Source organism: Siphateles boraxobius, unplaced genomic scaffold (assembly GCF_051911475.1).
Source record: "Siphateles boraxobius isolate OS27281-9 unplaced genomic scaffold, OSU_SipBor_1 66, whole genome shotgun sequence".
NCBI classification, from domain to species: Eukaryota; Metazoa; Chordata; class Actinopteri; order Cypriniformes; family Leuciscidae; genus Siphateles; species Siphateles boraxobius.
In genome coordinates, this window is record NW_027509193.1 from 25,870,670 (window position 1) to 26,014,347 (window position 143,678).

General features: G+C 38.0%; 9 protein-coding genes and 2 long non-coding RNA genes across 21 annotated transcripts in view; 4 read left to right on the forward strand and 7 right to left on the reverse strand.

The window, feature by feature from the left end:
- Positions 1-1,564: 1,564 nt before the first annotated feature.
- smurf1 (SMAD specific E3 ubiquitin protein ligase 1) lies at positions 1,565-46,816 on the reverse strand. Of its 2 annotated transcripts, none has more exons than XM_077213292.1 (18): positions 46,517-46,816; positions 19,830-19,868; positions 16,744-16,852; positions 16,451-16,584; positions 16,241-16,306; positions 15,733-15,808; positions 15,052-15,290; positions 14,248-14,332; positions 12,394-12,540; positions 11,876-12,077; positions 10,058-10,161; positions 9,657-9,771; positions 9,290-9,468; positions 6,939-7,076; positions 6,462-6,582; positions 4,954-5,155; positions 4,506-4,581; positions 1,565-3,912 (listed from the first exon to the last, which is right to left on the reverse strand). In XM_077213292.1, the coding sequence occupies exons 1-18, from the start codon at positions 46,569-46,571 to the stop codon at positions 3,813-3,815; spliced, it is 2,187 nt and encodes a 728-aa protein (XP_077069407.1). In that variant the 5' UTR covers positions 46,572-46,816; the 3' UTR covers positions 1,565-3,812. The 2 variants fall into 2 exon arrangements, with proteins under 2 accessions (XP_077069407.1, XP_077069406.1); XM_077213291.1 differs by having other exon boundaries at positions 4,506-4,590; positions 46,517-46,810.
- Positions 37,596-43,816, forward strand: LOC143722479 (uncharacterized). Its single transcript, XR_013196902.1, has 2 exons — positions 37,596-37,670; positions 38,994-43,816. It is a non-coding gene; the product is annotated as an uncharacterized LOC143722479 (long non-coding RNA).
- Positions 46,817-53,741: 6,925 nt separating the features above from the next.
- arpc1a (actin related protein 2/3 complex, subunit 1A) lies at positions 53,742-58,290 on the forward strand. Its single transcript, XM_077213306.1, has 10 exons — positions 53,742-53,938; positions 55,491-55,580; positions 55,685-55,789; positions 55,883-56,105; positions 56,189-56,296; positions 56,402-56,614; positions 56,739-56,814; positions 56,914-57,107; positions 57,676-57,766; positions 57,891-58,290. Exons 2-10 carry the CDS (start codon positions 55,517-55,519, stop codon positions 57,927-57,929), a joined length of 1,113 nt encoding a protein of 370 aa, XP_077069421.1. The 5' UTR covers positions 53,742-53,938; positions 55,491-55,516; the 3' UTR covers positions 57,930-58,290.
- A 1,946-nt stretch (positions 58,291-60,236) lies between these two features.
- arpc1b (actin related protein 2/3 complex, subunit 1B) lies at positions 60,237-67,054 on the forward strand. Of its 2 annotated transcripts, XM_077213308.1 has the most exons (10): positions 60,237-60,440; positions 61,039-61,114; positions 63,180-63,284; positions 63,375-63,597; positions 65,018-65,125; positions 65,206-65,412; positions 65,501-65,576; positions 65,654-65,850; positions 66,531-66,621; positions 66,729-67,054. In XM_077213308.1, exons 2-10 carry the CDS (start codon positions 61,051-61,053, stop codon positions 66,765-66,767), a joined length of 1,110 nt encoding a protein of 369 aa, XP_077069423.1. In that variant the 5' UTR covers positions 60,237-60,440; positions 61,039-61,050; the 3' UTR covers positions 66,768-67,054. The 2 variants fall into 2 exon arrangements, with proteins under 2 accessions (XP_077069423.1, XP_077069422.1); XM_077213307.1 differs by lacking the exon at positions 60,237-60,440 and having other exon boundaries at positions 60,995-61,114.
- A 170-nt stretch (positions 67,055-67,224) lies between these two features.
- Positions 67,225-76,481, reverse strand: wipi2 (WD repeat domain, phosphoinositide interacting 2). Of its 2 annotated transcripts, none has more exons than XM_077213304.1 (12): positions 76,197-76,481; positions 75,104-75,186; positions 74,272-74,441; positions 74,064-74,160; positions 73,726-73,823; positions 73,538-73,630; positions 70,854-70,924; positions 70,629-70,736; positions 70,257-70,421; positions 70,022-70,129; positions 69,085-69,182; positions 67,225-68,989 (listed from the first exon to the last, which is right to left on the reverse strand). In XM_077213304.1, exons 1-12 carry the CDS (start codon positions 76,268-76,270, stop codon positions 68,877-68,879), a joined length of 1,278 nt encoding a protein of 425 aa, XP_077069419.1. In that variant the 5' UTR covers positions 76,271-76,481; the 3' UTR covers positions 67,225-68,876. The 2 variants fall into 2 exon arrangements, with proteins under 2 accessions (XP_077069419.1, XP_077069418.1); XM_077213303.1 differs by having other exon boundaries at positions 70,623-70,736; positions 76,197-76,443.
- Positions 76,482-78,040: 1,559 nt separating this feature from the next.
- On the forward strand, positions 78,041-90,538 carry mmd2a (monocyte to macrophage differentiation-associated 2a). Of its 4 annotated transcripts, none has more exons than XM_077213310.1 (8): positions 78,041-78,343; positions 80,695-80,813; positions 83,428-83,509; positions 84,617-84,777; positions 85,946-86,020; positions 86,122-86,223; positions 86,410-86,479; positions 88,862-90,538. In XM_077213310.1, the coding sequence occupies exons 3-8, from the start codon at positions 83,432-83,434 to the stop codon at positions 89,063-89,065; spliced, it is 690 nt and encodes a 229-aa protein (XP_077069425.1). In that variant the 5' UTR covers positions 78,041-78,343; positions 80,695-80,813; positions 83,428-83,431; the 3' UTR covers positions 89,066-90,538. The 4 variants fall into 4 exon arrangements, with proteins under 4 accessions (XP_077069425.1, XP_077069424.1, XP_077069427.1 ...); XM_077213311.1 differs by having other exon boundaries at positions 78,261-78,343; positions 80,698-80,813; XM_077213309.1 differs by lacking the exon at positions 80,695-80,813 and having other exon boundaries at positions 78,091-78,343.
- Positions 84,647-86,726, reverse strand: LOC143722116 (uncharacterized). The gene is made up of 3 exons (XR_013196830.1): positions 86,666-86,726; positions 86,430-86,496; positions 84,647-84,756 (listed from the first exon to the last, which is right to left on the reverse strand). It is a non-coding gene; the product is annotated as an uncharacterized LOC143722116 (long non-coding RNA).
- Positions 90,316-99,328, reverse strand: ap5z1 (adaptor related protein complex 5 subunit zeta 1). Of its 2 annotated transcripts, XM_077213301.1 has the most exons (18): positions 99,179-99,328; positions 98,919-99,056; positions 98,593-98,779; positions 98,372-98,516; positions 97,541-97,653; positions 97,264-97,432; positions 96,580-96,621; positions 95,757-95,897; positions 95,620-95,657; positions 94,359-94,521; positions 94,097-94,275; positions 93,878-94,020; positions 93,644-93,796; positions 92,967-93,078; positions 92,784-92,881; positions 92,407-92,539; positions 92,105-92,319; positions 90,316-91,003 (listed from the first exon to the last, which is right to left on the reverse strand). In XM_077213301.1, exons 1-18 carry the CDS (start codon positions 99,217-99,219, stop codon positions 90,733-90,735), a joined length of 2,481 nt encoding a protein of 826 aa, XP_077069416.1. In that variant the 5' UTR covers positions 99,220-99,328; the 3' UTR covers positions 90,316-90,732. The 2 variants fall into 2 exon arrangements, with proteins under 2 accessions (XP_077069416.1, XP_077069417.1); XM_077213302.1 differs by lacking the exon at positions 96,580-96,621.
- Positions 99,329-100,075: 747 nt separating this feature from the next.
- Positions 100,076-119,118, reverse strand: foxk1 (forkhead box K1). Of its 2 annotated transcripts, XM_077213315.1 has the most exons (10): positions 117,285-119,118; positions 114,383-114,580; positions 107,636-107,792; positions 107,405-107,551; positions 107,126-107,319; positions 105,006-105,172; positions 104,414-104,659; positions 104,086-104,274; positions 103,596-103,799; positions 100,076-102,049 (listed from the first exon to the last, which is right to left on the reverse strand). In XM_077213315.1, the coding sequence occupies exons 1-9, from the start codon at positions 117,689-117,691 to the stop codon at positions 103,600-103,602; spliced, it is 1,905 nt and encodes a 634-aa protein (XP_077069430.1). In that variant the 5' UTR covers positions 117,692-119,118; the 3' UTR covers positions 100,076-102,049; positions 103,596-103,599. The 2 variants fall into 2 exon arrangements, with proteins under 2 accessions (XP_077069430.1, XP_077069429.1); XM_077213314.1 differs by having other exon boundaries at positions 100,076-103,799.
- Positions 119,119-123,483: 4,365 nt separating this feature from the next.
- On the reverse strand, positions 123,484-129,421 carry LOC143722118 (cytochrome P450 3A40-like). Of its 2 annotated transcripts, none has more exons than XM_077213316.1 (13): positions 129,257-129,421; positions 128,909-129,002; positions 128,749-128,801; positions 127,676-127,775; positions 127,429-127,548; positions 126,979-127,064; positions 126,615-126,763; positions 126,381-126,505; positions 126,200-126,287; positions 125,955-126,115; positions 125,459-125,685; positions 124,370-124,532; positions 123,484-124,246 (listed from the first exon to the last, which is right to left on the reverse strand). In XM_077213316.1, the coding sequence occupies exons 1-13, from the start codon at positions 129,322-129,324 to the stop codon at positions 124,160-124,162; spliced, it is 1,521 nt and encodes a 506-aa protein (XP_077069431.1). In that variant the 5' UTR covers positions 129,325-129,421; the 3' UTR covers positions 123,484-124,159. The 2 variants fall into 2 exon arrangements, with proteins under 2 accessions (XP_077069431.1, XP_077069432.1); XM_077213317.1 differs by having other exon boundaries at positions 126,381-126,447; positions 126,605-126,763.
- A 9,311-nt stretch (positions 129,422-138,732) lies between these two features.
- Positions 138,733-143,678, reverse strand: part of sdk1a (sidekick cell adhesion molecule 1a) — a 391,713-nt gene continuing 386,767 nt past the window's right edge. Inside the window, exons 42-45 of one of the 2 annotated variants that reach the window (XM_077213331.1) lie at positions 141,865-142,002; positions 141,536-141,650; positions 140,366-140,495; positions 138,733-140,263 (exon numbers count right to left, since the gene is read on the reverse strand). In XM_077213331.1, the coding sequence (XP_077069446.1) occupies positions 139,991-140,263; positions 140,366-140,495; positions 141,536-141,650; positions 141,865-142,002 (656 nt within the window). In that variant the 3' untranslated portion in view covers positions 138,733-139,990. Of the gene's footprint in view, positions 140,264-140,365; positions 140,496-141,535; positions 141,657-141,864; positions 142,003-143,678 lie in introns of both variants that reach the window. The other variant, XM_077213330.1, reaches the window with a different exon arrangement.

Below are 143,678 nucleotides of genomic sequence, written 5' to 3' on the forward strand. Positions count from 1 at the left end.
TTAGTAAAAGCAGATTAGCGGCTCTCAAGCTTAAAAAAAATAATAAATACATTTTAATATATAAATAAAAAATAAAAAGTAGCACCATAAAATGGCCACTTGAGTGTTTTAAAGCCATCTGATAGTGTTGTGTTAGAATGAAACAGACTGAAAGTCATAATTCACTATTAATTTTGCTGACATCTCTCTTCACAATTTACATTCACTGTCTGAGAAGAGCTGCTCGGACGGACACCCTGTTTAATACCTCCTTTTTGTGTTCCATAGAAGAAAGAAAGCCATACAGGTTTGGAATGACTTATGGGTGAGTAAATGATGACAATTTTCATTTTCGGGTTAAAGTTCCTCCCAAAATCCCTCATAATGTTTGTTAATAGTGTTCTGCAGTGTTCAGCTACTTGTGTAAAAGAAAAGGAATGGTTTATAGGAAAGTATAACCACTATTTTTGGTCTAATCTTGCCAATCAACTCATTCCTAGTTCCTAAAAAGTCAAAAAGGTTAGACTGTTCTGTGTCTTCTTATGTTGTCTGAGCCTGTGGACAGACTTCATGGTTCTTCTGCCAAACCAAAGCTCTGGTTTTCATCATCCTGACAGTTCCAACATCGATTTGCATTGATTTCATACAGATAGAGGAACAACTAATTTTCTTAAAACTGCAGGAAATAATCTGGATGAACACCTACTTCTATGAGCATCAGAAATTTCTGGTTTGAGTCTTGCCTCGGTCACTGGACTTTATAATGTCCCTTCATAAAGTCTTATTGCGGTCTGTGGCACCACTGTCAGTATGGCACCGCTCTCCTGTCTGCTAGCTTTTCTCCATGGACATCATTTTCAAAATGCTTCCAGGAAACTGGGCAGGGAAGACCTCCAAGGACATAGCATTTTTTTCCTTTTTGATTTGATTCACAGTTTAAGTCATCAACTCTCTTCAATTTTCCAGACATTTTTAATAAGCTGTTATTATGCCATGTTCACGCCATGTTGAAATTACGAGATGACAAAACCGTGACGTTCTACACGGAGCTGTTCATGTCTTCAGGAATTGTTTTTATGGCAACATCAACGAATCAGCCACAGTTCACAGTTGAGTGATCGGAGCTGTCAAAAAAACTGAAGTTTACAAGTTGTAATTACAAGTTCTATGACGTGAACGCTTTTTACAAGTAGGAATCTTCTAATTACGGTAAATCCGACATGGCATGAACACCTTTAGTATAATCATTACAAAACAGCTATTCTTTTGGGAAAAAATTATCATAATGTTTCCCTTCTTAACAAAATATTGCACCACCTTGCTTATGGAACGTCTACATATTCAGCATACACATCACAATATGAATGTAATTTTAGGCCAGCACTGTGAACGGCTTGGACACAAGGCAAGCGCTTGTGCTCTTGGCACAGATGCCAAAGAAGTTCCTTCATTATTTTAGCAGAGAAATAAAACTGAACTATGTATAATTATGAAGGGCATCTGGCTTACTTTTCTTATCGTTCATTGCTATATAAAATTCATAGTATATGCAAACAAAGACCAAAAAAAAAAGCAATGAGAAGTGTTTTGCAATTTAGTTTCTTTAATATAATCTTATTTACACTGAATTTTTTTCAGAAATGTTTAGTACATAGTAAGTTACATTACTCTTGCATCGAATAAACAATGACACTCAGGACCTAATAATTGTACAATGTGATGATACTGGTCACATTACTTGGAAAAAAGGGTTTTCTTAGAGAAATATGAAAACAACTGTAACTTCAGGCAAAGTCCATACTCATTTTCAAGCTCATTAGCCATTCCCACAATTGCACAACATTAAACGTCACCTCTTTTGTGTTTTATGCAAGTTTAAAAACAGTTCACCACTCTAGGCATTCACGGCCTTTTGGGAAAAACAGCAAACTTCATTTTTAGCACACTTGTCAAAGACACAAATTCCTACCGATCCAATACACATTGAGTGAGTAAAGAGTCATTTTAAGACAGAACCAAGAATATAAAGGTGATGGATTTTATTGCATATATCACAAATATGAACATGACCACCGGGGCCCAGCCTACATCACTCGCTAACTCCATCCAGGTCAAAGGTCGGGTGTCCACGTCCTCTTAACGTCCTGAAGAATCAGCAGCAGGTTTAAATACTTTGATTCATACATAAAATAAAAGAGATTAGTGTACAGCTTTCACAAGAACTCAGCCTTCTCTGAAAACTACGGAATAATGGTAATAGCAGCAATACTTAAAATGACATTACATGGTAATAAATAATTGGTTAAAAAAAAAAAAAAAAAAAAGAGTGAGAGAGAAACAGACAAAAGTGGTTGAAGAAACACTATGAGGTTGGCTCATTCTTTACACTTACAAAGAATAATCTGGAGCCATGCACAACAAGCACTACATAATGAAATCCAAGACACTCCCCTGCTCTTCCACCACACCAAAACCTGGACCAAACACCTCTGTCAAAGTCGAGGAGCCGAAGGATGTCAGCGTTCGTCCACAGGACAATAATCACTCCATGATGGGTGATTGTACACGTGCCAGCCAAAGTGCTGAATGTTACTCGAAGCAGTGGTTTCGATAAAAGAGCCGCGAATAACAGTCTGAAGGTGATTTCTGATAGTACGATAAGTTAAAACAGTTAATGCTAAGTTACCATATGATTATGGCTAGATTCACTTGGAAAAGATTAACAGGGTCCATCAAAATTAAGGACAAAAAGAGCTCCTTTAAAACATTCGACATCCGTTTTCTTTGCGAACTTAAGTAACGAGTCCAGTTTAGGTGTGTTAACGGACACAATGGATCCGAATGTTGTTCAAGAAGGTGACATAGAAGTAGACTTGCTTCAAAATCGGCATATTAAAACACCATTCATTTAGCATTACCTTTAAAAAAGTAGGTCTTTGTTGACAACGGAGGAATGCTCATTGGATTTAAAAAAATGTATGCAACGAAAATACTGGCTCACTCTGGAAACCGCTGACTTTGCAAGGGCTTTGAATCCTTAGGCTGCACATGATCGTTGTGCTTCAGCTGAAGAACATTAACACATGGGCGCTGTTACATTCACAGTTCCCACAAGAGGACTAAGACTCGGCGTTAAGCATGTTCTTGATCTTAGACAAAAAAAAAAACAAAAAAAAACATTTCAATAATACATTTCAAGCAATCGAGTTAAAATTTCTACAATGAAAACTGACGAGTACAGGAAATGGATACCACTGAAATGCCATCCTATAGTACTGAACAGGATGCAAGGAAATAAAATTTTGTAATAAAAGTTACAAACATACAGAGCATGACAACGCAGACCACCCTTGTCCTTCGAGACACATTTGCTGTAGGTAAACTGGTTTAATGGTCACAGGCTCTGTGTATGTTAATATACTCCACCTAGACTAAAACATGGGCTCTACTTCATGTAGACCATAGGCTCAGCGAGGCTCTACGTACTGCAGCACAAACATACTCGCGTTACAGTCATACGCTATCAACCCACCGCTTCAGTGACAAAGACAATACAAACTGCATTTTTGAGAAACAAAATAAACGTTGATTCGATTTCTCCGTAACTCCGTAAATGTGAAAACAATTACCGAATCACACCGTGAGGAATCATTAGTCTTTGAGAGTTTTGCCCTGCGCTCCCCTCCGCTGCAGTCTCAGACTGGCGGGTGATGCTAAAGTCTGTCAGAAGACACCAGTCTGTCTGTCCTGGAGAAGGGGAGGGGTGAGAGGGATGGCTGGGGCTGTTTGGTGGGTTTTGCTGCCATTGCTGGCTGGCTGGACAGGGCACTCGCTCACTCCACTGCAAAGCCACACGTCTCCTCCACGGCCGTTAGGAGCTTCTCATAGAGCTTCTCGTAGGACTCGTATGGCGGGATATCGATTCGGTTAAAGCTGAAAGAATATGTGAGAAGTGAGATCAGCATTTCAGCAATAGCCCTGACTTCATTCCATCTTGAATGAGTATTATCATGCATTTCTATAGTTTAATATTTATAAACTGACTTTTATTTCAGTAAAGTGCCAAATAGTGTCAATTGACCACTTCTACTCTCTCTGACTTTTTTATTTTTATTTTTTACTACCGTGCCTTTAAGAAACATACATATATACCGGTACATATAAATAATCAAATGTGCTCATTTTGTGCTTAAAAAACCTATTGTATTATCATCAATGTGGAGTTTAAAAGAACAGCATTGATTTAAAATAGAAATCTTCTGTAACATTATAAATATATTTAATATCATTATAAATCAATTTTATGCATCCTTACTGAATAAAAGTACTAATTTCTTACTGAACCCAAACCTTTGCATTGGACATTTGAAACACAAATAAAATTAAAAATTTTCTTTTTAAATAAAAAGATCAAGGAAAGTTGGATTCGTCATATGACATGCCCCCTTTAAAGACAATGGCAAGTGTGAAAACATAACAGATCTTCTGCATCTTTGATTAGTTTGAGGTTTTTAGCTAAATCTTACCATGTGTGGGCTTTGGGTAAGTTGTCTGTGTTGGCATCAATTAAATGAATAGTGAAGAGTCTTGGTCCTGCAGAACCTGTAGAACCTTACAAAGATACATTCTAGTTATCACTGTTCTCCAAATCATCACACTCAACAGAAGTGAGCATGAAGTGAACACAAACTACTTTAAAAAGACACATTTACAACTGTAGATTCCATATTGTTAAAAGTGAATCAGATTATTCATTATTGTAATGTAGGGTTGGGCTTGAGATTTCTTTGGTAGGGGAACCTGTGAAACATGTTAGTTTGCATAATAAGAACTGATAAATTTGGGTTTCATGTTGCCTTTAGTCAGGGAATTTTTCATTAGGGTTAAGGCCAATACAAACTAAATAGTGGCAGACTAGGAAGTTTTGACAAGCCCAATATGTCATCTATATGGCCAAATGTGCACATTAGCCACCTTGCAGTGCTTTGAAGCCTTGTAGAGGGACGCGTGTGGAGCCCGTGACGAACTGTAGCAGTCTGCCTCTCCTCTCCTCATCAAACGATTCAACCGCCTGCCAGAACCACTTCACTATATTACTGTCAGCCACACAGTGCTTCAGCCGCGTGTTAACCTTCCAGTCGCTCAGATCGATCTTCCCCAAACCACCAATGATCAGCTAAACCGCAGAGAGAAACAAACATTATTTTTGAGAGAGGCAGGCCTATATAAGCAATTTTTTATTATGTCTATATGCAATATGTTTGATGGAGATACACTAACATATCTGGTTGAGGTCAGTTAGATCTTTTCCACCCACCCCAAAGAAATTACTTTATTTAGCAAGAATGTAAAAAATTGATCATAACTTTTATCACCATTAACAATAATGATAAGGAATGTTTCTTGAGCAGAAAATCTGCATTTTAGAATGATTTCTGAAGGATCACATGAAATGAAGACTCAGCTTAGAAAATTCAGCTTTGACATCATAGGAATAAACTACATTTTAAAATATTCAAATAGAAAAGAGTTGTTTTAAATTGCAATATTTCACAGTAATACTGTTCTTACTGTATTCTTGATCAAATAATTGCAGCCTTGGAGAGTAGAAGAGATTTCTTTAAAAATATATATAAAAAAATATTTAAAAACTACCCCCAAACCTTTAAACAGTAATGTATGAAATAAAATAAAAAAACAAGAGAAATAGAAGAAACTAGAAATTACAAGAAACTAGTTAATGCTGCTGTGAGGGTGTCTCTATGTGTGAGTGATGGTAAAATTGACATCTTTCTTCCGACTGCAGTTATCAGTCTCTATTTTATCTAATTTTTTTATTCTTTTTGAAAGTTGTGAAGATACTATTCTGGGGTTTTTCTTTTGCTATATGAGCAAATGGGAACTTGTATACACACATCAAAACTCATGACTGTCAACACCAATGCATTAACAACATTCACAAGCATAAGAGAACGAATACACACACACACACACACACACACACACACACACACACACACACACACACACACACACACACACACACACACACACACACACACACACACACACACACACACACACACACACACACACACACACACACACACACACACACACACGCACGCACGCACGCACGCACCCCTTCTGTGTTTATTTAGTCTCAAAAGCATGCCTTATTAATTTTATTAACCTTCTTATTACTGTATTGTGCTTCTTGCATTGTGCTAATCGTTTTGAAGCTTTGAAGTATTATAGCTGTTTGGTTGAAATGTCATTATTAGTTTTACAATTCTTCTATTCTCCCTTTTAAGGTCTGCCCTCCTTGAACTGCCACCTTAGCGTGGTGGAGGGGTTTGAGTACCCGAATGACCCTAGGAGCTTACAATTCTTCTATTCTCCCCTTGTAATGTCTTTGATATTATTCAGAACAGTCTCTTCATCAGCCTGTCCATTCAGCGTGTCTGAGATGTCTGAATTACCTCAAGTTCCTTGTTGTCAAAAGGCTTGAGCAGATGCTGTGGTATGAGTTCGTTGAAGCCCTTCTGCAGGGCGAGGAACTGGGCCTCAATGCCTCGCATGAACCTCCAGTTGACATATAGCCTGACAGAGACACAATCAATCATTAGAGATCTGCAGTGGAACATGGAGAACACTAACAGGCAACTGTGCCCCTACAGTTCCCCATTAAAAACCTCAGATTCTTTTCTATTTGGCAATGACTCGCACACAACGAAGGCTCATAAAAATTGACATCACACTAACATTCTTCATAGGTAGCTTATATATATACAGGGTTCACTCAATCAAATTGATGGGAAAAAGCAATGAGGCTCCTAAAACCTCTGCCAAGCCCCTTTAGCCAGGGTGAGTGCTGCCCTCTGCTGGCTGTCTGTCTCTGAGAGAGTGGTTATGAAATTGCTGTGTCTGGTAGTCCACAAGCTTGCTCCTCTTCATACCTCACATATTCTTTCTTGTTCTCCTCTGTGACTGGGATGTTCTTGCCATTTGGTTTCAGCTCATGTTGGAGGAATTTGCCAAAAGCATTATGTTCGACGCAGAAGGTATGGTCCAAAACAGATGTGATGTCATTTTCTCTGAACCACACAAGAAAAATATTGCAAGGTTATTCATACTGTTGCTTACATTCAACATTCTGCCCATTGACAATCCATAAATATCAAGCTGTTTGTTTGGCCACACGGAACCCAAAATATGCCTGTGTATTTTACTTTGTTTCTACTTTTTTGTTGTAATTTCATTTGCAAAGGTGATTCTCATCATATTCTTCTTTAAAACAAAACAAAACTATAATACCAAGAGTTTTTACATTTAAATGAGAATACAATAAAACCGGCACAAAAAAACATTTAAATTCTTAATATTGTAATGTGTAGAAAGATTATAGACACATAAACTGTACACAAGTATGAATTTCTCTACAAAACAAACTTCCTATTCTTGTGTCATTACATAGTTTTGAAGACTTTATTATAACATTTGGAAAATCATAATAGCAACAAGCTGGTGTATCATTTTAACTTGTTGTGTAGATATTTAAATGAGTCTTTTATTGTATTTATTTTAATGCTAAATAATAAGAATTAGAGGTTACTTTATTTTTAATAATTATAATCTTTAATTTTATTTGTCACATTCTGGCTTATGCCCTTTAAAGTCCCTGTAAAGGCAATAAAAAAAAAATTCTAAACACATTAGAAATGTATTGCGAAAACATTACAAAGACTGTGAACTGTGAAGAACTGAATTGTGGAGTTAGACCGTTAAACAGTTTTTCACCATTGCTATTTTCCGGATTTAAAACGGGGTCTAAAACGGGGCTCGATGACGCACTGGAGCCCCTGAGCTCCTGGACACGCCCCTACTTGATGACGCACCGGAGCCACAGAGGCTGGCCGCTCCCCAAACAATATAAATAGAACACATTCGCATCAGTTTTGCGCTCCATCGCGAGTTACTGTCAGTACTACTATTAGTTACTACAGCCTACAGTTTGCTAGTTAGCTATGTCTTCGTCACGGAAATGCGTATTACCTGGATGCGATCATGTAGATCAGATCGGTGCCCTTATTTAAATTTCCTAAAAACGATCACATCAAGAAGAGGTGGATTAATTTTGTGAGGAGCCACCTTGATGGAGAGCTGAGGATCACCACCAAAACCCGCCTCTGTAGTGATCATTTTACACGGGATAGTTTTATAAACTTATGTCGGAGACAACTGGGATTCACTGATAATCCGCTGTTACTGGTGAATGAGGCCGAACCGTCATCCTCCCGTCGCGCCGACAATTGGTGCCATCATCGGCAGTGCGTGCCCACCAATGAGTGTAAGTTGCCTTGTGTGCCTATGTTATAATTATTATAATTAACCTAATAAGCTGCTAGGAGCCTCCATTCCGGCTGTAGCGGGTGACAGTTGAGTGTGGCAACCATAGACTGTAAAAAAATATGGACAAAGCGTCTGTGACGTCACCCATAGACTTTCGGAAGAACGGTTTTGAGGCCGTTTATGGGGGGTATGGGCGGCGCCATCACGGAACATCTTTTCAGAAAGGATACAGAGGTGGTATGATGTGTTGTGTCAGATCATGGCCGAAACGTCAAATTTCAGGAATTCCACTCGCCGCAGCCCGTTATCAGCTGTCAATCACGCTGTAACATCAAAGTTAACCATGCCCTTATTTGTCAAACATTTTATATATAAATACAATCTAAACTAACGAGTTAGAAAAAAATTCACCCCCCTCACAGATGTCAGGCACTCGGAACCTATCGAAAAATACAATAAAAGTCCATGGGACCAACCTGTAAAAACATGAATTTATGCTGTGAAAATGGACATTTTAACATGGGGTCTATGGACAATTGCTCCCTTTTGGGACCTGCCCCTAGAGGATTTTCGATGTATTGCAGTTTTTCGCACTTCCGGGTAGGCTTCATTTTTCAGATTGGAATGTTGCCGCTTCTGCAGCTTTACCGCGAGTGGGCGTGGTTTCAGCGCAGCCAGCGGACACGCCCCTAGCGTTTGAGAGCAGAGACTACTGCTAATTTTTTAAAGATTTCGCTTATTTTATGTACTTGCCGGCTTTTTTATCATTCAAATTTGGCTGGGTGGCTAATAACACATTTTTCTGTGATATGACAAACTCAGAACACATACTTAATTTTGACTTTACAGGGACTTTCAAGTATGACAACAACAAAAGTGGTGTAGAAAAGTCTGTGCAAGATAAGTCTGCACTCTCTCTTTAGTCTTAAAGACATGATTTCTCATGAAATTCACTCACAGGATCCAGACGAGGCTCTTGTGCAGCTCTGGGTCCACAGTCTCAAGGTCACAAAGCTGGATGGGCTTCCCCAGGAGCTGCTTGTAGAAGGGCAAGGTGAAGCCTCCATTAATGTAGTGCCCGTGGAAAACAGCTAGACCCATAATCCGCCCAACAAAGTGGAAGTAAGACAAGTGATCCTGGAAAAACAGCAGAGGGCGTGACAGGAAAGTTAATGAGACCCTGCAACAGAGTCAATCTTTTAAAGCACAGATGATGACCACAAGGTCCAAGCAGCACTGCCTTTGCTAAACTTCTTCATAGTATACTGATTTACTGGCTCGTGTTTAAGAGAGAAATCCCAAGCATAGGTCACTGAATGACTTACAGGGTTGATGGATGAATCTGGGTTTATCTGTAGTGTGTAGATGTTATCAGTTGAGTACTGAAACAGGCCGTAGTATGGATTCAGCATCTCATGGCAGAGAAGATATAACCATTCCCTGGAATAAGACAGGAATTCAGACAGAGAAGTCAGCTTGACTTTTAGAAGATGCTCATATTTGAGTCTTGCTGGCAGTAGTTCAATCTAAGCTCTGTGCTCAACAGGGGAACACCTGCAATATCGTGAACATGATACCCTGCATGCTGATAAGCCTGGCTGAGATTCAGCTAAACTGTTGAAATTATAAAGTCAAGTCTGGTGTATGGAAAGAGATGGGGGAATAATGAGGCACAGGGGAAATTAATTAATGAGAACCTTTCATATGGAACAGATTCATATGCTACCTAGCAACACCACCGTAATCCAGCCCCTCCTCTCCTCTAAACTTCACCATCAGCCGCTTCTTCAGGTCTTTGGGTCTCATCTTCATGATCTGTCTATAAGACTCCTATTGCACAGATAGAGCAGCACTTAGAGCAGTGACATAACACATTTTATTTCCATAATAAGATGCAATTATGAGTGAAACATTAATTGACATAAATTATACATAATTAAAGGGATAGTTCACCCTAAAATTAAAATTAAGTCTAGGGCCAGTTGCATAAACATAGCCATTATGTTAAGACAGTGTCTCAATATCTAGTATGACACAGTTGGTTAAGGGGCATTCAGTCTTACTTTTAATAAAAAATCAGGCAAATTTATGTTTTTATGTAACGGATTTAAAAAAAAAAGAAATCAAAAGCGCTAAAGAAAAAGTGAAGATCAACAAAAACGTGACATAAAATACAACCCATGTACCTTCTTCAATGAGGTGAACATATCCGTTGTGTTCGTCGTAACAAGAAGTTATCGCGTTCACATCTGTCAATTGCCATTCTTACTGTCATCAGACAAACTGAGCTCCAGTCCGGAGATATTTAACTCAATGAAGTAAGTGCTCAAGGGTACTTTTTGGGGATTTCTAGGCATTGTATTTCATGTCGTGTTTTTGCTGCTTTTGATTTTTCACAACTTGTGTGTTTTTCTGAGTGAGTCGGAGTGAACAGCAGAGCTAATAGAGTCTCACGAGCGTGCAGTTGAGCAGAGAATACCAATGGCCAAGGTCAGGATTGTCATTAAATAAATGAAATTTTGTTTTGTTTTTCACCAAAACCTATTGTATTCCCCTAGAACACTTGGAATATACGGCACGTGTCGCATATAGGCCTCATTCTGTCATACTTATACGTCTTTTTGAAAAAGCTTGATGCTGGTCTCTATTCACTGCCATTGGTATGAGCAGGACATTTTTTTTCTAAAATTTCTCCTTTTGTGTTCCATAAATGAAAGAAGGGCATACAGCATTAGAACAGCAGGATGAGTAAATTATGACTTATTTTTCATTTTAGGGTGAACTGTCCCTTTAAACAATAATAAATTAAACACATTTTAAAATAGCCTAAAATTATGTTTACATTGCTATTTTTTCACAAAAACTAAATCAAATGCAAATTTTAAAAGGATGTTTTAAAAAGCAAGTAATTACATAACCGCTCAAAAGTATGGGGTCTTCTATTCAGCAAGGACATAAAAAAATCAAAAGTGACAATACAGACATTTAAAATGTTATAAAAATGTATAAATATGAATGCTGAGTGCTGATAAATCTTGAAATATATATATTTATATATATATATATATATATATATATATATATATGTATATGTATATATAATCCACAAAAATATCAAGCAGCACAACTGATGTGCAACATACCACAGCTCTAGAATAAAAATTTTGTCCAGCTAAAGTTAGTTTTAATTGATTTACTTCTGTCGCGAAGATCAGTAGTTATTAACTTAGAGGCCGCTAACACGACACCGTTCTAACAGAAAACCCGTTTCTTATACAGTAAAACCAGCAATGTGTTTTAAAGTAAATAAAGTAAAAATATACTCTCCTAAAAACATCTGTCTCATGTTGCTATGACCAAAAATTGCAGAGTAACTAAAGATCCTGAAATTGGATCCTACTCTCGGAGACCAAATAGAGAGCAAACCTTATCGTGATGCATATTTCAGTCACTTCCAATGACAAAAACAGTTCCACAGTGCTGTTCGAACTAAATTAAGCATGTTTACATGACTGTAACTATTCAGCTTTGTGACTGCGAGTACCTCAAAGATCTCCTCACGGGACACTTCTATGCGGCAGTGGCCGGCCTGAGGCTGCTGCAGGGAGAGCTCATGACGGAGAACTTTAAGTTTCTGGACCAGATCTCTCTCGTAGCGCACCGGTAACTCCCCGTCACCCTCCTCAATACCAACCTCCATCTGTACCGGCAGAGCCTGGCTCGACTCCTTCACCTGAGAGTGCTGGCTGCTCATCACGTGCAAAACACACACAAATGTTACATGTGAACCAATACCTCCGCACTTTCATAGCAGTTTATCAAACCACTGGACCATGTAATTTTCATGCATCATTTGGGTTACACTCCCACTAGGGACGATCAGGAATTAAATGTCGAGAATTAATTTAATAAACCATTATACGAGCAAGCAACAATCATTACTAGCAAGTTTAATTACACAAGGATGATTTATTCATTGTGGTGAATAATTAACAGGATAATTTAAGAGCTGGGATGAGTAATCAGATGTTAGGAGCAGAGGCGATGTGAAAGATGTTTTACCTCATGATGTGGTGTAACCTGGGGTCGGTGAATTGCGTGGTTCTATTATTGTGGTCGACAAAATAAATTCGTCCTGACACAGTGCTCCTGATCTCCCAGCCGGGCGGCAGAGGGCCCAGCTCCTCACAACTCACGCTGTTCAAATCCCTGAAGGAGCAAGCGCACCCATCACACCTGCTGCTCAACACATATATAATGGCGACCTAAAACTCTGCCTCTTTACCCTCTTCCTAGGTGGGAAATTAACTTATTTTTGTGCACCAGCCACAGTGGTGAAATAATATTACAATTTAAAAGAACTATTTTCTATTTTAATATATTTTAAAATGACATTTATTCAATTTTTTTTAAATAATGGTTTAATTATTATTCAATTTATATTTTTTGATGAATAGAAAGTTCAAAAACACAGCACTTATTTTAAATATAAATCTTTTGTAACATTATACCGGTCTAAACTGTGACTTTTGATCGGTTAAATGCATCCTTGCTGAATATAACTATTGTCCATTCAAGTAGAGCTAGAACTTATTACCCAAATAGAAAAAAGCTGCATTTTCAAAGGCATTACATGACAAAGATGCCCACCAATCAGACAGACTTGTCTTATTTACAGACATGTTGTCACAACTAAAGATCCAAACAGTCCACAGCGTTAAGCTAAATTTGAAATAAAGAAAAAATGAGTAACAATTTTAGACCAGAGATTAAAAAGAATGGAAACTATTGGTTGTGATCACATAGTGCAAAGTGGGAGAAGCAAAGTATCTGATTGGCCAGTGAACGTGCTCATTTCACACAGGAGCAGGTGTGTGTGAGAGTCCCATCGGGCAGAGAGATCTTTGTTTGTGAAGCAGACGTGCTTTCCCTTCCCAAGTTAGTGATACTGGTTATAAAACCAAAGGAGAAAGATGCTAAAATCTGTATGCGGAGTTCGTTTAAGGACAGCTGGGAAACGCCACAATGTATCCATCAACTTTATGATACACTACTTCTTCAGCTAAACATATGAATTAGAACTGAATTTAAGAAAATTAATTAAGAAGATCAACTTCTTGTCTGGAAGATCTTCAATAAATTTCATCAGTGATCAAGAATCAGATGTTTGAGTTTTTCCATGCACCCTCTACAATTGATTAAAGGCTTTTTCAAGTTTGGTCAGACATTGAAGCTGAGAATCCCTGTATAACTTGAAATACAGTAAGAAATTTTCAAAACATCACACGTGTATGTTGAATATACAAGTATGTTGTTGGGCCAATCTAAAAAAAGGCTCATTTGTGGTCACAAGCTACAGTGACTGATAAGTTAAAATAGCCTGCCACTGACCAATAAGCACCTTTGAAGGACTAGTGACTTGTGTTGGCAATGTTTATTATTATTATTATTTTATGTTACGTTATCGAAATTTATGTTGTCTTGGATTCTCATATTGGTTGCTTCTATCTGCTTTTCTGCTTGTTTAATTGTTATAATAAGCAGATCGATTGTCTCTTTGTCTGTCAACTGATTGTATTATTTTGTGAAGCGACCTTGGGTTCTTGAAAGGTGCTATAAAAAAAACAAACATATTATTATTGTGTTGATTTCCCACCCTGTGTTGATCCAATCACTAACAGGCCTGCTTCTCAAGTCTCTTTCCTGATGCTCCTGAAATCCTTATTAAGATGACGAGCAAATTATTAAGCTTCGCAATGTCAACAGTAGCAGCTATTAAGTGAGATTGCTGATTATTAATTTAGCTGATTGTGGACATTAAAGAGCTATGATTAGAGCAATATCACAATAGCAGTGAGGAAAAATCAAACAGGGGCAATCGTTATTTCAGCAAAGGCGGGTGGTGATTAAACCTACCGGGGTATTCTGGGATCATGCCAGGTGCTCACGCCAGTCTGTGTGTGCAGAAAATAGACCTGGCCCTGCACAGTGGTCCTTTGCTCTGAATTAGAAAAGAGAAGAGACGCATGTCAAGAGTGAATGAGCAACAGCTTACTCAGACAGAGGTTTACACATAACCTGAATGAGCGCCAGGGCTATTGCAATGGGACGCTGAGCATCCAGTTCTCAGACTGCACACAGCTAGTGTGGCATGTCTAGTCTGAGATTTAATTACACTGGCGCCGTACACTGGTCACGGCAGAAGACTCGACCACAACACCAGCAGGGTCAGGCACGGTTACACTCCAATGAGAGGCTTTACCACAGCCAATCCACCTGTATATTGCGGCCCGCAATAGCCACAAGGCTCAACTAAAGCAGCGCCACATAGAATAGACTTCTTTCAGAGCTCGGTCTCTGCGGTTCACTGCACTTCAGTAGCCTCTACCCAGAGCACTAAGCTGTATTAGTCTCAGTGGACTTCAGCAGGACTGAGGGTAAGAGATCATGTATACACACTGAGAAGAGCAAAACTGCATATTTTTGTGAAATATTTATATATAAATCTTTTATTGCAAAACTGTCGCTTAAAAAAAGAACAGTGACTTGCAGATTAAACATAATGACATGAAAATTGCTCACACCAGGCGATTTGAAGTGTATCAATAAGCATCAGCACTAAAAATAAAGAACTAAAACAATTTGATTAAAAAAACATATATATAGGTAAACTTCATTAACTCTACAATGCTGACTCATTGCTAATATGCACACACTTACCGTAGCCCTCAGGGAGATCAGGAGACTGGTGTCCGTGTGGTCTGTTTTGAGGTGTGTGTGCATGCCCTCGGGAATCTTGGTTTCTGATCCGTTGTGCTTGGAGTCGTTGCTCCTGATTGGGTGACTCGAGTGCACGGCAGTTTCCTCCGCCAGCGGCCCCTGTGGGATCTGTGTATGGCATGGGCTCCTCCATGAAGCAGCTAAGAGGCCGTCCGGGCCCCGAATCCTCAAAAACTGGCCTGAAACATATACAGATCAGATGTGAAAACACAGCTACATCAGCACACAGAATAAACATTCAGGACAACATAAAACTGTCCCTTATATCTTATCAACCGTCTTAGGACCTATCCTACACAAATAAGTAATTTCATAATCTATCATGACATGTAATAACTTTCATGTAACATTTCCGAAATTACTTTTCAGCTGATTTAACACAGGCCACATAGGTGTGGATAGGTAATATCATAATCATCTTACACAAAAGAAAGTTCAGCCCAATATTATTTTTCCAGACTGGGCCAAATGTACTGACTAAGTATTGATGATTAAACAGTGATGACCTGTGAAACTAACTGGTCTTTAGGAATCTCAAATAAAGTGCTTTCTATCTGGGCAGGTAGGCGGTCAGTTCCAGTACTAAATAAATGTGCATCTTCAGGACAGCAGACGACTCACCCTTCATTCTCTACTAGTCCTCTACAGTCGACCACAGGCCCTCCACTGCCAATTCTGTCTCTGGTTTGCAGGCTCACTACAAAAGTGAAGAAAACGGTTAAGAAAAGTCTTCACATTGTGGCTCTTCGTTTAGCAGAAAATACTGATTTAGTGATGAACAATTTTTTCGTTTGAGAATTTATATTCAATTTTACACAGTGGTCACAAAGTATTTGGAAATTTAAACCATATAAAAAAGTATGAATTTTCATTATATTAAATACAAAATATCAAACTAAGTGGCATCTGCAAAAAAATAATGCTAGTGCTTTTTTCAGAATTACACTTTTATGAGGTAAATGTCATCTTAAATATTTTGACTTCTTGTGTTATCTTTATTCAAAATTAACACTTGGTTTGATATTTTCTTATCCAGTGCAAATGCGTCCATTTAAAAGTGTTGCTGAAGTTGCTAAATACATTTTGGAGCCATTGCAAATGAAAAGTTCAACCTGCACTCAATACATACCAACGATTTGTCCACGGACGGCATCACTGTCAGATGGGTTTAACTTGCACAAGTCTAAACGCTGGTCTAATGGTGAGACAGATAATATGGGGTAATCAAAATTTTGATGTATGAGGTTACCAAATTTTATAGACTGCAGAGAAACAATTAACAACTGTGATAAGGGACAATAAAGGGATTATGGCTGACTATAATAAGTGTCACACTCACAGCCTGTGTCTTTTAGTCTGCTGATGGCGTTGGAAAGGAGCCGCACGCAGCCTAAGAAACCCGCCCCCTGCTTCTTATGGATCTTCTTATGGTTCCATACACTAATGGTGATCGAGTCTGTCTTCCCAATATACCTGTGGAAAAACTCAATTTAGCAAGTTCCTCCAGTGAACTTCTGTTTCAAATAACTCGCTAACATTATTTTAAAGATTAACTAAATGACTGAAACTGCACAACATCATGAATACCACTAATACGTAATTTTTTTGCCGTTAGTAAGGAAATTTGCTCACAAGTCGTAGTGCTGATTCCACTTGGGGTCCAATGTGCTTTTGACCGTGTCTGTAGAGTGGCATTGACCCGAGCCATCCACCACCACTTTGGCGAAAGGATCAGGCAACCCTACAGCAGAACGACAGTGTGGCAGGAATACAAATAAACAACAGAGGACAAACTTGGCAGTCACACACTGTCCTCACTCTGCCCTCTGAAAGAATATGTACAATCTGGACAGCTAAGCAGCTTCCACAATGACAGCTCCAAGAATTGAGATAGACTGCTAATATTTGGAATTTTTTTTCTTCTCCAGAGCACTAGACCAAAAAGGTGACGTGACGTGTAGCCAAGTATGGTTTCGTATACTCTGAATTTATGCTCTGCATTTCACCCATCCAAGTGCACACACACATACCAATGAGTACTGAACACACGCACAGTGAACTTGTGAACCGGATGCAGTGGGCAGCCATTTTTGCTGGGGCGCCCGGGGAGCAATTAGGGGCACAAGGGTCGTAGAGAGCGCTGTACATTTACTCTCCACCGACATTTCCTGCCAGTACTGAGACTCGAAACAGCGAACTTCGGATTACAAGTCCAACTCTCTAAACATTAGGTATCCATAAGCCATTAGGTAATTATAGATGAAGCATAATATTAAAAATGTTTTCAGCTAAGTTATATAAACTAAGATTGTTTAGTATAAAATTGTGTTCCTCCTTGATGCTGTCACTCCAGTGATTCTGACTGTATCCATGCCACATTTATATCACTGTTCTGTAAAGACTGGAATATACTACGTGATTTCTTTGGTGAAAACACTAGGCATTATACATTTTCTGATTGTAAATGTTTTCAGAAAAAGAAACTAGGCATTATACACTAAACAACTGAGCATCAAGTACCACCATACTTTTAAATCAACAACTCACGCAGAAGCACGCACCTCGTTGTTAGGAGATGTGTGGCAAATTAAATGAATGTGTTCTAAAATCAGCTCAAAATATCAAATATGTGTGACTGGGTGTATTCATAGTCTGCAGCAAAAAAAAGTATACAAGTGTAAAGTAAATTTGTCTATCATACACTATACAACTTTCTGTAAAAATCTGTCAACTCCGACTGGCCAATATCTGCAAAACGACTATTGGGAGCTAGCAGTTGACTTTCGGCAATTTGGGCAAAAGTCATGTAGTGTATTCCAGCCTTGAGAGTATTTTGGCCTGACTTAAAAACTACAGTTAAATTTTGCTTTATGGTTCCAACAGGTCACTGACTGACCACACCCAAGCAAAGTTCTCCATTAAAACAGATGACAACTTACAATTGGCATAGGTGAACACTGAACAGTTATGTTAGTGTACATGCTAAACAATAACCAACAGTATTTTGGTTACATGATTACATATTTTTCTTAGTCAGATGTTAGATTATTCAAACTAAAAACTTAGTATGAGACTCATTCGTGAAGTTGCTTGACTGATTTATTAAAACAACCAGCTCAAAAGAGTTATCTCATCGCAAATATGACATCATCGGTTAGATATGACATCATCGGTTAGATGAAATCTGCTAAAAGCACATATCAACAGTCATTATCCAGTTTGTCTCCAACTGCAATTATTTAATAATAATAAACTTTATTTTCTATAGCGCCTTTAAAAGTAGCATCTCAAAGCGCTTCACAAGACTATTTAAATTACTGTTGTGAATGTTTATTTTCATGTCATATTTATGATCATTTTTAGTCCTGTATTGTGTTGCTTAGTTATAGACTTGGCAATGTGTTTTGCTAAGTGTTATTGAAAGGCACATGCTCTGTGAACCGTTCATTTGGTGGCGTGATAATATGAAGAGTCTTTTAACTGAAATTATTTGAGTGGGGAGAAAAAGACTACTGAAAAAAACATGCTGCATCTGTTGTAAAACATAAATACTAATAATTCACTGTATAATTACCAGGGACATTTGGCCTTGTTTTGCCTGTCTTCGTCATACATTGTCATGTGGCCTTTTGTTATACGAGAAGCATAATGGCCATGGCACAGAAACACGATCTATGAATGACGCACGCCAGACATTTGAATAATATGTGGGACACACACTGACGAGGCCAGTGGGGCAAACAAGCCTGTCAGTCAGAACAGCTGGGATCGAGAGCCCAAGCTCCAGAACAGTGAAGTGTGCTCATGCTGTAGTGGGTGGAATCTGATGAGGAGCCACTGAATGAGGATGTGAATTCCCCCAGTGATAAAAGCAGCCAGTGGGCGGCTCTGAACAACTCAGACCAGAGAAGCTCTAATGTTCCAGAGCTACAGAATCAGAAACAGTTCCTATACAGCCATTTCTGCGAATGCGAAGGATTTAAAGTAGAGTAAAAGTTCACCCAAAATTTAGTCACATACATAACATTCCAAACTCCTGTGACTTTATGTGAAACAAAAAAGGTCAATTTGAAGAATAACCTGGCTACTCTTTTCAATATAAATGTACATTTAAATTGAAAGTGAAACAGAAAGTGAATAAGGGCAGGAGCTGTCAAAATAAAAGCAACTGAATGCATTACTGAAGTGAAGCGGTTACAATGCATGCTCAACATTTGAAGTCTTCTGAAATAATGTAACAACTGTTTGAGAAACAGACCAAATTTAAGTTATTATTCACTGATGATGATCCACTCAAACTCTCCTTGGCACATTTATGAAAGTTCAAGAGAGAAGTAGTGATGTCCTATTTGCGAACTGAATTGTTCTTCGGGACTGAAATTTTCAATGAAATGATTGATCCAATTCACAGCAGTAACTCTCTCTTACAAAGTTATCGATTGCCTTCCGAAAACTAAGAATGTAGTAGTCAATTCTCATGGACTTCTTCAGAGAAGCATTTCTGTGCATTTTTAAAGACTGAAAAAAGCCCAATTTATTGTAATAACATGGAAAAGAGCACCCAGCATATTATTCAAAATCTTTCCTTTTGTGTAGCCATGAAGGTCTTCAGTGAATGAGGGACAGTAAAAGGAAACATTTTAATTTTGGTGTGAACATTTTTTAGGTACACAAAGGATGAAAATAATGAATAAGGAGGTGAAATGAGTTTTACTTACGGAAGAAGTCTTTCTTTGCCAGATTCTTGGCACATAATACTGAAAGAAAGAAAAAAAAACATCAAATTAGTTAGATATATCAACAGATGCACCACTTGCTCTGTTATGTATGAATCTGGAAAATAAATATTTTAAAATCTGATGTGTGTAAATCTGCTCTGAAAACAGCCTTTATCTGAAGAGACGGCTTTAGAGAGAAAGCTGGGCCTCATTCCACTAACTAACTGACATGATCAGGATCCCTTTCCTCTAGTACCCCTAGAGGGATTACTGGGGCCGTCCCAGCAAAACCTGCACAGAATAAATCGGACAGACTTCCTCTCAACGCTGTTAGTCAGCACCCCAAATCCACAGCTTTTCCCTGGATATGTAAAGCTTAAGCGTCTGCCTGAAAGTTCGTTTTTTTTCTTCGCTAGGCTTCACCTAATGTGAAAATATCAAAGGTCATTCTGTTTAAGGCTGAAATGTGATTTTATGCTTTTTTTCAATGGGATTTGGCACACTTGAGAGAAGCAGCATTTGTGAAGAAGTTTGGTGTCAGCTCAAGTTTGACACGCCATGGTGTGAGAGGGAGCAGGTGTGGTCAGCAATATTCATCTTATCAAAAATGCACAGTGTACACGAAGGACAAAGTAATAGGAAACCAATGACCTGCATCATTTTAGACAAGAAAAATGAGAATATCAGTGCAAAGTGGTAGTAGCAGAGTGTAAAAGCCAATACAGCACTACAGTAACAGCACAACAGGAAACAGCGAGGAATCATATGCAGTGCAGCTTGACAGTGGTTGATTCTGTATTGTGTGATTTGAATGTGTTGCTGGACAGAGTAAGGCTGTGTTCTACCTCTAAAGAGTTTTTTTTTCCTCCCATGACTAATTTGTGCGTGCTGTCAGAACAGGAACAGTACAAATGAATGCTGCTGCTCAACACATGACATTGCAAACAACTTGGTCCAATTTATGAACGCTAAAACATTAGACTGGTTGCAAACTATCCCTTTCATCGCTTTACACGATTCCCTAAAAACATTTATCTGACAGCTGTGCTACAGTGCTGAAAAACCTTTTAAGTGCAATCGCTTATATTGCATTGTGCAATAATGTTGGTGTAATTACATAGGCGAACAGTTAAAGGACAGTTCAGTCAAAAATGAGATTTGTCATTTTCTGCAGAACAAAAATAGAGATATTTTGGAAAATGCCCATGTCCACACACAACAAAAGTATACTTTCAGTGTATGGACAAAACAGCTGAAATATCTCCTTTTGAGTTCTGCAGAAGAATGAAAATCAATCTGTTTTGAAATGACACCAATGAATGATGAGTACTTTTTGGGTTTACTATCCCTTTAAGTACTATAAAGTGAAAATGAAAAAAACACTGCATGTGAAGCACAAAACATTTATGACTGGATCCTGCTGATGACAACAGAAGTAACTTTCCTCAATCCCAGTTCGCACATCAAAGAAAAGCTTGCCAGTGTTTCTGTTAAAATCGGGATCCCAGGAAAAAAAAAGAAGCAAAGTAAAGACAGCAAAAACTTGCTTCCTTTATTTTTTATGTATTCTCGATGTCATTGCAGAAGTTTCTTTATTGAAATCCAACTGACAATACAGCGGTGAAGAAACGGGCTGAAAAGGAGGAAATGCAGCCAGTTCCAACAGAACAGGAGTCATGCAAGCTCAGCCACTAATTGGTCTACGCTGAGGTTTCATGCTGCCCTAATGCTTGGTATAGTTTATGCCCTAATAATGAGCCAAGAGGACAGGACCTTCAAAAGGTCAGAGAGCTGGAAATTCATCGCTGTGGACAGAAGAGCCAAACGGCATACCTCTGTTAGCATCCACACACAGCTCCATGACTTGGGGAGGGCACTACCTCATTAGCTGTGAAATTCATCTAGGCATTCACAGGGAGAGATGGAGAGAGTGGGGGAGGGTGGTTCCATAGTCCATCACGTCTTCAGCCTCCAGGCTGTCCATCACCTCCCAATAACGGTTACTGTGGCAACCAATAACCCAAGTGGAGGTGCCGCGCTGCATAAGAGGCTCAGATCAAAGTCCGCAGGTATGACGGAGCTGATGCAGATCCCTTAGGAGTGGCAGAGCTTGAGCTACAGCAGTCACAGAGTAATCAAATATACATGCTGCAGATATTTCAAAGCTTCACCACCCTAGCTTCCCTTTAGGAGCTTTCCACATCTGTAGCCATGGAAACAAAGGAGGAACGGAGGCAGAAACTTTGCTGTCAGACACAACTTTTATCACAGGCAGTCAGGGCTGTAACATCCCCACCATTTAAAGCAATTACTTCACATGACAGGATTTTATGGGTTCAGCCCAGCAGATGGATATTTTTTCCATTAATTATTGAGAGCAAATGTCAAATGTAACCAAAGTCTTTTAGCCAGTTTTTTGACTGCTTTCAAAAAAAGAAAGTCCAAATCAATAGGTCCCCATTTATCCTATTTACTTACCGTTCAGGCGTCAGCAAATGTTTGTAAAAGTCACTCGCCAAGGCTGCATTTATTTGACCAAAAAGTATTACAATTTTAAATGAATGATTTCTATCATTATAATATATTTGAAATGGATAAAGATGTTTTAAAATGTATTCAGCCTTTTAACATTTCAGCATAGGGCCCTGTGAAATCTGTTTTATTTTTTCCCAAATCCCATTTTATTTTCCCCAAATTTTGTCATATTTTAGAAGATGAGTGTACATGAGTTCACGCAACACACTGGCTAGTCATTTTTGAAAATACAAAGTTTTAGGTGGCAACTATTAATCAGTCACTGATTAAAGAAAATAATGAGCGAGAACATGCACAAGAGATGCACTGATAGTAAATTTCTCCACTGATACCGATTAAGATTATTCTGATTATTCAGAATGGTATATGCCGATACCGATAGTTTAATTTCCTTAAAGAAAAGAAAAAACTCCCAAATAATGCTGTAAACTATACAGGGAACCCTCTCATTTGGTACATAACATAATATTAGAGGTTAAAATGAACAATAACCAGCCAGGGCAGCAATGATTTTAAAATCGTGAAAACAATCCACTGTGCTAAAAACCTCAAAATGACACTGTATGACAGATCACATGACAATTACTAACAGGGAAACACATGAGTGCCATTCTCAAACACTGGCAGAGCTTCCGTAAAATGAAGCTCATGAACGGTACACACTGGAGTTGGTCCTTTAAAGAGGATTTTCCCTGTTGCTCTAACTGCTGCCTAATCATAGGATGAGTGACTGGCAGCACAAACATGCACAACAATTCAGAATTACTGCAGCCCAGCTGCACAAACTGACAAACAACCCCGCTGCACACGTAAAAGCGGTGAGTTAGGAGGGTGTTATTTGCCCAGTGCTAAGCGTGGAGAACTGCCCGGGGCTGTACAAACAGAACTGCCCATGCACTTTCATTAAGCCCTTATGCACCTCTGCACCTTATGCACCTCTGATTGGCCGTTGTGTAAACAAGCTCAACATTTATGTCTATGATTGGCTACATTGATCAACGCTTCAAAAACATGGTGTCTTCGAAGAGCCCTTACGCAGATACACACGGGAGCATTTGAAAGCAGGCATCGATCAGCAGATCCGTCTATCAGTGGATATATTAGAGATCCGTTGATAGACGCTTGGTAGCCAAATTAGGCAGAGGGCAGGCTGTGTGAAATGTATCCTCAAAAACAAAAAATACACAAAGAAAAAGAAAAAAATAGCCAGACTGCATTAAATACAGTTTGCTTGTAATAAGGACATGGTCAGAGGAGCTGACTGCAAGTTTCTAAAGTGAATTATTGACTAGCAAGAGCATGAAGCCATCGAAATTCAATTGTGCATGACAAACAAATCTGGTACGGAGTTGCCATTTTAAAACCCCAACTCAAAACCAGACAGTTCATCATCTCTGCTAGTCAGTGCAGACAGAGTATCCTCAATACCTTGTATTAGGACAGCTGATGTAGTATGTGATGTGATGACTTATTTCCTGACTTTAATATAAAAGCACTGCTTTACCTGACGTAATGGCGGAGCTAGTTCACAAGCCGTTAGACAGTTCACATAGTTAATTAGCAAAAGAACACGTGTGCAACCAAAGGAACATTACTCAGTAGATGGGAATGAGTCTCTGGCGGGTTCTGCAGCTGTTTGCAAGGCAAGTAGTTTGCTGACATATGAGGTTAAAGCTTGGGGGTGGGGAGGGGGGCACCGTAAAGCTGACATGCAATGGTTTAACTCACCAGAATATGAACCAATGGTTATTTATCTCTGTATTTCTTCAATATGAGTAAAGGGTGGAGAATTTAAGGCAGGTGCACAGCGAGAAGAGAGGAAGTGTTATCTCCTTCTCAATTTAACGTGGGCTGAAAAAGACTTGGAAAAAGTTCAGCTCAGTCTTTGAACAAAAAAGAATTCAAACTAGACTTTACATAAAACAACAGATTACTGAAGCACTATATAGTGAACTTGATGTAAGGAGATGAAATCCTTTTCATTCTAATCATGCACATTTTTTGTACTGACGAATTGTGATTTCTTTTCTGAAAAAATTGTGAGAGGAGTTATTTTGATTCAATATTACAAGGGCACATGAATTTAAAAAAATAAGTGCATGGATAAATTATTTATAATAAAAAAAACCACAATATTCCATAACAATATAAGAAAATAAGATTTTTTTCCATTTTGTGACTACCTTAACTGTCACTTGCCCGTATACGGGCAACCGAAATTTACTTCAAAATATTACTATTAAATCCTAATTTAATCATGACAAACTATATATCGTTGGAATGGTCTAAGACTCCTGAATAGATATTTTAGCGCTGTTTTTTTCTTACAAATTTTGTATGAACAGCAATATATGAATTTATGACAAGAGTGCACCTCAAAAAATCGACGTCATTACAGGAGTTTCTGACCTTTGTCACAAAAAGTCGACGTACACACTTTTAATAACTGAAACTTTGGTTTTTTTAATGCTAAAAGTTCATAATAAAACATAATCTAGTATTTGTCAATAAAAAAAGATAAAATTATATTTTAAAAAGTAAAGTAAAAAGTCCTCTAAAAAGTATATTATATATTATATATATATATAGAATTTTTTATTATTATTATATCACATATTTTAGTAGTTATCATAAATTAGGTATCATTTGAAAGCTTACGAACTCAGAATTCATCCTGTAAAAACCGTTTTGAAATTGGACGTTGCGTTACCATAGAAACGGTATTTTTTTATTAGGCCCCTCCCCTTTTGGGCATCATCTTTCATAATTTATTATCAAAAATGTTCTAATCTTGACAAAACACATATTGTCTGAAAGGTCTGAGTCTCAAGGTTCCATATTTAGTGACAGAAGTGATATTTGGATAGAAATGTATTAATTTGTTATGGCAGAATGCATACAATTAAATTCAATGGAATGCAAAGGCACCCGGTGGCTATTTTTGGTATAACGCCTAAACAAAATCTCATGGGAACTTCAATTTTTGTGATATCAACTTTAAATTTGGAACACAACTTGGTTAGATATATAGCTTTCATTTTATAGTAATTTTATAGTAAAAAATATTTTGTAAAATATTTATTTTATATTAAAAAAAATATATTAATAAAGTATATTTGATTTACTGTAAATTTTAACTTCCATAACTTTTTCATACTTTAATTTTTTGAAGTGCTTTCGCTTCAGTAATAATCTGCCGATTGTTTTCTTTAAAACAAGACCAAACTTAGGTCTATATTCCAAAGCATTCTTGAATTACAACCATTTAGGTTTGTATACTGCATTTTAATGTCAATTATCAAAAGGGGGATGACAGCTAAGGGGTTAAAACAAACCAAGCTTTAGACAAAAACACTTATCATGAGCTGCACGTCTGTATGCACAATGCTGCACTTCACTCTGCAACACAGCAGATGAATGTAAATATATCGCACTAAGCCAATTTACGATTACAATTTCACTATTAATCGCTCAGTCCTAGTGCAGACAATACAAACTACACAAGCCATCAGTGTAATTGAGTTATGAACCAGACTAATTTTCAAATGAAGAACCAGCCAGGGGTTGAAGAATGTGGCCTACTCAACTCATTTCCTGCCAGAATCAGAGGTGACACTCCCATTCACAGCTTAGGTTTGAGTTACAGTGGCGTTAGGGCTGGAGGGATATGAGAAAGACTGTGGTGCACACACTCATGCAAAGCCCTACCATATGCAGGGCTGAAACACAAGACGTTGGGCCCCCAGCACGAATAAAATATCCATGAGCTTTTCCGGAGATATCCTCCACCCTCCTTCCTGGTTCTTTGTTTCTCTTTCTCCCACTTTCCACAGCCAAATCCTCTCTCTGTGCTGAAGATTAAACTGTGGGAAGCCATTTTGTTAGGTCGATCAGAATGCCAGAGGCCTTTAAATATATATCCCCATCCAACCTCATACAAATTGCAAAGTTGTCAGTCAAGAGGGTAAACTGGAATGTGCATGAAGAGACCAGGCATTTCCTTGGGCAAAAATACAGTAGGTCAGCCACTCTGACTTCCACTTTGGATCTGCCAAGCTCCCCTGGGAAGAAGCACAAAGATGGGGACAGGCAGACAGACTTCCCCATCACTGAGTCACCGGCAACAGAAAGGAAGGGAAACCGGAGTCATACCTTGGGGGAATGGAGTGGTTTAAAGCACAATACAGAGGAATGAGAGAAATGCACTCAGTCAGGAGTGTCAGTGACTGGAGGAGGAGGACATCCTGAATTTTGTGTGTGGTGCATTAATCACAGCTCTGAGCCAACACCAAAGAGACTGCAACCTTATGGCAACAATGCCGACAGATGTTCGCCTGTCTGCGCACTTGACAGCTTGTCTGACACCACCAGAAGTACTCAAATACAACACGCGATGATTATTGTGCTTTAAAACAATCTTCAAACCGGGTCTGGTCTGCAATGAGAAAGCTAATTGGTTCCAGAGCACTCAACTCACACAGTGAGGACCGGCAGGAATCAAGGTTGAAACGAAACAGGTCAATTGTCATCCAAGAATCTCCACCGCGCAGAGACAAGAGCTGAGAGGATTTCTCCTACCAGTGAAAAGAAAAAAAAGCCTTATATTGCACTGGCCTACTTATTCGCCACGTCACAGCATGAGAAACATTATATTGAAAAGTACAGTCTTAAAGACTGACAGGCTAAAATAATCCCTGCATTTAGTGTTTCTTCTTTACAACAGCTGAAAGAACGTGTCCTACTGCAATATGTGTGTCCGGCAGTAACCTGGGGGAGGTGGCTGTGTGACCCCTGGGTGCAGTTCAGTAACCTAAATCCAGACGAGGCGCGTGGGAGCCGGCCAGGCTGCTGAGGGAGGCTAAAATCACATCTTCATCCTGTCTGGAGGCCCCAGAGACTTACTGCACTGTATTACACAGCACTGTCTGCAGCTGACCACAATGTAGTCTCACACACATGGACACAGAGAACTATACCATGTCACACATTCTTATCAGGGCAACAGGCTGCACGACTCTTTATATTTGTAGGGATAAGGTCATTTTGTCAGGACATGAAATAGAAGTAAATAAAAGAGGCAGATCTGACAGGTTAGAGGTTTGCATTTCTTACAAATCTTTCCAACATTACTAGCTAGTCGTGATAAAATATGTACTCCAATTTCAAAGGTCTAGGAATGGGTCAGGAAAGGTTTGTGAATGAGTTTGACTGGTTTGGTTTATCTAGTTTTCTTTCTTATTTTTTAGGGTCTGGGCTTTCATTTAGAGACCCCATCATTAAAAAGGTGTATAGTGTAATATGTAATTAACTATCTGCAATTATATTGCAATTTTTGTTTTAAAGAAGGGTTTTAACATTGTGATCATTTGGTTGATAAAATCCTATAGTGTCTTATTATTCTAATTACATTTGATTAAATGTAAAAATGACAATGCACAATTTGACAAGGTTAAAATTGGCACTAGGTTAAAAGCCCTGGAAATCAATTTAAGATGGCAAATATCACCCCTTAAGAAATAAGAAAAAACCTTTGAGTCAGCAGTCCATGACAGGCCTTATCCAGTCAAGGTACCAGCACAAAACATTCAGCAAAATATTGTCAAATCATCGTTATTAACAAAAATAAAGAGGTATTTTTTGTTAATAATCGCACACCCCTACTGTCATGCTAAAATCTTCTCTGAGAACAGGTGTCCCCAAATTCATCCTCTTTAAAACCTCATCTCAACAGCCAAGCAACAATTTGGTGTCATGACATTATTAATTGTATAACTTATTATTTATAAAATTATTACTATTATTCAAATAACGTTAGTATCAGCGTTATACAACATTATCAATGTAAGACATTGCCTCAAGTTATCATCGTGTCTTGTGTATTTGACCATAAACCAATTAGTCGTTAGGATAAACCACTGACTAGACTATTATGAAGATGTGGATTATGCACATCTCTAGTCTGAACTCACACTTGTCTTGAAAGGGGTGAGCAACAAATAGACTTACTTACATCTTGAAATACTGCAGCTATTGCTCTAGTTAACAATTAACCCAGTAATAAAGATCACATAATAGAGGTCAAAAGATTTGGTTGCCAGACCGAGTGAACATAATACAAAGTCTCACACTAATTATTCTCACCTTCATGACTCTTCAGTTCAAGGTGTAGTGTTTTACATAAGGGCGAGACTACCGTAACACACAAGGTTAAACGTGTGACTTCAAGTGCATAAACTTCACAAATACATAGCAAAAAACCTTGAGTTCAGAACAGTGGTTCAAACCACTATAGCATTTAGGCTATGTTGTTTGGTGGTGGACAAAATGTCCATGAAACTGCACTTTAACATTGCCACATGTTAAACATGATAAATGTAACAATGTAGAATACATAAAATACATTAAGCAGACATAGACTTTAGAAGTTACACAATCGTTAAAAAGTTAGGGGTCAGTAAGATTTTTTTTAAAGAAATTAATATACTGTTATGGTTTCCACAAAAAAATTAAGCTGTTTTCAACGTTGATAAATCAGCACTGAAGACGGCACTTGTGACACTGAAGACTGGAGTAACGTCAGCTGAAAATTCAGTTTTCCCATTACAGGAATCATTTAATCATATTAAAATATATTAAAATAGAAAACAGTTATTTAAACTGTATTCATATTTCACAATATTATCAAATAAATCAAATAAATGTTGACAAACTTTTGACAAACTTATGTCCCACAAAAGTAGGCCTATACTGCACTTGGAACATGTGGCCTATATTTGAGAGTAGGGTTGTAAAGGTATGATATTTTCAAGGTATGATAACTGTCTCAATCAGGGTTTTACGGTTTCACAGTATTAAACAGTCAATTATTATCATCATCATCAGTTAAAATGACCGTCAAATAATTGAAAACAGTTTTTATTTGAACATATGCTTTATTATGACTTATTACCATTTATTTTTGTTTATTCAAAATTCAATAACCAAATGATTCAATAATAAAAACATGTTTATTAATTAAATGTAATAATTGATTAATGGATTAGATTAACACCTTATTTTTATCAAAGTGCTGCACAATAGAGATTTACTACATTAAAACACGGACAGAAAATGATATTCCTTAAATAATGCTTAAACAAATTGTATTAGTTATTATTTTAATAAGTAGCCTACATTCTTTTGTTCAATAGTAATATATTTCCGTCATAAATTCTTCAAATTAAACCGAACTCTTATTTTGACGAGTTGTAATGAAGACCTTTTGGTTTCAGATTGTATTTTGAGAATGGTTTTTACTCAAATAAAATGACGAAATGCTCACGGCAGAAAAGCTGAAAACACCATGAGCGCGACGCACACTTGAGTATGTAGTAGACGAAACGGCACAGCTCAATCACAAAGAGACCCGCAGAACAAGCAGATTATATTGCAGTCTTTTTGCAAATGTCCTTTTGTGAGCTGATGTGGCTTCTTATCACAGAATCAGGCACACAATATATTATTTTACAGTATTCTATACAGTGATAAAGGCTATGTCAATTAGCATTAAATTATAAATATACTTCATCATTCTGAAAATACCCAAGGTGACTTGAACTCAGGTACACAATATATTGTCGCAGTCATGCATTTATGTTCTTCATGTTTAATCAGTCAAAAGCGTTTCTATCTTCTTTTTATTCAGCTACAGCGTTAGCTTCACATTATGGATTTCCTGAAAACGTCATTATATCACTTCTCTGAGGCCCTGTTTACACGAGAACGCTCGCGGGCGAAGATGTAAAAATATTTTACCAGATGTGCCTTTCGTTTACACGGCGACGGTGTTTTTGGGGCTTAAAAACGCAAAAAAGTGAAACCACCCTCCAGAGTGGAAATCTTAAAAACGCTTCACCGTCATGTTCCCCTAAAGGCCAAAAACGCAAATCTTCTCACTGTGGCTCTCGTCGCGTACGTGTTTACGTCACAGGCATGCGCCAGTACAGGAAAATAACAACCAATATGTCGGATTATTTCCATACGTCGGACCTTCAAGTTGCCCTAGCAGCTCTGATAAACGTACAAGAGTCTTTTTGCTGTTCGCTTCGCCATGTTTTGATTTCGCGCTACTAGGGAGAGAAGTAGAAGGAAGGTTGTACGCAGGCGCACGGACTTGGTGTTGTTGTGTGGCAGTATTTCACATTGCCACCTAGCCACCTGGAGTGCATACTACATCGAATTTCACACATTTTTGGGTCAACATATGCATGCAGATTTTACCCCCATAACGCTCGTCTAAACGCAAAATAAAAAGTGATAACGCAACGCCACTTTTGCGTTTTCTCTTCAGATCGTTTCCGTGTAAACATAGCCTGAGGCAAATTTCTGCTCGAGGGCACCCTCTGACCTCCAGTATGAATGAAACAGAAGTGTGTTTATTGCTCACTAATGCTCACTCCATCCTGTCTTGGGTAGGCCTAAAAAATAGGTAAAATACTTCTCTTTAAAGAAATTTATATGATAATTCATATGCTTTTCTCCAGTGTGCAGGAGTAGAAATATTTACTATTTTGTTAACTAATTTTATTTAACAATAATAATAATCATCATAATTATTATTAGTCATATTAATATACAAACACAAAATGTTGGGCCGAATTTTGTATATTCACATATATATCATTTATATGTGGCTTTTATTCACCTTTGCATCACGGAAATCATACGGCCTTAAAGGACAAGTTCGGTGTTTTAAACTTAAAGCCCTGTTTTAAGTTCGTTTCTGATGAAATAGAACGGTTAAGATTGAAATTTGGACAAATGCTGCTGGCCCGAGAATTTTCAGTTTCTGTGGTAGCACCCCCCAACCTATACAATGGTTTCATAGGGGCACTGGAACAATCATTCATAAATCGCATTAAACTTTAGTTTACAAAGACGTGAAACTCACCGAGTGCTCTGGGGTGTTCACTGATATGCTCACACAAAAATCGCTGCAAAGGATTTACATTTACATTTATTAATTTAGCTGACGCTTTTATCCAAAGCGACTTACAATTGCTATATATGTCAGAGGTCGCACGCCTCTGGAGCAACTAGGGGTTAAGTATCTTGCTCAGGGACACATTGGTGTCTCACAGTGGAATCGACCCCGGGTCTCTCACACCAAAGGCATGTGTCTTATCCACTGCGCCATCACCAGCCCTCCACACCACACCAGCAAAGGATGCTTTCCACAGGTGTTTTACCATTCGTTGTAAAACTGTGGACCTATTTTTCCAAACGCCTCACATTCTTCCGTTGAGAGCATGAATAGCGTAGCCTACGATACCGCGATTACATAACTACAGAAAGGATACAAACAACCCCATTTCCTTTTCCGGCGGCGGAGTAATACCGTACCTCACAGAACATCCAATACAAGTCAATGGAGTTGGACAAAAACTACGATAAAACCTGTTGGAAAGCATCTTTTGCAGCGATTTTTGTGTGAGCATATCAGTGAACACCCCAGACCACTTGGTGAGTTTCACGTCTTTGTAAACTAAAGTTTAATGCGTTTTAGGAAGGATTGTTCCAGTGCACCTATGAAACCATTGTGATTTTTTTTTTTTTTCGATAACTGTGATATGATTTTTAAACACATTTTCGATATTTCAATATAACTGACATTAGGCGCGCAGCCGTCAGAAAGAGCAGAACACAATTGGCTACTTTCATGATAACGTACACCACAGACACGCTGCCAGTGCTCAGCACAGTATGCTGTAGTAGGCTGATCTCCAACGCGGCAAGTTTCAGTGTATTGAATTTTGCTACATTCACTGCGGGACATTTAATGAAAATGCAATCGCAAGTGTCTTAACTGTGAGTGTAAATGCAATTAAGAAAAATAACATTTCAATTAATATTTTGCTATAGTTTTTGCTTGAACATGTTAAACATATCTAATCATATCTGTAATACATTTTAATTTTGCAACTTATAAAACGTTAAAATATGTATTCAATTGGCATATTAAAACTAGTGTATTAAATGGCAAAATGTCAATTATATAACTGAATTTTAATTTTGCACAAAACGTTGCAAAAATGTAATGGGAAATGTAAATTTAAAAACAGAAATGCATTGCCATTTTACATATTGCATTGTCATTTTGCATATTACATTTCAAATTGAATATTCCTACCCATATGCTTTCATAGTCTTGTAGCAAGTATTGAGAAGAGAATGTTTTTGTTATGATGGGTTATTTTATTGATTCATGTAGTTTGTTATCGTGCAGTACCAAAAGACTCCAGCAGGTTTTAAAGACTTGGCAAATTCGTTTTTCAGAAGATTGTATGTACAGACATCTGTTGTGGGCGTTCTTGGCAGTTTTTCTGAGGCTTTTATATTGTTCATATCGATATCGGAATTATATCGTATCGACCGGAATTAAGAAATATATAGTGATATAAAATTTGGCCATATCGTCCAGCTCTATTGTCGAGGTGGGGGGGTGCTACCACAGAAATCGAAAATTCTCGGGCCAGCAGCATCAATCTTAATCATTCTATTTCATCAGAAACGATCTTAAAACAGGGTTTTAAGTGTAAAATACCGAACTTGTTCTTTAAGTTATAAACAGGACTTACCTTTATCTGCATGGAGGGATGGTGTTCTGGAATATCGGTGAACATGTTTAATGCGTTTCCTCCTTTTGCAATTTGCTATATGCAAATTATTCCCATACTGCAAATTTTAACTTCTTTTTCAACTGGGGATAAAGATTAGAGATAACAGCCTCGTCTGGCATTTTCTCCGCTGTACGTGTGTGGTTGGAGCAAGTTGAAATTCTAAGCAGTCGAGTGGAAGGAAGTAGCTTAAGCGCAGGTGAGATTATCCATCTGATTTGTTTTTATCAATACCATAGATGTAATAATCATACGTGTTTTGTTCATACCATGATATATCGCCAAACCGGTATACTGCTACAATCCCAGTGTTTCTTCTATATTGATTTATTTGTGGCACCCCAACACAATATCAACATTGACCATCACAAATAGACTGTCTTTTTGAATAAGTGTAACTATATTTTACATTTGATTACAGTTTTTGTACCCGAATATCTTAACACTTTATTTCAATCGTAGCCTATACATTCAGTTGCTTAAAATGTATATTAGTTAGGCTAGTTGTTTTTGCTATGGTATTGTATTTTATGGTATGGTATTTTTAATGAATAGCCTTGTCGAAAGTTCTTTGTGTAATTGTTCTTTAGCCTGTTGTTTTTTGTTAAAGGAGCATTTCACCCATGGGAACATTCATCTTTATTGAAAGTGGGTCATATATGTAGTCAAAATGTAACAAAAAATTTGAATTTGGTGCCTTCTTTCCCGAGTAAAGACATTAAGTAACTTTAGGGCGCATTTGTATTGAAAACCACAACTCCCACAATGCACCACATTGCACAGCTCCACAAGCCACTCCCACTCATCCAGAACAACGCCTATGAGGTATCCGCCTATCAGATTCAGAGAAAGCACTCTTCCGTTTACAAGGCTAGCTACCGCCAGAGTTTAAAATTCATTTCACAGGAAAAAAAATTGGAGTGGCAATCAGGAGAGTCTGGACTTTTCCAGGTGGGCCGGTAGTGTTTCGTCTGATAATAGTTATACATTGCAAGTTCTTAGCAACACCATCCGGCGGCCTGGTGTGCGGCCGCTGCCCGCTGGTCAAACTGTGCAGACTCTCTGCTCAACCCGTAAATAAATGCATCGATCCACAATTTTTGTTTAAGTTCTTAAATGGTCTAGTGGTAGATCTTTTGCCAAGCGTGTCAGAGGTTACGGGTTCTAATCCGCACTCGTATAGCTAGTTTTTTTTTCTCTCATCAAAACTGAATGTTCATCAGTGGTTACAGTCTATATCAAGCAGGGTGCACGTTTGTGTGCATTTTATTTTGTGATTTCACCGGAATGAATAGAGTCTCCACAGGGGCGATAGATTGAAGCGCACGTCTGAGTGAAGACTGCGTGAGCCGCGATACATGACACTGATAGCAGCGGCAACTAAAACTCAGCTTGAGTTCAAAAACAACACATTTTAGCGCTAGATCTCTTATTTAATAGCAAACTCAATTAGCCTAATGCTCCGCTAATTAATTGGAGATGTTTTATTTATTTGTATTAGCAGGGCTCAACATTAAAAAAAATCTCCACTATCAGAGTTTTGCTGGCCCCTTCTATATTATTACTGGCCCTGAAAGAAATATAAGGAAAAGCACTTTTCCATTTAACTGTATTTATTGTATACATTAGGATTAATTTTTCTTGTCCCCTCACAATGACAGTAAACTAATTATTACATTACATGAGTGATGAGTAATGTTACATACAGGGTCCGAAATTAACTTTTTGGCTCACCTGCCACTGGGACTGGTAGATGAAAAAATCCACCAGCCAAGCATATTTTTTACCGGCCAAAATAATAAACAGCCTTTTTGTGTCACATATACATTAATTTATATAGGCTATATTTAAACATTTTTGGCATTATATTTCTGGTCTATTATTTTCCATTCTTACTTTTATTTACACACACATATTACACAATTTACACACATTAAAATAATATTTTTGTGGTGGTGCCTATAAAAATAGTTCTGGTTTCGAAGAGAAAGAGTGCGGGCGCGCGACCAGGGCTCTCTCTCTCTCTCGCTGTCTCTCTCTCTCTGCTCGTTCTTCAGGTGCGCCATGTCACTTTCAATTCCCATCCCGCAAACACAACAACTCCGTCATGTCCGTAGCCATCATGCTAGATATTTTATAAAATTACAAAATGCAATTGTAATAAACATTTTATTAAATTACTATTTTGGTATGAACATTCACCCGCCAGGGGGGCGGATAGCCTTTTGAGATTTACTCGCCAAACGGAAAATCTACCCGCATTTGGCGCTTGGCGGGTGTTAATTTCGGACCCTGGTTACATAGGCCTATTTTCACTTCAAAATGGTGAAATTAGACAAAAGTATATTAGTTTGCCTGATTATTTTTGTCATTCGTTTAACATTTATGACCTAAAAAAGCTGTTAATGAAAAAAAAATTTAAAATATGAAGAACAAAACAATGTTGAAATTGAAGGATATGGAAACAAATGTAATGTAGGCTATGCAATAGGCTATATTATGTGCAAAAAGGTGGTTAAAACCACATTACATTCTAAAATTGTAACATTACAATCTAAAAACTTTGTTTTTAAAATGACTAAAGGCTAAACTAAAAATGAAAATAAAAACAAAAGCAAACACTAATTATTTTAGCCTGCATTTGATTACCCAATTATAATGGTTACTTACATAAAAATATACTTGTAGGTTTAAAATTCCACATATGGCACATTTATTGTCTCCAACAACAAATATTTTACCTACATGTATATTTTTATTGCGCTACTCTTCTATTGTGCTCGTCTGTTTGGCGCGCATGCGCGCGGCGGGGCTCATTCACGGAAGCTTGAATTTTAGCGGAGATTCACTTGCAGAAGCTCGTCCTCTCCTGGCAGTGAAATGGACATATTTGTTTGACTTTCTAACATTTACAGATGGAGAATATACATATGAAATGTAAGTTAAGCACTGAGGAAAGCACCACATCTCAAACGCATTAAACAGCGCCAGTATTTATCTGTCAGTCAGTGACAGTATCTGACAGGGGATCTGTCAGGGCAAGCTGCTTTAAACTTAAAGTAACACCAGTCAACTTTTCAACCTTCATAATATATTTCCAAGTCTCTTGTGATGGTACATCGACTTACAATAGGTTGAATAACACGTCTGCCATAGCCTGACGGGGTCTGTAGCGTTTTTAATCGTACTTTTAAACTTCGGGTTTCGGGTAGTAACCGGCGAACAAAGAGAACTACAAAACTCGACTGCTTTACGGCATATACGTCACTTCCACCACCACTTCCTTAAAATCGCAGGGCTGTCAAGTGGCACGCATTGATCGTGACAGTCACTCATTTCGGTCTTTTGTCACGCTCTCCCGCCACACATTGTATTTCTCACGCTGAAAAACTATTTGTAATATATTTAATATGCCGCAGCGCCCAAAACTCTGGCCGCGCCGCTCTCGCTGTGGAACAGGCAGGAATTCAAGCGCGTCTCCTCTGGTGTTGTTCGTCTGGTGTTGTTAGCCGATCAGAAAATAGCACTTGTATCTGGGTAACATTTAACGCAACAACCAATGACACCCGTAGTCTGGGGTGTTTTTTTGTCTGCCTGACTATGTTACGGAAGCTATCTTATCCTCCGTTTATCTTCATGAATCAGGTAATGATTATTTGTCTTGCCTCAAGCTATAATGCAAATCGATTTGTAAAATTTGCAGATTTATTTATGGTAGCTTGATATTATAATATTGACGATATATGGTTATTACCTACCACTCAAACATTGCATTGAAGTATCATATAGATTCAGTAAAACGGTAACCAATAGACTAGGCTACTATAATGACACTGGCTTGTAAACGTGATCATCGCGATCATTTGTCGTTAGAAAAAAAATAAAACCCATGAAATTCTGTTCATATGACATGCTGAAATATATGCCACTGTACCTGGGATGAAGACATTTCACATGCGACGCAAGCAGAACACCTGCATGTGACCTCCTCCTACAGTGTTCAGGGCTATATTGGTTGTCAACAAATGCACGATGACAGAGTTTACGACAGTAGTAGAGGACATTACTGTTTCCCAACTGTAGGGGGACCCCGAGAGCAAAAGTTACCTGGTGTTACTTTAACTATATCTTTACCAGTTATTTTGAAGCGCTTAATAAGCTTGTGTCATGTTGAGTACAATTGTCCTATGTTATTTCACTGCAGGAGCTCACATTGCTTCCTCCGCTTTATTTTTCAGATGTGCTCGTATCAAACTACTGTATCGATATAAACGGTATTGCCTCATTCCATATCGTTTAAAAAAATCGATAGGTTATATTGTACAAACTCGATATACTGCCCAGCCCTACTAGGAATGTCCTCTTTCTCGTATCAGCCTCGTAGTTCTTTGACATTTTAACACGTTATAAATAACCTGAAGAAACATTGACACTCTTCGCGCCACTGTGTATCACGTTTGCTGTTTGTTTTGCTGATTGTCAGTCACTGGCCCGCGCGGGCAAGTGACTGGCCAATCAACTAGCCTGACATACTCTTTTACTGTCCCCGGGCCATCGGGCCATTGCTTATGACGAGCCCTGGTATTAGGTACATCCGTGCCTCAATGTTTCAAAAAGTGGTGGGGGACAATATCGATCCTGAGAAAAAGTGGTGGGACTAGGGATGCACCGATACCACTTTTTTCAGAATCGATCCGATACCAAAAGTCCTGAGTATCGACCGATACCGATGCAGATCCGATACCAACACAGTTTTTTACACAAATAGAATTTATATAACTCTCTGTGTTGAACTGATAATCACTCTTTTGTGTGTTAAACACAATCTACTTAATACAGACAACTTCATTATAAAGAAAAAAAAATCTATGACAAAAATGCTATTATAAATTAGATTAGTGGATAATTCAGCAGTAAAAATTAGTCTAGAAAATCTACTGTGATTAAGGACTATGAGTCCACAATAATTGTATAAAATCTGAACATTTAGAGAAAAAAACAAATAAGAGACAATAAGTGTAACACTAAATCTGGTAAAAAGTTACACATTGCTCTTTGTATTGTTGTAAAATACATTCATGAAAAACAAGATAACAAAAATCAAAAAGATAAATTATTTTATACATAGCTATAGGCTACTATAAAATTGAGACATGTTTTAAATGTATAGCACAGCTGTTTTATGAGGCTGCAACATATGATAGATAGAACAGAACAAGAAAGGCTATTAATAATCTTTCATTGCATCACTGTATTGATATGAAAGGCTGCAATGCAGTGAGACACAAAGCGCTTATGCGTATCCCGAGCGCAGAATGATGCGCTTGGAGCAACATGGAGTCACAGCGCGCAGAGAGCCGAGTCCGCATTGAAAAGTTCAAAGCACAAACGAAAGACATAGATGCGTAGTGTATTATACAGTATCTATCCATGCAATAGTTTATTGAGTCTTTTCTTTTAACAGTTTTAAATTTCAGTTACTGTGCGCGTGAAGAACAATTATAGTGCTCTGACTCTACACTAGTGTTGTGATCTAACAGACACATGGTAGAAAGTAACATGATTAAGTTACAGTAATAAAGTCCAACAAGATAAAGTTGTTTTATGCGAAACCATAGACCTTTATCTACAGATCAAGTATAATAATAGTAACATTGAATCATCTTGAGGGTTTATCGACGCGCTGTTTGAATGCTGAATGAAGAATGATTGACAGCCGCAGCGGAGGTAAAAGTTTACGTGATCTTGAATTTAATGACTTAAATGTTAATTTTTATCTCACATTATACTATATAATGGCTTCAGAACACTTGTAATATAATGCACGAAAACTTTATGGTGCTTTAATGTTTTTGTGAGGCTTAACAATAACACAGAATAGTAGCCTATACGCACAATATCGGATTTGCATCGGCCTCGTCTGACCGATACCCGATCCGGCAAAAATGGCAGTATCGGATCGGTGCATCCCTAGGTGGGACACGACTTCACTGGATCTAAACAAATCAATCTAGCCATAGATGTGACCAGTAGTGGTGGCTTTCTTAATCTATTTAAAATTATTTTGCAAGGGTTCTTGGGATTTCTTTTTTTTTACCAAAAAAGCCGTAACTTTTCTCCACAGCGCTTCTTAGCTTAGCTTCCAAACAAGATGGCAGATATTGCTTTTAGCTTCTGCAAGTGAAGTCCCACCCACTGATCTCTAATAGGTCTGTAGTGTGAGTGGCTCCCATCCCCAGGAGAAATGAGGAACTAGTGTTTGTAGTCACAACCCATATACAAAGAAATGGGACTCCCTGCTTATGATGCAAAATGACGATTTTTACGTCATAATAAGCAGGAACTGCAACACTTAAATCCTTATTTCTCCCATCTCAGGGGAAAATGAGGGAATAATGCATGACCATTCAAAAATATGACTGGGTTTCTAACGATACAAAGCTTAATGCAAATGGGTGAAGTGCCCCTTTAATGGTATTCAGCTACAATGAAATGTTTTGCAATAAGACTTAGATGTGAATGATATCCAAGTTTTTTTCCCCTTATTGCAGAGGTTCTCAACCTTTTGGAACCAAAGCTCCCCAAGCCTCCCCTATCATGTGTCAGGATTTTTTTGTTTCAAACAGAGATCACGATTCTCCCATAATTCTGAACAGACAACTAAACGAAATAACATGTCATTTACTTAGAGGTTCTGACTAAATGTTAATGGCTGGAGTCTATTTAAAGTGTTTAATTAATCTGAATTAATTATTTAAAAAATAACATTTTGTATGAATTATTCAATGGCTCACTCATAAATACTTCACTTCTTTCATTACTGGATGAATCAGCATTTTGGAACGAATCTCTTGAATGATTTAATGACAAATTGTAAAATGTACAATGACATTATTTAACAGTCACTTGTCTTTAGTAGTAATCAGTGGTAGGTGATCGATACAATTGTCATTTGAAGCATTCATCTTTCAAAAGGTGATTTTCTCTATTTTGATTGCTTCCGTAGACATCAGTGTTTATATCTGAACTATAAACTTCTATACCAATACTGAAGTACTGATATGTGTGGTTAAAAAGATGTTTGTGAAACAGTGCCGACGCCGATTCTAATGTTCCGGTGTGATTTTGTAAAGGTTTAATAGACACAGACGAATCGTTGTCATTTAGGAATGAGATCTTGTACGTGATTGAAATAAGATCGCAATGTGTTAACAATTAATTGTGCAGCTTAGCTTTTTGCTTATAATTTCAATAGTTAAAAAGTTGACACTAATTATACAAATTATATGGCATGAAAACACCCATCTCTTTTGCATGCAGGTTTCACTTAAAGGTGAGGAATACAAGCAGATATTCTCTAAAAGCAAACAAACACAAGCTCAAACACATTTCCTCTGTATAAAAACTATCAGTTGCTTTCATTCCCAGTGCTTTCTTAGAGGCACTTATTTACCCAGGACGGGTGACGGCCTGGCTCTGATCAATAGTGTCAGTTTACAGTGCTGCAAACAGTCAGAATAAACAGTATCCCCTACGAACCCCCAGCTGGACTTCACATCAATATCATGCACAGGAATGTCTGAGAGGCCACATGCTCCTCATACCTACACAACCATGAACATGAAACACTCACGTGCAAGTGTGCGGGAGGACAGGGAGAGAAAAAGATAAGGAACGGGGGAGAAGAGAGACAGGAAACAGGCAAGCAGACACCATGTGAAACAAAACCGATAACAGTATAGACCGCTGCTAGTGCTTCTTAATGAATAAGCAGGATTTCCCAGTTGTCCAATTCCCAAGCATCCTGCCCTCTGGTTGTAGCACAGGCACAAGGGACAGTAAGCCACTTTTTACGCTGCTTCTTGTGTCTGATGCCAGCCACAGTAACTGGCCATGCCATGCACCTACTTCGTACGCAGAGCAGAAAACAAACAAAAGAAAAAAACACTACTGGACAAACAATTATGGAGAGGCCGGTACACTTGGGATGTTTCATTAATCATTCATAGTGTCTACTCTAAAGTCAGCACATCAAGCCAACAGGCAAACATGGCTGCATTTACACAGCAGGACTAAATGCACACAGTTACCATTTCTGTGCCATCTGTTTATATTCACTTAAGACATAAATGACTGTGCTTACATTAATGACCTGCCAAGAACAAAATAAACTAAGACGTACTTGTTCTATTCCCACTATGCTTGCTTATAGTTTTTACCCTGCATTTTGGCAATCAGATAATATAATCTCATTCATATCATGCACATAATGCTAAATTTGCACACTCAAACTTATGCTACACACGCGTCACTGAGAGCACTTCGGGTGTTTCTGTTGGTGTTTATTTATGCTCTTTTCTTTTCTTCTCACTGCAAAATGTACTGACATTTCAGAAATGTTTGACATCTTGTAGCATCAGAATTATACTTTAGGCTTATTAGACACATATCAGATTTAGAACATATAAAAACAACTGAATTATATGCGCACACACAAAAAAAATCAGTTTTGGACCAGAGTTAAGAACTTTAAAACAAGACTTAAAAAGATCTAGCATTTAATAATGAGTAATTATTCAACTATGTATTTTGATTGGCTTGGACAACACACCTGGGGTCTAGTTAAAGAAAGTCTAATTATGAAAGCACCAACACATCCTTTAGTCTATATAGAGGCTTTAAGGAACAGCTTTGCCAAAATCACCTGGTAGCTTTACAGTTTTTGGAAAAATACAACAGAGTCTCACAAACACCACAAGTTAAACACAGCTGTTTTGCAGTAACAAGCAAACATTTTTTGAAGCCTGAATGCTCATGGCCTCAAAGTTTACTATCCCCATGTGTGTGAGTGTGTTTAAAAGTAACAGCAGCAGTGAAAGAAGTTATAATAGGAGCAGAATACAAATCAAGGACCCTGTAATGTTTAGCATTTTTTACAGTTGCATTCAGACTGCCTTATTCATTAACACAACAATAAAAACCAAACAACCCAACTAATCCACAATCCCTTCAGGGTGAAACACAGTAGAAAACATGTGAAGTCAAGTACTTTCTCAGGGCATTATCAGCAAAGACCTTTCCAAGTAATGAGGAAACAACAATGAGAAAATAAGAAACTTGCATTTCTCCCTGATTACTCTGTAACCATGATGAAGGCAATAACTTCTGAGCGAGACCAAAAAAAAACAGCAAGAAGTGCATGCTTCAGTGATTACACAAATATTTATAGATTTCTGCCCCTCTTTTTCAGCCTCTAATAAAATTTCTGAAGGGTATAATGAGGATACAAATGTCATTCAACTTAATCTGACACCAGGTTCTCGAATTCAGACTATTCACAGTAACAAAACAAGACATTAACGAATGTATGTTGTTATTGTTGTGGTCTAAAAATTATTTACTTGTGTCAAAAGCAGAAATACGTAATTAAAATGTGCATATCAATTACTGAACACATAACACAAAATATGTATTATTACTGCGTACAAATCAACCCCGACTATCAGTCGATTGCTAAAAGAAGATATATCAGAAGTCACATCTCACTTCCTGTTAGACATAAAAGATGGACATACTAATAGACTGAAAGAAGGAAAGTAACAAATAGAAAACTAGTGCAAAAGACAATTAACAGAAGCAGAAATTGACACACAATTAAAAAAAATGTAATAGAACTTCAAAATCAAGTCAAATTAATTTTCCAGAGTTTCCTGTAGGCCATTAAACAAAGCTATATATTTCAATATATTGAAAAATGTGTCGAGGAATAAAAAAAAGAATCTTCAATCTTTAATTTTTCAAGGAACTTGATTTGATCACTGCATCTTCTTCCTCAGGCACAATGACTTACTGTCTATGAGCCATTGCTGATTAAGTCACAAAAAGCATAGTGACGTCAAAGCTTTGTAGACTATACTATAGTGTGAAAGTGTTGATTGTCAACACTTGTCAGATGGCATGAAGACATCACACAGCAAAACTACCAGGAATATGTGTGTAAAAAAGATAATGAAAGTTGACTAAAAAAATTGTTTTAACCATTATTGAAGAAAGATCACGTTTTTAGGCTAGTACGTGGGGTTAGGTAGAAGGACCAGTTCTTTTGTCTATACTGAAATAATCTGACTCATGTACCATATTGCACTGAACCTTGTGAACCAAGAACCGTCACTGTTATGTTGCACATAAGGCTCATGAGACTTCATTCAGTGGCGTTAGAGGTCGACCGATACCGATTTAGGTTTGACCGTACATGCCGATAACTGATTAATCAACCGATATTTTTAAAATGGATACTGCATATAAAAAAACATAACACTCCAAGTAAAACAGTGCTGAACTGAAATGTGCTATATGAAATCAATATATAAATATGAATACATTAAGATGAGAAGTTCTACAGAACGAATTCTACAGAAAATTATTTAAACTTTAAAATATTACAGGTTTTGTTTAGCTATAACCTAGAAACATACATACATTTTTATAGGTAACACTTTGCAAGTCCCCTTTGTTAATGTATTAGGAACCATGAACTATATGCATTATGCAATAATATACAATCTGTACCGATATATCGGCAAAACCGATGAATCGGTCGACCTCTAGTAGTTGGTCCTCTACTGACTGGACGTGCATAAGCCTTTAAGAAGTTAAACATACATGAGTTGGGTGTTAATATGTCACCACAGTATTGTTTGTTTTTAGTATTCCAATATAGCCTAAAGTTGGGGCCAATTTGGAAGGACTGCACCTATGTGCCACCAGTAAAGAGGTTGAGAAAATTCATTAAAAAAATAGCACCAATTGCAAGAATAGCATTAAATGTATTCACCAATATCTGTTCTGCTGAAATCTGAAATGATCTTATGGCAACACACTGTTAAATGGATAGGGGGGCAAATGTATCGTAGTTGTATCTGTGATTCGTACGGAACAGGCCCCACGGTTCGGCGCACATGTGATTCATGGATTAATTGCAAAGTTTAACCATTATAAAGTGAAAGTTTATCATTTCCACATGTTTTTTCTTGCCAACATTTTTCTTTACACATTCAAGCGATTTTAAACCATTCCAGCACACGAAGAGGTGAAAGAGAAATCTACAGTTCTCAAAGAGCAAAATGATTTATCTTCTGCATGTTCTTGCGCTTTAACGGACACACACACACACACAAAAACTTAAATATACGAAAAATTACTAAAGGAATTAATAAAGGGATAGTCCACCCAAAAACAAATGGTGAGTAAATAATGACAATTTTCATGTCGTTTCAAACTTTCTACATGTATGACTTTCTAGAGTGGGACATTTCTCATTGACATTTCTCAAAATATCTTTTATGTTCCACAGATGAAAAAGTCAAGGCTTGGAACAACATGAATGCAAGTACATGAACTTTCCCTTTAAAGAAATCGTTGAAGAACTAGAATCATTCAAAGGAATCAGAATCACTACATTCATTACAATTCCCTGACTTCCTAAATGTTCAGTTAGCATAGAAACAAGATTAGACGCACTTCTTATTTACACAAACTAAAAGGATATCAGTTTATGTGAAACAACTGAAAACATATCACCAAACACAAGCATTATTTTGCTTGGAACAAAACTGAAAAATAATGTTCTCTCACCCAAACGCCTAAAGGGAGCACTGCTGAATCGACTGATACTATCAGATAAAAATCTTGCAAGCTTTTTTTGGTTACCCAAATCCTCTGGACTTAAACGCCCTGCGATACTAAACAGTGAGGCAGCCATTGAAGAGATTCAACACTCATTGTTGCATGAGACAGACATTCCTTGTCCAATTAGAATTCCTTTCATGGGCCCAGGGGGGAGAGCAGCACAGCTGGAGGCGCTGGGTTTGTCTGCAGCCCCAAAGCTCTGCACCTCTGCTGTGGACATCTCTTCCAAAAACAAACTCTCAAGTGCTCACAGAGGAGATGTTGTGAGACACAAACACATCTGCGTAAAATAAAGACCAGCTCATTCAGAGCTATCTTGTTTGTGCGGAAACCATGTCTTTATATGGTGTTATCATCGCCTCCATCAAAGAAGTTCATTGTATGTTTGATGTCAAAATAGTGGGTCATGTGCGATGAAAAAAAAACAAAAAAACAAAGAAACAATATGTCAAGCTAAAATTCGAACTTTCTCACATTTAAATGACAACATGAAGATGTAATCCACTTGTTCTAGTGGCGTACATCAACGGTCAAAAGGAAAGACAGGAAAAAGCATTAGTTTCTAATCTAACATTAGTTAACTACATTGATTAAAATAAACTAACTACATTAAGAATACTTATAAAGCATTTATTAATCTTAGTGAATGTTAATTTCATAATTTACTAATACACCATTAAAATCTAAAGCCATATCTGTTCATATTTTTTTAATGGACTTGAGCTTATATTTACTAACATTAACCAAGTGGAATTTGTTAAATACCATGAACGAATATTGATAAATAATACTGTAACAAAAGCATTGCCATTGTTAGGTAATTGTAGTTAGTTAATGCATAAACTAACATTAACTAATAGGACCTTATTGTAAAGTGTGTCCAAAGATATATAAAAAGAAACATATGAGTATCCTCTATCCTTGACCCTGCTGAGTCTATAATGTGATACAAAGCACATAACGTGTGCTTTTGCAATAATACTTACTAATCTTTCTATTCCACAGACACTTTAAAAGGAACTGATATGTCAACAGTAGCCTAGATTTGGTTTACAGAGGCAACTGTAAATCCCATTCTTCAGGGCACTGTCACTATGTCTGTGATGATATCATAGAGATCAGTATGCATCAATCATATCCTGTTCATTTCCAAGCAAGAAGTGATTTCAAAAGAGTAACGTTAGGGAAAAAAAATCCTCCCCAAGAAAACCCCATCAGTGGATTGTGAAACGGTATACAAGCATATAAAGATCAAGCACTGTAACCCTTTGTTAACTTGCTTCAGTGAGCAAATATAATAAGCAAGACACAACACAAAATATTAACGAACAGTCTGCCACACATGATGGTATGTCTTAATGTCTTAATATATAACAGAGACAGCCATCCAGATGAGGGGAAGCGAGAACAGCTGCCTCTGCTTCCATCTTCATCCGGTTAATATTCAGCTGATTTTTGACTAATCCAACCTAACAAACCATCCACAAGGACCTGCTTTCGGCTGATAACGTTCACATAAGTGAAAATAAAGCATGTCCACGGACGATTGTGCGGTTTATAGAAATGTTGATGAAATAAAGAACTGCTTATCGTCTTAGCATGCGTTTAGCATGAAGAGCCAGACTGCTGCAACTCGCCCCAGCAGAAGCTAGCAGGATAGTCAGTCGCTTAGCCTTCCACACACACACATGAACGACAAACACACTGCGATAATAACCTAACTAAGTATAATCATTACTCATTAAATGATCATTAACTCCGTATAGATTAAATGAAAACAATAAAGGAGCTTATTTGTAGTCGTTTTACCTGTCAGTCGGATTTTGATGCTTGACCCGTTCCTTCGAGTCCCAGGATTCGACATCACTCCCACAAAATAACCAACGAACTTTCTCTCAGGATAAACCCAAGACGCCGGCTTCAAGCGGATATAAAAACGTATAAAAACGCGCTACGCTAATATGTGGGTAGTGCATGTGTTTCTAAGCGATAAAACGGTATTATTTCCGTCTGGCAAATCCCCGGTAGCTTTCAGACTTAACAACACAGGCTAACATTTTTTTGAGCTCAACGGCGTTCTGACATCACGCACGGAACGTGCACGTACTCGCGCTTGGGCGTGCGCGCGCTTTTCCGTCTGGCGCTGGCAGTAGATTGTGGGATGTAAAGGATATTAGTCATGTGCGATTTGATGTTGTCCAAAGCTGAATTACTTCATGAAAAAAGTACGCAGGCTGATGTCATTAAAAGTATTTGAATTAATTTTTAATTTATTTATATATTTTAATAGATAGACAGATAGATAGATTTATATATTTAATAGATAGATAGATAGATAGATTGATTGATTGATTGATTGATTGATTGATTGATTGATTGATTGATTGTTGTCGTTGTTGTTGACACTTGTAATATAGGCTAACCAGATGATGAGTTACATTAAATTTGCATGATTCCTATTGTCGCTTGATGTTGTCATGTGGTAGAAGCAAATAAGGTTGATCTGAGCAGTAGGGGAAAGGACTGGATTCGAGGACTTTAGCAACTGGAAACAATAGAGCCATTTAATTGTGCAGAAGAAAAGCCAATCCACACATAAACAGCAGGCCAATGAGGGAGGCAGGCCACACACTGACCCTTTTCAATCCGTCACCACTTTAATGAGAAGAAAAGCATTGTGCTCTTGGCATTAGAATGAAATGTATGTGATCTTAAGACTTTCAAATGGAAACAAATACTAATGCAATTAATCAGTTCTTTGTGTGGGATGCAATAATGATGCACAATTCAAAAATGAACATGTTAAATAAATGGAAACATTCCAATGTATTAATCAATTCTTTAAGACGTCATGTAATTATGGCTCGACACTTCGGAGCTCATCTGCTCATGCAGATATATTGATCATGATATTGCTCATTTTGAAAATCCAGTGTGACTATGGGCAAATTAAAACAAATATAGGCTATTGCAACTATATTAACAACTATCTTAGAAAAGGTTCAATGGGTTAATATAGAACCAAAAAAATTATGATTCAATTTTAAAGAATCCTTCATGCCTTAAAACTTAATGATTGCATAATACTTAGTTGTTTCGGTTTATTTTAAATTTTACTCAGTAAAACATTATATGGAAAGTTATGACAACATATGTTTTACATTGCTTTAACTCATAAAAATAGGTTAAGCAATTTTCAACTTATTAAGTTATACAAGATTCAACTCATTTTTTAAGTCAGTTTGTCAGCAACTTTTTAAGTCAGCAACTTTTTTTTACAGTAGTAAAGTATGTTTACAAGATGCTTAAGTCGTAATATTTTCGTTTATATTTACTTAAAATGTTTTATAACATTACACGATATTGTATAAAATGAATGAATTAAAACTAAATCCATAAAATTATCCCAGGATGGGAACCCCTAAAAGGTTCTATACCTGAAAGAACCCTTTAAGGTTCAATAACTTTTCTTCTAAGTGTTTATATATTGTTTGCCCTTTTAACATATTTGTTGCATCAAAGGGTTTCTCAATAATAATGTTATGACAGTTAGTTGATTTGAGTAAAAATTAATCTTAGGTCTTATTTATCTTATTAAGTCTTAGTATTTGTGTGCTTTGGATTTTACAGAGCGATTGCAAGGGCTTATAATTAAATGCCAGACATGAGCTGAGAACAGCAACAGTCATCGAGGAAGTCTAACACCATTCACAACAAATTATATATGTGAGAATGTTTTAGAATGTGGTACATATGCTGGAAACTACCCCAAATATAAAATATGAACAGATGGAGTAGACACCCTTTTGGCCTAATTTTCTCAATCAATTGAGATGTTGATGTAGCTCACTTCTGCCATCTCTTGGTCGTAACATGTGATAAATGCAGGATTTGATTGTTTGCCAACTGAAACAGCCAAAGCCTCTGAAACTATAGAAGAAAAAATCGAACTGTCTGAACAATTGATGAAGTAGAGAAGGAATTGAATGAAAGTGTGTGAATGAATAAATTCACATGAAGTTCCCCCTCGGTAGAAATTTCGAGTGGGAAGGGGGTGCCAGTTTCAAAGTGACAAAGAATTCCTTTAAGTGGCAATGAAATATGCTAACAAAAAGTATTAGAATATTACATATACATGTGTCGAGGGAGAATGTGTTGGGGTGGAAATTGGAAAGCAAATTGGCTGTTGTTCTCTCAGTTGTCATGGTTGTGACCAATAATTAGCATTCGAGAGTCAAAAAATACCTTTTTATACCTTTAGTATTTTCTCTCTATTTTATGTGAGTGGATAATATGTTATGCAAATGAAAACTCACAGACTCAAAAAGTATATTATCATACAAAAATAGACCATAGTTAAATTAAAATTGGTTCACCTTTCATTAATGACTCTTCAATGCATTTTGCATTTACAGCTATAGAAATGTTGCTTCAGTCCTCCAAAATTCTTCAATTATGTTCAAATGGTTCTGCTAATTGGTGATTTTATAGGCCTATTTATAGGTTAATTCCTACTATTTGTATATTATTTATAGACCTTAATATTAAAGGGGAATTATTGTAATATAAAATATGAGAAATTTGAAAAAATGTTAGCCAATACTTGAATGCGGCACAAGTGGAGTGTTTGAAAGAGAAGGTCAAAAACAGGATAGAAAATAGCTTATTACTTCTAAATTAGGATGTTTTTAAATGTAAAAATCTTGCTAACATTATAAGTGGACTTCAAAGAACATGCAGTTCATGTCCCCTTTTAGAAGACAAATTTAGCTATTTCAGAATATACAGCAGAGTTTGGATACCTAATTAATGTATGTTGCCATGCAGAGCAGCTTCTGTGTATCCAGGGAGCAGCATGTGTGTTCACAGCTTGTGTTAGCACTCTTGGTGAACCCTTCATACATGCTTGCATACATATATGTATATGTGTAAGTGTTGTGAGTGGTGCATATTGAAAATAATCATCTTACAAAATATTTTTTTTTACAAAATATAACTCAGTTGGGCAACTCATCCACTTTTTTAATCAATAGAAAAATATACATCTAGATTTCTGGATATAATCTAGATTTAATCGTTAATAACCAAGTCATGAATGCAAATCTAAGAACTTAATATCACCGTTTCTAGTTGAGTATATATATATATATATATATATGTATATGATTTTTTTGGGTGTTAAGAATGCTGTGTTTTCTTCATTCAACTATGCGTGGTCTCAAAAATGAATGAAATTAGACTAATATTAATTAATAATAAATACCAACTGTGAAACCAGCTCTAAAACAGCCATTGTGTGTTAGAAATAATACCATTGCTCTGTACGGAGAACAGTGATGAGCTTTAAAGGGGCATTCGGCAACTCTAGCTATTTCTTCGCTGATTTTCACTTTTGTTGTCGCATGTTTTCTCAACGAGCTCCCCCTACAGCTGTGGGGCGTATATTTCACAACAATGTCATAAAAAAACTCACTTGCGGCTCCTCCTCCCCCTTTCTACCGCTGCTCATGTGCATTTGTTATTATCGGAGCCGGCCAACTTTATCGTGTGGAGCTGTGTCTACCGAGGTGAGTATTACATCATACACATTGAGGGCGGCGTGTGTGTTTATGTCGAATTGCCGTAAAGCAGTTTGTGTTTCTTGCTTCTCACGAGACTTCCTATTTCCAACTTACAGGGACGTTAATCCTTATGTTGCAAGGTTGGTTTTCCGCCTGGGTACGTTGGGGGGAGCGGGGAAAGTCACCATTCTCACCAGAACAGGCTATTAAACCATCCAAATGATTTCTAAACGGTTTTATTAAGTTGAAATAGTTGTCGAATGCCCCTTTAAAATATCACATATTCCTAGTGGAGAAATTGGTGCCGGCAAGACCAAGAACACCAAAAAGGTAATGCAGTTCTTGGCAGCAACTGGAGGAAAGCCAGCTTCAGATTTCAAGGCAAGCAAATGGTTTTGATGTCCTCTGTGGAACATCACACCCTGTTCTAGGCCAGGAGTTTAGAACTCTTTTCCATCATGTCCTGAAACAACATGCAAATATTACAAGTGCATTAAATCAGTTTCTACTTAAGGCAGTTCTTCTGAATCACAATGACATATTTATTGTAGGAGAAATGTATGTGAATTCACTGCTAAGCTTAGTGAAAACTTTAAGAGCTATGAGTTGACTGATTATTGCCATACAATAATTTAGCACCTCAAAGCTGCTCATGACAATCACCTGGGCAAATCAAATTCCTAAAGCTATAGGATGTAAAAAATGTCCAGAGGAGGCCCAGATTGTCAAAGGAAAAAAGAATGTCCCATTTTGATTACACATCCCAGGTGGGACACAGAAATTGCAGGATGCCCATACAAATACAAAGATCCACTGAATGAAACAGTGGTGGGCCTGTTGCAGTCATCCTTGCCTCTTTTGGCTCAGCCCTTCAAAGCAGAGGAAGCTGGACCAGGGGCAAAAAAAAAAAAAACCCCGCTCTTCCTTCGAGACTGCTTTCTATAGGAACTAGTGTCCTATATAAGTATAACAATATGCATGAACATTCCCCCAAAACATGCACTTGTTTAAGATATTTTCTTTGGCTCTCCCAACAGGACAGGTGAATAAACTGATGACCACACCGCAGTACGCCAAATGAACAATCAGACCATTTACATCCATGTTTTATTCTTTTATTTATCTTGTTTTTTTTTGGCGTGCATTTTATTCATGTTCATATTTATTCATACTTTATTCTTTTTTTTCTATCACAGTTATGTTTTTATTGATTACATGAATACTTGATATTCACAAAATGGCAATTGTTCATAATTCATTGATTCTCCCTTCTCCTAATTGTATCTTTTAAAATTGATATATATATACTCAAATACGTTCACCAATGCACATCCATTAAGCAGCACAGATTGTTATTATTTCAGTATACACCCAGTGTTTTGGCTTCAGTCTTTCAGTGTTTAGATGTTTGAGATGCATTCTTAATCCTGCACCTGGCAACTGGCCTGTAACGGCATCCTAAAGGGAATCTGCATTTCCAAAAGGCTTTCCTAACAGACCTCAGTTTAAGCAGTTGTCCCTGTTAAACAGTAGCTCTCTTTTAATATACTTATTAACCCTTCGTCTCTCCTTATTTCAGAAATGTCCTCATTTAGAAAATTCCTTCGGCACACTGTGAAAAAATAAAATAAGTCACTCGTTTCTATCCTTTTCTTAACTGCAGTGTTTTATTTTCAGGTTAAACCTTCGCTCAAAGTAGCTCTACAAGAGAACAAGATAAAGGCTAAAAAAGAGAAGCTGTGAGCTGCTCTGGAGAAAACAACAGAAATGGTCAAGAATATTAAACTTGATTAAAAATGTATCACTATTTCCGGAGAAAAGAGTGATGCCAAGAAAAAGAGTATATGACTGTGTCTGTGTGGTTTTAATTTTTAATGAATTGCATTTTTATATCCTTAGGAAAAAAATACACTTGCAGAAGCTGAGGAGCGCTTATGAAGCAAAATATCAGCATGAAGGAACAGATATCCAGATTATGAAAGTGCCTTTAGAGGAGAAGAGCCCTGCCAATGCTTGAAGTGCTCAAAAGTGCAAACTAATGGACCTGAGAATGGACTTGGAAGGATAGGAGACGACGCTGGCAAAGTCAGAGAAGGAAAAACAGTTGAAAGCAATCAAAATATGGCTTTGAATTCCATTCACATCTGTTACCATGTGTGAAATCAAGCAAACACATGTTATTGATTGACGAATTAAAATAAAGTAATATAATGATCTGAAATTACTCAGTTTATTGGCTCCAAAATACCTGCTGTGGCTCTTTAGGGCGTGGATTCAAAGCATTCGGACAGGAGACCTTAACCAATGATGAAAGCATTGCCAAGGCACAGAAGGAAAAGAAAGACCTAGAGAAGTTTCAGCAGGTAAAGAAAGACAGATATTACTTGACCAGTAATATCTGGCTTTCTTTACCTGCTGAAGCTTCTCTAGATCTTTCTTTATTTGATGCTGTTATCATAAGAAAAGAAGATCCAAAGAGAACAACCAATCCAGAAAATTACATCCATCAACCATTGAATTTGTATTTTTTTCCTATGGAAGTCAATGGGGACCAGAAACCAAAAATTTTCAAAATATCTTCTTTTGTGTTCAACAGAACAAAGAAACTCTTTGTTTAAAGTCAGGTTTAAAACAACATGAGCGGAAGTAAATTATGACAGAATTTTCATTTTTGGGTGAACTATCCCTTTAAAATACACTCAAAAGGAATTTCTCATTTTATCTGCTCAAAAGTGATCCCTTTTTAAAGGAAACAACATCAGAGTATAGTTCCTCTAAGCTAACCTGGAGGAAGAGGTCAGAGGTCATGCTGAAGCTTTGAGGAACAAAATGCAGTCAGACTTGAATGAAATGGCGATACAGCAGGACAATAAGAACAACAGTGAGACCTTCAAGAAACCAAAAAGGGGCCAAAGCTGTTACATTTGGCCCCACTTTTCAATGAAATTGTGTTTTATATGAAATAGAAATCTTTTGTAACAATTTAAGTCTTTCCTTTCACTTTTGATCAATTAAATGCATCCTCGCGTAATATAAGTATAAATTTCTTAAAAAAAAAAAAAAAAAAAAAAAAAAAAAAAAAAAATTACTGACCCCAAAAACATTTGAATGGCAATTTTGTATTGTAATATTTTGGAATGTTGTGTAATGTGACCGTTGCTATATTTTAGATTTATGAAAGTGTGCAGAATCCATCCCACATTAATCAAAGATGGTGAGACAGCAATGTACAAGAAAATGACTTTTAAGAGAGAGAGGTCATATTTTGAGCAAAAAAAGTTCATACAACGACATTGTAATATAGCACAGATTCATAAGGACGAGTCCTTATCAGAAACATAATAATAAGAATAACCTGAATCCGTCTAAGTTTGAAACTTGCACACTCTTTTGAAACCTGGCCTGCTCGTACTCTCCCATCCCACACCATTGTCTTCTGAATGACTTGCACACGGACACGCCCACCGTTCTGCCGTGCGTACGCATGCGCACTGAGATGTGTGCCATTTCCTGGATTCCTTGACAGGCCGAAATCAGGGAGCGAGAGAGCAGTCGGAGTGAATTCGTGTCGACTGTCCAGAGTCCGCGAATTCAAGTCCGTCCACCAGCTGAACAACCGAGAGCGAACATCCTTACGAATATTTCCACAAGAAGCGGAACATCTGTTCAGGTAAATGAGGCCCGTGTCATGCCTTTTTCCGACAGCAGGGAGCGGACTGAACCGGCATCTTGAGCAAGGCCTTCCTGATCCTCAAATGTAACAGACCACGAACATTGTGTAACTTCACTCGCATTATAACCGTGTTTACAGTTGTATAAGGTGCTACAGACCTTTATCTTTAAATCCGGCGTCTCTTTTCCTGCATTCTGTGTAATTTTACTTGAAATAAATCTGTTTTTCGCGTTAGCTTTAGGCTAATGTAGCAGACAGACAGCTCCCGAACAGAAGCCCACGGCATCAGATATTGATCTTCTGCCTCACCCACGCCCTAAAACCGGTCACTGACAGCCGTCATCAGGTTTTGCCGGTTGAACAGGCGATTTCTTGCTTTAGTATATGACTACACACACAAAAACAGTGCATTTGTGGTTGGGGACATGATGGTTGTGAATTAGCAATACTTGGCATGCAAATTTATCAGTGCTGGTTTACACTGTTTTTGAAACGTATGAAGCCATTCACAACTAAATTCTAGTGCATGATTATCTACTATTGCGAGTGTGGTACTTTTACCGCACTCGCAAAAAATTTAAATTAGAAAATAATTAATGTTAAGTAAAATTCCGGCCAGTTAATTCGTATATTTATTCTCCGCCAATGTAAATAGTTGAAAAAGAAGCCAAACATTAACGTTAAGCGACTGGATTAACATGTAAGAGAGTGAGAGAGAGAGTGGCTGAATCCGATATCCCATACTTGCCCACTATACAGTTAATTGACAAAAGAAGTGCGTACGAATTTACTGTACTCATAAAAGAGTTGTCAATAAGTACCCAGATCTACTTCTTCCTGCAAGATTTTGAAGTGTGCATAAGATGGACACTTTACTATCCCATGAGGCCACGGGAGAGGATTTAGGAATGGCAGTGAAGCGACATAACTGACACTGGTAGGTCACATGAGAATGACAACATGGCAAATGTAACGTCCAGATTACATTGATACTACAACAAACTCATAATATAAAGAACATACTTTTTAGCAGTCATGAAGTAATTAGGCTACTTATTCAAAATAATTTCGGATGCAGCCAGAGATTCCCCTCCTGGCTTTCGTAATCGCTCTGCTCCAGCTCCACTCCGGGTTTTACATTTTTAACACTGTGTCTGAATTCAGCATTAGGCCTGTCCCAATTCCCATACTTGTAGTCTTTGCTATTCATATTTCTGTTATTTGGACCAAGTGTTCAAGTGTTTGTGTGAAGACTCCAAGCGTGTGTAAAACTTCGGATTACCCAATGGCACACACTTCAAAAATTGAAAGTAAAGTTTTTACAGAACTTTATTTAAATATTTTGCTTTTCACAGTACACAAAATAAACTCAGTTTAATTTTTTAGAAATTTTTTGCTCCCAGCCCACCAGTTAGAGAAACCTTACATTTTTCCTGCTATGAAATTAATAAATGTAAAAATCAAAACTAAACACAGCTCACCCAAAACGTATACTCTTAGTTATAATATTACTGGCATAGCAATCAAATTTGGGTATGCTTCTTTTCAGGCTGAGGTGCAAATTATTTGAAGATAATGTCACTCCACCAGTTTTTGTTGGAACCCATCACATGCCACGCATGGAACCGGGACAGGACCCGTAAGAAACCTTTTCATTGCTATTTATTCATAGATGTTGACTGTATCCATGCTTTTATCTATTTTGAACTTACGCCCATCTCATGTTTTGTTTTTCAATAACAGAAATTGCTATCAGTCCAAACAATCACGAAGTTCATATATACAAGAAAAGTGGAAATCAGTGGGTGAAAGCTCATGAATTAAAAGAACACAATGGGCACATCACAGGTAAAAGTCCCTGCAAACTGAATGTTATATTTCTTAAGTTACTCACAAACATTGTTGAAATGGCCTGTTGCCAATTTTTTTGTTCTTATCCAGGCATTGACTGGGCTCCTAAAAGTGATCGTATTGTGACTTGTGGAGCGGACCGGAATGCTTATGTATGGAGTCAAAAGGACGGCGTGTGGAAACCCACCCTTGTTATTCTCAGGATCAACCGTGCGGCCACGTTTGTGAAATGGTCTCCGCTGGAGAACAAGTTTGCAGTGGGGAGCGGAGCACGACTCATATCCGTTTGCTACTTTGAGTCTGAAAATGATTGGTAGGTCACAGTTTTATACACATATTGGGGCTTCATTGATTGTTTTGCCTCAATGGTCTTATAACTTTTTTTTTTTTATTTAGGTGGGTTAGTAAACACATCAAGAAGCCCATACGTTCAACTGTCCTCAGTTTAGACTGGCATCCAAATAATGTGCTTCTGGCTGCTGGGTCATGTGACTTCAAATGCAGGTGCGACTTTGTATATTGAAGCTTGTTAACACTGTCAATGTCTCTAAGCAAAGAAATAAACCTTTTATTTGCTTTCTGAATCATATTTTTGTGTTCGTTTTTTAGGGTATTCTCTGCATACATCAAGGAGGTGGATGAGAAACCAGCTCCAACCCCATGGGGGTCCAAGATGCCCTTTGGGCAGGTGATGGCAGAGTTTGGCGGGGCAGGATGTGGAGGATGGGTTCACAGCGTCTGTTTCTCAGCCAGTGGGAACAAACTGGCTTGGGTCAGCCATGACAGCACTGTCACTGTAGTGGACCCCACAATAAGCTCAACGTTAGTATTGGAAATGGTTGGCGTGTTTAGAAAAAAATGATTTCTATTTTGCTGGTGTAGACTTTTTAAACCGCCCTGGTTGTAATGTCATGCTAACTAGTAATGACTAATATCTGTTTTGCAGGCCAAGTCAGTTGAAGACAGAATTCCTTGCCCTTTTGAGTGTGACTTTTGTTTCTGAGAACAACATTGTGGCAGCAGTAAGAACCCTTTTTTTTTTTTGGTTGAAGGTGTTTGTTGTGTTGTTCTTTAGAGGCGACTGCCTTTTTCAGGACCTAATCCTAAGTGTTTTCCATTAGGGCCACGACTGCTGCCCCATGCTGTTCAGTTTTGATGATGGTGGAACCTTGACCTTCATATCCAAGTTGGACATTCCAAAGCAGAGCATCCAGCGCAACATTTCTGCCATGGAGCGCTTCCGCAACATGGACAAGAGGGCCACCACTGAGGACCGCAATAGCACCCTAGAAACCCTGCATCAGAACAGCATCACGTAAGCCAATTTATTTGAAAATTATATATAAACACCTTTCAAGAGTTTGGGCTAAGGTTTTTTGATTTATTTATTTACAAATTAATTCAATTAATTAATTTAGTTGATCAAAAGTGACATTTGCATTGTTGTACAAAAGATTTATATTTCAAATAAATGCTGTTCTTTTGAACTTTCTCTTCATAAAAAAAACTATCACAGTTTCCACAAAGATATAACTGTTTTCAACATTGATAATAATGGTAACTGTTTCTTGAGCAGCAAATCAGCTTATTAGAATGATTTCTGAAGGATTATGTGACACTGAAGACTGGAGTAATGATGCTGAAAATTCAGCTTTGTCATCACAGCAATAAATCACATTTTAAAAATATAATACAGTTATTTTAAATTTGTAATTTTTTCCCAATATTATTGTTTTTACTCTAAAAAAATTAGTCAAAGTTTTTACTCAATTTATTTCAAAAAGTCATACAGACCCCCAAACTTTTTAACTTTATATATAAATTATTATTAGTTTGTTTTTTGTAATTGTGCACAGTCAAAACATTTTTTTTTTACTTTGCAGCCAAGTGTCTATATATGAAGGAGACAAAAGAGATTGTCGTAAATTCTGCACTACAGGAATTGATGGAGCAATGACCATATGGGATTTCAAGGTTTGTATTTATTTATTTTTTTAAAGATGTCTTTAACACTTATGCCATTCAATTGCTTCCATTTTTTTCCCTTGCGTCACAGTTAAGCTGATTTATTACCATGTTTGCTTACTTCTTTCCACAGACCTTAGAGTCTACAATCCAGGGCCTGCGGATCATGTAAAACTCGCACCGATCTAGCATGACACAGCACAAGCAATGGAGCTTGAACACTAACAAGGAGATTTCCGATAACACTTCTGAAAGTTTTTAAATAAATAAAAAAAGCACTGAGCAGTGGTGTGAACTGATGTGTGACACTCTTAAAAACAGAAAAACACTAATGGAAAAGGGGGTTAGGATCTTTGTTTTCTTTTTGTTTGTTTTTTTAATTAAAAAAATCTATGCCAAAGCTGGCACCACAGGAGTGTGTGATGGGTGATCAAGATGTTCTGGCCCTCCTGGGGAACTTGAGAGGAGTTAAATTAAAAGGAGAATTTTATGTAAATGGTCTGCTAGAAATAAATGACGTATACTACACACCATTTGCGAATGTTGTCTCATTCTGTTTGATTCAATGCCTTTGTATCACTGAGATCGACAGCCTTTTCCGTGCTAACAGGAAACAACTTGGCTTTCAGATGCAACTAGATATATTTACAGCTCTCAGTTTGCATCCCAAGGTTGGGCTGTACAGGTCCTTCTCAAAAAATTAGCATATTGTGATAAAGTTCCTTATTTTCCATAATGTAATGATAAAAATTAAACTTTCATATATTTTAGATTCATTGCACACCAACTGAAATATTTCAGGTCTTTTATTGTTTTAATACTGATGATTTTGGCATACAGCTCATGAAAACCCAAAATTCCTATCTCAAAAAATTAGCATATCATGAAAAGGGTCTCTAAACAAGCTATTAACCGAATCATCTGAATCAACTAATTAACTCTGAACACCTGCAAAAGATTCCTGAGGCTTTTAAAAACTCCCAGCCTGTTTCATTACTCAAAACCGCATACATAGGTAAGACTGCCGACCTGACTGCTGTCCAGAAGGCCATCATTGACACCCTCAAGCAAGAGGGTAAGACACAGAAAGAAATTTCTGAACAAATAGGCTGTTCCCAGAGTGCTGTATCAAGGCACCTCAGTGGGAAGTCTGTGGGAAGGACAAAGTGTGGCAAAAAACGCTGCACAACGAGAAGAGGTGACCGGACCCTGAGGAAGATTGTGGAGAAGGACCGATTCCAGACCTTGGGGGACCTGCGGAAGCAGTGGACTGAGTCTGGAGTAGAAACATCCAGAGCCACCGTGCACAGGCGTGTGCAGAAAATGGGCTACAGGTGCCGCATTCCCCAGGTCAAGCCACTTTTGAACCAGAAACAGTGGCAGAAGCGCCTGACCTGGGCTACAGAGAAGCAGCACTGGACTGTTGCTCAGTGGTCCAAAGTACTTTGTTCGGATGAAAGCAAATTTTCCATGTCATTCGGAAATCAAGGTGCCAGAGTCTGGAGGAAGACTGGGGAGAAGGAAATGCCAAAATGCCTGAAGTCCAGTGTCAAGTACCCACAGTCAGTGATGGTCTGGGGTGCCATGTCAGCTGCTGGTGTTGGTGCACTGTGTTTATCAAGGGCAGGGTCAATGCAGCTAGCTATCAGGAGATTTTGGAGCACTTCATGCTTCCATCTGCTGAAAAGCTTTATGGAGATGAAGATTTCATTTTTCAGCACGACCTGCCACCTGCTCACAGTGTCAACACCACTGGTAAATGGTTTACTGACCATGGTATTACTGTGCTCAATTGGCCTGCCAACTCTCCTGACCTGAACCCCATAGAGAATCTGTGGGATATTGTGAAGAGAAAGTTGAGAGACGCAAGACCCAACACTCTGGATGAGCTTAAGGCCGCTATCGAAGCATCCTGGGCCTCCATAACACCTCAGCAGTGCCACAGGCTGATTGCCTCCATGCCACGCCGCATTGAAGCAGTCATTTCTGCAAAAGGATTCCCAACCAAGTATTGAGTGCATAACTGAACATAATTAAGTTGACTTTTTTGTATTAAAAACACTTCTTTTATTGGTCGGATCAAATATGCTAATTTTTTGAGATAGGAATTTTCTGTTTTCATGAGCTGTATGCCAAAATCATCAGTATTAAAACAATAAAAGACCTGAAATATTTCAGTTGGTGTGCAATGAATCTAAAATATATGAAAGTTTAATTTTTATCATTACATTATGGAAAATAATGAACTTTATCACAATATGCCAATTTTTTGAGAAGGACCTGTACAGTTTTTGATGTAACGGTTTTTGCAAACTATGACCATGCATATAAGGATTCATTCGAAACACTATGGTTACTATTAGTAACCATAAATCAAATGTGGATTCAGGGCTTAAAAAGAACAAGCGTTATCCACACAACCGAGGAGAATGTGAAAGGGAGTTAAACTGAAAACCCTCCTCACCAGCAGACAGCCGCCCACACAAGGAAGTGGTTATATGCTTCTAACAGGGAAGGGGAAGTAGTGCATATTTGAAGAGAAAAACGACCAAGGAAATACTTTAGTTCATTCAGAGCAAAGCCAGCGTTTGTGTTGACTGCTCAGAGTCCACGAACTCAGGCTTCTGTTGCAGTCTTTGTCAACCCCCCACACATCTCTGTGTTTTTTTACGGTTTTTCCCGGGTAAGTAGAATAACATATGGTTTTGTTTATCTGAATTTGGAAGATTTTTTTTTTTTCAACGGTGGAGCAATCTGTAGTTTTTGAATGCTGGTGTTTGTGTGACCTCACTAACATGCATTAACATGCGAGAATGACATCTAGAAAGTATGTTTCTGTGACTTTTTAGCTGTAGCAAGAGTTTTTACTGGTCTAACTGACATTTAAAACTCATTGCTGCAAACTCCCCCAACAGAGAGGACCGTTACATGTTTTAAACGGAAGCTAAGATAGTTGAGGTGTTTTATGTGTTTTTCTTGTAAGTGGACAACTGAGCGTCTGGCTTTGTCAAATTCCTTTCTGGTCTGGTTTTAATTTACTACAAACATTGAGGGGGAAAAAGTTTGCAGTTACAAAGACAAGTATGACCTACAGGGATCGAAGTCAAAAACAGGAAAGAAAATGAACAAGATTTTTTAGTAGGAAGTTCTACAGTTCTCCATTTTAGTGATATGTCTCTATACGGAAGTGAATCAGATGTTGTAACCTGTAATTTGGTTTACCTTGAACATCAACGTTTTTACCATTTCATCTCAAAATTACGTCTATTTTTAATTTGCAGGAAAAAGCAATCATGGCTTATCACAGTTTTCTTCTTGAACCTATCAGCTGCCATGCCTGGAACAAGGACCAAACTCGTAAGTTCTCATACTCCTCGCAGCATCTTTGGAGCAGTTCCCAGTCTCTAGGGCTAAAGATATCCTTCAGCATCTGAACTGTGTAATCTTGTGGGAGCATCATTGCTGAATATACAAATGATTCGGTCTCCAAAACTCATTTGATCATGAATCAAGTACGTCTTTTGAAGATAGATTTTAATGAGACGTGAACTGTGATTTTGAACCAATGTTTAACATTTCCTCAAAAAGTTTGTCTTCCTACCCATATTACTTGAATTTTAACTATTGTTTTTGTAAACCATCATGTGAACCACCATTTGGCCCTTGAGAGCCCATTAGACCCTATACTGAATGCTTACATTATTCGGCTGAGACCTGCATTTTGGATGAGAAGCTGCACTTCCTTTTGGAAAAGAACATGGACATACATGCAGCATGCACTCTTGTTTTTATGGTTTTCTGCGGTTTATGATGCCAGCTAGAGTCCTTCAGCATTAAAAGTTAAGTGTGGCTTCTCTCAAAAAGCCAAAAAAGGACCTTTATGGTTTAATTAAGTAAAAAAAAAAAAACACTCTGTCTTTAAGAAAAAGCAAAAATTCTAAATGTCAAAGTTGTGTCTTTTCACTGCTGCCGCCCTGCTTTTCTTTCCATGCTGATGAGAGAAGCAGTAATAACTAATTCCCCCCAGACTTCCTGTTTTACCATGAATGGTGCTTTGTTGCTGATGTCATACGTCTTCAGCAGACCGCAGAGCAACAGTGGGGAAATGAGACGACTGAGAATGACTTTTAAGTTTAACTGCTGCTGTTAAAACCATGCGTGTTTTCTAGCTTACCTATGAAAAATGTGGGAACACATCTGCTGTTGCAGGAAATATACACTGTGTCTGAATTCAGCATTAGGCCTGTCCCAATTCCCATACTTGTAATCTTTGCTATATTTCTGTTTTTTGGACCAAGTGTTCAAGTGTTTGTGTGAAGACTGCAAACGTCGGATTACCGAAAACGTCGGATTATCCACTTGTTACAGAACTTTATTTACACATTTTGCTTTTCAAAGTGTACTTTGCACTTTAAAATAAACTCTGGGCATGTGAGTTCCTGAACATGATGTGAATGATGGGATACACCTTTAGCCTCAAATTCCCCTCAGAAGTAGAAGCGATAGTATGGATTTAGTGAGCGTCAAGGCCACTGAGCTTTGGCATTTTTCAGACCTAAGACGGTCTTGCGCACTTGCTTCCTGTCGCGTGCACGTGTTCTCAATTTGCCAAGAATGCAATTGTGGGTATTATTGATAATGCATTTCCACAACATCGCAAATCTATAAAGTTTTTAATATATATGTTTTTTTAATTAATACACATTTATAACGCTATACTTTGTGTTTTATTACCCTTTCAGTAAATGACAAAAAAATAAAATAATTAACGCTGCTGCGAGGGTGTTTCTAAAACTGAGGCCGAGGGAGTGACGACAGATTTTACACCTTCCTCTTTTCTGACTGCTTTAAACAATCTCCCTATTTGTTCCTATCATTTGGAGAGTCGTGGAAATGCTATCACTGATTTTTTGTCTTTGCCTATTGGAGGAAATGAAAATATAAAATGATATTTGATGTCATCTCCCATTCACTGCTATAGAAGTTTACCCTGCTATGATGACTTCCGCTTCAGAGAACCCCCGGAAATGTGGAAAGGGTCCTTTCTGCAGAAACATATTTTGTCTGCAGGATTATGCCTGTCATAATATTAGTGTGTTGCAGTTGGTTGGTAGCCTGATTTTGCAATGCTATTAAGGTGTATTAACTATTAAGGTCTCTCACCACTCCAAAAGACCCATTGGTCCCTATGTAGTCCATTTCAATGGTAGATAATAGGATCTTTTGTATGATAGTCGACAATCCAAACCTTACATTTCAAAGTTTAATAGATTAAAACACCCCTAAACCTCAGTACAACCAATAGTGATGTTAGCAATAGTGCCACTAATAAACTTTAAACAAACAAGTACTAACTTGATAAGCCTGTTTTCCAAAACCATCAAGCCCAAATACTTTTGTCTTATTTTTCTATCTCCAATAGAAATAGCACTGTGTCCTAATAACCACGAAGTCCATATCTACAAGAAGGACGGAAGCAACTGGAACAAAATCCATGTGTTGAAGGAGCACAATGGCCAGGTTACTGGTAAGTTTAGAAAATTCATCTGACCTACACGGTCGCAGAGCATTGATGTGAACAAAACAATGTCACCCAGGATGTTTCCTCATCAACCAGGCATTGACTGGGCCCCTGAGAGCAATCGCATCGTCACCTGCGGCACCGACCGTAACGCATACGTCTGGACCCTAAAGGGAGACGTATGGAAGCCAACCCTGGTTATTCTCAGGATCAACCGTGCTGCCCGCTGTGTGACATGGTCTCCTAAAGAAAACAAGTTTGCTGTGGGCAGTGGCTCACGTCTGATCTCAGTGTGCTATTTTGAGCAGGAAAATGACTGGTGAGTATCAGGCAATAGAAATTATACTAAGCCTTCTCTGGCAGAAAAAAGCTGATGATGGTTAATCTACTTATGAGGCAGTTGGGCTCGCTCTTATTTCTAAATGACTCAGATTAAAGCAGTGTTTAGAATGACTAGAAATGCACAGCAGAGGATGCTGGTACTAACCAACCGCGTTGAACCTTTCTCAATTGATTCTTCACTTTCAGACTCTTCCAAGTACAACAATGCAGGATTACAGGTTGCACATTACACATTAAATGATAACACATTAAGTGATAGCACTGAGCCTTGGATGACCTCTCAATCCAATATATTTAAGACATCGCTGTTTTGGTTGCAAGCAATTATATCCAAACAGTGAGTGTGATATTATCACTTTTAATACAATTGTTCAATAAACATTGTTAATACGGAATAACTTACATTTTGGACACAATTGCCTAATTGTAGCTTGATCTATCTCCATCCACAGCTATGCATGGCAACATTTACAGATCAACACAGTGGTGGTGTTATTCCTAAATTAATCTTTTTAAAGAATGATTCTATAACTCACTCACTCACTCACTTGTTTCATTCCTGAGTGAATCCGTGTTTTTCAATGAATCATGGTTTAATGACTCAATCAACCATACATGCTGAATTTGATACTGTATATTAGACTCTTACTATTTCTGCCATGGAAAAAAATGGCAAAATTAAGAGTAGTATACTAGTATGTGGTTCCGAATTCAGCAACGGTCGCTTGTTTAGTTCCTGAAGGAGTCAGTGTTTTTGAACACATAATTTTTAGTGGATGATTCTATAACTCACTTGTGCAATTACTGAATGAATCAGTGGGTGCTTTTCAATTCGAAGGCTGTGTGCTAGTAAGGCTGCATATTTAGGTTGCCTTGTCTTCAAGCTCCTTCAAAGGCCGTCTCAATTTGAAGTATCCTTGGATGGCAGCCATTGTCCTTCATTCGGCTTATTTTGAAGGATGCATCAAGTATATCCTTCACATCCTTCATTCACCCACAATTCTTTGCACAGATACCAGTTCACAAAAAATAAATTAGCGGAAAATTAATCAGCACAGAGGTCATCTAATTTCATTGTGTAATACAAGACAACAAATTATTTAAAAGATGAAGAATTTTTTTAAAAATATATAATATGTTTTTATGTAAATTTATATCAAAATGCTAAACTGTACATAATGTTAAACACTATGAGACCACAGACCTTGTATCATAAGATTCAGTTGGTATAAAGATATTTAATATAAGGTATTTTTCCACAGTTAATTTTAATAGTATTTTTGTGCCACGGGGTGGAAACAATGACGTAGCGGACAGGGACTGCACGTTTGGGACCCCGTAATATCTGTTATTACTGGGTGTATCTAAGATGCTTAAGTAATTTCTCATTATTCTAGGTGGGTGTGCAAGCACATTAAGAAGCCCATCCGCTCCACCATCCTTTGTTTGGACTGGCACCCCAATAATGTCCTTTTGGCTGCTGGATCATGTGACTTTAAATGCAGGTTAGGTTGATTCTGATCTGTATTAGAATTTATGAATATGGCCGTTATATGAACTTCTCGTCTGTTAAATCCCCATCCAGGATCTTCTCTGCTTACATAAAGGAAGTCGAAGAGAAGCCTGCTCCAACAGCATGGGGCTCTAAAATGCCATTTGGAGAGGTCATGTTCGAATCTACTGGTACTTCAGGTTGGGTGCATGGCGTCTGCTTCTCGGACAGTGGGAATCGCGTGGCCTGGGCCAGCCATGACAGCACCGTGGCAGTGGCCGAGGGAGGAAAGACTGCTGTGTGAGGATTGCCTTTCAAATATGCCCCTCCATATTTTTGCCTTTAAAAAAAAAAATATTTACCCAATTATTTCCTTTTATCTCGCCAGCTCCACCAGTCTGTCTTCTCAAACCTTGCCTCTTCTGTGCGTGACTTTCATTACTGAGAACAGCCTAGTGGCAGCTGTAAGTATCTTCAGATGTCAGACCTTGATGCCAAGGTAATTTGTTTAGATTGTCCCCTGATTTTCATATCTCTTCAGGGCCACGACTGCTACCCTGTGTTGTTTGTCTACGATTCAAACAATGCGGCCCTGTCTTTCGGAGGAAAACTTGACGTGCCCAAACAGAGTGCTCAGAAGGGCTTGACAGCCAGGGAACGCTTCCAGAACTTGGATAAGAAAGCCTCTGTAGACAGCAAGGAAGCAGTCCTTGAGTCTGTGCACAAGAACAGCATCAGGTACAGCCTGTTCTTCATGATAAACTTTACAAAAGAACACAATTTTTAAGAGTTTTGAAGCCTAAATTAGTAAAAAACGAATATGACCATGGTCGAATGACTTCACCGTCCCCATCACTAATATTACAATAACTCTTGCAGTCTTTATTTTAAAATATATATATATTTATACCTTAAAAATAATTGTTGGAAATGATTGCTAGAGCGATTATAAACACATTAAGGCTATAAATGTTTACCTGTTCTGTGTGATTACGTTTAATGTCCCCGACAACCTCTGTTGCCCCATTTAGCTACATATTAACAACCTGTGTTAACTTGTGTTAACTTCAGACCTTATTTCAGGTATTTGACCAAAAACCCATTCAAAAATCCCATTGACTTCAGGACGATAGAACCTGGAAGTGCTAAAAAACAACAACTGCAAACTAGTTTCCGGGTTTTGGCCTGCAAAAATGTTATCCCTGCCATATATATATCTATGACCCCTGCAACACTCAATCCGCTTAATAAATCCTAACAAATGGTAAATCTACGTAAGGAATGCGAGCAGTTTGATTAAGCAGTGCAACTAGTGACACTGAAATTACACACTTCAATATCAAACATGCACCTACAACAATAAACATATAAGCCTAGATCTATTAATACATTTTGCTGTGTTGTTGTTCACTTCTTAGCCAAATCTCAATCCTTAATGGGGGAAAAGCCAAGTGTGCCAAATTCTGCACCACTGGTATGGATGGAGGCATGGCTATTTGGGATGTAAAGGTAAAATTGGTTGAACTCTTGTGCATTTCATAATCATTATTTAGTTGGTAAGCAGTGGTCAAAATGCAAATGTGCTTAAAGATTACTTATGTTTAATTCTGTTTCAGACCCTTGAATCTGCAATGAAAGACCTCAAGATTGTCTAGACACAGAAGACTCAGAACAAAATGTCTGCGGTTCAAATTAATTGCTTTTTAATAGGCTAATCCTTTTTAATGCAGCTGTCTGTACGTTTTTACTAGATTATGTTTTGATGTGTAAGAGGTTTAAGGATTTTATACTGATGATTCAGGAAACTGGTTCTGGATGAACGAAGCACAGAATTTGTCTGAATTTATATGCTGGTCATAGATTGCTTTTCTTTGATTAGTGCAGGTACCTTGCATTGGATTTTAATAAACTGCCATTGAAACCAATAAAGTAAATTTGACTACTTGCTGGAGTTTAACACACTTTCCTGCGTTAATCCAATACTTTCAATGCAACTCTCCCTCTGAAATACTAATTAGATGTATAATGAACATAAAATATCAGCATACCACTCTCTAAATTGAAGTCAAAATAGAATGGAAAGGAGAGAAAAAATCAAATAAGATGCCAAAACATTTTCAACAGAGGATTTATTTATTCTTTATATGGAACAATTTACATTTTTGTACAAAAATCATTAGAAAACAGATTAAAGTGGCATTGGGGGGTTTAGAGCTCATTGGCTGATGATGAGGACACAAGTCAATTTATTACTGACGTTGACATTTGTTGATATGCAACATCAAAACATGCTCAAGAGACAATCATGCATAAAAATGATCTCAAGATCCTTTAGAGCTCCAAGAATTCAGGCAGTATCTCCAACTTCCTATATTGTTTGCTTGGACACACTGGCTAACTTTGTGTATTGTAAATATTTTGTAATCACATTCATAAACCCTGGTCCTCTAATTTTTCAAAAGAACTTCAGATTTTACATTTGACCTGTCCTGGTTTAACTGCCAGACCATGTGACCCGTTTATTTAGACTGCAGTCCACAGAGATATCCGTGAGAACATACCGTTTGCAAGCTGGATGCTGCAACCATTACTAAAGATTAGGATGTTTTTAGTGAGATATATATTATGCTTTCCCTCTTTGCAAAGGACAAGGCCCTCAAAATAGAAACCTACCTAAAACGAGGCTCTGTCACGTCATAAGCAATCATCCGCTGGTGGTATTGAGAATAAATCAAAGAGACAGGGCCTTGAACTTTCCTCATTCATTAAGAATAAAACAAAATGTTCTGGAAACAAGATGACGACTGACTGCTAGCCTCTTGAAACCACGTTCTTCACTGGAAAGTTCCTTCTGAAACTAATACATTAAACGCCTCCATCAGTCGTATCTACTACTACTGAGGTTACTTAAGTGTTTGGAACTTAAAATAATAAAAAAAATCTTCAATGAAATCAGTCCAGGCCAAAGGAAGACACTAGGGGTAATTCAAAACCAAAAAGAAAAGCCAATCCACATCGCCAAATTCTTTAACCATAATGAGGCAAGGGATTAATCAAAATAGAGTCTTGTAAAGCATGTGCACTTTCAGATGCAGTAATTCAGGGTACAACTAAAATCAACCCTCTTAGCATGTTAAAAACACTGTATAAACAGTTATTGTAACCAGATCATGTATATTGTTATTACAGGACAAAAATTCACATCTCGGTGCCACTGAGCCACAGATGATTGGTAAGGGACATCGCAGACACTGCACAGTTGTGTGGTGATGTAGCAGGCGGCGCAAGCCAGTTCACTTTCAATCACATTTGAAAAAGACACAAATGCACAAACACACAAGTGCTTGTCAAAGTTCAAGAAGAGAAATGGCCAGCAAACACATCAGAACCATCCACATGAAAGCAAAAGTTTTCTAGGATTTCTATTCTTGGCACAAGTACATGCAAAGCTAAGAGACGTGAAACCTGCAGCTTGGATTTCATTTTTTGGTCTGATTAAGGACAAAACCTGGCATTAAAAAAAGGAAATCAAAGAAAAATTCACAAGGTTTTATAAAGTCACAAGGGTGGGTGGGGAGGAAGGAAAACATCTATACGCAACAAGAGATAGAATAAGGCTACAGCTAGGCTTGCTTTAAAATGATCTCTGTTTTAATCCCTTTCTCTATCAGGTCACACATGCCCATAGCAGCACGAGAGGAAGAACCCCCCCCCCCCCCCCCCCCTGCAATGTCACTTAGTCAGTTCCATCTTCTGCCAGCGGCTCAGTCTGTTTCCAGGATTAACGGAGGCTGCTCGTTCTCGTCGTCCAGGTGCAGGGTGTTCATGTCGTCCTCCACTCCAGCACCCCCGACTGCTCCCTGATCCTCAGTGTAACCTGAGACAATGAAAACAATACCAGGCCATTTTAAAAATGTAGACTCTTTGTTCCCCCTCTTCACTGTTATGCGAGTGAAAATGACAGTTTCTTACCTTTGGCAACAGCAGCACTGTAGGTCTGTGTCACGAGTGGCCGGTCGTGAGCGGTCTGTTCAAGAATTTCATTCGCTGGCTCTACACTTCCATCTAACCTAAAGGAGGAAACATTAACGAAGGGAGTAATTCACATGACATGCAGATCAGTGTCAATATAAACTATTTTTAATTTAGAGACTGTAATTGGAATATTTTCAATATCTGCCAAAAAAAAACTAAATTTAAACAAAAATGATACACATGTGTAAGCCAAGTTCAGTTTAAACTAAAACCGTATTCTCGGATAAAAAATAAAAAAAAGAAGTAAACTTTAAATTATGGGATTATTTTGTGGGAGTGGGATTATGGACCAATGAGATTTTAGTGTTGGCAGGATTCCCCAGCACAATGCATCAAAATCGGTTATTCCTGTTTTAGGTTTTCAGTGAACCATACAGGATAATAAATAATTAAAAAGCAGCAAGTCATGGCCAAAAAAATTCTATGTACATACACTACCGTTCAAAATGTTTTTCTGAAATAAATTTACACTTTTATTCAACAGGGACACATTTAATTGTGAGTCAAGACATTTATAATGTTACAAAAGATTTAGATTTCCAACAAATCCTGTTCTTTAGAAATATCTATCTATAATAATCAGAAATGCTTCTAAGCAGTAATGATAGTATAGTAATGATGCTGAAAATTAATCTTTGAAATTCACAGGAATAAATTACATTTTAAAATATATTTAAATAAAAAAATTTGATCTCAATCGTAATATTTCACAATACTCTTACTGTATTTTTGATCAGATATCCTTGGTGAGCAAAAGAGGCTTCTTTCAAAAACGTTTTCAAATCTTACCGACCTCTAAGTTTTTAAACTGTAGTGTACATTTAGACCAATGGTCTAATAGAGTATGTTTCAAATTGATCACACTGGATCTCACTTATGCTGTTTCATTAGTGTGCACTCTCCTCCCTCCTGTGGGTCCAGATTGTACAGGTAAAGATAGCCATCTGCTGCAGCCACCAGCAGCCGTGGAATCTTCTGGATTCTAGAAACCAATCACAAGCAAGATAATCAGAGACACATCTACCCTGATAGCAACCAGTCTGAAAGCATATCTAGATCGTATTAAAAACGTAGGTCTGGTGTGCTATTACAGAATGTTTTTTTCTCACATGGCCAGAGCGCAGATGTTCTTGTGACCTGAAAAGGGCAGTCTGACTGTAGCAAATGCCCTTCCTTGAGTGAACATCTCTGTTACGTGTGCAGGCAGGTATGTTGTGGAGGCCATCAATACTTTCCCAAAGTATCCCGTCCAAGTAGTGGGCTCCTCCTGAGGCCTATGATGGAAAAACATGAGTTTGAAAATGACAACATGGTTGCAAAATAAAAATTAAATGTGTGCCTATATTATGGCTTGTTAATGCATGCTTAATCATGTTCTAACAGGATTTTATCAATAGAAAAGGAAGAAGTACAAATTCACAGGAAGTAGTGAGAAGGTTGTCTGAAAAACCACTTATTTCAGTGGGCATCATTACACTGACTTCTCTCTCTGGGTCTCCAGCTTAAAAATATGAACCGTCTCTGTGTTGCTTGAGGCAGACAGATAGAGTCCCTCCATACTGAAGGCGAGGGAACAGATGCTCACACATCTGTTGAGGGATAATTACAGTAAGTGCATTGATTTTTCATTATGTGAGCTTATTACAATTCCTGGATATTTGAATAAATACAAACCAGATCGAATCGAAAATAATATAGTTAACTACCTCTTTACTCCCCTCCTGAACTCAAAGATCTTTTGGCCCTCGGGAATGCAGAAAACACGGATCACGGTGCCCTAAAAAACACCAAAGAGAGGGTTTGAAAAATTAAACTAATTAAGGTTAACTCTTAATTCATTATTAAGCATCTTTAAATACTGAAGGTTTATTTTAAATGTAATAATGGACTATATGCAAGCACTACTTCAAAAGTTTGAGGTCAGTAAGATTTTTTTTTTTTTTAAAGAAATTAGCTATTTTATTCAGCAAGGAAGCAAATTGACCAATAGTGACAGTGAAGACATTTATAATGTTACAAAATATTTCAAATAATCGTTGATCTAAGCAGCACAACTGTTTTCATCATTAATAATAATAAGAAATGTTTCTTGAGCAGCAAATCAGCTTATTAGAATGATTTCTGAAGGATCATGTGACACTGAAGACTGGAGTAATGATACTGAAAATTCAGCTTTGCATTACAGGAATAAATCACATTTTAAAAATATAAAAATAGAAAAGAGTTATTTTATATAGAAATAATATTTCACAATCTTACTGTTTCTTTTTACTGCATATTAAAATAAAAGAAATGTAGCCTTTAAGTTTCTTGAAACTCCAATTCGGTGTTTGGACAGCTATTATCAATAACTAGGTTTCCATCCAAAGTTGCGAATTTAACTGTGCGCAAAATTGAAATACTGCAAAAAACAGTTGCGAATAAAGCAGTGTTTCCATCCCATGTGTTCAAGAGAACAAAAAAAGTAATTTCCTGGGAAACTGATGCAAAATATCTATAATAAAATTGGAAGTTTCTGCAATCGGGAAAGCTACTTTGGCTCTTTTTCCACCATCATGAATGACTTGCATCTCTGAGCGCACAGACGAAACGCAATAAACCCGGTCATGTTCTCTTGCATTTGGATGCTGGTGTTTGGGAACACAATCATGTGAGACACTTCTGTGAGTGAATTAAACTAAATCATTCTTATGACAGACTCTAGCTCAGGCATTTCAGGATGATCAAACCAACATTTGAGATGCTGTGCAATAAAATTTCTCCACTGGTTAATCCAATTATCCAATCAAAGTCATGCGAGTTGTTTTGTTGCGCATTGAGGCATTTATTGGGTAAAAGTGTTTCCATCGTAGATCATGCGCATGTCTTCTTATTGGTTAAAAAAAATGTATCCGCCTCCATTGAGTGCACAACCTTTTTATGCGCATCTTGGGAGTTTCCATCCATCATTTTTTTTATACAATATCCCAAAATGCACATAAAAATAGGTGAGTGAAATCATATCTAGTGATGAACACGATGATGAAGACAAAAAATCTTATAAAAATACCCCTAACTTTTAAAAGGTAGTGTTTATTAGGGCTGTTGAAACCGCGGTTGAAAAGCAAGATATTGCAGCGGTATTGAGGTAAACCGCTTTAAATACAGCCCCCCCCCGGACTGTCCTGACTTTTAAGCCCCCTGTCCGGCGCAGCCTCAAGCCGGACACTCATTTGTCCTCCTTTTTGGAGTTGCGCTGAATTGTTTTAAAAAAAATTAACCTATAAAAATCCCGCATATTGATAGCAGCTCCCTGATGCCTGTAAATTAGTTCAAATCTCCCGGAATCTAGAGCTCACGAGCTCCAAACCATGTAGCGCGCGCACGACAGAGAGGGAGAGACCTTACGTGTGTGTGCAAATGTGCGTGCGTGGCTCACGAATAAATCCATGTCATTAGAAACAACGTACACACATGTGCAGGCCAATGTTTTTTTAGTTTTTTTTTTTTTGCGGTGATGACAGTGACGAGCTCAGACCCGAGGTTGGAGTCACGTGACCGCGGTATTGCGGTAACCGTCCCAGCCCTAGTGTTTATAGTAGGGGCGAATTTTGCTTTTCATTTTCCTCAACCAAACAAGCCAAGCAGATTCAAAAATCAAACTTTCTTAATGCAAAAAGTGCAATAAAGTAAACATCTAATTAAAACAATCAAGTTCATTTACTTGATTATTCATTTACTTGAACTATTAACCAATACAACACAGTAATAAAGACCAATAGTTACCTTCATAGATTTTTTACAAAAACTGTTTTTTGTTAATGAAGAATTCTGTGAACATTTGTGAATGACAAAGCAAACAAATAGTTCAGAGTTTGGAATTGATTCACTCAATTAATTACAAGTGAATCATGTGAATACTGGCATATAACCCACTTTAAATATACTCTCAATGAGTGTTTTAAAACACACACATTTGTTTCACTATATTAGTGGGGACATTGCATAGACTTCCATTGATTTTATCTCAGGTTAATGATATTTTCTATCACCTAACCCAACCTCTACTCCTACACCTACCCATCACAGAAAGGTGCAAAGCACTAGATTTAAATAAAAACAAGTTTTGGCCAATTCATAGGCCTTTTTAGCTAGTAAGTAAGTAAAATGTCCTTATTAATCAGTTGTAATGATATTTCACTATATTAGTGAGGACATTTGGCCCTCACAAGTATAGCCAAACCAGTATGCACGCACACGCACACGCACACACACACGCACACACACACACACACACACACACACACACACACACACACACACACACACACACACACACACACACACACACACACACACACACACACACACACACACACACACACACACACACACACACACAAAGCTGTACCTTCTCAGAGGCTGTTGCCAATTTAGTCCCGCTTGCATCGAATGCCAGTGCTGCTAGTGGGCTATCATGGGCAGGTATCATGTTAGCTGCCCTCTGGAATGAATACCACACATTCATTGACAAACTGCATTTAACACAATCCCATAAAACCATAATCATTGCAAATCTTTAAACTAAACAGCACTTACCAGGTTGACCGTATCAAAAACTTGTACCTCCCCAATTGTTGCACTTCCCGGATAGGCCAAATAGCAGTTGTCATTACTGATTGACAGGGCACATAGTCCTATAAATGTTTAGTGACATATTAATAATCACAAATTTAAAATCTGTATGGCTACTACGAATTCGTATAACAACAAGGCCATTACTATCTCATCGCTACATTCTTTGCTTACGTTTTCAGTTCCCCAAATATAAATAGAGCACCAAAACATTATGAAAGAAGAACCTGCTGCATGTACTTCCACATGAAAAGTCTGGTATAAACAACAATGATGTACTGACGGCAAGCAGCGTTACCCACCGGAAGGATTCGGAGGGGTCTCTCGAATGGTATGTAGTACTTTCATATCCCTAATGTTGTGGATATAGAGTGACTCCTCTAAACACACTATCAATCTCTGTGGAAATAAAGCAGGTTTGCAACATTCTCAGATGGTCTGATCACGCTTAATAAAATAAATACAACACAGGAAACATGTGTCACGGGAAGAGAACGTCTGCTGACTCACCTGTCTGTTTAGTTTCACAGCCAGTATAGTGTTTGAGTAGCTGTAGTTGCATATCTCTGTCCCTTTCTTGAAATGACAGACCTTCAGCTTCCTAGGTGCCTTAAGGCTGACAATAGCGACAAGGCTGCTGGAGAACAATCTCTCCACGATGCACACATCTTCTGTGTCGGCTGAGGACGAATACACGAGAAAATAAAACATGTTGTATGTATTTATTCAAGTACTTTTAAGTAATCCTGCGCCCTTTGAAGTCCTATAACTAACGATTTCTGACCGGATGCTTTGAAAAGCCTACATCTTACTTTTTAAAGATTTAACCATAACAGTCAGCAAGACAAGCTTTATTCTGGATTTAGTCCTTTTATGATCATTGAGAGGCACAAGGTGTGAATGCAAGCCATTCAGCCGTGATTATATAGATAACAACATCAACTGCTTTTATAAAATGATTATATTACATAATAAAACATGTATTTACTTTTTTTAAATGTACAACATTATTTTATTAAGCAAATTGATGAAGTGCCATAATTACAGTATAAGATATATACGGTCCCTGACATCTAAAAGTCAGGTTAAGACTAAGAGTTGGCCTCTATGGATACAATTTCAGCACATCTGAAATGTTGCATTGGCTAATCAGCACACAGGACCAGAACTATCCGTTTTAATAATTTTCAAGGACTCTCACTTTTCAAAAAAGTTTTTACGCCTCTGATTATCTCTGACCCAGAGAGAGCAGAAAGACATTATCAGCCCCTTCTATCAACTCGTATCACGCCAAAAGGTATGAGTAGCCATGTTGACTGTGATTAAAAAAAAAATAACTTACTACATTCATAGATCTGTTCCAATTTGTCTACTGATGACAAGGAGAAAAACTTGTACCCTGACTTGGTACCCACAGCTAGGGATCTGGAAAGCAAAGAGGTAACAATAATCAATTGCTGCAGTAAACAAATCCAATTTTTATGGTCTAATGGTTTGCTTAATGACTAAAACAAGTTGTTGACATGATGGTGAAATGTGTTAAAGGGGCATTTCGCAATCCTTGTGGTGCAATGTTTGAATTTAAAAAGGCAGGAGACATTAAACTATTTTACAGTAGTTTTGTAGAGTTGAAATGTAGCAGCTGTTATAGCTTATAAAAACACTGGCAGTGTTGTCAGTGAGGTGAGCCACCGGTTACACTGGCAAAAATACTAGTGGAGTCAAAACAATAAGCTTTGACTAACTTGTCAGCTGGTTGGCTGGTTACATTATTTAGAAAGTTAAACTATAGGCGTTTAAAAATTTATCTTTCAGACATAAAAAAAACTTTAGAATCAAAGCTCAAGAAGGCATTTAAGTTACTCGATTGTTGTTAACATTTTAACTACTTTTGCTGTGTCGTCCTACTTTGTAAAACACAGCTAACAGCCCTATTTAACACTTCCTAAATAAGATATCGAACCAAACTTTGTTTTATATTACAAATTTAATATTTCACACCGTTATTATGACGTAAAGCTTTGCAGAAGTACAAATACACCATTTTTTCGTTAGCATGGACGCTAGTGCTACACGTCTCGTGCGTGAATTTTTGTCTGGCGTTATTTTACAGGAGTGGAATTGGGGACTGATTTAATAAAAACAAAGCTGCATTACCACATCAGAGGAAACTGTCGGGGACCGACTTATTCTAACTGACAGAGGAACATAATAACAGTCAGTGTTTTAGCTGGTTAGCAGCACGCTTTGTCATCCCATCTGCACTGCACGCGAGCGACGAGACACGACACAGATAAAGGCGCTCCCATTATAACGAACGAAGCTTCGCGCGACTGCAGTGCAAATTATTCGTTGATTACACCGACAACATTGTGTTGTTTTCGTGTAGACGGGCTGTTGTTAGGCCAGCAGCAGCAGTGTGATTGTTTTCTTACGTGTTATCCTGGTTAAAGTTGGCGAAGAGCAGCTGGCTGCAGCCGGCCTCTCCGCTCTGACTGGCCAGGTTCATGGGCTCGACAACATTTACAGATTAAGCCGAAGTGAAAAGGGCTCAGATGTGGACTAGATCAGTGAAATCTGTGGTCGTCTCGCACTGCCATAAGTTCCACCCTCTTGTTCCAATGAATGTTGTTGTTTTTCTCCAGCCACTGTTGCACCTTTTCGTGCGCATGCGCAGTGCCTGCTGCACGCACCAGCTCCGTCCAAATTAAAGGAAAGGCAGTTTTTTTTAATGCTCCGTCCAAATTAAAGGGAAAAGCAATATTTTCTTTAATGCTTTGCATAACGTATACCAACTATTTTTTTTATATAAACACACAACTGTGTGTTCTTCAATAGAACTTGTTGAAAGGGACAAAATGACAGTTTACATTTACATTTTTTTTTAGCTCTTTAAGCTAACATTTCTAGTTGAAAATATAATATAGGGTAACATGGGGGAAGATGCCCCCTTAAGAACAATGTGCATTTACTTTTAAATGTACATATTTAGATAAGTTATAACAAAATGTAAAATTATTCAATGAGGCTATCTTACCCTTAATTCTGGGGTAAGTTGGATCCCATCCCCTACCCCTCCGGCTAAACTTTTACTGAACATCTTATCCCAAAGGTGTTTTACATCAAAATAAAAACTATAACTGTTACTCCAAAAATCTTAAAATATTGATGTGTTCACAAAACCCTCATTAACAAATAGACACAAAAAAGTTTATATTCAACATAATTCAATATCATAGACCTTCTTTTTTCAGAGACACAAAATTAGATAAATTAACCTCAAAACTGTCTCAGTAGACTAAATCTAAAAAATGTTGATATTCAGATGAAATGACAAAAATTAAAAAACTCTTTTATACAATCTGCCTCGGATTGATAAGTGATTGAAAGACCTTTTAGTAAAAACAAATGGTTGTCGAATGTATATTGTAGGTTGTAGAATAACTTATATATTGTTCTTAATATTTTAATATAAACAATGGACTAAAGAAACTTAGGTTCACTTCATGCATGAGGAGAGGACAGGTGTAAAAGCTCCAAAAATGTAGATTTTTCTGACAATGATTAAATGTCATGATTTACAGGGTTAAAACAAGAAATGTTTTGTTTTGTAGTTGTTTTAGCTTATTTTAAAGCTTGTTTTGTCTCATTTTAAACATTCAAGCCATCTTGAGTCCTTGCAAGTTAAACTAAGGCCCCCTTGTTGAGGACCCGAGTGCGACTCATCCCTCGTGGTCTCCTCAATCATGATGGATGAGACACAGATTTAAATGTTGCTAACTTATTGAACCAGCAGATGGCTACGCGCGCTTTGTTTCTGAGATGTTCAAATTCTAGTGTTTGTTAACTCACTATACCAACCAACCCTCACTGGGTCGAGGGAAAATGCGCTGTACTCAGGTGAAAAAAAATCAAAAAACTTTGATCTTTGTAATTTTGGTTTTCATAATGACTAGTTTTACAAGAGAACAAAAATGGAGTTATGTTTATATGTATATAAAAAACAAACAAACGAAAACAAATAAAATATATATATAAATTGTATAGTTCTATATGTTTTTGGATACTAGTTATTTGGGAAATAAGGGTTTACAAAATAGCGTGCATAGCAGATCCAGTTTAATCCCAGCGAGGTTAGTTTGTTTGCGCGTTTTTAAACTAACGTTTCTAAAGCAAATATCCGCTACATAATGACAAGCGATGGGAAAAACTTTTGCCCGAAGCCTTTTTGAAGTTAACTTGGAAGGAAGCAAAGGGGCGGGGAGGGGATTCTGCGCGCACAGCGGCATTCCTGACAGCGCGAGGGGTCGCGAGGCGCTGTTTACGATTATTCCAAAAATCCAGGATCACTGAATTGCGGCCGCTTCTCGCAGTTCTGCTCGCGTGCGCGTTCTGAGCGACGCAAGTCTTCACGTGCCTTGTAGAGGCAGTTGCCTCCTGCTTCCCTTCCAAGTTACGGGCTTTGAAACATCCGGAGTTTGCTGATACTGGAAGTAGTCACTCTGTCTACCCTGGAGTAAGTTACGCAGCGAACATGTACAAATATGCACAGTATGGACTTTAGGAGGACGAAGTTCGGCAGGTAAATTACATCTAAGCATAACGTTTATAACATTGTTTTTCTTAATATTGCTGAGGAATCATTTTAAATAATAATAATAACTTGGCTATTTATGTTTTCTCCTATGTTAATAATAGAAAAGCACCCTTGAAGTGGGAATGAAAGCTGATAATAACAATATATTTATATATTCTATATAGCCTATCTACATAAAACAATGTGAAACAGAGTTTGAGACGGAGGTAGGCTACAGGCATTAGTGCAAACATGTTTGAAGAAGCCATTGTGTCTATTCATGGAACAATCTTGAGGCTCTGTCAACTTCTACTTTCATTTTATTTCTGCACTTCTTCAACTTTGGTTGTTCAATTGGTGAGGATTTCCTGGAGACCACACACACACACACACACACACACACACACACACACACACACACACACACACACACACACACACACACACACACACACACACACACACACACACACAGGCAATGATATATGGATTGCATTTAAAAAAAATTAAACATTGTTTGTTCATTTATTCATGTTTGTGCGTTGTGCTGTTCTTCAATTTTAGATAGAGAGTAGGCCTACATGTAGGGTACAACTGGGCTAAAGGCACACCTTAAGAAAATTTTGCTTTTCAGTCCTCCTATTGTGTAATTGCAGAAAAAATATTTATGTTTTTATTTGACATTGATGGAGCAACATATTTTTTGTGAAAATAAATCCTAAAAGAATCTTATAAATGTATGAGGTGGTGAGGGGGGCCTTTTACCCCACACATGGGGTAAAAAGGCTCACAAGCATTGGGCAAAAGGCACACAGTAGCCTACTGATACAAATAGCCTACTTTAGCTACAGTAGTCAACATTTGAAGTGGATCAAAACATTTCATCAAATTTATACATGAATTTTGATCAATACCACTTTAGCAAAGTTTGTTCTATTTTAAGTTTACTTTCATAAATAAAATAATTCATTTTTGTCATTCAATTATGTTCATTTTAATAATACAGAAACAAAATTATTTAAAAAAGTAAAGATTCTGAATACATTGAATGGGATCCCATAACAATTTAGCTTTACAGAATGAAAAACTAAATATGATATTTTGATATGATGTCTAACCATGTCATGTCAACAAATGGAAAAGTCATCCAGATATTTATTATCATGTTAATCATTGTGCTTTTTGACTCAACAACAGGGGCACCTTTTACCCCAAATACCAAAATTTAATTCTTCTGTTATTGAAAAACTGCTTGAACAAACCTGAAAAACATTTACAAGACCTTCAAGATCTCAAAATATAGACATTAATTTGATCGATTTTCATTTTCGACATAAATGCAGTTTTAAAAACATGAGATATTAGACCAAATTAGCGCAGTATTAGATCCAAATCAACTTTGCATTGCTTTTCACAATCAAATGATTATATTTCAATGCAAGTTTGAAAGCAGTTCTTACATTATGGAATTTCATGTGGCAAAAAAAGTGTTTTCCTGCACGCTAACATAAACTGAACATAAACATTCGATCCCATGAGCTGAAAATGATTATTCACTTTCCTCATATATCAGTACCAATTTGCTTAACAATAAACCCTGTTATGTATAGCATTTGATCATTCTGTTTACCCATAAATTGTCATTATTATGAAATTTTGTCACATGGGACATAAAGATATATTAAAAGTGTTCATAGTTTTGTGTGATTTGTCAATGTCAGGACACAAACCTGGCATACATAAGCATGCTGTGTTTGCCTTTTGAGATCTTTGCCCCCAGAGGATTTTGACTTGGTGGGATTGTGTGTAAATGCTATATTTCTGTCCGCTCTTTCATTTTATGAGACCATTTCAGTTGAGCATCTGAATGCTCAACATATGTGTAATAACATCAACTAACCACTTTGTTTCATTTATGCTCACACAACAGAGACTTATATTGCATAGTGAAACATACATAAATATTAAACAAAGAACATAGACTAAAAGGGATATCAGGACAATTAAACTGATGAATTTAGTTAAACACTGGTACAGTGTTTCCTCTTAATTGATAACTCTCAGGTCAGGTGAGTCATAAAGTTAAACCTAACCCTGTCAGCACCTGATCACTTTCATTTTATCTCCGAGTCTTCTCAGAAAGGGTGCCCTTCAATTTCCTCTCATAAGTACAGTAAAATGAATCCTATTGTGTGTATTTTTGTCCCTTGTGACTGTTTGGTTTGGATCCTCCTTGTTTCAGAGACAAGAGACTTGTATTGTGGCCATCTGAGTGCATGTTTGGTTTTTGGAAGGGATATTTTGGGCTCTGTCGTATGCAATTAGCACACAGTCACTTTAATTGTCTGTGCTCATAGAAGAAATGGCCTTCATGAAGCTGGAGAATATGAAAGGATAATGGATGAGGTTTGACCAAAACCTCATATGCAGGACCATAAGCAACTTTATAATGACTGAAATATTGGATTACTTGCAGGTAAATATTGCAAAAAACATTTTTTTTTTAAAAACATTGTAAAGTGGTTTTCAAAAAGTTGATATTGCAATTTGGTAGAGCATTATGCAACAAAATGCACTTTCTGTGTGGTATGGAATATTAACATTTACATTTATCCATTTGGCAGACGCTTTTATCCAAAGCGACTTACATTGCATTTCAAGGTACACATTTACATTCTTATCAGTTCTTGCTTTCCCTGGGAATCGGACTCATGACCTTGGCTTTGCAAGCGCCAATGCTCTACTGTTTAAGCTACAGGAACGTTTTTTAAGAACTTGAGGCCAGCCTGAAAATGTTGGAGTGCAATGTTTGGTGCCATAACTAGTATGTAGGGCCATATTATGCATGAGCAGACATTATTGGCTTAAACCCAAGACCAGCACTGTGTATCATGTTGCTGCAGAGACTCTGTGAAGTGTAAACATCCAAATCTCTGAATGTTTTCTCTAGTGAAGGGCCACTGACATGTGTCATAGTCCTTTACCCTCACGGTGTGACATTATCATATTCTCATCATGATGTGTTCCCTTAAATTCCTGCTGAGAGTGGATCACATAAGTCGGAGAATTTGAAATATTACTTATTAATTTGAACGTCTTCGTTTTTTTATTTTTTATTTACAAGTTTGAATCTCAGATTTTGTGGTCATGCATCATTTACAGTTTCATAAGGGGCAGAAATCAAATCATAGGGAATCAATTAATTGAACTAGATTGATTGACTATACTGAGCATGAAGACAGAATTTTTCTTTGACATTTTGAAGTATTGCTAAAAACATTTTCCCAGTGTAAAAAAAGTTGCTGCCTTAAACATCCAAGTTGATTGTACTTAAAAATGTAAGTAATTCCAACTTAAATTAAAATTTACATACTTAAAAATGTTTTAATCTTGTATAAGTTTTGAAAATTGCTTAACTTATTTTGATGAGTTAAAGCAATATAAAAACATATCAACTTATTAATCATGTAATTTTTGTACAGTGTAAAAAGTAAATGTGTCTCTTATAGTGCCAAACTGACATTGAGGCTGAGCTTCCCAGTTTAGCCCCAAATGCCATCATATAAAAGCAATTCCTTTTATAAAGGCCAAGCAGAGACACACCGGGTGCTGAGACCTGGAGCGACGCCAAACATTAATTTAATGAACTCATCCATGATAATGAACAGGATTCCCTGTAGTGCTCTGACATCCGAGTAAATATTTTCCCCGAATATAGTAAAAAAGCAGTGATATGAAAAGTGATACTAAATATATCCAATAACTCTGGTGAGGCAAATTCTGCATGAACAAGCATCTCTGGTGCATTCGGGCATTATAATTGAATTTATGACTGTGAATGGGGTTCCTACATCACACCTGGATCACTCTTGTTTTTTACAGCAAATATTTGCATTAAAATATATATGAAGAGAAAACAGAATAAAAATGTAATGAAAGCAAGTTTCAGGAAAGAGATGATAATCCTTTAAGTCAGCCTGTATGTTTTAGTGGCAGAACTATCTTTGAAAAGACTGCAACTTAAACCAAACAATCTGGTCACTGCTAGAAATACGCTATAATCAAGAAATATAATCAAGAAGCAAAGTAAGATGGTTTCCAGAGCTCGGCTCATTTATTCTGGTTAGCAGTCTAGTCCACTTCCCTGTGTCCTCATGCACATTAATTAAATCACACAGATAAAGAGTGTTTGGGGGGAAATAAAAAAGAAAATCCCAAGCCTCAGGTTGGCATAGAGACTATGACATCATCACCTAATACATCAGCGGCTCAATGTAAGTGGCATAAAAGACCTCATTCCGAACAGGATTAGCTTCACCATTTGGTAGTTACAGATGCTAGGCAACCAAGCAATACAGGAAAATTCTAAAAATGTGATTGAATGCATATTAAATAAATCCTTGAGGTGCCACAAAGAGGGTTACCTAATGCTCTTGAACCTGAACATTACGTGCTCTTTATCCTTAATGTGTTTCATATACCAAATTAATCTCTGAAATGAAAAGGAGTTTGACCTGTAACACTGTGCTGCTTTTTTGTGCCATTAGTTCTGTTAAAGTTGTTGTGTAAGAATTTGTGTAAGAAATTGGGGTGTGTGTGGTTGGTGGGTATTCTATGAAATTTAGAAATGTCACAAAAATTTTAATTAGCACAACAATAATAGATTTTACTTCAATGTTTCTTGATCAACAAATCAGCATATTAGAATGATTTCTGAAGGATCATGTGACACTGAAGACTGGAGTAATGATTCTGGAAACTCAGCTTTGCCTCACAGGAATAAAGCAGATTTTAAAACATATTAAAATAGAAAACAGTTGAAATTGTAATAATATCTCATAATATTTACTACTTTTACTGTATTAAAAAAAATACAGTTAGTACAAGAGACTTAATCTTACCAACTCCACATTTTTAAATGGTAGAAGCATAGATATTTTTCATAGAACCGTATAAATACATTTTTACTATAGGATAACATCCCATATACAGTGCTTCAAATTAATGCATCCAATTAAAAAAAAAAAGAGAAAATATTGAGACTGAAGCTCAACCCTCAGTATCAAAATTCACTAAAATATCTTTTTTAGGTTTATGAACAACCGAGTCCCATCTAGCAAGAGATACCAGCCAACTGAGTATGAGCATGCAGCCAACTGTGCCACGCATGGAGTAAGTGGAAATCTACTTCTTATCTCACACAGAGCAGGACAAAACAAAATGTAGGGAAACCTGAATGAAAATAATGTACTTAATAAGAGGGTATGAAGAGGGTAAATACCTCCGGTTCTGTGTATTATATTGGCAGAAGCCAATTGTCCTGCCATTTGATGCCATTGTCCTGTGACACAGAAGGTTCACCAAGGTCATGAAAAACCACAGAGATTGTTTAATGTTATATTGTTCAACAAACAAGAACATTTTATGGATATTCAGGGCCAAAATCATTTAACAGTCATCAGGTCATTGCTTTTTTCACATTGTCATTTGTTTGTGTTAGTTCTCTGTTCAGCCTTGCTTCTGGTCTTCGTTTATGCTCATGTGTTTTATATGGGCATGTTGGGATAACCTCCTACTCTCTAATCCCTGCCTCTCTGAGCCGCACATCTGGCACAGCCAGTTCACGAGCTACAGCACGAGACATTGACCACACACCAAATCCTCTTTGCATCGGTGCACTGTTGTTTGCTACCAAGAATATCACGCATCTATTTTACTGATACAAATTGAAGTCAAGACAATTTACATGTCCTGTATATGCTTGTTGACTTTGTAATAATGTGTTTGTCAGAAATTTTGTAAATGACTGGAACTGCTGGCTTTGTTTATAACCCATAAAAAAAGAAGGCTTCTGGAGAAAATCAATTTGGCTCGTGGGACACGTAAAGAAGATTTGATCAGACATACACAGTGACTGATGGAAGGAGGGTCGGTCAGACTAGAAATATTAGAACTTTTTTTCCCTGATGTAATTAATGTAATCCAGTTAGCAAACCAGACATAGCCTACATCATGTAGGACTGGGGTTGGCCATTTTAGGTCATTTTGTATTTAAGTACTAACATAGCGTTGTAGTCGAGAACAGTCGAGGGTTGAGTCAGAGTCTAGACTGAGTCCATAGACCAATATCATGAAAATATAGTGGACTCAGAAGCACGTGGATGGTTCTTGACTCAAACGAGCCGGTCTAGACTCCAACACTGCTATAACACATAAACTATTCATTTACAATTTAAGAAAATACAAAAAAGATACACAATGATTTTGTCTTCTGTTCAGCTCTGGATCATTCCCAGTATCATGGGCAGCTCGGTGTTGTACTTCCTCTCTGATGACCAGTGGGAGACCATCTCTGCATGGATGTATGGTACAGGTCTTTCTGGGCTTTTCATCATGTCCACCATGTTCCATACAGTGTCCTGGAAGAAAAGTCATCTCAGGTGAGTCATAATGGAGCAGTGATGCAGTTATAATAATTTTAAAAAGCTATGATGGCTGCTGATACATTTAAATGTTTTCCACAAAGTTCTATTTTATTTTAGAACAGAAAGGAAAGAACCTCAGCACCACATACGATTCCCATTTACATTCATATGCCATAATACATTCACATACATTTTAACCTAAAATCTTAGGATCTTGAATAAAAAAGATATATACACGTATATATATATATATATCTTCTTATATTTCAATGGTGCAATATTTAACCTATTATGCAAAATTTTTGCATATTCTGTGCCAGGAGGAAGTTTCAGCTCCAAATGCAGAATTAGTGGAAACGTTATGAATGAACTTTGGATCTTCATCAGAGCAGGACACCTACGCAGTTACACATGAATCCACATTGACACAGCAAATGCATTCACATGGGCCTGTCAGTTCATGTTCGCCACTGTCAGTTTCATCAATCTGTGATTCACGCATGACTCTGCCCAATGGAAATTATACTTATGGAAAATAACAAAGAGTCTCATTAAGCAGGATCAGGACTCAAATCTGTGTAAATGAGTTGCAACATGCTTCACTACAGTCACCTGCATTTATTTTACACGCATTGATTTGGAAGACATTTTTATATAAAGCAATATACAAGTCTTTTTTGTGTTTTAATAAAATGTAATTAGGCTCTATGTTTCTAGGATGTTGTGTTGGTTGTTAGGGTTGCTAAGAAATAATACTTTTATTCAGAAAGGACACATTAAACTTATCAAATGTGACTGTCCAGACATTAAGAACGTTACAAAAGATTTCTATTTCAAATAAAGGTTGTTCTTTTGAACTTTATATTCATCAAATAATCCTGAAAAAAAAAATGCATTACAATTTACTCAAATATTAAGCAGTACATCTGTTTTCAACATTGATAAAGTGTATTTTTTGAGCAGCAAATCAGAATATTAGAATCATGTAACACTAGAGTGGTGACTAGAGTGGTGATGCTGACAATTCTATGAATTTTAAAAGCAATTCAAAAGCACTGGTGAACATAAGAGACTACTTTAAAAAAAAAAAACAAGCGACCCCAAACCTTGTAAGGATCAGAAGGATACACAAAGATGTGAGATTGATTTTTATGGAACATTTTCTTATGTCTTGCTACAACAGGAAGGTGGAGCAGCGATTCCACATGTGCGACAGGATGGTGATATATTTCTTTATAGCTGCATCTTATGCACCCTGGTGAGTATGAGATGTGCGTGTCTGAGGATATTCATAACTGTGATATTCATAACACTATCAGCGTGTTACAGCTTGACAGGGATGAGTTGTGTTGTGTGCAGGCTGAACCTGAGAGAACTAGGACCCTGGGCTGTCCACATGCGCTGGCTGGTGTGGATCATGGCCTGCGCTGGCTCTGCCTATGTCTTCTTTTTTCATGAGAAGTATGCACCCACTTATTTGAGGACATAGATGATAATCACTCTCAGATGCTATTGTGATAGTTAATGTCCAAAATGGTGGAAAAAAAAAAAACGGTGCTTGTTTAAAAAAAAAAAAATTTAAACATGCAAATGAATATTAACAACTTTGCATCAGAATATCTTTAAAACAGCTGTGTTATGTTTCAGGAACAAGATACTAGACTTACTGTGCTACACTGCCATGGGAGCTGTTCCTGCTGTTGTTCTTCTGTCAATGGTACGTGTGACTGACACCTGTATATATGTTCATAAAAACAGTAATGAAGGCTTTTGAGATACTTTAAGCAGCTTATTTAAATTTGACAACATTTAAGTTAGTGATATTAACATAAAGTATACTTTGAAATACAAATAGGTCTTTACTTCAATAATGTCTTTCATTGAGTTATTGAATTAGGCTTACTTGGCTTTGTCCTAGTAAGGATGCATATTCAGGCTGCCACATCATCAAGCTCCATGAATGCCTTTGATTTGCACCTTCATCCGGCTTATTTTGAAGGATGCATCAAGTGTATCCTTGAAGTCCTCCCTTCATCCACAGTCCTTTGCATGAAAAACAATTAGCGGCCGGAAAATAAATCGGCACTTAGCTCGTCCAATTTCATTATCTAATGCAAGACAAATAAACTATTTCGGAGATAAAGGCATTATGTTTCCTTTTGTTTTGTTCTAAATTGATCACTTAATGCCTAACTGTCCACAATGTAAAACACAGGGAAACCACAGACAGAAAAATAGAAGAAAAAAAAATCTACAATTAAATTTGAACATTCATGACGTAGCGTTACTCGTTCACTAGACTTGCATTTAATGCTGTGGAGAACTATCCCCACAAGCCTCAGAAAGCTGCATCCTACTGTCTATACCAGGCAGGACGGAGACACAGGAATGCCGCCTTCCCATTGACAAGCACCTATTCATTAAATCTTTGGAAGATTTCAAACATTCTATCAGACAAACAACGTGCTTAAGTGTTAATGAATTACGTGATTGAGTCATCTTAATCTAAATTAATGCATTTCAATATACATGTTGGGATATATTTATGCAGCAAGACAACAGGGTTGACAGGATATTATTTTTTGTGTTACAAAACTTTTGAATACTTTTCAATTATCACTTGTTTTACTACTAACACTTGAATACCATCCCCTACTGACAAACAAAACATGAAAAAGTAATAAAATGAAGAGGAGACATTTGCTTGACAGTAAGAGTTTGCTTCTTAAAAAGCATTTTTATGTAATTATGACAGCTTTGTGGTTTATGATTTATATATAAACACACCAAACACTTAATTAGGTACACCGGTTCATCTGTTTGTTAACACATATCTAATCAGCCAATCACATGGCATCAATGCATTTAGGCATGTAGACATGGTCAATGATTCTGCTGAAGTTCAAACTGAGAAACAAAACAGGGAAGAAAATTAATTTAAGTGACTTTGAACGTGGCTTGGTTGTTGGGTCCAGACGGGCTGGTCCGATAATTTCAGAAACTGCTGATCTACTGGGATTTTCACACCCAGCCATATCAAGGGTTTACAGAGAATGGTCAGAAAAAGAGAAAATATCCAGTGAGTGACAGTGGACAAAAATGCCTTGTTGATGCCAGAGGTCAGAGGAGAATGGCCAGAATGGTCGAGTTGATAGAAAGGCAACAGTAACTCAAATAACCTCATTACAGCTGAAGTCTGCAGAAGAGCATCTCTGAACATACAACATGTCAAACCTTGAAGAAGATGGACTACAGCAGCAGAAAACAAACACCCGGTGACACTCCTAGATTCCTGTCAGATAAAAACAGGAAACTGAGGTTACAATTCACAGGGCCTCACCCAAATTGGAAAAAAGAAGACTGGAAAAACATTGCCTGGTCTGATGAGTCTCGATTTCTGCTGCGACATTCAGATGTTCGGGTCAGAATTTGGCATAATCAACAGGAAAGCATGGATCCATCCTGCCTCGTATCAGTGGTTCAGGCTGGTGCTGGTGGTGTGATGGTGTGGAGGATATGTTCTTGGCAGACTTTGAGCCACTTAGTACCAATTGAGCATTGTTTAAACGCCACAGCCTACCCGAGTACTGCTGTCCATCACTTTATGACCACAGTGTAGCTCAAATCATCACTAACTGGTTTGTTAAACATGACAATGAGTTCACTATACTCAAATGGCCTCCACAGATCTCAATCCAATGGAGCACCTTGATGGCAACTGTTTGATGCCATCAAGTCAAGATGGACCAAAATCTCTGAGGAATGTTTCCAGCACCTTGTTGAATCTAGGCCATGAAGAATTAAGGCAGTTCTGAAGCGAAAGGAAGTATATAAAATGTATTTATGATTATTAAAGTTGTATTAAATGGGCATCCCTCTTATAACCATTTTCCCTCCATTTAAAGTAACTATTCCGTTAACCATAAACCTGTCATAATAACATAATTTTGCTTTTCAAGGTCAAATAATATTAAAATAAAAGAATTTGCATAATGGATTTTTATTTTCAACAAATTTTACACATGGAGTTTTGTGGAATGACCCTTGTGTAATTTGTCTGTGGTAGAGTGACCCGTTTAAACTGAACGTATTGTTTCAGGCTAACAGAGAGGGCATATTAGAGCTGTCAGTGGGCGGAGTCTTCTATTGCCTGGGAATTGTGTTCTTCAAGAGTGATGGCCTCATCCCATTCGCCCATGCCATCTGGCATGTCTTTGTGGCAGTGGGGGCAGGCATACACTATTACGCCATCTGGAGGTACTTGTATGCAACGGGGACCAGCCAAATCAAAATATCCAGGTGACAGATGCAGAAGACCTGAAGTATTCACACAGACAGGGTTTGTTGAGCTATAAAATACAATGTATTTGATCATGAGCTGCCTTTGCATCCCTCTATATTAATCATAGATGGGCATGTTATAGTACTGTTGTTCTAAAATACACTTTTATATAGAAGAATTTCTGTTTGATAAATCAGCACTTTGTGGCCAGTCTATTTTCACAATGTAGTCTTAACCTGTGTACATAATGTAATGTTTCAACTGTCAATGTTTACAGGCAAAATGTGTATAATACAGAAGACATTCCATGTCCTTTAATAGAGCCATCTACTGCCTTTAAACACTTGATATGATAGAAGTGAATTTATTGGCAGTAGTTGGCATTGAGCAGAATATATGTTGAAGTATTTCTAATACTGTGATCTTGTAATAACGACTATGAACAAAAATGGCCTTGTAATCGTTGCACAATGGATCCTCTGGGGTCGTGAGATTGGTGGAAAGCTTGAGGGAATTACAGCATTTATTATAATAAATAAATGTGAATATAAGTCAATTCAGCTCCCACAGAGGCTCACGTTGAAACTAGCCTTGATGAATTATATGCATCTTTTTAGTAAGACCCAAATAGATTTACCTAAAGGTCTCAAAAATATGAACCTTGATGAAATTCTAGCATCTAAAACAGCACTTTTAACGCTAATAGACAATTATAATTGTTTATTTCCAGATTGTTTTTTTTGTGTGGTCGTTCTTAATGGAATCCTATCGGTGATCATTCAATTGAATAACTTGTGTCCAGCAGTTCTTGAAACTTTTTACCTCTTGACACACTACACTTTTCGTTCCATTGACTTCCATTAATACGCATGTGAATGCAGGAGACAGGAAAAGCTCAAGCGAAGACGTTTTGCATTTCGCTGTGTTTCAAAGTTCAAGTTTGGTGAACTCTGATGTGCGAATTCGTATCACGTGAAGATTTCTGACCAATAGAAGATTGATAGGCCATAGGGAGACCTTTTAGCTGAATTAAAAGAGCGCAAACTTTAAATCTGCAGGATTGCAGCATTGCAGTAAAGTGGAGCAGACTGCATATTTTTACCTTTTTGACGTATTATATGTTTTAAAAGACAGCGCTAAATGTTACATCATTGTGCAACCGTTGCAGTGTCCGAAGAAATTGTGTGTGCTCAAACATGAGCTGGTCTGGTCTAGTGTGACCGTGGTTTTAGCCAGGAAGCTCAGATATGACCAAGAATGTTGTTAAGCACTTTGACTTTGAATGTAAAACAATTTTTACTCATTTTGTCATAATGCAACATTAATATGACAATAAGCATTTCTACATTGTGTAGACATTTCTACTGTGTCAAATTTCATGTATATGATCAATTCCTTTGGTTTCATAGATTTTTAATTAAAAGGACAAAACTTGTTTAATTTATATAAAAGTGTCTAACAACCATTTGAATAAATCAAGGAATAAATCATAAACCTCTTGTGTCTTGATGTTTGTTTTGATATATTTGTGATTAACAAGAATGAAGTGAAAGTCATGATGAAGTACAGTGCTTTTCTGTTTTACTTCAGTGTCTCTCACATTTCCTTTCACTCCCTCCTTGAGTCCTTTAGAAACTTTCTCTTGGTATTCTGCACAGTTATTTGGAAAACGAGTTCCTAGAATTGGCTCACGTGGGCAGGAAGCTGGAATGTCTGTGGAGGAGACCGCTGACTGCTCTCATGGCCTGAGGAAGTGAGGCGTTGGTGTCTCTGTGCCAGCGGGGGCCGTCGCCTCCTGCTGTAGGGGCCAGGACAGACTGAGCCACATTTGGTAATTTGAGCAGGTTAATAAGTTCATGGGCTCGAGTGATGATCTCCTCTGTGTCTTCCTCATTGTAGCACGCCATTACTGGACCACTACGAGCAAATATCCGCATCTTAGACAGGAAAAGCGACACTCTGAGAGAAATGGAAATAGACAAGGAAAGAGTGAGGGAAATAGAAATATTGGTTGATACTACAAGATTTGTAATTTTACTTGACTCTTGCATTGTCAATATAAGATCTTGACCAAAAATTGATGTACCTTCTTGATGTAAATAAATGTTGTGAAATTTCCATCAAGAGGAGCATCAATTACACACACACACACACACACACACACACACACACACACACACACACACACACACACACACACACACACACACACACACACACACACACACACACACACACACACACACACACACACACACACACACACACACACACACACACACACACACACACACACACACACACACTTTAGAGTGGCCTTTTATTGTGGCCAGCCTAAGGCACACCTGTGCAATAATCATGCTGTCTAATCAGCATCTTGATATCCCACACCTGTGAGGTGGATGGATTATCTCTGCAAAGGAGAAGTCACTAACACAGATTTAGACAGATTTGTGAACAATATTTGAGAGAAATAGGCCTTTTGTGTACATAGAAAAAGTCTTAGATCTTTGAGTTCAGCTCATGAAAAATGGGGGCAAAAACAAAAGTGTTGCGTTTATAATTTTGTTCACTGTATATATATACATATAGCATCACCCCTTCTCTCACAGCGTCCAAAACGGTTAGTTAAAATATTCAGTCCCTCTAAGCTCCTCCTTTCTGAGAGCCTATTCTGCTCTGATTGATCAGACGGCCCAGTCTTTTGTGATTGATCTACCGCTCACAGCGTGTGTCGGAAACGAAATTCCCAATACCACATCTGAATTTCAGCTAAGTAGACATTGTGCACGGGAGTCAAAGGCAGCCATAGACTTGCATTATGCAAATTTGTTACAAACCTACGTAGGTTCCTACTTTTATCTTTGAAACTTTGAAGAACTTTTACATTCACAAACAGCTGTATTGCACACTACATGAAAGGTAACATTCGAAAAAAAGCATAACTTTTTGAATCGGATGATCTGTGTATATTTTGTTTTTAGCAAAATATTTAAATATATACAATATATAATATAATTTGTAATCGAAAAGCCATGGTGTTGGAGCAGGTTGATCTACCTTGGAATAAGATCCTGACTGCGTGTGGCCAGTTTAGCAAGGGTCGTCATGAGAACCGTGATGAGGCGGGGGGAGAAACCCGGGGGGCTGGCTGACTGTCGCACCTGCGTGATCTCAAACAGCACCGCCTCCAAACTCTCAAAAAAAGAGGTGATCAGTTCCACCGTGCAGCGAGAGTCGTATGACACCGAGAGAAACTCACCAATGACCCACACCTGCGTGTACACATTAAATACAGTCACCTGAAGAACAAGTATAGCATATGACACTTACAATTACAGTGCTCTACTTCTCCTCCTCACCACATGTGTGTAGAAGTCTTCTTTACTGTAAATGTTGGCAGGGATGCTTGCAAACTCCAGGATCTCCCTGGACTGATCCACAATCAGTGGTGGGTGGAGTTTGCACAGAGCCTGCAGGTGTGTGCTGAACACCCTACAATCACAAATAATTCATGCACAATCACTTACACATGTAGAATTTATGTGGAAATGTATATATACACATCTTGTCAAATGTATACAAGTCAAATCTGTGGGAGAGTATTTTAAATCATTCACTTGTGAGGTTTTATTTCAGTTAGGTGCCTATGTAGACAGCTGACAGTGAGGCAGCTTACTGGGTTTTAGGAACAGCCAAAATCTCACAAGAAAGTGGCAACATTTTAAAAGTGCCTTACTTTTGGACCTCAGCATTAAATGTCTTGATGTTATAGAGCAGGCTACTTCTCTCTAGCAGCACCAGCAGCAGCTGGTTCATCATTTTCTCATCAGCTTTCTATAAAACACAATCAAAAAACATGGGAACAGATGACAACCGAGATCTCGGTTAAATGGCTTGACCTCTCATTTGTGACTCTTACCTGAGTGACAGTGTTGAAGTAAACATGCAGAAGCACAGGAACGACCTGAGCACACTGAACGACCCGTGGACTCTCCGCCATGTCAGCCAGAATCTCATGAAGCAGATTTAGCCTATGAAGCAATCACACTCAGAGTATAACCATCACAGCAAATTTGTGGTCAGTAAGTGCTGAATAAAAGTGTTTCTTTTAAAAAAAATGTAATGACATCAGATTAACCAGTAGTGACAGTAAAGACTTCAAATAAATGCTGTTCCTTTGAATGTTCTATTCATCAAAGAATCCTGAAAATTCTCCACAAAAATATTAACACATCAAATCATATTAGAATGATTTCTGAAGGATCATGTGACACTGAAGACTGGAGTGATGATGCTGAAAATTCAGCTTTGACATCAAAGGAAATAATTTACATTTATTACAATGAATTTATAACATAATATGTAACATATTGCAATATTACAGTTTTTACTGTATTTTTGACCAAATAAATGCAGCCGTAAGATACTTATTTTCTTTCAGTGGTGTAATTATGTATATATGATTTTCTTTGAATTTCATTGCATTTTAATTCTACCTCCTTAAACTCAAATTACAATTCTGCATCCTGCTAACTCATTTTAAACGTCCCGAATTCCTCCTAGATTGTGTTCTATAAATGATGTGGCAGGTATTACCTGTCTATAGTGTCTCCGGTCCCAGCCTCCGGTCTGAGGATGTAGAGGAAGAGCCCCCTATAGGACGGCTGGCGGAAGGCATCCAGACAAGCAGCCAATTTCGCCCCCTGCTGATCCCACGCAGTACGGTCCAAAGCCTGATAGCACGCTGATCTGCAACAGCATTGCATCACTAATTCACATCACAAACAATTTCAGTAAAAACGTTCATTTGTCGTCGGTAAAGTGACGCACCTCTGCTGGAGGTCCAGCGCTGCTGCTAAGCAGGGCAGATCAAGGATAGTGTGCAGTAACTCAATGGCTGTATCTGGAGCTACCAGTGACGGAAGCAGCTCCACAAACTCTCCAATCAATCCTGAGCTGTTCCACGCCAAGAACTGACAGGCAAAATGCACAACGTTTTAGTATTTCACTTAATTGGATTCACTTTAAAATGCGAGTCAGCCAGCCCACCTTCAGGAGGTTTGGGAAGCTCTGTCTGTAGTTGGCCACTCTGTCCTGCAGCACGCTGGAATTGAGTAGACAGAACTGGACAAACTCAAAGGCTAGCATGGGCTCGTTGAACTGCTCTGTGGGACAGTGGCTGAAGAGCTGGCAGAACACAGCCTCAGAGTCCACCGCGGCCGTCTCGCCTGAGAACAGAGCACATGGACGCTGACATACATTCATAGGTCACACTGTCAGAGGCCCGTCACTAACAAGGCCCGTCACTCACTGTGGTTGAGGTAGAACTGAGCGATAGGCAGCAGGGTTCGAGCGTAGGTGAAGTCTCCGTTCAGTCTGCCGTACAGGGCTTTGATGCAGGGGAAGGCACGGTACACATAGGAGGGGTCCTCGCCACAGATGATGTCGATTATTGACACGGACTCGATGATACACTGCACAACAGATAAACAGAGTCACCGTCCATGTGCCATTTAACCCACTGACATCACTGTTTTCTCCGAGTGGCTAAATATATAAATATGTATAAATTTTACTAAACTTTTTTACAACAAAAATGAACCATCACTGAACTTAGTTAAGCTGGACTATGACGTTATTTTCTCCTAGATCTGCTGTACAACAGAAACAAACTGTTGCATTATTTTCTTTATATCACTGTAAAGCTGCTTTGAAACAATTTGTCTTGTAAAAAGCGGAATATAAATAAAGGTGACTTGACTACGGTTTCATCATGATATTATTAATTATACAGTGTAAAATCCATCTATTTTGCGTTCTTTTCTAATTTAACACTGAATTTTCATCTCAAATTATATGATCTGCCTAACAATTTAAATAAAGTAAAAATGAAAACAAATAAACATGAATTTCAGGATTTGTTATGCGAGTTTGCATGACTTTTAGTAATGAAGTTTTCCTTTAAATTTGACTAAATTCCATTTTTTTTATTTGATATTTAATTTAAATTTATATGCAGGTTAAAATAATAAATTACAAACAAATAAATAAATATTAAATATCAGACTTTTAGACCCCAGTAAATAGTAAGCTTAATTTAAAATATACACTACTGTTCATAGGTATGGGGTCAGTAAGATGTTTTCGTTTATTGAAAGAAAGGAATACTTTTGTTCAGCAAGGATGCGTTGAATAAATTAGTAAAGACACACATAAAATTTCTACTTAAAATAAATGCTGTTTTCTTAACTATCCATTAAAGAATCTTGAAAACAGTTTCCACAAAAAAAATTGAGTAGCAAGATGGATAATAATAAATGATTTTCAAGCATCGACCATCATATTAGAATGATTTCTAAAGGATCATGTGACATTTTATATATATTTTAAAATATATTAACATGTAAAACAGTTATTTTTAAAAATTTTAATAATATTTGACAAAATGACAGTTTTTACCGAATTTCTGATCAAATACATGCAGCCTTGGTGAGGATAAGAGACTTCTTTGAAAAACATTATAAAATCATGCCAACCACAAAATTTTGAACAATAGTATATATGGTGCTTACTGCTTTCTGTAGCTCCGTATCCCTCCTCTTCAGAGCTTCTGTATTTTGAAAAAAATGAGAGAAATAAATCAATACATTTACCAGCAGAGTGCAAAAAACATTCTCCATAGCCTGGCCTACAATTACGATCCACTCACTCCGGTCACTCTGTTCAATGAGACGCTGGCAGTATTCAAAAGCTTTCTCGCGGAGTCTCTCTTTGGGAGGAAGCAGTCTGCTGGACGAGGATGTGGCCGACACCATGGACATCACTGAACTGTCCACCTCGGAGCGATCATCTACATCAACAGCACAGCACGTTACAGCACAGTGCACACTTACAACACCCAGAGCACGACCCCAAGCACCTCATCACGCGGGATCTAATGCCAATGAATGGGTGAGCATTTGACAGGACATGCAGGCTATCTTTGGAATGGCATTCTACAATACTACTATTTTGGCAGTATGCAGTATGTATAGTGTGCACACCACACGTGAATATTGTCTGAATACCCTGATGACTTACTATAAAATGTGTAAACGTGAAAGAGTAAGAATTCATAGTATTTATGTAACAGTAAGCAAAAAGTACCCGGACGACTACTCTGAGAGTGTAAGATTTTAGACACAGGCTATTTATTTTTCAGAAATTAAATTGATGCCACACACAGAAGAAAACATGGTGAGGTCATGCGACAACAGCGTAGCATGAAAGAGCATAAAAATAATTGGCTGTGTACAGTATATACACACACCACAGTTTGCAGTAGTAAGCTAGTATTTTGATTCCAAACATAGCCATAGACTCAAAATCAATTTGATACATACAGCAATTAATTATGGATCATAATAACCCCCCCCCCCCCCCCCCCCCCCCCCCCCCTATTATTCTGATAGCAGGAATGTCATTGAGTAAAGGGAGTTTCAGATTGCGTAGGAAGCAGATTGATCATATCAGGCTTTTCACTTGCATCTTACCTTGGTGCTGTGACTGAATGACCTGTGCTCTTTTTAGTGGAGCTAGCAAAGATGAAAAGCCCATGTTACTCATCTTAACTACATGAAATGAAGTATATATCTGACATGGGATAATTCGTAAGCAATGTAGACATTGTTCAAATCGGTTTAGGCCATTTGAACCTCTCTCTCTCTCTCTCTCTCTCTCTCTCTCTCTCTCTCTCTCTCTCACTCTCTCACTCTCTCTCTCTGTCTCTCTCTCTAAATAAAAATAAATTAAATCTAAATAGAAATATTAAAAAAAATAACAAAAAACACAAAATTACTTTATAACACTTTACAATAAGGTTTCACTTGTTAACATTATCTTACAAAGAACAATCCTTCTACAGCATTTATCAATCTTATTCAGTGTAAATCTCAGCATTTACTAATACATGATCAACATCAAAAGTTATATATGTTAACGTACAGTCAGTGAACAAACATGAAAATTGTTTCGGTTACTAAATGCTGTAAAACCAGTTTGTTTATTGTTAGTTCATGTTAGTTAATGCATTTATTAATGTTAACAAATGAGACCTTATTGTAAATATTTACCAATTGCTAAAATTAAACTGAAAATATAAAAAAAACCTACTATAATAATAGTATAAAAAACTTCTACCATGCCTGGCCGCAATGTCTCTGTTCAGACTTCTGTACCTGATTCTGTGTTTGTAGTCCCGTCTGCGTCGTAAGTGAGCAGCCAACCCTTGATCATAGAGAAAGTGTACATGTTCATCCACTGGTCCTCGGTGTAGCTCTGACCCACACAAAGCACAGTGAAGAAGTCGCCCGTTACCACCCCGTCCACCTCCGTCAGTGGAGCTGGCTGATGAAGAGATGTGAGATCACTCAACATTATCATTATAAACTTGAGCTTGAGCTTATTGGGTGATGGTGCAGGTATTGGTGAATGAGGAAAAGCAACATGCCCCACCTGACGTGCTCTTGGTCCACTGAAAAATCCCCCAGAAGACATGGAGGCTCCCTGCTGCATACTGGCATAACGCAACCAATCCACCAGCTTACGACTGACCAGATTCACCTGATCTGGGTTCAGTGTCCACATAATTCATGTTAGCATCTTTACATTATCCAGATTTAGGTACTGAAATCGTGCCTTTTCAATGCCAATGGAGTTAACAACTATACAGTGGGGTTTAAAAGTCCATTTACAAAATCTTGGATTCAAAGTTTAAAAGTTTTAGTATTCTAAATTTGAAACATAAAGATACTAAGAAATATTTAACATTTTGGACATTTATTAAAATCACCATGAACCTATTCTTATTTTTTATGGAATATTGCAGTTTTTATTTTAAATGATTTATCATGCACATTCTATTTTTTTTAATTAATGTGCCCTTGTAATCTTCATAATCAAAATAACTTAGTATTTTTCTCGTTCGGCAAGCAGCCGCTTCACTCGGCTATACAGTACGTCACAATAGGAAAGAAAAGACTATACCAACTTCCGTTTCATGCCGACTTTAATGCAAATATTATTATACAAATAATTTTTCAGTTCAACTCCTCACTCAACATGTTATGCTGATAACATAATTTGTATTCAAAATTAAAAATGCAAAATAGATTTTGCATTAAATTAAATATTTAATTAAAAATTAAAGTAAATATTTGCATTAATAAAACTATTAAACAATATTTTATTTAATGTTGCGATTCCATTATTTTTTACTTTTGGACCCCACTGTTATTCCTAATGACCCACTACAGTATTGCATTTCATGAATGTGTTTGACTTTACCATCTGTGAGAACGTCTGGATAAACAGTAATCATTTCAGAGAGAATGGGAAGAGCATGTTTAGATATCAGCCCGTCAGACAGCCGAGACTCGAGACTTTTCAGCAGATGGTGGCAAAGGGGGATCACATCTTCTTTATTTCCAGCCTGCGAAAAATGAGATTAAGTTAAGTGCACAATCATGATCAATACACAAGCTGAACATACACTGCCTGTAACTCACTTGAGAGAGAACAACACTGGCCACATAGCTAAAGGTCCTGCTGTCCTGACTGAGATCAGAGCAGAGGCTGTGCACGCTGGGAGGAAAACTCTGCCGTATGATGGAGGACGACAGAACCTGAAGCTGCTCTGGACTCGACGAAGAGCGAAGAACAGTCTGCAGCTTCATCACCAGATCTGATGGAAGCCTGATAGCAATGGAGGAGGTCTTCAGTTATTCACTTATAATGTCCTGAAATACACCTTTCTGGTACACTTTTGAAGGGTCAGACAAATGGTTTTATGCCCACGTGCTGTTCAGATGTATTTTAGATTAATATGACTTACTCTCTGGCATGTTTAGTGGCAGAAACGATCAGATGGAGCCTCTGGAGGGAGTCCACGGTGTCTCCACTAACGTCTTTAGTGTGGAGGAGCTTAAATATGCGCCCGCAAAATCTCTGCAGCTCTTCCTCCTTAATTTCTCTGAAAGGTAACGTTATATTGATTTAAATGAGGAACTTGTCTAACTTAGAAAGGTTCCAGACCAGCCATGTGACCAATACAGTTTTTGACAGAAAATGTTTTACTTAAACATATAGGTTTACCTCGCCTGCTTTATTAAACTCTCCGTCGCGGCAGCATACATCTTGATGGCAATACAATTACATGTCAAAACCAAATACAACAATCAAAACATTCGCTCCGTCAGCTATGGTGTCCTGATAGCAAATCACATGACAACAATTGGTTCCTCTTTTACGCGTCAGTCGGCCTTGAAACAGTTTAACAAAGGGGGTGGTAGAATTAGCATACACTATTCATATTGTGATTAGACTTTCATATTCATAAGTAGAATATTCTATGGGTACAAAAACATCTGGGAAGAATATTAGGATCTCTCGGTAGATATCATCCTTTTGCCCGCCGGTGACAAAATAGTGTAACAAACGTAACCTAGCGTTTAAACTGTTTGTAGTTTTTATAACCTATATATATATATATATATATATATATATATATATATATATATATATATATATATATATAAAACATTATCAAGTAACAAACAGGCATTATCATTGTTAAACACAAACACACTAATTCCAGGCAGCATACATATACAAATAAATAGTATATAATACTAGACAGATTTAAGTTGTTAAAGTGTGGTGAATTTAAATTGTCATATTGTTTAATCAAAGATGCTTCTTTATTGCCTTATGTGCTATTATATTGGTCGAAATAAATAAATAAATAAAATAAAAAATACATACTTTATATTTCCGCTAGATTATGTCTGTTGCACTATTTGGTGGCCGACAACGACTAACGTTACCCATGATTTTGTACCAGCCATTAGCTGGTAAAATCCAAATTCACTTTATATCTACCCAAACACATCCATACACTTCGAATTTATTAAATGAAGGCGAGCACTACACGATCAACCTGTAAAACACTTCGAAGTAAACTTAGCTTATGCAAAGAAGGCAAAGAGTGTATTTTGAAATGTTCTTTAATAGAATTAATGCATGTATACTCCAATTCCCCAATGATTGCACATGGTACTAATATATGAATATTTTTACAGTAATGTTAAAAAATATATATTTACCTACCACCTTCTCTACAACAACAAATGGAAATATACTAGGCATATACACTCAACATTTAACTAAATTACTAAAGGGCGAACTACACTAAATAAAAATAAAAACAAACACAACATAATCCTAGCCGAGAAAATCAATGCAGTGTCAATGCACAATACTTTAAACAGCAAAACAGATTGTTATTAGAGTTAAACTAAGGAATTAAAATTGTATGTGTAAAAATAAAAGGCACCAGTTCTAACTAAATTAATAAAGCCAGTATCCAGTGAGGAGTTACATTACAAAATACCTTTCAATCATTCAGTAACATTCATTTAAATATTTTAAATACAAGATCTGATACACCAGCAACATTTTTTTTTAATTTGCACTTTCTCATACAAACTTCTTGGATGCAATAAAAATCAAAGCTGTAATTGTAGAATTCATACCTACTGCCTTTTGTTTTTAATAAGAAAACAGTGCCAGAGATCATCATTACATGCGCAAGGCAAGCAGGCTGCGGCTAAAACTTTGTAGCTCATATTTTTTAATAGTTTGCTGTTAACAGGATTTTCAAAACTTCTGCTCAGACAAAGACAGGACAGAGTTTCACAGGTTTATAAAGAGTGTTAATGCCACAAAAAAACAAATGGGAAAGAAAATTGTGGAAACAGAAACAAGCAAAGTACCCAGGATATAATAAAGATGGTAAGATTTCACGGTTTAAAAATAAATTACATGAATGATCAAATAAACAAAGGCAGGGGCAAAGATACATTGCAACGCTTAAACCTTCATCTATGGAATCGAGACACAAGATGTCATGATCACAGATTCATTTAAAAGATTAGCCAGTGAAGTATTTTTATTAATTCCAGGTACACCATTGCATAAACTGCATGGACAGAAGAAAAGCCCTCATACATATTGTGTAGTTAAATACACATTAAAAGACAAACCAGTGGACATTCACAGATGTATGGCATGATCTCATAAAGCAGGGGGATTTAAGGGGTGATTTGTGTACAGTGGAAACAGATTATATCTTTCAACTTGTTTGAAAAGAGAAAGGAAACAGTTTAAATTTGAAATGTTTAGTGTATAAACACTTGCATATGCAAATAGCAATGAACAGAACAAGCACAAAAAGGAATAATAATAATAAAAAATCTTAATATCTTTGAGATAAAAAATACTCCATGGTTATGTATGCGTACAGACACTGTGGCAGATTGTTAATTTTTTTTATGAAAAACATTTAGGCAGTGACAACTGATTCTGTATGTTAATTGGGTTGACAATGACAATATTTGTTTCACCATTCCATTGGTTATTTCATGATGATCTCAAATCAATTTAAGAAAAGAAAAAAAGCATACAGGCCAGTCATGAAGGATACATTCTCTTGTTTAAAATGAAAATATAATTCAAATGGAATAGTGGTTCTCTCATTAATTTTGTTTATTGAAGCCCACATTGTGAAGACATGAAACAAAGGGTAACATCTAATCAACTAGGATCAATCTCGATATTTTTTACATTGATATCTGCTTTGTTGGAATCCAAATATTCTTTTGATGCTTTTAAAACCTCCAAAAGACCTTTTTACTGACAGATTCCTCTTGATGTATGCATTTCTCCGCTGAGCTATAAGAAGTTTTGAAGCTTGCAAATGATGCAAAACCTCACTGGTCAATGACTAAGGAACCAGCGAGATTTCATTTCCTGTCTACTTTTATCGTATTGCTCAGTCCCTTCCAGTCACAACACGAATAGTCACCCTCATCTGTTCTTCTAGGGCTCTACAATCCCTCCATTGTTACACAGGCAGGATGCTGCGTTGTTCATTTTTTCTTGCATGATGTGTTCATTGATTCAAACCTGCGAATTAACTTATTAGTAGGCAAGTTTGATGATGTTGTCTTTAAGTAGTAAATGCAAAATGATTTTTAGTTAGTCCTGAAAGAAGTGGAGCACTAAGGCACTAATAATGAGGATATGCATTTGGTCTGTTGAAGTTTCGATTTCCACTACAAAAGGTACACTGTACGGCTGTCACTGTACGTCTAAGTTAGCATACAAACAGTGGCTCACTGCAAGTACTCTCGGGTACTTCACTGCACATTTGTGGTGTGTACAATTTGCAACATACAAAGCGGTTTCTGAATTGAATCCTGTTAGTGATTGTCTTGAAGCACATTTTAATAACTTCAATATATATTTACTCTTCTCTTAGTAAAACTAGAAAGTCTCATTAAAGGCTGACCGTGTATATTCCTAAAAAATAGGTTTCTTGAACTCTCAGAAAAATACTGAACATTCATTTAGTGGCTTCTGTGATTATTAAGTGATCACAGAAAGTCAAACAGCCTCTGCAACAGTTACATTCCTAGGTCTGGAAAAGCATTTGGTATCATGTGCTTGCATTCATCCATTGATGCAATCAGGATTTCTCTTGGCCAAGTGCTAATGGGGATCGACCAATACGACTGAGCTACGTTAAATACGATGAACTTCAAACAGTTATTCAATTTGTTTTTATAACAGAATATCAAAAATGTATCTACAAACACATTCTAATGGTCTAATATATAGTTTAGTTCAAAAGTGGGTGCCACGAACAAATAAACAAACGCTACTTACATTCATTGAGTTCTTTTTAATTTTTCCGCTAAACACAGACCAATTAAGAAATAAGCATTTTTCTAGACATGTCTCTTTGTAGTAAGCAAGCAAGGTAAGAATCGTTCCCAGAGTAATAATAATAATGTAGGTTAAAGAACTCCAGCTAGAAAAGGCCTCTATCATATCTATTGATTTCTGGTGGTCTACTACTGTGTGCTTTGAGTTGTAACATATTTTATTAAAGATAGTCTTTTTTTTAACAGAGAGATAAATAAATTCTCACACAGGCCACACAGGTGACTGCAGTGACGCACAGCTTCCTGTGACCCTTTTTATATACTGTTTCAATTCAGAGAGACTCATGGTCTCAGACTGTAATAGCTGCATAGGTATTGGTCCCACCCCATCCCGAAAAGAAGAACTCTCTCTCTCTCTCTCTCTCTCTCTTAGATGTACCTTGTGAGGAACTACCTGGGCGCACATGCCTAGCTGGTGGCTTTAAGCACATGTACCTCTCTTCATACTTCTTTCAAACATTCTTACAAGATTAAAAACCCCTACAAATTTAAAACTGTGAGCATTGAATTTTAATGCTGCCAGATGTAGCTCAATGAATTAACCCCCATGATACAAAGACGCTTTAACCTTTTCTTACAAAGACATTCGATCAGTTACCCATGTCGGGCGTTTACAAAACTTTTAAGTTCTCGTTTTAAAGAAAACCAAACACGTTTCCCTCAATGTTTAACGATATTGTGAGATGTGCTTTAATGATCCGTCATTGGCTCACTCGTTCACTCACTTATTCATTCACTGGCCTCTTGGTTCATTGCAACAATAACAGGCTGAGGGACTGGAGCGACACTGTCCTCCTCCATTTTGGGCCGTTTGAGCTCGGGCTCGTTGATGCTGGACTCGTTGGTTTCCATGCTGGGGGGCCTGTTGACCAGCACAGGTGGGGATGTTGAAGCCTGGGCAGCCAAGATCTGAAGAGGATTGGTAAGGGCTGAGGGTATAGAGACGACAACACAGAGAATAGGTTACAGGTCAATGACAAGCAATAGTGTCTAACATAAAGCAGTTTACAACATGTGCCAAGTTCCTAGACATGTACTATTTGTATTCATGTTATTTGCATTCTGCATTTTTATCTGGGAAAAAAGTTTGTCATGAACCATATATTTAAAACACGTTAGAAAAATGTCATGCATTGTTAATTGGCAAATCATATCAGTAAAGCACAAGACCAGCTTCAGAAGAACAGTGAATGGACACACACTACGCACACATACCGTAAGCACTTGTTGGTACACTGGCGATAGGAAGAGCATGTTTGCCATTCTGAGAAATGGTCTGCACGGGAAGGTGGTGAATGGCGCTCTGCTGGACAACAGTGTAGCTCTGCTGCCCCCTATTGGCCGAGCTTATGTGACTCCCTACAGCCTGAATAACTCTACTGCCAACCATAGGCATCTCATCCACTACATACACAGAAGATTAACAGAGAGACAGTTAAGGCCTATTCACTCATATTGCAAATTTGAAGACAATACTAGGCATTCCAACAGATTTAGCCAAAAACTGCTCTGTGATAAAACAAGAAGAAATGGGTTGTTTTACCTCTTTGATCTCCAGGTCCCTCTCCTGAGCTTGAGGTGGTGTTAGCCAGGATGTAGCCATTGGGGGAGCTGGTAGAGGTGGTCACTACACGGACCATGGTGACAGCTGGCGCCTGCTGCACCACATGGATGGCCTGACCGGAGGAGCTAATGATGGAGGCTGGCATGTAAGTCACAGGCTTGGGGATGGCGGGTGATGACTGAGATGGTACGGCCATGATTACAGGATGGGTGCTCACTGGAGAGCCTGAGAGACAAGAGGAATCACCAGAGAGTCAGAGAAAATTTAGGACTGGAGAATCGACTGAATCAGAAGCTTGCCGAAACTGCATAGATATAAATGGTAGTCAGCTACACCACAAGTTATAATTATTTAAGCAAACTGTAATTGAACATCTGCAGTTCAAAAATGCATTTTGTTCATTACAGGAAAAGCTCCACAATTTAGGAAAAGCTACACCATTTTGACCACAGCTGAGCTAATATCGTACTACTAAAAAAATGTAGGTAAGTTAGTATTGTTTCTATTTGAAGACTATACATCCAAACACTGGCAGTCAGTATTGCTGTGCTATCAAAAGAAGCACGGTCACCTGGTGCACTCTGGGAGTACCGGTACTCGGGCACAGACGCAAGCTTGGAGCCAAAGTCATGCTCATGTGACACTGGGGATCCTTCCCGTGACAGACAGTCGGGGGTCTGGAGGCCGCTCGAGTGTGGAGAGAGGAGGCCGGAGTGGGTGGGAGACGCTGGAGCACTCCTGAAACCAACACAATGATCTGTCAGTCATGCACACTGACATCCTGGAAAACAGTAAGGGCCCATCCAACCAAAGACGATAGCTATAACAATCACAATGAAGATATAGTTATAAAAATTATTATAAGTAAAAAAAAAAAGCAGAGTCCCCATCGCAACTACACCTATAACGACAGAGAAACGATATCATTGGAATCACTTTCAGAAATTTTTTTTCGATTGACAGTCAATCGAAATCCATCCTGCTTTAAAATGCTTGAGCAGACAGCAAAACTGCAGCGCACGCTCAGAATAAACCGAACGTTATTGTACGTTGCTTTGGTGGATGCTAATATAGTTATTGTTATAGTTCTTGGTGTGAATGGGCCTTAATTCTCATACACACTGTGAATGCAACGCATACATGTTCAGATGTTACAGGCCAAGGACATATACATTTTTTTAAAAGTTAAACTAGTTTCTTAAAATGTGCAGACTGAGACAACTTTAAGAAATTAATGTAAACAGTGTGAAGCTTTCAAAACACTGCTCTGTTTGTGTGAGCAGTGTGAGTTTGAAGCAACACTAGCAAATAATGGCCAAAGTAATGATGGATGGGAGCATGCCTGGGAATCCTGTTCGAAAAAACTCATTATTGACGCAATTTCATTTGGTGCCAATAGGGGCACAGGAATGAGACACTTCCTCTTTAAGAAAATTTCAGCCTCTAAACATAATTGAATAATGATCAAATTCTAAGGTGGCATCTCACTAGTCAATTTGAAACTTGATTTTGAATGAGGGTCTCTACCACGAAATTATTTTTTGCATAACATAGTTACAAGAACGGCAACACTTGAGTATAATAATGTTATATTTATTCATATTCAATACTAAGTATAATGAACTAATAAATGAACACCAATTTATAAAATTAATAGTACCATTACAATTTTTTTTATTAATACCTATTAATTTAGAAACATACTACGGATTATTAATTCATGTTCCTTCATAATCTATTAACTAACGTTAATCTCTACAATTTGAAATGTTAAACAACAACTACATAATGTGAAATATCAAAAGTGACAGTAAAGACATGTATATCACATTTTTATATATATATATATATATTTGACATTTGAGCTTCTGCAAGAACCAATAAAGCTCATTCTTGTGTTACGCAGCACGTTTGAGCTTCAGCAAGAGGTTTGTTCTCTTGGATCAAGCAGGTTTGGTTGATCTTCTGTTTAGGTTCGCTGATCAATGTTTACATGTGAATAAAAGCCTAAATTAAATCTGTTCATCATATAAATCGATCGAGTCCCTTCAGAAAATTTTGGACAAAACAATCAATTAATATGGATACACATTTTATGAACTCTTCAAAAAGTCTTAGGTGTTTGGAATGACATTAGGTTGAGTAATTAATGACCGAATTTTATTTTTGGGGTGAATTATCCCTTTAATCACATTGACATAGTTTTTAGATCCTTCGATAAATTTTTTATGAAGGTCTTGTAGGATTCCACATCAGCCAGTCTTCTGGTGGGATGGTACTTCTTGCTAAAACACTGAACCTTTGCAATTTTCATATTTTTGCTATCCTGGCTTAACGGTATGAACGGTAACCATATCCACACTTGAGTTACTAACATCAGCCAATGTTTGAATCATGCATTAGAGTTCATTTTGGACCCAAGTCTGATGCAAGCTTTTACAGCATGTGTAAAAACAGAGAACACAAAGTTGGGTCTAACTGATGCTGCTGTACCAAGTGGCTGACGAGTGAATGGGATCAAATTCAAACAGACTTACTTTGTTCTGCCCAGTGAAGAAACAGACAGATGGGGAAGAAAGAGGGAAACAGAAGAGGCTAAGCAGGCTTCTATTACATCAGACGGTGCGAGTGTCATAAGGGGGTCAGCGCAGGGTGTGCTGGGTTAAAAAGCGGGGGTCTGAGACATCTCACCTGGAGGACAGTGGGCCGAAGGGCGTGCGGAAGCAGGACACCCCTCTCTGCCGACGCTTTCTGAAGGCCTGCTCCACCAACTTGGCCTCTGATGAGGGGTCCACGCGCCAGAACGAACCTTTGCCTGGCTCTTCCTGTGAGCGCGGCACTTTAATAAAGTAGCGGTTGAGAGACAGGTTGTGTCTAATGGAGTTCTGGAGAGAAATGAGATTAAGGGAAAGCAAATTAGCACACAAACATGACAGACAGACAAACAACAATTTTGGCCGATAAACTGACCTGCCAGCCCTTGTCAGCCGTCCTGTAGTAGGGATAATGCTTCGTAATGTGAGCGTAGATGCCACTTAGTGTTAGCTGTCTGTCCGGTGCAGACGAGATGGCCTGGACTATCAGCTGAGCGTACGAGTAAGGAGGTTTGGACTCATCCTGAAGGAAGAGTGGACAGTTAATCCTGGGAACAAACACACTGACCATGATTGACATGCATTGGTTATTGCAGGAGGCTCTTACCTTAGGACTGTCTCCTCCTGTGGTTTCAGTGCGCTGTTCTGAAACAGCCTTGGCAGCAAACTCAGCTGCCAGCTGGAGATCTGAGGTGATGTTGCGACCGTAGCGGTATCCCGAAGAACCTGCGCCCCGAGGGCTCGCTGGGCAGGAATTGGGAACGCTAAGTAGAGAAAGGATGGACAGAAAGGTGTGAGGACATCATTTATTAAACAGGCCAAGAAGACTGTTTCAGAGATTAAAGGAATGCTTCTGATTAAGATTGTATAGAACCTTTTCACAGACTGATGAAGCATTTCCAGTTAATAACATCGTAAATCTAGAAAAAGTTTTTATATTTATATATATTTTTTAAATGTAATGTACATTTTTTACACTATACCTTGTTTTATATTAACTTGTTGAGGCTGATGTGCAGGTGTTTCTAACACAACAGCTGAAGGATTTGACATCTTTCTCTCTTCTGATCACTGTAATCAATCTCTCGATATTTTTTTTCCTGTTTTGGCAAGTCTTACAAACGCTATCATGATTTTTTTCCCCTTTGTTCTTGGAGCAAATGGTAATGAAAAAAAATATATTTGTTGTAGTTTTCGTTCACCATTATAGAAGTATACCCAACTCTGACTTTTGCTCCTGAGAACCCTGGAAAAAATGTGACAAAGTCCATTCCAGTTTAAATGTTTAGGTTTATAAGCAATTTTTAGTGCTTCCTATACACTTACAAAGCATGGTAAAAAATACACAACAAACCCATAATTTAAAGCATAAACATAATTAAACATTATATGCATTGAAATGATTCTGGTGTGATAGAATCACTAGCATTTTCTGTGCAACGTACTATACACTACCATTCAAAAGTTTGGGGTTGAGATCTTTTTTTGTCAGAGAAGTTTTTGATATAAGTCTCTTTTGCTCACCGAGGCTGCATTTAATTGATCAAAAATACAGTAAAACAGTAATATTGTGAAATATTATTACAATTGAAAACAACTTTTTATTTTACTAAAATTTATTTTAATGCATTCTTGCTAAATAAAAGTATTAGTTTCTTAAAAAAAAAAAAAAACTCATGAATGGCAGTTTCACAACCAAAATAAAAAAATAAATATACTTATGTAAACTTATGTCACCAGCTGAAAAGTAAACCTGGTTACTTTCACTTGGTAATATATGCAGAAGTATCAGGAAGGGACAATGAAGGGATGTGACGAGGATGCACTATAAAACAAAAAAAGTGTACACATCCAATATCGAGCAATAAATAATCAGTACACGCCTGATATCAACTGATATGGTCCTAATATATTGCCAATTTCTATACGTAGTTATTCATTAAGCACTGTTTGCATAAAGTATTAAAACACGACTAGAAGAACCACATCCATCTAGAACACTTTTCAGCTCGAGTCACTTTTGTGCAAAAATCCACGCATAAACGTTACCACTTTTCAACCAATCTTTTTTGCAGTCCATGTTTTCAACCCTCCCGCTCGCTTGCCTTCTGGCTCCATTTTATATGTATTAATTACGAGTGTTACTCTAAACATGTTTTCTGTTTGTTGCTCATGACTGCCTGTGGTAACTGACAGCAGATTACATGCTGAAAATTACCCACAACATTATAATCCATTTTATAACCCTTGTTATGCACCTGACATAAAAAACAATGTGCCAGTAGGTGGCCCTGAGCCCTAAAAAACAAACCATTCAGATAAAAGAGGAAAACAAGTACGGAGCCATTAGCCACAGGGTTTCCGAATTGTAATGATAATAACTGTATTATTTAGGCTGAAACTGACAGAAAGACATCCTGAGCAGTGCTATTTTAAGACTTTCGTTTATTGTCAACTCATCAGTAAGTCTCCCATAACGCAGACACACCCCACCATTCCTTCACCCGCTGTGTAATTTTTTACTGCTAGCTTTCTGACAGCAGTGCACAACCGAGTGCTCAGCTAAGGCTGTTGTGCTACAGGCTCTATTGTGTTGTGCGGGCAGAGACAAACAGGCCTCTCTGAGCGGCAAGGGGAAGGCAATTGTGCGTTGTGTGTGTGTGTGTGTGTGTGTGTGTGTGTGTGTGTGTGTGTGTGTGTGTGTGTGTGAGGGCACAGCGGGCGGGGTGCTTTGGGTTGAAGTCCAGTCCTGAGGCAGCATTTTCACAACAGCCGGACCGTATTACAAAAACACCTTAAGGACAAGCAAAAAGACAACTAACACCTCTTCCACACAGACTTCACAATAAAACTTCTGTTCTAAAAATGGCTTACGAATATGTAAAAAATAAATAAATTCAAAGGCAAAATGTTTGTCCTAGTTAAAATAAAAATCTAAAAGGAATGTGTACAGGATTCCTATTTGGATTTATATCCTAAATTAGAAAAAATCCCAAAGGATCCTAATGGTATAAAAAAAACAAAAAAACAACTAAAAAAAAACATGTTTTACATTTAGTATCAAATGGCGATACAACATAGTACCAAACTTGATTATGACACAAAAGTTAACCAAATGTCCTTTAAAGGTACGCTTTTTTTGTACAAAATTAACAAATTTTAAATGATGAGTCATTTAATCCTTCCATCAATCCTTTTTCCAAAACGTGTTTTTGTCTCACTATGGTAATCCTATTATAGGTGATTATAATTAGACTGGCAGGATGATTTTCACGGGATATAGCGTACATACGTCACTCGCATCCATGCATGTCTCGTCATTTACATAAATAGAGAAAAGTTGCTCCCTCCAGCAACTTTGATGTCTGTATGGTGTGGGAGTGAGATAAACCTTCGAGGACTGCTAAACCTCGAACCTCCAGGGAATCACCAGTTAAAAAAAAAAAAACAGCTAACAGAGGAGAGTATGCTAGGAAAAAGAGAACGCAACAAAGCTCATAATAAAACAAGAATAAACATTGCATTGGCTTCATGGAGATGGCGAGAACTGAGTAATTTAAAAATGCTGTGAAAGCAACGCGGAGATGGGGTTTTTGTTACTCAACAGGTGAGTAAGGTATTTTATTGAACAGATAAATTGCCATATGTAGCTCTCTAACAAGAATTCATTGTAAAGCATTATCTATTGTAAAGAGTGGTATTAATCCACACAGTCATGCAGAGCTGAAGCACAACCAAAACAATGTTCTTCCACAAAATGCATGCAGTTTAGTTTTGCATGCGCTAGAGGGCCAAAAGTTACAGCGTACCTTTAAAATCAATCACTGAATAGTTTTAACATTATCAAGATTAATATATTATTAATTAAATGAATTAGTTAAAAAATATGTTAATATCGGCAACCATATTCATTATTTGCATTTAGCATTGTTTTTTTTCCTGCTGTCCAAAACAGAACTGACCAGTTACTTAGTTTGTTGTGATGAACTAACTGAAATGTTTTGGGTCTAAAATTCTGCATCACGCAATGCATTTATATTAAAAGTAAAAACACGCCGTCAATTTTAGTGGTACTCAAATTCAAAACACATTGTAGTATAAACAATGAGGTTGGTAAGCCACATGATTCCAAAGGGTCATGTGCAGTAATGATTTACAGAGGACTATCTAATGAACTATTTAACCAATTGATCATTAACTCAGTAAACTAACAGACATCTTCTCTGAATCAAAAAAATGATTCAACCCAAATTCTAGCCAACTTTTAGTTTTATTAATTTTTTTTAGTCAATTTATTCAATTATTTAATGCATTAAGAATGACAAATACTTTTTCAGCATTTGTTTATCTAGGTTATTGTTAATTTCTATCATCTACACAAGGTCAGTAAGATTTAAAAATAAAAAGAAATTAATACATTTATTCAGAAAGTAGTCAAGAACTTAATCAATGGATTAAGAAGTTACAGTAAAGACTTTTACATTAAAATGACATGATAATAATAGGACATGTTTCTTAGTCTGTTGGACATTTTATTTTATAAAATAACAATAATCTATTGTGAACAAACATGAATTAACAAAAACAATAGTATATTTATAACATTAACAGAGTAATAAATGCAGTAAAAATTGTTGTTAGTTCATGATACCTAAGGCAATAACTGTTGTTAACAAATTGAACCTTATTGTAAAGTGCTATCGCCTTACCCAAATGATTCTGAAGAATAAAGAAAAAACAGACAGTAAGGTCAAAAATGTGCAAAGGAGCTGATATTGCTGGTTGTACTGTACATGGCAGTTATTCAAGCAGCTCCATGTGTGTGTAATGCAAAGCTTTACACACATCTGCTGTTTGAGACAATCTGGGAATGTCCCTAATCCATCACTCAACACAGACTGAAACTTACAAGAGAAAAATATTACAGTAGAAACTGAACTGCAGCTCATACGTGGATAACCAGTTCCAATGCTTGTAGAGCTGAATAGAAGGAAGTATTCCCCCCAGTAAGGGAAGAGGAATCAGGAAGGACAGAAAGCATGTGTCTGTTTATGCTGGGTGTAGGAGCAGGCCAAGGAGTGGGATGACGGGGGTGTTTGGAGGACTCGGAAAAAGGAAACTATCTGTGGCTCAAAACACCAAACCACAACACTTTCCGAACAACCAATCAGGGAGCTCCAAGCTCAGCACATGCCATATATGGTATGTGGACACAGCATGCTTGCTTTGAGAGCCACACGTGGTGCAGAAGAGCGGAGAGGCCGCCAGGGGCAGGCTTTTCCTACCACTATTGTATCTACTAGATACACAATGCAGCAGACAGCTTCAAATACCAATCAAAATCAAGCATCTCCTTTTGCATGCAAATTCTGATGCTTCAGTGTAAATGCAGGAATGCACTCTGGAAACATATTGAAATGTGACTTTTGCTTCAATTGACTGACATCATAATACGAATATGCAAAACATATTGTTCTGTAGTCTTTTTAAAATGTCATATTTTTGCATATGTACTTCACCAAATACATTAGGTGCTGTAAATTGTTGCTCATGTTTTCATTTCTATGCAGAAGACCTGCATTTCAAAGACAAGATGTGAACAAAAATTACTTTCAAAAAGGTCTGGAAAAGAACTGGTTCTCTAATGAAACCGTTTTTGGTCATACTTTAGTTTTTCCAATTCTCACTATTTACTAACTATTAACTACAACTTTTGCATCAAACTCCCAATTACTGCTTATTAATAGTTAGTATGGTAGTCCTTAAATTTAGGTTTTAGGTAGGATTAAGGGATGTAGAATATGTTCATGCAGAATAAGGCATTAATATGTGCTTTATAAGAACTTGTTCATGATAAACCTGTCTCCATACCAGTGTGATCTTCAAATATTCTGAATGTTCTGATCCAATCTGACTTCTGACCTGTAATGCTGCCAGAATCAAAATCATAAACTGTTCGTTCGTTGGCCAGAGGAGAACTGGACCCCTGACTGAGCCTGGTTTCTCCCAAGGTTTTTTTTCTCCATTCTGTCACCTGATGGAGTTTTGGTTCCTTGCCACTTTCGCCTTTGGCTTTTGTCTTGCTTAGTTGGGGACACTTAAAGGGTAAGTTCGGCGTTTTGCAAGTAAAGCCCTGTTTTAAGATCGTTTCTGATGAAATCGAACGGTTAAGATTAAAATTTGGACAAATGCTGCTGTCCCGAGAATTTTAGGTGTTTGTATTAGCACCCCCCCACCTCCACAATGGTTTCATAGGGGCACTGGAACAATCATTCATATAAACGCATTAAACTTTAGTTTACAAAGACGTGAAACTAACCGAGTGGTCTGGGGTGTTCACTGAAATGCTCACGCAAAAATCGCTGCAAAAGATGCTTTCCAACAGGTGTTTTACCATTCGTTGTAAAACTGTGGACCTATTTTTCCAACGTCTCACAACTGCGGACATTCTTCCGTGAGAGCTTGAATAATAGACACCCAGCCGAGTTGGTGGCGATAATGCACCTTTGCCAATGTTTGGATAGCGTAGCCTACAATACCGCGACTGCATAACTACAGAAAGAATACAAACAACCCCATTTCCGTCTCCGGCGGCGGAGTAATACCGTTACCGCACAGAACATCCAATTCAAGTCAATGGAGTTGGACAAAAACTACGATAAAACCTGTTGGAAAGCATCTTTTGCAGCGATTTTTGCGTGAGCATATCAGTGAACACCCCAGACCACTCGGTGAGTTTCACGTCTTTGTAAACTAAAGTTTAATGCGTTTATATGAATGATTGTTCCAGTGCCCCTATGAAACCATTGTATAGGTGGGGGGGTGCTACCACAAAAACCTAAAATTCTCGGGACAGCAGCATGTGTCCAAACTTTAATCTTAACCATTTGATTTTATCAGAAACGATCTTAAAACAGGGCTTTACTTGCAAAACGCCGAACTTACCCTTTAATGTTCAACAATATTATCGATCTGCCTGCATTGAAACCATTATATGAGAACTGAACTGGACGATGGTATCACTGTTTTCTGGCTATATATAAATAAATTAACTAAATTAACTTTTTTACAACAAAAATAAACCATCACTGAACTTACTTAAGATTCTTCTAGATCTGTTGTAAAGCAGAAACAACTTGAATTATTTCCCTGTTATCACTGTAAAGCTGCTTTGAAACTGAATCTGTATTGTAAAAAGCACTATATAAATAAAGGTAAACTTGAGTTGACTTAATCAACAGCCAATATCCTATATGCAAGCTAATAAGCAACCAGTTAACAGAGAGAATTGGACCCTAAACTAAAGTGTTACCACAGTTATTTTCTCTGTGTGGTCGTTCGGACGAAGTCATACCTAATGGTTCCAGTCGGCGAAGGCAGAGGACTCATCATACTTCTGAAGTCATTTTCAGGAATGCTGATTTTCAGTGGAGATATTTGTGGGTAAAGGGGTCTCACAGGGGATACAGGAGCCTCCTCCTTCATTGTCTCCTTGTGGTAGAGCACTGTAAACTGAATCTTTATCACCGTGCTGGGAAATCGAAATGTGCACCTATAGAGAAGGACAAAGACACATTAAGGCATAAAAATAATTTTACATGAACCTAAATATCAGTAAAATATGTAGGTGGTGCTTTTCTTCCAGCAAAACTTACAAATCAGTAAATAAGCAGCAGCTTTTGACTATCGTTCACAAATTTAGGGTTGGTAAGATTTATAATAAAAAAATAATAATTAGAAAAATACATACTGCATAAATTGATTAAAATGGAAGGCAACACTGTAAATGCTGTTCTTTTGAACATTTGAAATATGTGGTATCCACAAAAATATATATTTTTAAAAAAAGCATTTCTTACGCTCACTAAAGCTGCATTTATTTCATTAAGAATACAGTAAAAACAGCAATATTGTGAAACATTACTATAATTTAAAAAAAAAACATTTTCTGTTTGTATATATTTAATATTTTATTTATTCCTGTGATGTCAAACTCCAGTCTTTAGTGTCATATGATCCTTCATAAATCATTGTAATTTGATGAGTTGCTGCTCAAGAAACATTTGTTATAATTATCAATGTTGAAAACACTGTTGTGCTGCTTAATATGGTGCCACATGTTTGAAAAGTTAAAAATAACAGCATTTATTTGAAACCGAAATCTTTTGCAAGATCATAAATGTCTTTTCTATCACTATGACCTATTTAATGCATAGCCTACTTGAATAGAAGTGTTCATTTCTTTCCCTAAAAAATTAATTAAATAGAAAATCGGACATTTACTTTGTCATTAAAAATTATTTGTGATTAGTGGACATAAAATAAACAAACAAAAAAGGCAAAAAATCTGTATAAAAAAACAAATTACTTAATTTTTAGGCTATGTTTCTGCTTGGGACCAACAAAACGTGAACTTTGGAGTAAAAAAAAAAAAAGAACCCTCCCTTCCACCCCTTTTTCTGTGTTTTTGAATTGTCGACAGTGTAGCCAGAGAGAATAATGAATTGGTGCACCGCCTCCACTGGACGTATTTACACAAGTGCTGCACCAGGAAGCCACTTTTAATGCTACAGCATACACACTGCAGTTGTTTTGAATGGCTGGCTTGGCATGCACCCATTACTGGTTCAGTCTGTCCGTGTTTTCACAGCAGTCTGCAGGAATAGCCACTCTGACCTCCATGACAACAAGCTCCACAGATCTACTCCGCATTGATAAGACAGATGGCACACACCAAGACATAGTAAAAGCAATTCTGATAAGAATGAAGAAGCCAAATAGTGATTTTAATCAAATCTGAGAGAGACAAAGAGCCTAACAGTAGCACAACCATGTAGGGACCTTCAGTCTGATCTAGTTAGCTAGTTTATCCACTTCTCAATCATTAGTGTTTACATTTAAGGCTAAAAACTGCTTTCATGCTGATTAACTCTACAGATTACAGATATTGTAACTGGTTTACATGTGGTACACTTTATCAGAGACATCTAATGCAGCAGGATCATCAACCACTAACTGATCTGTGATTGTTACAGAGATAAATATCTATTTGTGCTGCTTAACTTTTAACTTAGTGTAAACAGAACAACTAAATCATGGGAAAAGTAACAGCTCTTTTAATTTTTTTGTTTAGAGTGGGTCAATAAAACACTTTTAAGGTGTTTATGTTTAAATAAATTTAAAGTTGAAAGTACAAGTTTAAGTACAAATTCAAATAATTTCAAAACGATTTGTAAATTTAAAGCTCAATCATTCGAAAAATTATCAAAAGCACTTTGTATTGAGAACTGTAATAGTTTACACTTCCAACCAATCAAAACAAAGACGAAAATTGTGCATAATCCATGTCATGTTACTACTCAAATGTTGTTGTTCAAGGTACTACATTATAGTATCACTAGGTTTTTCCCTCTGTTCTTTGTCTGCTAAAGATCATAAAGTGGTTACTACTGATATGTGTCATAAATGAAGCCTGTATCTCACATCTGCCCACAAAAATCATGTGGTGGATCCAGTCTCTGTCGTGCACATCGTACCTGTGGTCGTAAAGTGAAACGTTTAACTTTTCATGTTTATATGTTAACCCCATCTTCAGCACCAACCTCAAAACAAACACTTAGCCTATGGTCAGTAAATTTATACACTATAAAGATGTAGGCTACCCCTTTTGAATCCAGATCCATTGCCAGGTCCCGACCTGGGGCGTAAATGGTTACTTGACTCAAAAACTTTAAATTCTGTTATTGTTTACACACCCTCATGCTATTTCAAACTTTCATTTCTTCAATGGAACACAAATGGATATGGTTGCATTTACTTTCATTGTATGGTTAAAACATTTAAAATGAATTCCTTCCACTGAGGAAGTAGTCATACAAGTTTAAAACAACTTGAGGGTGAGTAAATTATTATTTGGGGTGACATATCCCTTTAACTGGTTGATTTAATTAAACAATAGCAGATTAATAAACCTACTGTCAGATTATGCAGGGCCCAAAAAAGTTCGAAGCTGGAAAATCCATTTAAAGTTTAATTTTTCCCTTCCAATTTGTACATTAAAGACACTGAAATGATCTTGAAGTCAGTTTCTGACAGCTCTCGTGGATTCACTTGCTTGCAGACTACTTGGATTAAGCAGGCACTGCATTAAGCACGTTAATTTAATCTCTTGTATGTGTGGTGCATTAGCTCTCTAGGTGAATGGGTGCTTGCCATCTGGCTAATTTAAGGAAACAGATCTCATTTTAGTAACTTACTCCCTCGGTAGGAGAAGTGGAGGTGCGCCTCTCCTCTGGAAAACGCCGTCGACAAACACACCGTTCTTGCCGAGACAGCGCAAGTAGAAATGCGGCTCCTCGAAGGTGATCTGCAAATGTCTCCTGGATATGAAGCTCGAGTGGCCCATGTTGACATCCACGGAGCCGTGCGACGAATTCCGCCCCACGGTCACCGTCTTCTGGCGCATGACGAACTCGAAGTCCCTGCCTTCCAGGCGAGCGAGGGCCTGCGACGGAGGGGAGAGGGGCATGGATGATATGATCCCGGGCGAAGTCGAGGAGGAGAAAGTGTACACGGGCGGGATAGAAATAGCCACCGGGCTACAAGGAGCAGATTTGAGAGCCAACAGGGCTCTCGCTCCGGTATCATCCCCAAAATCAGCCATTTTGTTGAAAAACACAGAGGGGATTGCAAGCGCAACGGCTATGTGTTGGTAGGGTTCACTGTGTTGCTGTTGGTGGTGGTAGTCAAAACATGGAGATGGCGCGTGGAAAACACGTCATGGATTATTGGACGGGAGCGTGGTGCGCTTTACACACTCGTGTACACTTCACTCGTTTTAAAACAGTTAGCGCGGAGTAATGCGATATTCTTGATATTTTTCGTAATTGTTATCTATGATGTTTCTTTTTTTCTCGACAATTTTCTGAGGTCTAACACTAAGCTCTCTGGCAAATTAAAGGTTAATATTGTTTCAGTTCCTGGAACCGGACGACACGTGCGTTACATGCGGCAATAAAAAAATAAGATGATTTGATGTCGATTGCAAGCGCGGTTGCTCGCATTGTAACTAAATACACGTGGGGTTTGATCTGTAGTACTTCTCGTTCGATATGAAAAACATTTAGAAAGGTCAATATAATGTGACGTGGTTGGAGAAGTGACGTCACGGCGCATCGACCATTCTGCGCTCTTTCTGTTTATAAACAGAGAAAGAACAAGGCAGAGGAAAACCCCGGATGATGGACTTTCTCAAGGACACGTTCTAATTAATTTTAAAATGCATTAATAGGAAATCGGTGTTCTTTCAGGACTGGATGAATAAAGGTGTCTGGTTGTACACATTATGGATGGGGAAGGAAATTTCTTTAGTTATGATGATTTTTTTGTGATAGGCCTATATCACGTGTAGCCTACTCGGAAATTATCTTTGGTAAAATCTAAAAGCCCTGATTGTTTGGTTCAGTTGGTTAAAGTAAAACATCTGTAATTTCTGGTCTTAATTTTGCGGAGGAGAGCAATAAGAAAAAGGTTTTAAGAACATGTAGACTTCCACTTCTAAAGTCATAAGTAGTTAATTTGGATTGTAATATGAGTGCACATTTTCTGAAGCAGATGTTGAGTCATTGAAACATTTATTTTATGAATGCAAATAAAATGAAAAAATCTGGGTTGACCTTTATGTTAAGTTAAGTTTGAAATATGTAATGATACCTGACTTTAGAACTATAAACATTGTATTTTACTCTAAATTATTTGGCCAATTATTTCATACATAAATATAATTCTCCAAAAAATTTCCGCCACACTCACTTTTCCAGAAAGATTTAATGGTGTTCTTCAAATCTTTTAAAACTCATGCGTAAAAAAAACAACAACTTTAAACTGTGTAATCTTTGAAATGTATTTCTAATGATTAACCCCCTTTTGTGATATTTTATTAGCCTTTTTTTCTTTGTTTGTTTTGTTTATTTATTCATTGTTTTCCTGCTATTTGTACTTCTTGGAATTGTATTAAGCTTTGTCCAATTGAGGCTTGTTTTGTATTTGTATGTTCTTTCAAGCAATTAAAAAATATTTACCATCAGTTTATTGAAATCTGTGGTCTACAGATGCAGCAGTGTGCTTAGCATGTATGTCATTACCAGAAAAGAAGATCATACATGGATGTACTGTATACATGCACATGAGAACCAGTCTATGGTGAGAACAGTAAAAACTGTGCAGTTTCACTTGTCAACACAAGGTGTCTGTCTTCACTAGTGCATCGACAGTTGTACTCTAACCACAAAAATAAAGATATATATTTTTTCAGGGTATAAATTGACCTGTAAGAATCAAGAATCCCATAGAGAACTGTGTAATAAACTGATGTAATGTTTTCAAAATCCTACAAGGACTTTATAAACGTGGTCTGCCTGGCCTTCTGGATTAGTTTATACCAAAACCTTTAACAATATTCTTTTCCTGTCTTTGTCATTTTTATGGGGTTCTTTAATGTTTTGATTAAGATCAGGCAATGGTATAAAGAATTTCTAGGTCAAAACCAAAAATTCTGTTTGATGGAAGATGAGTCAGCAGGAAGTGGGAAAGAAAAAAGCTGCCGGATTTCTCAAAAATGAAACCATGGTCTTGCAACAAAGGTCTTGACCCTATAATATTTTCCCAACAATGCTGAAAAGCCTTTTAGTTTACCCAATGTTGCACATACAATCTCCCACATGTCACAGAAAGACAAGAACATTTGTAAAGATGAAATGAGGAAGAAGGCTTTAATGTAAATTGGAATTACAGCTGGTAACATCACATTCAGTGCTGAGGTCAACTGGAAATATTCAGTGATAGCAGCTAAAACATTATATGTGTATTATCTAACGAAATATATATTAATCATTTTATTTGATTAAGTGAATATAAATAACCCTTTGAGGAGATTCCTATTAGATCTAATCAAATCAATTTCATTTTTAGAACACAGTAAATTTAAATAGTGTGTTAGTCTTAATTAAAATGTTAAAAGTAGTCAGAAATCTAAAAAAAGAGCATCAATATGAATAGATCATGGTTAGTGTAATTAAATGTATACTCCATTTTGGCAAAATAACAGCCAATGCTGAAAAAATATTTTCTTTTTTAGGTTCTGTGTTATACTTCTGGTTTTCGAGGGGCGCTCAATTAAGGCTATAAGTGGTTAGAAAACAAACAATCTCTTCCTGTTTAGTCTTCATTTTCAACTGAAATTCAAGAAACTGGATTCAGTATTATAGTCTTTCTGGGTGCAATGAACAGCAAAATGCCCATTTTCACAGAAAGTATTTCTCTCATGGGAACATTTTATGTGGTAAAATAATCCTGACACAATCCATGATAATGTGTCTTTTTCCTTATGAGATCTTGGTATGAACTTCAGTGTGACGGGTACCTTAGGCTGAAAAACAACATTCAGTTCTATGGTGATCTGAAAAAAAATTCATTAATTCAAGAAAAGAACATAGTCTGTCTGACATACCTCATGTATACGAACTCTAAATAATGACAGCCAATGTACCAACCTGTGTCTCTTTACTTGTTTCCACAGTGAAGTTCTGAAGAAGCTTCACAACAAGAAGTTTCGTGATCATTAGGGCAAATCTCATTCCAATGCAATTTCGAGGCCCGAGTCCAAAAGGCATGAAAGCGTACTGTTTTACCTCTGATTTACTCTCTGGGCTGAACCTGCATTTGAGAGACTTTCAGTTAAGCAATTCTAGATTAAATATGGCATGTGGTTCTGTAAACTGCATAAATCACATGCTATAAGATCCATCATGTGAGAAAAACAAAAAATTGCGACAGTGAAAGAAATGCTCACATCAGAATCACATCACCTCTCCGGCCTGAACTCATCAGGAGAATCCCAGAGCTGCGGGTCACGACATAAAACATGTGTAGGAATTCCAACCAGAGTGTCTTTTGGTATCGTCACCCCATTGATCTCCACAGTCTTCTTACAGACCCTTTCTAAGCGTGGGGCAGTGGGAAGGAGACGCATTGATTCGTTGATGGCCATTTCCAAGTAATCCATTTTCATCAACGCATCGTATGTGATGGGAGACTGAATAATAATAAAAAAACAAGACATGTCCAATGCATATGGTTCAACTCTAAATGTGTTGAACCATATGCTAAATTCTTGAACCATATGCTAAATTCTTTGTTTAACAGTTGGGTTGATATTATGTGTACTAAAATGGGTCCAGTGTGGTGGGTAGACGGTTCTTTATGTGTTTCATAACTAGCCTCTCGAATCACTTCATGATGATAGGTGTAAGTGCAACAGGCCGGTAATCATTCAGACAGGACACAAATGATTTCTTTGGCACAGGAATGATGGTAGCCGTCTTGAAGCACACAGGAACAACTGTCTGGCTCAGGGAAATGTTAAAGAAGTCCGTGAGGACATCTGCAAGCTGATCAGCACAATCTCTGAGCACCCTGCCAGGTATGTTGTCAGGACCTGCAGCCTTCCATGGGTTAATTCGGGAAAGAGAATTCCTAACGTCTACTACAGACAGACGCAGTACGGGATCGGTAGGAGTTGGTGTTCCGCAAGTCAGGTGTCAGTGTCAGTCTTAACAGGCCTGAGGAACATAACGTACAAGACATCGCCAGCTGAGGAAGTTCAACCTGCCACAGGAGCTGCTGACACAGTTCTACTCAACCGTCATTGAGTCTCTTCTATGCACTTCTATAACTGCTACCAAATCAGACATCAGAAGCTTACAGTGGACAGTCCGGACTGCTGAGAGGATTATTGTTGCTCCCCTGTCCACCCTCCAGGACCTGTACTACTGTACTATCATTAATTCAACATTTTATTGTACAACATAATTCGACAATTTAGTCTGATTCAAAGGGAAATCAGAATGCCAAATCCTGACTGGAGAGAGGAGGAGCTGGGGAGGGAGGAGGGTAATTTGTGTGATTTCAAGAAATTTACAATCAATACAGACGCTGCATCAATTGTATCCACCTAACACGCCCTCAAAAAAAAAAAAAAACTGTTCCCACTCATAAGTATGACTTGGTTAATGTCAGATATATCATATTTAAAATGTTTTTTTTTATAGTAAAAGTGTTGTAACCCTTTCTTGGTGGATTGATTGCCCTTTATATAACCACAGTTTTACTACAAATACCATAGTTAAACTTTAATTTCTTTGTTTAAAGAGGTTAAGATCTATTGCGATTAAAAATATATTTTACAAGAGTGACCTGGCCAAGAGGGCAGCAACAAATAAAATAAATAAACAAATTTACAACATCAAAACACAAGACAACACAATCAAGGGTCACAACAACAATTTACCAAAATCTAAAGTACCAACTATGATTAGTGTAGCAAAACCACGGTTAATTTGTGCTTGTGTGTTGTTGTTTTTATTTATTATTATTATTTGTACTATTAAAAACAGGAGAGTTATGACCAGAACCATCAGGGTCCAGGTCACAGACAGAGACGGGAGGTCAATCATTGTAAGTCAACCAAAGTCTTCAGTCTCTTCCTAATACAGTTGCTGTTGGTTTTATTCAAGTCATACAGCGCATGATCAGGAAGTGGGTGTGGTTTACAGGTGAGTAAGGGCGACCAAATAAGGAATAAATCGACAGGTTATGACACCTATTTACGTTTTCAGTTATCGGTGGTATCTGATCTTGGCAGCAATGGCGGCTAAAGCCTTTAATAATTTGTTAAGAAACGTAAATGAAAACTACGAAGCACAAAATGTAGGCTATTTCTAACAAAAACAGGTTCGTCTTAAGTGTCAAATTTGCTATAACATCATTTTACTCACCTTAGAAGAAAATAAAGCCTGAGTTTGATATCTGCGAGTCTGCGACGACATGAAATATACTAAGGCACACAATAACATTAACACTGTTTTTTGAACAGTTTACAGTGACACCCATTGCTTTGGACAAAATGAGAAGGTGAAAGACCTCGGGGTGTTTCATGCATATTAGTGGGACAAAAAAGGCTGCTCGACTGCGAATGTTAGTTTCTGTATCCAGGGATTGTTTTGGAGTTGAATCTTAAAAATTAAATAAGTAGTATTCGCCTACAAATTGATACCTCTCACTAATTATGGTATGATGTTGTCAGAGTTTGGATATGAGAGTTTCGTACCTAGGCTATTAAACAAATTAAATCTTGATTATTGACAAGAAAACTCTCTCAATTGTGCGCCACTCTGTAGACTTCATCACTACTAGTGAGTTGTAACTATATACAGATTACAGAGGGCACTCCAGGTGTGTGTATGCTCAGCTTCCAATCACATTTAATAATAGGCTATTGATACGGTCGTTGCATAACACCCATCAGTGACAGAAAAATTTACAGTGTTGACAGAATGACCATATTTTCCACATCACACATATAGCCAGTTTTTATGGTGTTGCTACTAATAGGACCTATTTAAAATGAGGGAATCAAGTCACCTTTATTTATATACCGGTTTATACAATATATCTAATATATATATAAAGTCCAGAACACTTGTTTACAATTTGTGTGGTTATCATATATGATCATAAGCATAATTACCCAATATAATATATGAGATCAGAGCTAGTTGTCACACAGGAGAATTATCATGTCAAAAATCTATTTAAATGCTTTTTCTCTTGCTGTGGCTTTGTATGCTGGTTTCTAACATCCAGTTTAAACCTTCTTAGATTACAGTTTAGTTTTTGTAAATTCTGTCCTCAAAACTAAAATCCCTACATAATCAGATTTTTGCTTTAGTGATTGCATAACAAATGAACACTTGTCTTTTTCAGCTACAATAATCACATTACATTGTATTCAATGCTTATAATTTGTTATATAATTAAATGTGTACACTAATTCATTTTTAATCATGTATTTTTTTCCATTCCAAACTGTATAAAACAGGAAGAATCAGGAAGAGCTCATGGCCCAGCAAATCATGAGCACCATAAATCCAAAAGGTGGTAAAAGGTGAATATTTAACATTGACAGCAAATGAATGGCATTTAAAATGAAACAATTCTGAATGCAGTTTTTCTAATCTACATAATTTTGTATAAAATGTTATATAGAATTATATCGAAATGTTCTGCATTTTAATTATGATTTCTCCTTGTGAGATCTTGGTATAAACTTCAGTGTGATTGGAACCTTCGGCTGAAACATAACATTCAGCTCTAGAGGGATCTGAAAATAAACAAGAGAAAATAAAGAATAGTGCATTTGTAAATTTGTGTTAAATTTAGAGGCAAAGCACAGTCTGCCACACATTCCTGAATGTCTCTATATGATGACAGCCAATGTACCAACCTGTGTCTCTTTACTTGTTTCCACAGTGAAGTTCTGAAGAAGCTTCACAACAAGAAGTTTCATGATCATTAGGGCAAATCTCATTCCAATGCAATTTCGAGGCCCGAGTCCAAAAGGCATGAAAGCGTACTGGTTTACCTCTGATTTACTCTCTGGGCTGAACCTGCAGAGAAATATTTGAGAGACAAAATGTGAGTAAAACTAAAGTGAGAAAATTTGTGGTTGTGAAGGAAAAGTTCAGAAAGCATCAGTAGCTCAGTTTCCATCCACCTACTTTTATATGCATTTATTTAATATAACATTTTGGATAATGCTAACGTGCATAAATTCTAAAAATGTGCATTAAAGAAAACCGTATGTGTTTAATTGAAGCGGATACATTTTTTTTATTCAATAAGACATGAATGTAAACTACGATGGAAACAAATTTATTGAATAAATCCCTCAATTTGGCAAAAAAAAAAAAAAACACTCACGTGACTGCCTCAGCAGTGGATAGGATTGGACAACTGGACTAACCAGCGGAGAAATTTCACTGCACAGCACCTCAAACACCATCATCCGAACATGACAATGTTTATTGTATTTCTTCTGCACGCTCTGAGATGCAAGTGAATTATGATGTAGGAAAAAGAGCCACAGTGGCTTCCCCGATTGCAGAAACTTACATTTTTATTACATACAGATATTTTGCAGCAAATTCCCAAGAAGTAACAATTTAAAAAAAAAAAATTTATTTAGTCATTTAGCAGACGCTTATATCCAAAGCGACTTACATCTGAGGACTAAAGCAAGCGAGTCATCGTGAAGAGGGAAGAACGACGCAAGAAGTGCTCAAAATACAAAGTTCAGGCATTGCTCAGAGTAGCAAAAGCCAGATAAGGGAAGATTTAAAAGGGAAGGAAAGATTTAAAGGAGAATATTATATATATTTTTTTATTGTTCAAGAGAACAATTTTGTTCTCTTGAACACATGGGATGGAAACACTGCTTTATTCGCAAATGTTTTATGCAATATTCCAATTTAGAGTGCAAGTTCGCCGCTTTGGATGGAAACATAGCTACTGTCTGATAGATGAATCACATCACCTCTCCGGCCTGAACTCATCAGGAGAATCCCAGAGCTGCGGGTCACGACATAAAACATACGTAGGAATTCCAACCAGAGTGTCTTTTGGTATCGTCACCCCATTGATCTCCACAGTCTTCTTACAGACCCTTTCTAAGCGTGGGGCAGTGGGAAGGAGACGCATTGATTCGTTGATGGCCATTTCCAAGTAATCCATTTTCATCAATGCATCGTATGTGATGGGAGACTGAAAAAAACAAAACAAGATATGTCGAAGTAAAACAACTGAACTACAAATTCTAAAACTGTCTTAAAATTGTTTCTCTACACCAGGGGTTCTCAACTTTGGCCCCCGAGATCCACTTTCCTGTAGAGTTTACCTCCAACATTGATTAATTAGTTCAGTTTGATTAGTGTTGGAGCAAAACTCTGCAGGAAACTGGACCTTGATGGCCAGAGTTCAAAAACCCTGTTTTACACAAAACCTGTGAACAGAGCAGAAGCCGGTGCGCTCACATCAGGAGGGAAGTTTGTGTCGATCTCCCCAACCAGCTTTTCCAGGCAGTCTGGATTAGTCGTAAGATTATAGAGGAGGAAAGTGAGAGTGGTGCTTGTAGTCTCATAACCTCCAAGGATGAAAACAAGGGACTGGGAGAGAATCTCGTGGTCTGTTAGTCCTGTCGAATCCACAAAACAGCATATGATATTGAAAACAAGTGCATGTGCATTTGAATGTGTAAAATCTGTACTGTCTCTCAAACCTTTTACTGGTTGGTCACTTGTGGTGTCCTTAGCTTGATCATCAGATATTTGACTCTGGATCATGAGCTTGAGAAAATCTACCCGACCCTGATTAAAAACACAAAGTCAAATCTACTGCGGCATCAACAACTCTTCAAAATCTGAGGCTGTAGTTGAAAAGTGAAATGGTGACAAACATACATCTGATTTCTTGCTGTGCTCGTCCTTAATCTTTCGCAGGGCATTGTAGAAAAAATCCATAGACGAACTTGAAAAAAGCCGTATACCCATTTTCCCCAAAAGATTAGCAATGGAGGGAAATAATGATGAAATAAAAAAAGTTTCTTAAAACTGTAATTATTTTATCATGTAAAAAGATGAAAAACTTATTTAGAATGCAAAACAACAAAAGCAATTTATCATACGTTGACATACTTTGAAGCAGAATAAGAGGACTTAACAGACTGAACTGGAAAAACTTCTTGATGTTAGTAACGAAAGGATCATCTGCGTTGTTTATGGAGTCGATGTCAACGCTAAAGGAGGAGCTGGCGACGACATCCAAACTGTATGGAGCGACAACTCTGGAATAAAAATAGAGTCGTTTTTTTAATTAAAGAGATAATTTACACATCATTGCAGGTGGTTTTCATTGATACACAAAACAACTAGAAAGAAATATTCTAATGATAATCATTTAGTGAAAGTTCTGCTGTGAATACTTTAGTTAAGCTCATGATTGACAGTGAATGCTCTTTGTGTTTCAAAGTTATGGACTTTAAAGACAGATGTAACATACTCTTTTATTTTCACTGGCTGCTCGTGGTCTCGCTTTTGCATATTTTTAATAAAACGATCTGCATGCGTCACAGCAATGGGAAATATCTGAAACAGATTCAAAAATAAGTGTTAGTTACGGAAGTCTCATGTGAGCAACAAGTACAGTATAACATAGAAATATTTTATAATAGTATATAATAAAAGGTATTGGCAATACAAACATTTTCATTTCAATAAAGAACGATAACTCAACTGTAACTCAATAAAGAGTACAGAGAGACAAGAACTTTGTTCCAAATCTGTGAAACAATACTGGACCCCATTTTTATGAACAAAAAAACCACACAAATATTTCTTCACGGCATCTTATTTTGTAAAAGAGAGAAAGTCAGTCAGGTTTAGAACAACACGAAGGTGAGTAAATTATTCATGTTTGAGTGAACTATCCCTTTAAGGACCTGTTCTATACCTCCTTCAGTCGTCCACTTGTGAAATATGGAGAGAGTGAACCACGGATTCTCTTCCATTGCTCATCTTTAGTTATAGTTATTCCATCAGCAAAGGGGCCGGCCAGGTCTGCATTTGTCTCCTTTACAAATTCACCCCCAAAAAAAGAAAGGGAAAAAAAAGAAAAAAGATTTTTACTGGGATGTAAAAGGAATCCTCAGTTTCCTACCATTATGGAACTTTCTGGATAACTGTAAAGGTGAGCCTACCCTTCTGTTAGTGAAGGTGGAATAACATTCTTTCACCATAACTGTTTTGATAATTTCCAGGTCAGTGACCATCAGTATTGGGAGTCTTCCATCATAAATCCTGAGCAATTGAGGGAATATAGATTAGTTTGCTTTCACAGTGATCCAGGCAAATACCTACACTACCATTCAAAAGTTAGGGGTCAGTATGAAAACAATAAACTTTTATTCAGCAAGGATGCATTACAATGATCAAAAGTGTCAGTAAAGACATTTATAATCTTACATATTTATAATAAAAGATTTCCATTTCGAATAAATACTGTTCTCTGGAACTTTCCAATTATCATTGGAAATACTTATAATAATATCCTTGATAATAATGAGAAATGTTACTTGAGCAGCAAATGATCATGTGACACTGAAGACTGGAGTAATGGTGCTGAAAATTCAGCTTTGACATCAAATTAATTAATTACATGAAATACACTCAAATAGAAAGCAGTAATTTAAAACTGTAACAATATTTCACAAGATTACTGTTTATACTGTAGTTTTGATTAAATAAATGCAGCCTTAAGGTGCTCAAAGCGATGTTACGCGTTTTTTAGGCCAAAACATTTTTTGTCACATACAACAAACATCTCCTCACTATCTACTAGCTGCCTGTCCCCTGAACACACTGTAAAAAACACGGTCTCTGCAGACACCCCAGGCTCTAAAAACGGCAACAAAAACAAACTGGGCTAACCCGCACCACGAAACATAACAAACTGTTCCAGCCAATAACCGATAAGAAGGATTTGAGGGTGCGGTTTGGGGGGTTAGTGCGCGGATGAGGAGGAGGGAGGGTCTAGCTAGCCTCCGTTTTGTTTGACAATACTTTAAATGTCAACAAGAAGTGATGTCACCCGACATCGCTTAGAGCACCTTTAAGTGAGCATGAGAGACTATCATCTAGCACATCATTTAGCCATCAGAGCTGCCCTGAACTTAAGTGTTAAATAAAATTAGATTACATATGAACAACAGATATTACAGTACAACTTTTTATCAGATTCTTTTAACACAGTAAATGTATAACTGAGACTCACCCCCAAACTTTTCCATACTTCTTAGCACACTCCATATCAAAATTGTAAAAACCCTAAAATACATTTTATATAGACATTTAATGAAAGAGAGTCTTATTGCTCCAGCATAATTTAAATACATATTCCTATAGTATTCAAAAAATGACAGTGAATTACTAACTTTAGTGTATGAGAGAAATGTGCCAACGAAAGGCCAAGGTCTTGGTCCTGGAATTCCCAGTTTGTTGAAAAATCCATGTGGCCAAACACCATAACTACAGTGTGATAAATTACAGAGATATCAAACTACAAACAACCACATGAGACCCATTACATGATGTAGATGTAGCCTAAATATAGATCTTAAACATATGAACTCTGCAGTGTGATAAAGTAAACAAATATAAGACAGCACACAACACCTAATTAAAAATGAGACACATTAAATACAGATAGATACTTTAACTAGTAAAAGCTATAGGCTAACACTGATGGTTGCTTTGACCTGCTTTTGTTGTTCAGTACTCACAAAAACAGGAGAGTTATGACCAAAACCACCAGGGTCCAGGTCACAGACAGAGACGGGAGGTCAATCATTGTAAGCAGTCTCTTCCGCTTCTGCTGAAGTCCTAATGCACAGTTGCACACAGATGCTGTTGGTTTTATTCACGTCAGACGGCGCATGATCAGGAAGTGGGCATGGTTTATAGGTGCGCAGGGCGACCAAATAAGAAATAAATAAAAAATAAAGGGTATGACACGTTTGACCCTTATTTTTACTTTGGAAAATTTTAAATATAGGCCCCGCGCCAGGTTGTGCTGATATGATCAGTTAATAGACGCAATACACTGATGCGCCAATAGACGACAAATCCTTGGTTATCCATAAAAGAGTAGGCGAGTATTCAGTGGTGGACGAAGTACACATACCATGTACTTGAGAGTTAAAGTAAAGATACTCGAGGTAAAATATTACTCAAGTAAAAGTAGAAGTGCTGCCTTTAAACATTCACTTGAGTAAAGTACAAAAGTATTTGTCTTCAAATGTACTTAAGTATCCAAGTAGGCTACTATGATTTTTTTTATAATACCCCATTTAGCCTAGTGTGATTTGATCTAGAAAATGGCTTGCTGCCGTTTTAAGCATGGTTTTTAATCTTACTTATAAACTTCCATCTCCCTTTCCCATCAATACAAATCAGCTGAGCTGAAACGTAATAGACAGGTAATAGTCAACAGAAACACAATGAATAAAAAAACTCCAACCCTACGTTTTTGCTTACTCAAATATGAAATCTAAAATATTTTTTTCCCCCCGTTATTGCACATTTAATATGGAATGAAACCGATATATTCTCATTTTATCAATTACAACTATCACACTCCCCAATGTTATATTTAACCCCTGTTTAGAAGTCTTTCCCTCATATTACACAACAAAGGATAAACATGCATTAATAGAACGGGTTTAACCATTAATAGGCTGTTCGTGGTTTGTTATGCGGTATTAACTTTATCCAATGACCTTTATTTTACCTGACAACGTCCCCTAAAACTACTAATTTAGAGAGCAATAATCAACTAGCATGCTTTAATACATAAGTTAATTTGATTCAGATGTACTGATAATATATACAATCTTATTCTTTAAACGTCTTACCTTTTAAAAGTGCATCACAAACGGTCTGTTCTGCTGTAGCTCTAACGCGCTGCTGCTACTTCCGGGAACTATTGAGAGGCTCCGCGAGCCGCCATTACAGTAAAAAAAAACGTTCCATTGAAGTCAATGGAGTTGTCGCAACTCTCACTCTATATGGCTCTGTTTCGCAGGCCTCTCAAGTTTTGAAGACAGGCAAGAGTGACATCCCCTCATTTTTTTCATTGGTTGTTGCGTTAAATCTTACCCAGATACAATAGTACTATTTTCTGATTGGCTATTGTGTAGCCCCTTTCTTTTTTTGATTGGCTGATCAGTGGCAGGCTCGACTAAGAACTCCAGGGGAGACTGATTCCTGCCGGTTCCATAGTGAGAGCGGCACGGCCAGAGAAATTTTGGGCGCTGTGGCATATTAAATATGTTATAAATAGTTTTTCCGTGTGGGAAATATAATGTGTGGCGGGAGTGCGTGACAAAAGACCCCAATGCGTGACACGAGAGCCCTGCTTTCGACACACAGCGCCACTGCCCACGGACCTGCAACCGTCTCGCAAGTGTTGATAGGCTAATACTCGTGAGGTATAACCAATCAGATAGCGCCGTGGGTGGGACTGATTACAGAGAGGCTGCGGCAGCTATACCAGAGCCAGCCAAAGCAGCGCATTTCAAAATAAAATTGACTTCAATCAAACCACGGATCCGTGATAAGTTTTGTGATCCGTCTCTCCACTTCGCTGACCTCCGGATTCAAGCAGCCGTTGAAGAGCCTCCAGTGGAGCAATTTTGAAGACGTTGGCTTCCTTCGCCGCCTTCAGTCGCCATTCTACTGTGCCATCCGGCGCGCATATCCTTTATAACGCTACCCCTAGAGGACCCTTAGTGTGTTCGCCGTTGCGTCACACCTTTTCTAAAAGAACAATTCCAAGGCGTTCTTTCAAATGCCCTCTTTCTAAAATGCACCTCGTCAGAGGCACTCTCTTCGGCGGAGACCGTCACATCCTCTGCGCTTCCTGTCTGGGGCGGGACCACGCGGAAGCTGCACTCGCTAAGGGCGGCTGCCCTGAGTGTGGCGACATGGATCTCCCCTCAATGCGGGCTCGACTGGCTGTTTTCACCGACGACGACCCCACGCTTCCCACTCCCTCTCTCCCTTTGTTCGAGCCGCGCAAAGAAGCGACGCTCACAAGGGATTCCAGAGCGGACAGACACAAGCGAATGCGCGCCGGGCTAGTCCCCACGTGCCTCGTCCCCACGTGCCTCCCCACGTGCCTCGCAAGCCTTCCTAGCCAGAGGAAGAAAGAAACGGAGCTTAAGTCCTGCCGAGGCCGGACCAAGCTCCAAAAGACTTCTCAAACATTTCCCAGTTCCCTCTTCTCAGGCGACTGGAAATGTGAATACTGCAGTAAATGGGTCTGTTATGAAACACGCACACCTGCAAACAACCACTTTTTTTATGAGTTCGCAAACAAAGCACAAAAAGATTGTCTTTTTTCTGTCATATGTAGGTCACGTGCCCGCTGTGAAGCGCGCGTGCCCTCACACAAGCACTGGTTCCACAGTAAATGCTCCCCTAGTTCATGCTGTAAATGTAGATCATGTGCCCACTCTGAAGTACGCACATCTACACACAAGCACTGCAAACACAGTCTCAAGCCCCCCCTCAGCTCAGGCTGTATGTGTAAAAAGTGTAGTTCATGCGCCCATTGTGAAATGCGCAGGCCTACATATAAACACGACCAACAAGTTTTCAACTCTCTTCCCGCTCACAGCGGAAGAGTTAATAAATGTAGAAAGGGTACTAAGGGTACACAAACAAACTGTCCCCATAGTGTCAGTTCCCCACTGTGTTTTAGCGAGAGATGTGATAAAGGAGGCGACCGCGGGAATACGCACGCCCCTAAGCATAAGCGCTGTTCATGCAGCACAAAATACACAGAACAACTGGGCGGCCGGGTCCCTATATCACAGCGGCCCCCCTCCGGTTTCTATTCAACCCCTAGCTATCAAGGCCTGGGAGTCTATCCCCGGTATATCAGAATGGGTGTTGAACATAATAAAACGAGGCAACTCGCTACAGTTCGCTCGCAGACCCCCGCACTTTTCAGGCGTGGTCATGACGACTGTAGAAGGGGGCGCGGCTCACGTTCTCGGCTCAGACGTGTCGAAACTGTTAGAAAAGGGTGCTGTAGAACGAGTTCCCATTTCAGAAAGCGAGTCAGGCATTTACAGTCGCTACTTCCTCGTCCCAAAGAAGGATGGCGATCTCAGGTCCATCCTAGACCTCAGACACCTGAACAAAGCGCTGATGACGCCCCCGTTCAGGATGCTGAAAACCAAACAAATACTCGGGCATATCCGACCGAGAGATTTGTTTTTCTCAGTGGATCTGATGGATTCGTACTTTGACATTCAGATCTCGCCCCATCACAGACCATTCCTGATACTCGCATTCGAAGGGTAGGCTTACCAGTATACAGTACCCTTCGGCCTCTCTTTAGCACCCCCTACATTTACGAAGTGTATGGACGTAGCACTTACCCCCCTGAGACAGCGGGGAGTGCGGGTGTTAAACTACCTCGGGGACTGGCTAATCATAGCTCAGTCGAAAGCGCTGTTAATAATGCACAGATCCTGGCTCCTCAGCCACCTAGAATGCCTGGGTCTCAGGATCAACACTTCCAAAAGCACACTGTTTCCCAGCCAAAAAAATTATTTTCTGGGCATAGTGTTATACTCCGTGCAAATGAGAGCGCGCCTCTCAGCAAAACGCCTGCTTGTCATTCAGTGCCTGGCAGCATCTTTCAGAGCGAACGCCTGCGCTCCTCTCAAAAGATTTCAGAGGATGTTGGGTCTGATGGCTGCAGCATCATCGGTACTCCAGCTAGGACTGCTAAACATGCGTCCCCTTCAACGCTGGTTAAACCAACGTGTACCAGCTCACGCGTGGCGATCTGGCCAACTACGAATCAGAGCGACCCACGGCTGCATCAAAGCCCTGGCTCCCTGGAAGGTGACAGACTGGTATCAGTCTGGCGTGAGTTTGGGTGCGATTTCAAGGAGAAAGATGATCTCGACAAACGCCTCCAATTTGGGCTGGGGAGCCCTGTACGAGGGCAGGCCCGCCACTGGTCTTTGGTCGAACCCAGAGAGGAGCTTGCATATAAACTGTCTAGAGATGAAAGCGGTCGGACTAGCCCTGAGAGCTTTTCTCCCATATACGAACCCGGGCTCAGGTCGAACAACCTACATATCATGGCCAAGAGCATCATTATATGGGGTCAGCACAACTTGCGCTCCCTGAGGGTGGTGCACGTACCAGGTTTTCAGAACCAGGGTGCGGATATGTTATCCAGAGACAACGTTCCCCCAGAGGAATGGTCTCTTCACCCACAGACAGTGCAATTTATATGGAGCATCTTCGGCGAGGCAGAGGTCGACCTTTTCGCCTCAGAAGACAACGCTCACTGCCAGACATTTTTTTCAAAGAGCAGGGACGCGCTGGCCCGCGACAGGCCCAGCCGCCCACTATATGCTTTTCCCCCGGTCACGATGCTACCACAGGTAATCGAACGGATCAGGGGGGACAGGTGCACAGTGCTGCTGATAGCCCCACTCTGGAAGACCCAGCTATGGTTCTCAGAGCTGACAGAAATGATGGATACAGCCCCATGGCCGATACCGTTGAGGAGAGACCTCCTCTCATGGGTGAACAGGTTAATTTGGCATCCCCGTCCCAATTTGTGGGCCCTTCACGTATGGCCTCTCAACGGGTATCCGAGTGCCTCACAGAGGGAGTGATGAAAACCATCACTGAAGCGAGAGCACCTTCGACTAGGCGCCTTTATGCTCAAAAATGGGTGGTATTTTCGGGCTAGTGTAAAACACAGAGCCTGGATCCCTACTCATGCGAGATACCAAGTGTACTCACCTTTTTACAAGAGCTTTTGGAAGAGGGTCGCACCCCCTCCACGCTCAAAGTATATATAGCGGCCAGAGTCGTCCTCAAACCAAGACATGGTTATGTTCTTTAAGTGCTCTCGACTCCGTTCAGAGCACAGGTTATTTCGTTGGTTGCTCTTTCCTCGCCAGACGACGAAAGAGACGCGAACTTACTCTGCCCTGTCAGGGCTCTCAGAATTTATATGGAGCGTTCTGCCCCGTTCAGACAATTAGAACAGCTCTTTATCTGCTTTGGCGGCCGCACTAAAGGGCTTGCCGTTTGAAAGCAGAGATTATCGTGCTGGATAGTGGACGCTATCGCGCTGGCTTATGAGTCTAAGGGCCTTCATTGCCCCTTAGGCGTCAGAGCTCATTCCACAAAAGGTATGGCCTCGTCGTGGGCTTGGTCGAGTGGAATACCTATTCAAGATATCTGTGCGGCGGCCAGCTGGGCCTCGCCGTCCACATTTATAAAATTGTATAATCTAGAAGTGCCAGCTTTGCAAGCAAAGGTTCTTTCAGTATAAATGTAAACACATTTCCCCAGCCATGAGGCTTGACACATTTCTGGTTGGCCCTTGAACAAAAGGTTCTTATACACATTCCCTATATGAAGCTCATCTTTGACTGGCTTATATTAGGCTCATATATTCACTCTGTTAAGTCTCAGGCAGTTGCCTCAGGCTATAGTAGGGTGAAGTTAGTACGCACATCGCTTTGAATGGGGTTCCCATAGCGTAAGCTAGCTTACGCAATACGAGAGACCTCTCGAAAGAGAACTACTTTGGTTACTAACGTAACCTCGGTGCCCATTTCGGCGGACTGAGCTGCCTCGCCATAGATTCGAGCAGTTTGCCGCAGCACAATCAATGACTGCACTCGCGCTCATCTGTGCCTGCTGTGCAGCTTCACTGCGTTTTAAAGTTTTGCTTCAGTATTCTCGGGAAAAGCAGTTTTCCCATAGCGTAAGCTAGCTTACGCAATACTTCGTTCCCTCCTCTCAGGGAACTGAGGTTACATTAGTAACAAAAGTAGTTTTATCAGTACGTGTGACAAAGCATTTTCTGCGACAGCTCCAGCTCTCCGACGCAGTGTAAACGTAAGCGTCCGAATTCACTCAGTTCATTTTGTTCACTCCTTGCAGATATAGTGCACTCAAATGCCATACACTATGTAGGGAATAGTGAATCAGTGAACAAGTGAGTGGTTTCGGACACAGCTACTCTGTCGCAACCGTCTATGTTCGCAACTCTCACAACGGCTCTGGTTCGCACTTAGATACCGCCAATTCAAGTTCAAAACAAAGCGCGCGCACTGTACTGTGATTGGTGGCTCGTTTGACCAGTTACGTTTCTATCCACTCATAAATAAAAAGGAATGACTGATTTTGAAAATGTAGTAGAGTAAAAAGTAAGATATTTGACTTTGAAATGTAGTGGAGTTAAAGTAAGTTTCCCCAAAATTTAAATACTTCAGTAAAGTACAGATACACAAAAAAGCTACTTAAGTACAGTAACGAATTACATTTACTTTGTTACTGTCCACCACTGCGAGAATTACCTGGGTGACTGCTTCCACACAGATTTTCGAGTGCTTGTCCGATGGATACTTTTCAATCCCAGGAGGCCACGGGAGAGGATACGTCATAATCGAACATCGCAGAGATCAGCAACGCGGGTGTTTTCAAATGTGAGTAAACACGGTTCCTTGTGTTAAAATCACATGTGCTGAACTACTGGAGAGTAGCCTAAACTTTTTAACTGTTGAAGGTGTAAAGGAGTTAGACAGTTTAGTATAGTTGTGATTTTGCTGTAAAAACATGTTGTTTTATGTATAGCTAACAGAGGAGCTCCAGTTAGCACATGTACGTCTCTAAAGTGGATTTACTTAAAGGGTCACTCCACCTCTGGAAAGATGAATGTGTATTTAAAATGGGTAATATATGTAGAAGAAATGTGAAATTATTTTGGAATTTGGAGGTTTCTATACTGAGAAAATTGCTGTAAATTTTCAGCAATAAGGCCATTAGGCAGTCATGGCCTAATGGTAACAGAGTTGGACTGGTGACCCAAAGGTTGCTGGTTCGATTCCAGTATCGGCAGGAATATGACTGAGGTGTCCTTGAGCAAGGCACCTAACCCCCAATTGCTCCCCGGGCGCCACTCATGGCTGCCCGCTGCTCCGGGTGTGTGCATCCACGTTTGCAGTGTGTGTGTTCACTACTCACTACTCTGCTCCTAATGTGTGTGCACTTACTTGGATGGGTTAAATGCAGAGGTCAAATTCCAAGTATGGGTTACCATACTTGGCCATCACGTGTCACTTTCGATTTTCACTTTCGATTTTCGATTTTCAAAAGACAGAAAATGTATTTTTGGCTTATGTGGATGAAAGACAACAACTCCCAGAATGCACTTGCTTCGCTGCCCTAGGAGGCCACGTCTACCGCTAACGGAGCGCAGTAGTTAAACAACAAGTCAAGGCTACTAGTAAGTCTCCGTGAGTCTGCCCGAAAATGTGTTTCAAGATCGCCCAAAATGTCCGTGATTCGGCTTTTGCGTTCTACAGTTGCCATTCATTATGTTTACTGTGGGGAGCAGGACGAGTGAAGGCCGTGTGGAGAACGACGCGAGGCCGGTGGCGTGATTACTGATGAGCGACACCTGTGAGTCGCACCTGTCTCCTATCTCTCACGGAGGAGCGGGAATTTTCTTAGCAATGTTAAAACGCACATCAACCGATCACTTGTTTAGCGTTCATGTAAACAGATTCACCAATCAGAATGAATTCAGTTAGATTGGAACAAAAGCTGTGCATGTAAACAATGAATGGCGACCGCAGAAAGCAAAAGCTGAATCCCGGACATTGACGGCCGGACATGTCTGGGAAAAAGAGGACGGTAACCCCTAAAGTTACTACTCAGCTTTCTCCACAGAACAAGAACCTGCTAGCTTACCTTCCAAAAAAGATGGCTGACACTATGTGTAATCCCAATCCTCCATAATGCATCCGTCTGTGCATTCAGTACCATCGTCCATATTTTCAAAAAGTTTCTGCCGGTGAAATCAAACACACTGGCACTGATCTGTGATTGGTCTGTTAGCGCATTAGGTCCAGCCCGCTATGGGTGGGTTTGAAAGGGTGAGATCTAGTGCTTGTAGTCTTTACAGAAATCCCCCTGTCTTACACTTCCTCCTACAATGACGTAAAATGACGATTTTTGCGTCATTGTAGGAGGAAGTGAAAAAGGTAAATAGAGGATTTCTCTCGTCTCAGGGGAAAATGAGAGAGTATTGCACGACCATTCAATAGTATAACTGTGTTTCTAACAATGGAAAGCTTAATGCAAATGGGTGGAGTAACCCTTTAAATGTGAATAAAAGACTAAATTAAATCTGTTCATCATATAAAGCGATTGTGTCTGTTCCGAAAATTTGGACTAAACCATTCAATTCATATGGATTAGTTTTACGAACTCTTAAAGAGGACCTTAAAGTTAACAAAGTTTAAAAAAGACAAGAAAAGATGCAATGTCTCGTTCCCGCCTCTCAGGGAACAGAGGTTACAAGGTTTTTGAAGCGTCAAAGTTTCAGTTGCGAAGCTGTCTATGGAGGGACGGAAAGCTCTTAGATTTCAGCAAAAAGATCTTCATTTGTGTTCCGAAGATGAGCAAAAGACGTGTTTGGAATGACATGACGGTGAGTAAATTACGACATAATTTTAATTTTTGTGTGAACTATCCCTTTGAATGCCCCCCTTTACCTGAATTCACCTTATATATTTCTAAATAGCTTTTGGGTGAACAAAATAGAACCACACTGGCTTACATTCAGGCCTAAGTAAACTACATGAAGACAGATTTAAACTGAATGGCTGAATGGTGATTCTAGGATATGGATGTTGTTTGTACAAGTTGTTACATTTATAAAAAAAAATTTTTTTTTACATTGATAACAGTATTTGTTTGCACAATATTTATTGTTGTTTTTGTATGTTACCTTTACATTTATCCGTTTCATGAATTGTTTTAGTGTTTAATTTTGCAGAAAATAAATATAATTTTAAACTTTACTCTTAACACTTCATTCCTTTCAAATTGTTACAATAATAAACTAATTGTCCATGAACTCCCCAACTTTGAGCCATCAGTCAGGACAGTGATACAAAATACAGCTATGGTTTATTCTGTAATGAAAGGGATCATTTAATTAAAAATCAAGCCCTGCCCTACATTTTTCTTGTGCGAGAAGCCGTTTCACTTGGATATACGTCACAATAGGGAAGAAAAGAATCGCAACTTGCGTTTCATGTCCACTTTAACAGTTGTCATGATTTAGTGTTGGGTGCATGTTGGAGTAATATCAAGAAGACATCTCTGTAGTTGGAGGCATTAAAGTAAACAACAAGCATTTAATTTATCATAAAAAATCTTTACTTCATGAAAGTCCATGACATACACTTGTGCTAAAACACTGGGTGGGATTGAAACAAACATTTCCATAACAGTACACTCTTGTTTGATTACTGTATTTGTTGTGTTGGCATTTTCAAGAACTGCAAAAATTCATACTTCTTATGAAAGTACAACAGAACTACTGTACGTCACTTCTGAAGAACACTACAGCGAACAACAAAATCCATACAAATTAATTCTAAAATCGCACTGTAAAATTACACTTTTTACAAGCCTGTAAAAAAAGAAAACAAAGATTCGACCATATCGAAGAAAAGAAGGAAACTGAAGTAATTATGGCTCAAAAGTGCAGAACATTATGTGTAAAGCAACTGCATACTGATCTCCTCACACATTCGTTCATTAAATAATTTCAAGTGAGTGTTTGCAGTTCCTAAGCGAGACCAAACAGACAGGAACAATACAAGAAAAGTAAAAGCAAAAAAAAAAAGAAAACTACGAACTTGATGTTTGATATGTGAGAATGAGCAATGGCACAAATCACAACACATCTGGCACTGTCTCACCGTCTGATCACACGGAGGCAGGGAACCAGAGCTGTCTGGCTTCTTCTAACAGCCTCCGTAGGTTTCTTGCTGGTGAGTCTATAGAGAATATACTGGAATCATCCGTGCTTCATTATCCAGGCAGCGTGAACGCGAATCAAATCCATTAGAGAAGATTTACATTTCATGACCTTTACGGTCTCGAGTGCAACATGTATATATAGCGACCCTGACGGTGAGATGAGATTATTCAGACAAGAGTATACAGTAATTACAGCGTGTTTTTCATTTAGCTTTTTCCTTATGTTCTTTTCAATGTGGTAAGGGCAGGAATGTTACGTGTGAATATGTGCCATTCACTAGAGCTGGAATGTCTCGTCACATCAACAGGCTTTTTCTGTTGCGTCCTGCTTAATAAAACCCACAGACATTTATGCATCTTTCACATCCAAGGCTGCAAACAGGAGGGGCACATACAGTAACAGTAACTCTTCGGTATTGGCATATAAAAATCTTTTTTTTTTTAAACCTCTTCTCCCCTTAATAATAATCACGATCACTAATCGAGTACATTCAGGATCCAGCAACTCGTTGAGCGGTTCACATGTGATGTCTCTTTTAGTGCTTGTGGTGATAGTACTGTGCGAAATCAGAATCGGAGAATTTCCTTTGCAACTATGTTGTCCGAACCACAAAGAGTTCTGTGCGTCACACGAATGAGGAGAAGCCTGTGACGGGAGTCCGTGAGCCTGGCGCGGGCTGGCCAGCAGGGGTGTAGACCCCGCCCACGCTGTGCTGTGTGACTACTGTCTGATAGTAGGACTCGGTGTCCCCGCTGGCACACTCCTCGTAGGAACAGGCCAGTGTCTGCTTTAGCCCCTTCTGCTGTCGCTTCCACGAGTTGAAGTACGACGGGTCGCTCATGTAGTGATTCACAAACGAGTGTTTGATGGGCTCCTCTTCGCACTCGCTGTCTGTGGCCTGATTGATGGAAATACGACAGGGGAAATCACACATCTGGAAGATTATGTACGCTCACCCAGTCAAAATAAACACCAATAGAGTGAATAAGCATCACTCCACCTCAGACTCGGACATCTCTGCAGGCCTCTCTGTCAGTGCGGTGCTCTCTGTGGAAACCACACCGTTGTAGTTGCTACAGATGTCTTCGTCGGAATAGCGCAGTCCAGCTGGATTGGGTCGGGGAGGGGACCTGTTTGAAGAGAAAAGAAAGTGCTTAAAGGTTTGTTTGCCAACCTCCCTCTAAACTCAAGTGTCCCTAGATGCAACTAACAGCGCGTCTACACAGGATGCGAGTGGCACAATGCGACAAATGAACCATTATAATAGTGATACTGATTCTGTCTGCACAATTTGTTCTAAGCCCCGTTCTATTTCTGATGTACTCCTCACACCTGCATGAATTCATACTGTAAACAACTGGAATTTGCCCATAAAAATTTGCTGAACAATGGTAAATGTGACAATTAGTTCACACAAAAATAAAAATTATATTATTATTTACTTACCCTCGTGTTGTTCCAAAGTTGTATGACTTACTTTCTACTGCATGATATTTTGGAGAATGTTGGTTATGGTTTTGGTGACCATTGACCTCCATTGTGTGTAGAAAAAAAAAAGAAAACAAAAGAAAAGAAAACCCAAACAAACACTCAAACATTTCTCAATATATATATTTTTTATGTTCCACAGCAGAAAGTAAGTCATACAGCTTTGGAACGACATGAGGGTGAGTAAACTTTGAATTTTTCAAATATTTTTAAACATTGCTGAGGAACTGCATTGCTTGGAGGAAGAATTATTATTTGTTATCAATCTATCTATTTTTTGGGGAAATAGTTATTATATCTATTATATCTTTCTTTTTCACAAGTCCCTTAAACCCCGTAACATAAAAAGGACCATTATATTTGTGAGACTCGCCCCACACACTAAAAAAAGGTTTGGTCCAAAGTTTACCATGTCTTTCAAAGTTAAAGACTGTTACGGGTTTGTAGTAGGCCTAGTATTTATAACTGTTCTCCACTATTTGATAAAATACAGTGGAAAATTTCATGAAATCTACAATAAGCCCAACTAGAATGTAGGCATGTTTGGTCTGGGGGAAAAAACAGTGACCTAATTTAGCAACTGGTTATACAGGTTTTCATGCTGAAATACACAACTCTCTAGTGAATTTGCTCCCTCAGATTTATCAGACGACGCAAACGGAAGCTGTGTTCTTTACAGTACCTGGTGCCATTTTTCCTCAAGAAGACACTCTTGACATGAATGGGCCTGCTGTTGAGCTCTAGAGCCGTGAAGCCTCCATTGTCCAGTGTGACCGTCTCCTCCACCGTGGACACAGCTTTACCTACAGCAGTCAGCATATCATCATCACAGCAAAAACAGCACCTGAGTCATAATGCAATCACTGTTTGCTGGACGGTGTGGGAGTCGGTGAGTGGGCAGACGTGTTTATCTGGATGAATATATATGTGGATTTACAGCACATAATGATTATGTGAGGGAGGATGGATGGATGTGTCGTGAGAAGGCTGAAGAGGTTTGTTTTAGGTCACCTGTTCCACAGCTCTTGTACTTCCTGTTCTGTCCGTGCAAGACCAGACCGAAAACTAACAGCAACAGCAGAATCAGACCGCACAATGCCAACACGATGAGAAACCACCACTCCTCATAAAATGGGGTGTCCAGTTGGGCTGTTTAGGACAGAGAAAAATGAAATATAAAGATATGAAAGATAGACTATATATTTTTGGCATTCAAAACGTCCTGACTCAATGACTGTGGGTGGCTGTTCTGGCTGGATTCTTTCTGTCTTTAAACTACTTTACTTTTGCCTAGACTTTTGCCCCATTTACAGACGAGTTGACCGAAACTATTCAAAGGTCAGACTGGAGGTTTCGGCCAGTCGGAGTTGACTGATTTCAAATAGTGTATGATGGCACAGATTTTATTTTGCTTTTTAGACTACAAATCTGTCCCGTTTTTAGAATGTCTCCAAGAAATAAAGCGCACATTTCTGTGTAAGCTTGCCGTGTTCTGAACAACTTGAAAGTCCGGTAGTATGTGATCATTAGTTGTTTAGTGTTTTAAACTCTTTCAGATAGTGTATTCCAACATCTAAATAAGTCTCTCATTCATTCAATGCAAGTTGATGCCATATCTTTCACCTGTTACATTGCCTACTAGGCTAAAGAGTGATCACTTCATTTCAATTACGTATTTTCAAACTTAGTGTTGTTTATTGACATTATTAACCTTGAGTTTAATAGCAATACTCGTCAAGTTGCCAAGATATTTTATTACTTGAGAGAAGCAGCAGTGATCATCACCCATATTTAGAGCAGCATTGACGCATGTTTATTGGCCTGCGTCTTATCTCTAGTGCTCTAGAGCAAAGGAGAGCATGGCCCAAATGTGCCAGAAGTCTCCAGTCATATGTTACAGCCGCTGATGGACTACTCTGACAGCAATACTGAGCTGCAGTGACATCAACTCACAGACAGATTGGAGCATGCCTGTGGTATGAATATTTCAGTCCCATGACACGCAAGATGTTGATAACATACTTTCCTTTTCATTTACAAAAAGGCCTCCAGGACTTGCACAACACTGCATTAATTAAGGGCTGAGGCAACATAGACGTTTTTCTTGAAAGCACAAGCCAATGGCCAAAGAGAAAGACAGAGAAGAAATCTCTCTTTGACAGCTTCATATTTTTTTCTGAAAGCTTTCTTTGTATTCTTTAGTTGATATCATTGAAATTCTGCTTTCAAATCAATGCTTTGTTACTGACGGCAATCTTGTTAAGGTTAAATCTAAAATAATAGCACAATTAATTATGACTCAGTCTATAATATCACAAATTAAAAACACTTTGTTTGGCTATTGTTATCAACAACAAACGAATCGGGTGAGACTAAGTAAGCATTTTGAAACCTTTTCTACAGTGTATCTCTAAATATTATATCTGAGATAAGGTATTGACGGTATCTGTTCAACACATAAATCTCACTTCAGGTTCCTTTTAAGGCATTGGTCTCTATATGACATCACTTTCATTGATACACTTTCCTTTTAAAGCAATAGGTCAGTAATTGGTTATATCATCTGTGATAAGGGAGCAGTCTAGTAGTTCAGAGTTCATGTTTTACAAATTGAGGATGTGGTTTGTCAACCACAGGAAAGCACATGAAAAAAAAAACAATCTCGATGAGTAAACATTTATTGCAAAAGAGTCAAAAGAAAAGCCAAACCTATAAATCACAAATTCCCAAATATTGTCACAGTATGTGTACTTACAGTGTACTTACCTAAGAAAGTACTTAGTAATATAGGGTAACTACATGGGTTGAGGTTAGGTTTAGGTTTA

Excerpts from the sequence above, each read along its gene's own strand:
- smurf1 (XM_077213291.1), bottom strand. The coding sequence starts at position 46,571 with ATGTCGAATCCTGGGACTCGAAGGAACGGGTCAAGCATCAAAATCCGA. Across the intron at positions 12,541-14,247 it reads CATGATCCCAGAATACCCCG|GGATTTGAACAGCGTGAGTT; the intron begins GTAGGTTTAATC and ends TTGCTCCTTCAG. Across the intron at positions 4,591-4,953 it reads AGGCTTCAAAGCACTGCAAG|GTTCTACAGGTTCTGCAGGA; the intron begins GTGGCTAATGTG and ends TATCTTTGTAAG.
- mmd2a (XM_077213309.1), top strand. The coding sequence starts at position 78,306 with ATGCACAGTATGGACTTTAGGAGGACGAAGTTCGGCAG. Across the intron at positions 84,778-85,945 it reads TGGAAGAAAAGTCATCTCAG|GAAGGTGGAGCAGCGATTCC; the intron begins GTGAGTCATAAT and ends TTGCTACAACAG. Across the intron at positions 86,021-86,121 it reads GCTGCATCTTATGCACCCTG|GCTGAACCTGAGAGAACTAG; the intron begins GTGAGTATGAGA and ends TGTTGTGTGCAG.
- arpc1b (XM_077213308.1), top strand. The coding sequence starts at position 61,051 with ATGGCTTATCACAGTTTTCTTCTTGAACCTATCAGCTGCCATGCCTGG. Across the intron at positions 61,115-63,179 it reads CTGGAACAAGGACCAAACTC|AAATAGCACTGTGTCCTAAT; the intron begins GTAAGTTCTCAT and ends TATCTCCAATAG. Across the intron at positions 65,126-65,205 it reads TCATGTGACTTTAAATGCAG|GATCTTCTCTGCTTACATAA; the intron begins GTTAGGTTGATT and ends ATCCCCATCCAG.
- LOC143722118 (XM_077213316.1), bottom strand. The coding sequence starts at position 129,324 with ATGATTGACCTCCCGTCTCTGTCTGTGACCTGGACCCTGGTGGTTTTG. Across the intron at positions 124,533-125,458 it reads GATGAGTTCAGGCCGGAGAG|GTTCAGCCCAGAGAGTAAAT; the intron begins GTGATGTGATTC and ends ATTTCTCTGCAG. Across the intron at positions 124,247-124,369 it reads AAACAAGTAAAGAGACACAG|ATCCCTCTAGAGCTGAATGT; the intron begins GTTGGTACATTG and ends GTTTATTTTCAG.
- ap5z1 (XM_077213301.1), bottom strand. The coding sequence starts at position 99,219 with ATGTATGCTGCCGCGACGGAGAGTTTAATAAAGCAGGCGAG. Across the intron at positions 95,898-96,579 it reads CATTCAGTCACAGCACCAAG|ATGATCGCTCCGAGGTGGAC; the intron begins GTAAGATGCAAG and ends CTGTTGATGTAG. Across the intron at positions 92,540-92,783 it reads TTTAATGCTGAGGTCCAAAA|GGTGTTCAGCACACACCTGC; the intron begins GTAAGGCACTTT and ends TTGTGATTGTAG.
- wipi2 (XM_077213303.1), bottom strand. The coding sequence starts at position 76,270 with ATGAACCTGGCCAGTCAGAGCGGAGAGGCCGGCTGCAGCCAGCTGCTC. Across the intron at positions 74,161-74,271 it reads CTGTGAAACTAAACAGACAG|AGATTGATAGTGTGTTTAGA; the intron begins GTGAGTCAGCAG and ends TTATTTCCACAG. Across the intron at positions 70,130-70,256 it reads AACATCTGCGCTCTGGCCAT|AATCCAGAAGATTCCACGGC; the intron begins GTGAGAAAAAAA and ends ATTGGTTTCTAG.
- arpc1a (XM_077213306.1), top strand. The coding sequence starts at position 55,517 with ATGTCACTCCACCAGTTTTTGTTGGAACCCATCACATGCCACGCATGG. Across the intron at positions 56,297-56,401 it reads TCATGTGACTTCAAATGCAG|GGTATTCTCTGCATACATCA; the intron begins GTGCGACTTTGT and ends TTCGTTTTTTAG. Across the intron at positions 57,108-57,675 it reads CTGCATCAGAACAGCATCAC|CCAAGTGTCTATATATGAAG; the intron begins GTAAGCCAATTT and ends TTTACTTTGCAG.
- foxk1 (XM_077213315.1), bottom strand. The coding sequence starts at position 117,691 with ATGGCTGATTTTGGGGATGATACCGGAGCGAGAGCCCTGTTGGCTCTC. Across the intron at positions 107,793-114,382 it reads TCGCCGACTGGAACCATTAG|CGTTCCCAATTCCTGCCCAG; the intron begins GTATGACTTCGT and ends TTCTCTACTTAG. Across the intron at positions 103,800-104,085 it reads TGTACCAACAAGTGCTTACG|CCCTTACCAATCCTCTTCAG; the intron begins GTATGTGTGCGT and ends CTATACCCTCAG.